Here is a 112,763-nt window from a genome sequence, read left to right as displayed (position 1 = left end):
TCTCAGGGTTGCTTTTGAAACATCAACACACAAACCCCTCCTTGTTTTTTTGGAATGTATTACCAGAAACGGATGCTTGTGTTTTCAAAATGATGCCACAAACTTTTACTTTTCTGTAAATCCCTCTTCACAAAAAGAACTAAAAATCACAGGTAGGGGGAAAAATTGATCTGCAACCAGCATGTTCTTAAGTGATTGGCTATAAAGCAAAAGAAGGCATGAGCTACAACTGAGCTAAACCAGACATGTGAGCAGTTTTGTGCCAACACTGTTTATTTTACTTGTAGTGTTGTTACCTGTAGAAGGATGGCTAACCTTTCAGTTAAAGGGGCACATAAAATTATTTGGATCCATGTAGTCTAGCCCGCCAGTCTGTACTTTGCAGGTGCTTGGACCTGTGAGACAATAGCTGAAATTTAACTCTGCTTGGCTCTGCTGACAACTCTGGGCGAGCTCTTTCAGGGGCTCCTGAAAGGAAGGCAAAGCCTCCGCTTTGGGATCTGGGAACAACACCAGAATATGGTTGGATACAACTGTTGAAACCTTGGTGTATTCATTCGTATCCCCAGGGACAAAAGGCCTTTCCTTTTTGCCTACAGTTTCTTTCTGCTTTGGTAGTACAGCCAGAGCTCCATCGTGGTTGACTTTGTGAACTTCCACGTAATCTGCGGGTTTTGTAGACGAGAATGGTGGCCTTTCTGGTGGGAGTAGCCACAACCCCGCTTGGCCGTGCTGTGCATTTGAGAGTAGATCCGCTGCTTTCTCCAATTTGGCTGGTTTTCTTTCGCCAAGAGTCTCAATGAGTTCAGGATATTGCGAACAACACTTTCCTTCCTCACTCCCCTTCTTGGTTATATTCATGGCACTGACTGCCCTTTTACATACATCCACTGTGTCATGGTAGGAACATTTAGAAGTTTGACAGCTAGGGAGCTGACCTCCACACCATGTGGATGGCCTAGGTTCACCACTGTTAATCCAGGGGAGCTGACCTTCAGCGCCCCCCTTTGGTGACTCCTGCATGCTGTTCCTATGAGCGTTTTGCACCCCATAGGTATCTGGTGTTTTCAATTCCAAGAGCGGGTTTTGGGCTTCCTTGCGCTTCTCTGTCAACAGAGAAGGGCTTTCACAGCTTCCTCTTCCCGAGTCGCTGTCTGTTTCCTGGTGCGCCAGCTTCACATTTTTACTGGGGTGGCTCTTTTCGGTGCTTGGCATTAGCTGCTGGTCTTCGCTGTCATCTATCTCCAAAAATTCTACCAGCAGGTCCTCATAGCCCGGTGTTGGAGGGAATCCCTGGCAGCCAAGAGCACTCAGCAATTCTTCCGTTTTCCCTGCCTGATGTGAAGAAACATACAGGGGGAAATATAATATAATAGAAGAAGAAGAAGAGTTTGGATTTGATATCCCACTTTATACTCGAAAGAGTCTCAAAGCGGCTAACATTCTCCTTTCCCTTCCTCCCCCACAACAAACACTCTGTGAGGTGAGTGAGGCTGAGAGACTTCAGAGAAGTGTGACTAGCCCAAGGTCACCCAGCAGCTGCATGTGGAGGAGCGGGGAAGCGAACCCGGTTCACCAGATTACGAGTCTATCGCTCTTAACCACTATACCACATAACTATAATATTTGCATTATGTACCTGATTATGTCTGAAAACGCAAAGGAGAAAGATGTGGTACAGAGCACTCAACAACAACAATGATGAATGCTTTGATCTGAATTCAATTAAAACCCATGTTGCAAGCAAATATCAATAATATCCAAATTACTGATGGCCAAGTACAACAATGTGATGTCAATATAAACTCTTTATATAATCTATAAAGAACATTGAACAATATGGAATATATGAAATAGGCACTCTCTGCAAAACCAAATAACCAGAAATCTTCTAAATCTCTGAAATGACCCTGTTTTGAGCACCACCTGGGGTCGGCTTTTTAAGTTTCTTGCAACATGCAGTCAGTAGCAGTGGTTACATAACTTTATGACCACTGCTCCATAGCAATTGTTCATACAATTCCATTCACCATATAGGTGGGGTATGTACTTTTGGTTTTATTTCATATTGAATTGATATTATAGTTCTTGCATATAGTTTCTAATAATTTGAGTTACCATGTATATGCAGGTCATTGTTTCAATAATTCAATTGCAGTTTTCGAAGCATTTCTTTATCCTTCTGCTGTGCTGAAGAAGAATTCCACGAAACAGTTGGTATATCCGGAATCACTGTTCACGACGTCTGTTTGCAGACCACTTCGGCAGTGTTGGATGTTATAAAACAAAGCTTTACGGCTTGTTTACTTCAGATATCTGACTCATTGCTTCTTTCAGAGACTTGCATAGCTCACAAAGACTTTCAGAGACCTATAAGACTTGTGTTTATTTGGTTCTATGTTTTCAAGAGAATCCATCAAGAGTGTCATATTCTGTGACTTTGAGATTTAGAAGATTTATGTTTATTTGGTTTTGCAGAGAGTGCCTATTTCATATTGTTCAGTGTTCTGTATAGATTATATAAAGAATTTATATTGACATCGCATTGTTGTACTTGGTCATTGTGTTGCGTTTGGATATTATTGTTCTGAATTCAAGCAGATTAGCATCAGCAGAAGAGTTAACAGGTTAAAGCTGTTAAAGGTTTCCAATGAGGTGTTTTCTTTTACCCCCTCTAAGAAAATGCAAGACATTAAAAAATAAGAGTGCAAAACTTCTCTAAGTGCCCAAACACTTACTTCTAGTAGCTGGGCATCAAAGCCTTTTATCTTTGGTCCTGGGACTGGTGGTAGAAGGCAAGCCACCATGCTGAAAAACAAGAAAGAGGTAAGGGGTTGGAATAAAGAAATGAAGGAAATCATTTGGTTTCATACTTGGTTTCATTTTCTTCTGATAGGTTTTGAAGGAATGGGTTTCCCAAATCTAAAACCTGACTGTGCAGTCAGTCTGAAACGGGCCCCAAAATCCCATTTTCCTTCTCCAAGGGTGCAAAAAACTAAAAACTATTAACTTGAGCTCTTGAGCAAATGTATAGCAGGAACCCAGCTGTATAAACAAAGCTCTCTCTCTTTTATCAGTCTGTGACGCCTAATGAATAGCCTTGTCCATTCCAAAGTGGAGCAGGGATGGCACCCAACCAATCGGTAAAGTCTAATAAGGCTACAGTTTGAGCATACAGAAAACCCTGCCTGCTGGAAAAACAAATATCCATGGCTGTAAAGAGGGGAACCTCAGGATATTCCAATAAACTGATTTCACTTGAACGTACGATCTCAGGCAGCAGAACCAAGAGTGGTCTCTTGAGTGAAGATGAATTCTGCACGCAGAAACTTGTTTTTTGTGTTTGTGGATTGTCAAAATAGAGCACCAGCAACAAGCTTCACAGTTCCACTATGCATAACCCCAGCTGGATGATGTATTAAATGCATGTTTGCATTTAACATGTCTGCTTTTTAAAAATTTAAATAGCAGTTGGTGGAGGAGATGGAAGAAGAATCACAGCTGCGACCACAATGTATGGAGAAGGCTTTCCAACCCTTTACCCCCATTCTGTGGCAACAAATTTGCTTGTTTTCTTTTTTCAACACACCACCTTACAATGTCAGAAGTAGCAACTTACTTAATTTTTTTCAAAGCCAGTGTCCAGATCATGATCAAACATACGACAAATGATAAAAAAGCCACAAAGATCCAAACAAGCATATCTTTCAGTCTAAACTCTAAGAGAGAAAATGAGAAGGGATTAAATTTTGCGCAGTTAAGAGTTCATTTCAAAACATTATTAGCTCAGGGCAGGTGGCATCTCTACCATTTTACTCCCACAACAACCCTGGACAGTAGATCAGTCTGTAATGCCGTGATCAGCATAAAATCACCCAGTGAGCTCGGTGGTGAGATTTCAGAACAGGGCGTTTCAGCAGGCGTAGTTTACACAACAAGCTGTACCTGCATAAAGTCTCCTTTCTACACAAGTAAAGGTGCACAAGCCTTGCCTTCTTTTGCATCCGGCCAACTTCATTTAGTTCAAGGGCAGTCAACATGGATACAGATGTTGCAAATGCCAATTCCCACCATCCCTAGTCAACATGGCCACTGGTCAGGCATGATGGGAGTTGTAGTCCAAAACTTCTGGAAGACACCAGCTTGGCTCCCCCTGCACTAGCAGTCTGGAACTCACACAGCTAATATGTTTACCAAGTTGTCAGCTGAACTTGCCCAGATTTCCCAAAGCAGACCGCCAGGCAATGTTTTGTAAGACACACACGTCTAGCACCAGCTTCATCACATGTCAGCTCTATCCTTGTTTCATTGTGTTGCTGTTATCATTGAACTGTGTTTTCTTTTGTGATGTGGGATTTAATTTTTATTCTAAATAGAAAAGCAGGATATGAATAACAAACTCCTCAACTAGGCTTTCTAGCATTTTCATATGGCTGGGGTTAATTAATGAAAGGTCACCCCCAGCAGTTGTCCTCACCTTTTCGGAGCTTAATAAAACTTTCAGGGCTCCAGTCGCTCCACGTTCCATGATCTGATCTGCAGCGAACTTTTGCAACATACCTTTCTCCTGGATTTACACTGAACATCTTATATGTTGTTCTCTGACCAACAAATATTTTCTGGAATGATAAGAAGAACACAGATATCCGTGACTCTGTTTTTTCAGATACTGTTTCTGAAACAGAGCATTTGACTGCTACCAAAGATGCTTCCAGGAGGCCACTATTTTCAGATGGGATTAACTGGTTGCACAATTAAGGTTGATTTGGCATTCTTGCACAACATGCCTTCAATTCCTCCCCCAATTAGGCTGTGTGTGATAAGGGAAATGCAATGGGAAGTGTTGGAGAAAAATTGTTTGGGCACAACGTTGTACACCTTTCTGTAAGCAAATGAGGGTAAATGCTCATTAAACAGGTTGTCAGGAGATAGGGGGTGGGAGCAACATCCAATTCAGTTCACATGTGAAGGCATATCTGCCAAGTCCGTTCCACTTCACTGTCGGGAGGAGTTGCGGTGGACCGCGTGGCCACCCACTCTCCTCTGGCGGCGGGGGATGAAGTCCCGCATTGCCTGGAGGATCCCGGCCACGTCAGCGACCAGCCAGCCAATCCGCTGACTGGTGGGGGCGTGGCTGGGACCATTTAAGCTGAGGCGCGAGCTGGAGGGCTTCCTCTTGGCTCGCTTGAACGTTCCATGGCACAGAAGGTGCATGTGTTGTGTGGCTGGGTGATTGTGCACCCCACCATAGTTTACAGCAAGATGGCACTATTTCGTGATGATGGCGTACACCTTTCTGAATGGGGGAATGATATCTGGTTGGCTGATATTGCAGAGGGCTTGAGGCATTGGTTACAGGTGTAAGGGTATTTGGCAGCAAGCCTTTAGGCTCTCGTGTCGGTTAGGCATTGTTTGACCTTATGAGCAGGGAGGGGAGGTGTGGCCATCACCTGCCCCTCCAAGCTTAAGGGTATTTCGGTAAAGGAATCCAGGGGTGTGGATCTTGTCCGAAGCCTGGGGTGGGGCTAGGGCCATGACATGACCCCTATGGGAACACCCGGGGGAGCTTGAGTTGGTATGCATCGACGGGGCTCCCCCTTCTGGTGGTTACCCCTTATCGGACTCCCTGTGCAACGGGCAGGATTTAGATATAGTTGGGTCCATTCAGTGCCTAAGCGAATACCACTCACATTCTGTAATCAATATAGCTGTGGCCAAATTTTGCCCAATAACATTAACCTAATATCTGTGTCCTTGTGTGTGTTATTCTTCAACAAGGGGGTGGTTTCAGGGTCTCGACACGCAAATCCACACTTTGTGAAACCCAAAGAGAGCTGAAATTCAACCATCCTTTGAAGTTCACACTAATCCGAATGTTGCGATGCAGTCTTCCAGCCAGTGTTTACAAAAATGCATATATTAAGGGGAAGTGTGGGTAAAAATGAACATGTTATTGAAAGCAGCATGCAAGAGTGCATCATTTTACGGAGAAATGGCTTGCAGAACTGTGTGTAGGTTAGCTGAAGCTGCTGACAAAAATGTGTTTGTTGGGATAAATTCACATTAAAATGCTGGTGGGTGTTCATGAGGATTTATTTATTGGAAATGGCTGCAGAAATGTGGAGAACTGGATTTAGAATTGGGAAAATGAGAAGCTGAGAGGGCTGAAACTGGCAAATCTACACATCTGGAAGTGGTTCAAGAGCTTTCACCATTCTCACCTCCCATTCTTGTCCCCCTTCAGGCTTGATATGTAACTCATATTCGAGGGTTAGCCAACCAGATCTGATGTCACCCAGAGAAGGTGGAGACCAGTTCAACAACAGATATTTTCCATATACTTTTTTCTCAAATTCCAGGGAGAGGTTTTCGGGAGGGTCTGGCTGAACTGGAAAAAAAGAAGGATGAGAGAATATTTATTGACAGCCATCAATCCAATCCTCTAAGGAGGCTTACACAGCAGATATAATCACAATACTTTAAAATTCAAAGTACAAGAGCTTTAAACAGCAAAAAGCAACTGCAAAAATTTCTCGATAGCGGAGAAAGCTCAGTTTAAAAGCATAATGTGGCAAATATGAGAGTGTAAGTTTTGTTTAAAATGTCATTAAAACAGTGAAGGCCTAGAGTTTGTCTTAAAAGGCCTTGGTACAAAAAAAGAGAATATGATTATTTATTAAATTCATGCCCTTCTTCATAGATAGAAACAGAGGCACATTTCAAATATCTCACATCAAGAGCAGCTTTCTTTCTTTTTATCTTCATAAACATTCACCAGAATTTTAGTGTGAATTCCTCCTAATGCACACATTTTTGCAAGCAGTTTGCCTTAATATAATGCATTTTTGTTTACTATTTTCACTAGTGTCAGATGGCAATGGTGGTTGCTCGTGAGTAACCAGCCAGGACTCCGACCTGCCTTTTACAGGTTTTGTTTTGATGCAAAACTATTTAGGGTGCAGAACCACAAGTTCATATCTGCCGCAATCGCTAGCAAAACCCAGGAGTGGTCGTTTCCGGGTCCTCCCCCAACATAAGAGCTTAGTCACCCCCAGACTTTTCCTTCCTTCTTTGCGTTTTACACCTCTGCGCAAGGTGGGCGACGGAAGAGGCATGCTTCCTTCCTGGCCGGCTTGGCCAGGAGCGGTGCTGAGGCTCCCAGCAGCATCCTCTAGCCCTTTCCCCTCCTTTACCCGGGAGGTGTGGCTTTCCCCACCCTCAGACTGACAATGTGCGGCGCTGGGGCTCCCAGCAGCATCCTCTGGTCCCTTCCCCTCTTCCCCACCGGAGGTGTGGCTTTCCCCACCGCAGGAAGAGGAACTGCTTCTCAGGATTTTCGGAGGTTCCCTGTATCCCAACTGCCCCTCTGCCTTTCTTCCCTGTTCCAATAGCAATCCCCTGACAACCAGCATATGTATTTTATGTTGTTTTTTATTTTTTACTCAGTAGGTATATTTTTATGCTCACTTTTGCCTAGTATTTGCACTTTTGCTTTGTCAGAGAAATGCATTGCAAAATTCAGAGAAGTGCAAATTTCAAAGCATAGGTGTGCGTTTCAGTTTACGAAGGGCAAACTGGATAGTTTCTCATTAAAATGCAAACAAATATTCTCCCCTATCCCTTATCAAGACACATGACTGGTCATATTTAGCTGATGGTATATAAGATGCATATAGAATTCTGGTTCAACTCTTAGGACTGCTGGGATTCCGCCCCCTGCCCCAGGTCTGCCTTGCACATTTATGCTTGCACCACATACCTATATTAGCCACATCCACATAATATGGCTGAGATGAAATACTCCCCATCTCATTAGTCGCTGTTATGGTAAAGTTGTATGTCATCCAAAGCGAAGTATGTTTTTTATCAAAATGACAGGAGTTGGGTCCCGCTGTTGTGTAGTCCGGGCATTCATAGTATGCCTTGTCTCTGAAAAACAGAATGGTTGGCAGGAAAGATTGAGAAGGAAATACAAACACAGCATTCTCATTACACATCACTTAGAAAAGAATCCACCTTCTCTCAGAGAAGCAGGTTGAAACAACCGTAAAGCCATTTGTAACGCCTTACCCTTCCTTGTTATAGAACAGAGTGTAATTGCTCGGCAGACCTCCATCGGAACTGGGCTTCCACCAGCAAGTAAAGGTTTCTTTCTCAGGTGAGCGGCATCTTATTAACTCTGGTTTCCCAGGAGGTTGGCCTGGAAAGAAAGAGATAGACAAGTCCTTTAGGCCAATAGGGTCAGAGACAAAGAGGGGTCACAGAGGTCATTCGGTCCAACGTCCTGCTAATTCAGGACCTACAATGCAGGATGCAACTAGGGGAAACCCCAACAGATGGATGTCCAGAATCTGCTTCAACGCCTGCTATGATGGAGAGCCCACCATCTGCTAAGGCAGTCTGTTTCACTGTCTACCAGCTGTTACCATTAGGAAGTTGCCTAGTGCTTAGCCGAAATCTACTCCTAACACATTTGATTCTAGTTCTGCCTATAGGAACTGCAAGTAGGGAGAGAGTTGTGGCTCTCAAGTCCTGCTTCTAGGCTTCTCACAATGGGCATCTGGTTGGCGGCTGTGAGAACAGGGTTCTTTTCATGTTCTTACTAGCTTATTTGGCCTTTCAAAACAGAAAAAAATGATGAATGATTGACTCACCACTGTGGAGCTGGAGGTACGTTTCCGGGCTCCATTCACTCCTTTCACTATGCTCTGTTATACAGCGAACCTGAAAAGTATATTTCACTGCTGGGTGCAGCTGGGATATTTCATACTGTGTTTGTTCTCCAACAAAACGAGTCTGCGAAGCAGTAAAGACAAGGGTAACTAAGAGAATTGTAGAGCTTATGGATTTTGCAAGGATGCCTCTATACAAGCAGGAATCTTTGGCACACTGGGCAGTTGGCACTGCAACATCTGTGACTCCAGAAGTCCTAGTCTTTTTAAGACCAAAGAACAGGATGGAGGGAATACATACTGTAAATAAATAAAATACATCAAGGATGAAGTCTGTGCAATGTGTGACCTTTCCAAACCAGCCCACGGATATCATGTATTATGGCTTGTCAAGGAGGTTTATCATGACGTGTGTGATTTGTTTTGCTTGGGTCCATGAGCTGTAAACCCATTTTAAGGACCACGATTCCCCCTGGTGCCATCAGGTCAGGTCTTTTGGGCGCACATCCAGGGCTCAAGAGAGCAAAATGAGGAGCCCCCCCCCCAAGGAGTAAGCGAAATAAATATACATTGTGTGTATTCACACAAAACTGCAAGCCAAGGTTATTGGATCATCAGACCATACTTTTTTTATGTGCTGGTGCACTTGCAGCTTGATTGCTCCCTGCCCTGGCACGAATGAGTAAACAAACCAAGAAACAAATGCTTAGTATAAAATGTGAAGAAAAACATTATGGGTTTTTTTACCCTAAAAAAATCATGACTGATGAGCAACCATGGTTTGTCAGGTCAAAGCAAACCATGATCCCAGGTTTGGATATAATGCTAAGTTTTGGCCTTTGTGGCTTTTCTTGCACCAGAAAAGTGACATAGAAATGATCAGGCCAAATGGACAACATGCAGTGTATGCACAGTAGGATTTATTAAGTCAAGAACATAGGCTGTTACCTGTGAAAACCAACATTGCGATCTAAAGAGGTGCTCCCCATATAAGCATTAAATTCAGAGTCTAAAATTAACTCATTGCACCACTGCACGATTTAGCCAGCCTCTCTTTTTTAGAGACCTTTAAAGGGACATTTTTTGCCAGGAAAAATACAAATACAGTGGTACCTCTAGATACGCCCACCTCTGGTTGTGTATCTTTCAGGATGCAAACGTGGCAAACCCAGAATTATTTTTCTGGGTTTCACCGTGTGCGCATGTGCAGAAGTGCTCTACGCGCCAAGCGCATGCACAGAAGCCGCACCTCCGGTTGCGAATTCCTCAGGATGTGGCTGGACCTCCAGAACGGACCCCGTTCGCAACCGGAGGTACCACTGTATGTACAATTTTCTGGTGACCACTGGGTACTTTTCCTGAGAGGAACATTTGCACCCATCTCACAATGAACTGATGGCCGGTATCTCTGCAGTACCATTTAACTTGCTTCAGTGTCCCTGCTTACATTTTACAGTGGTACCTCAGGTTACATACGCTTCAGGTTACATACGCTTCAGGTTACAGACTCCGCTAACCCAGAAATAGTGCTTCAGGTTAAGAACTTTGCTTCAGGATGAGAACAAAAATCATGCTCCGGCGGCACGGTGGCAGCAGGAGGCCCCATTAGCTAAAGTGGTGCTTCAGGTTAAGAACAGTTTCAGGTTAAGTACGGACCTCCAGAACGAATTAAGTACTTAACCTGAGGTACCACTGTACTTTACTGAGAAAAGATACGATAGCCATCTTCGAATATCTAAAGGGCATTGAAGATGGGGCAAGTTTGTTTTCTCCTGTTCCAGATTCTAGGACCAGAACCAATGGATTCAAGTTACAAGAACGGAGACTCTGACTAAACATCAGGAATAACTTTCTGACTGTAAGAGCCGCCCAACAGTAGAATGGACTCCCTCGGAAGATGGTGGGCTCTCCTTCCTTGCAGGTTTTTAAGCAGAGATCGGGTGGCCATCTGTGATGGATGCTTTAGTTGAGATTCCTGCATCGCAGGGGCTTGGATTAGATGAGCTTTGGGGTCCCTTCCAACTCTACAATTCTCTGATTCTATTACTTTTGGAGCACATTTCACCGCTCCCAGTCTAATGGACATTATTCTTTCTTATTGCCAACATGACAAATATAGCTTTGCAGTGCTCATTAATCTAAACAGTTCTCCGGAGGAAGCTTTGGAATGAAGGGTGGCCTCCTGTTCCATAGCTCTCTCTGCGCCTAACATATTAATCATAACTACTTCCACATATTCCTTTCATGATGCCTGAGTCACTTTCTGGTGCTGGCAAGAACACCTGATTTATTCCCTTTATTTTCTCCATCCTGGAAACAGAACCCCAGCTGCAATCAAACAGATCCATATGCAAATACATATCCTAGGAACACCGAGAAGCTACCTTACAGCAGGCCAGATTGGAACACAGAATACAGGAAAGCTGTTATAGACACAAGTACACAGTCAGACTGTTATATATACACAGTCAGATCAGGGGTACCAGCTCTATGGGGCCGAGGTTTCTTTGACCCCCTAAAAATCTGTTGGAAGAGGGCCGGGACCCCCTCACTGCTGAGGAGGTGGAGGAAGCCATGTGTAAAGATACAGAAAAATCACAGCTAGAGGACAACAAATGGTATGTCTGGAGCGTCTAGATCGAAGATGTCCAAAATAAAGTCAGTTTGGTGCATCTGGATAAACTTGATGGGTGTAATTAAATGTACATGGTGGTTTTTAAAGTCTTGCTTTGCCTATGGCATACTTCCACTAGCCCCTGTGTTTCAGGGCCTCCTTTGTAAATAAGGGAACAGCAACAGCACCTGCCTTTCTCCTATTATAAGATGCTTGTGAATGAAAGAATGGAACTTGCTTACCTCCCATTCTTTCTCTCCTGTAGGTCTCAATCGCAATTCATAGTTGCATATTTGCTGTCTTGTTCCATCATCAACCGATCGAGGCGGCCACCATTTTGCCCACACATACGTTCTCTCTTTCAGCTGTTTGACTTCCAGAGATAGGTCTGTGGGAGGGCCGACCTTAGCTATACAAAGGAAACATTCATAAGTCAGTATTGTTTGCTTCTTCTGCCTAGGACACCTCTTTTGGCTACTCTGTATGTGAACTAATAGAATCAAATCAAAAGACAACAGGGAGAATACGTACAAGGAGCTGCTGCATACTGAGCTACAGGCACAGGGAGCCTTTAGCTCTCCAGATGGCATTGAACTCCAACTCTGAAAAGCCCCAGTCAGAATGGCCAGTGGTCAGGGAAGATGGGATTGGAGTCCAACAACATCTGGTTAACCTTTCCTGAGTTAGATCAATAGTTTGTCTAGGCCAGTACTATCTAGAGATGGGAAAATATGTTACTTTTGGTTTCTCTCAGTTTCTGATTTTTCCATTAAGTTTTGGTTCTCCACCAAAGTTTGTTTGTTTGTTCTTAAAGTCCTCACGAAAATTCATTGGATTTTAGTGCCAATTTCTCCTAATGTACCATTTAGCATGCAATTTTGCCTAATAACACACATTTCCAAAGCAATATCCCCTAATACAATGCGCTCTCTCTCTCTCTCTCTCTCTCTCTCACTCTCTCTCTCTCTCTCTCTCGTGTGTGTATGTGTATAAAACATGGCTGCATTGCAAAATTCAGAGAAGGGTGAATTTCAAAGGATGGCTGTGTTTCGGTCCTTCCTTGTTTCAGGAAGTGTGAATTTGTCTTTAAATGTGAAGTGAATGATGATGATGATGGTGATTTATTTCATGTAGCCCACCCATCTCACTGGGTTGCCCCAGCCACTCTGAGCGGCTTCCAACAGAATATAAAGGAACTCATCAGAACATCAAACACTAAAAACTTCCTGAAACAGGGCTGCCTTCAGATGTCTACAGAAGGTCATATTTGTTGATTTCTTTGACATCTGATGGGAGGGTGTTTCACATGGCGGGCATAACTACTGAGGCTGTTCTCCCCCTGGTTTCACTTCTTGCAATGAGGGAATCTCCCAGAGGCCCTATGAGCTGGACCTCAGTCTGTCTGGGCTGAACTTCTTTCCCCATCCCTAGTACTTTCTATCTTGAATGGCAAGAGATCTTTGGAATTTCAGACCGAGATCTTGCCCTGCACTGATTTCCAACAGGCTTTTTAGCCAAAGAGGTCAGGAACCAAACTTGGGACTTAGAAGATGTGAATTATCTACCTTATCTGACACACTGCATTAGTTCTAGATCAGGAAATCATCTAGGTCCCATAGTCTTCCCTCTTCTGATGTTAAATTAAACTAACAACTAACTTGTTTCAATATTGCATTTCCTCAAAACACCTTTGGCCTCTAGGTTTGGACAATGTTTGAAAAAATCATGGTACTGATGAATCAGTCAGTCCCCATCCACCCCCTGCCCCAAAGTGTTGCTTTAGAGTAGAGTGGAAAGTTGTGTTTCCATGTGGCTTCCTGCCCTCCCCCCCTTACCTAGGTTTTGAACATCCACATAATGAGGGTCAGAGACATTACTTCCCATGCCATTGGTAGCCTTCACTGTGATATTGTACGTTTTCCAAAGTCTGGTGACGCTCTTATCAAAATAACATGAACTGGGGCCCCCGGTTGTATAGTCTGGACATTCAAATGCATGCTTTCCTCTGAAATAAAATAATTTAAAATAGTAGTTAATAGGGACCTGTCCACACTCAACAGAACAAGTAAGAACAAATGCAAATACTCAACTCACTAGTCAGATTCAGCTTAATAAACTCACCATTGCAAATGTATAACCTGGAGTCAGTGGGGATTAATTTTATAAAAACCTAAGAGCCATACCGGATCAAACCAAATGCCCTTCTGGGAGATGCTTGTCTAGGTTTAGTCTATTGGACAATAGCCAGACAGGCTATTTCAGAAAACCCAGAAGGAGAGCACAAAGGCAATTGCTGTCCTTCCCTTGGGTTTGGTGCGAAATGTTGGCAATTGCATGAATGGCTTAAAAAAAAGTAAATTACACAACCTGAATTGGGAGTCTATCATGGGGCACAGGGCGGGGGGGGGGGCGTTAATTAAGTGGAATATAAAATGTTGTTAAATAAGAATAGTAAACTGTACCCTGGGTTTCTTAACAAATATGCAGAAAATAAATATGCATTGGTCTTCATTGCAGGAGTGGCTAAAGATATACCAGTGACTGAACCATGTTTGGTTTTTTGAGGGAGGGCATCTGAAGGAGCCAAAGAAAAGTGACGAAATATGAAGTGGCTTATATACCAAAATATGTGGAATAATAATAATAATAATAATAATAATAATAATAATAATAATAATTTATTCTTTATACCCCGCCCATCTGGCTGGGCCTCCCCAGCCACTCTGGGCGGCTTCCATAAAAACCAAAAATACAGTAAAATATCACATGTTAAAAACTTCCCTGAACAGGGCTGCCTTAAGATGTCTTCTGAATGTCAGGTAGTTGTTTATCGCTTTGACATCTGCTGGAAGGGCGTTCCACAGGGCGGGCGCCACTACCGAGAAGGCCCTCTGCCTGGTTCCCTGTAGCTTTGCTTCTCGCAATGAGGGAACCACCAGAAGGCCCTCGGCGCTGGACCTCAGCGTCCAGGCAGAATGATGGGGGTGGAGACGCATAATTTGATGCACCTCTATCATGCCCCCTTACTCACATTTTCCTCTAAACTAAAAGCTCCAAAGGCTGTAACCTCTTTCCATTGGGAAATTGCTCCAGCCCCTTGATAATTTCCGTTGTCCTTTTCTGAACATGTACCAATATGTTTGTCAAGGAGCTGTTATTGGCTACACAGCACGTCTTTGGTCGGCTGAAAGTAATATGGAAAAGGGCAAGTCGTATCTCAATTCAAGCTGAGGACACCCTTGATTGCACCTAAAGCAGTGGGACTCCAGCAAAACTCTTATGTGAAAACATGCTTTATTTGCAGTTCTTGGAAAACAGATTAACCCTGGAACCTCAATAAAGATCTCAGAGGGAAGAAGGTGGCACAGTTACTCATCTCTTCACCTTGTAACTGGGAATGTGTTGTCTTCCTCTCTTGAATCTGTGCAAGGAACAACAAATGACTTAAAAAAACAAAAAACCCCAAACATTTCCCTACCCTTCTGTGCTGTACAGCAGAGTGTAATTTGTAGGAAGTCCACCATCTGAATCAGCTTTCCACCAGCAAGTAAATGTTTCATTTCCTGAAGTTCGGCAACTCCTTACTGTAGGCTTTCCAGGAAGTGACTGACCTGAGGAAATGCAATCACAAATTAAATTATCATCGCAGGGGCTCTGAGCAGATAGAGGCCTAGAGTCGTGGTTTAAGTCTATTTTCAACAGCGATGGTGGTTCTGAGGCTCTATTTTCCTCCCTCTGCTTTTGGAGAGAACCATTGCAGTGCAGTATTGTGCTCAAAGAACTGAGTGCACATCAGAAAGACTCAAGTTAAAGCTCACTGGGTGGTGAGAGCCAGTGTGGTGTAGTGGTTAAGAGCGGTAGACTCGTAATCTGGTGAACCGGGTTTGCGTCTCCGCTCCTCCACATGCAGCTGCTGGGTGACCTTGGGCCAGTCACACTTCTCTGAAGTCTCTCAGCCCCACTCACCTCACAGAGTGTTTGTTGTGGGGGAGGAAGAAGGGAAAGGAGAATGTTAGCCGCTTTGAGACTCCTGAAGGGGAGTGAAAGGCGGGATATCAAATCCAAACTCTTCTCTTCTTCTTCTTCTTCTTCTTCTTGAATAGCTTGCCATATCTCAGGGCTACCACTGCAACCCCCAAGAGCCACCCACCAAATGTCAGGTATCAGAGAGGGCTATAGCGGTCGCACCCTGTTTGTAGGCTACTCAGAGGCATCTGGTTGTGGCCACATCAGAAAACAAAATGCTGGATCAGATGAGCCTTTTAAGTCATCCATTAGGGCTCTTACAAGGCACACTGCAGGAACAGGAAAGTGGTTAGTGGGGATTTAACTCTATCAGAGCAGACAAGGCTCATATTTACTAGACAAGTCCCCAAATGATAGATTGTTAGAAGTGAGTCTTCACCCATAAAAATATTTTTTTAAAATTTATATTCTGCCTTTTCCCCTGGCAGGGACTCAAGGCGGCATACAGATAAAAACATAGAAAAAGCAATCATTAAGAAGCAGTTAAGCATTAATAGAACATATGGAAGGCTGATCGCCGAAGAATTGATGCTTTTGAATTATGGTGCTGGAGGAGACCCTTGAGAGTCCCATGGACTGCAAGAAGATCAAACCTCTCCATTCTGAAGGAAATCAGCCCTGAGTGCTCACTGGAAGGACAGATTGTGAAGCTGAGGCTCCAATACTTTGGCCACCTCATGAAAAGAGAAGACTCCCTGGAGAAGACCCTGATGTTGGGAAAGATGGAGGGCACAAGGAGACGGGGGACGACAGAGGACGAGATGGTTGGACAGTGTTCTCGAAGCTACCACTGCGGGAGGCAGTGGAAGACAGGAGTGCCTGGCGTGCTCTGGTCCAGGGGGTCACGAAGAGTCGGACTCGACTAAATGACTAAACGACAACAAATGTGTTCTATTAAAACATATGGCTCATCCATCATGGCACCAGCCCTTTCATTAAAAACAGTCAGTTCCCAAAAGCCTGTTTGTTTTTTGTTTGTTTTTATATAATATTTTATTACAATTTTTTTAAACAAAGAATATCACCAAACATATACATATACAATACCATCACCAAAGAATAACAAACAGAAAAGAAGAACATAAAAAACAGAAACATAAACATAGAGTGAAAAAATCATAACCGTTCATAAATCTTTTTTCATAACTATTTGGACTTCCTCGCATCTCCCTTTCCTGCGTTCTCCGTAATAAAGTTATGCACAGCAATTTATTACCTTGTTTCATTTCTTATTTCTAATTTTCAAACATTATGTCTCAAACTTTAAATATTTTTGTCAGGTTGATTTAGACATAACATTACTTCAAGTTCTATCTTTATCATTAAATTCAGCTTATTGTCGTATATCTTTCACCTAAGTTACTGATACCATGTTGTCTCCTTTCGTGCACTTTCTTAACATTCATACAATTTATAGTGTTTTTGTAAATAGTCTTTAAACTTTTTCCAATCCTCTTCCACTGTCTCTTCTCCCAGGTCTTGGATTCTGCTGGTCATTTCAGCCAGCTCCATGTAGTCTGTCAGTTGTGTCTTCCAATATTTTGCAATGAGTATTCTTGCTGCTGTTGTTGCGTACAGAAAAAAAGTTCGATCCTTCTTTAACACCTTCTGGCCAACAATGCTTAAAAGGAAGGCCTCTGGTTTCTTGGGGAAGGTATATTTAAATACCTTTTTTAGCTCATTGTAGATCATTTCCCAAAAGGCCTTCACTCTCGGACATGTCCACCAGAGGTGAAAGAATGTTCCTTCAGTCTCCTTACATTTCCAACATTTATTATCATGCAAATGGTATATTTTTGCAAGTTTGACTGGGGTAATGTACCACCTATATATCATTTTCATGATATTTTCTTTCAAGGCATTACAAGCCGTGAACTTCACACCGGTGGTCCATAACCTTTCCCAGTCAGCAAAAGCCTGTTTGAACAAGGAAGTCCTTCACCTGCTGGCAGAAGGGCAACAAGGAGAGACCCGGTCTATATGTAATGGCTTACATAATACTGCTGGGTATGTCAGTTACATAATTTTGTTATGTCTAATTCCATTGGTAGATTGTGAAATGGTTATTCACATGCATATCAGGGACAGCCAATGCGGAGCCCTCCTGATGTTGTTGATCAGAACTCCCAGCATCTCTGACCATTGAGGGGAGTTGTTGGTGTCAAGCCAGCTTGTTGGCTCTACCTGAAGTAAGGTTACATTAACTATTTTTGTCAGGACTTGGGGAGGTTAGCCTCTCCAAAACGACATGGGAGAATGTGATGCTAATATCCAATACCAAGAAGAAGAAGAAGAAGAAGAGTTTGGATTTGATATCCCGCTTTATCACTACCCGAAGGAGTCTCAAAGCGGCTAACATTCTCCTTTCCCTTCTTCCTCCCCCACAACAAACACTCTGTGAGGTGAGTGGGGCTGAGAGACTTCAGAGAAGTGTGACTAGCCCAAGGTCACCCAGCAGCTGCATGTGGAGGAGCGGGGAAGCGAACCCGGTTCCCCAGATTACGAGTCTACTGTCCTTAACCACTACACCACGCTGGCTCTCAAGATGAAGGTCTACCAGTTTTGTGTGTTGAGCACACTGCTTTATGGAAGTGAGCCACGGGCAACTTAGAACCATCAGGAGTCATGCCCCAACATCTTCCACGTGTGCTGGATGAAGAAAATGTTGGGTATCACATGGCAGGACGGCGTTTCCAACAAATATGCGCTCTCCCAAGCCCACATGATGCTTACACTGGCTTGGCCATGGCCACAGAATGGAAGATGGCAGGATCCCCAAGGATGCTTTCCCGATTTTAAATTTTGAAAAGGTAAAAGATGTTTTGAATGCTCACCGTTAACAAGCCATGTGTTTAGAGCAAGCAGCAGAATCAGTCCACCTGATGGTGACATCTCTAGCCTCAAGTCGGCCTCACCTTCCTCCTCTTCCTCTTCCACCACCTCCAGGAAGGAAGGAAAGCTCACTAGGAAATAATAATAATAATAATAATAATAATAATAATAATAATAATAATAATAATAAACCAGCTACATTTACTAAAGTTTCTTGATGCCACACATTCATTTTACAATGTTTTTGGCCAATGAATCGTTTTCACACACCCAGGTGTCCCCCAACAATTAATAATGCTTGTGTTTTAGACAGAACCACTAGCTCTAGAAAATGAAGGTGGAAGATTCTGTTCAATACCATCAAATCCAGCCAGATATTAGGAGACTCCAGGGCTGAATTAGAAAGGCACAAAGACCAGGTTAAATGCACAGACCAACTTTACTAGTCATCAACAATCCATTTTCTTGTAGGAAGGCAAAAGTTGTTATTTTTTTTAAATGAGCAAAATAGTTCATTGGTTAATTTCTAAACTGCGTATTACTCCTATGAACCACACTGAGATCTTCAGATGAAGGGTGGTATATAAATTTAATAATAATAATAATATGAATGGAAACTGCCGAGTGTGTCCCATGAGCAGAGTTGCATTAAGGGATGTTTCTACTAGTGAAAGGAGAGTTTGTCTTTTTTTACATCCCGTCACACCTGAACCCTCTTTGCACCTAAAAATTCTGCTAGAGTGGGATCCTTTGGAGCAGGATAAAAGGGGAAAGGAGCTTCTGTTTTGCATGCAAAAGGTCCCGGGTTCAATCCCTGGCATCTCCAGTGAACGTTCTTTGCCTGAAATCCTGGAAAGTCACCCACTGCCAGTCAGTGTGGACAATATTGAGCCAGGTAGGCCAAAGGCCTGACTTGGTATAGAAGCAATTCCGTAGGTTCTTATGAGAGGTGGTCCAGGTGGTTGCTGGAGAAAAGCAGAGATGGGTGAAAAAGGCCACCCCACTCTAGAACCATAGAACTGTATTGTTGCAAGGGACCCTGAGGGTCATCTCACCCAACCCCCTGCAGTGCAGGAATCTCAATGCATGGTCTCCCATCCTATCTGAAACCATACCAGAACCTGCTTAGCTTTGCAAATGTGCTAACAGTTTTATTGCTGCACCTCTAGCAGGTGTCTTCTCTGTATCCCAGTCTCTTCTCAAAAGCAGGAGGAACTCTTTCATTCATAAGGGGTAGTTGGGCTCCAAGCCCAACTGTGTATCTTTGGAGACCATTAAAATTGATATAAAGCTGAATGATTATACTTACATGGAAGTCTAAATGGAATTTGTTGACTGGTGTAGAATTTGGAGTACTTTGGCAAAGGCCTCTGAATTAGATTTGTTCTTTATTTTGCACTTACTATATAAATTTGTTGATAACAACTACAGCTTTGGTTCCCCTTAGCTATTCTCTCCTCTCTTCCAAGGCAGTCATCAGCAAGCCGCAGTTAATTTATGAACCGTCTCACATTTTCCTCGTAGCACTTAGAGAAAGTTCAATTTTCTTTTCTCTGAAATACTGATCAAGCAAGTACCTTACTCCCTCCCCTAACATTAACAAGTCACAAGGGATTGTAGAGAAGCTTAATTAATTCCTTGCATCTGTGAAAGATTCTGGACTGATATCCACAACTGAATCCAATGCTTTCAGGAAAGGTGTCTGAAGACCAGAGACAAAATAAAAAAATTCCTTCCAGATACCTGTTTCAGTGTATCTGAAGAAGTGTGCATGCACACGAAAGCTCATACCAAGAACTAACTTAGTTGGTCTTTAAGGTGCTACTGGAAGGAATTTTTTTATTTTGACTATGGCAGACCAACACGGCTACCTATCTACTACTGAAGACCAGAGAGGATTTCTTCTCCCTTTGCCATGAGCTGACATAATGAGCTCATGGAAATCCATGCTCTCATCTTCTATCTCTTTATTTTTTGTAGAAGAACAGACCCTCTGTGTCACCCTGCATTTGGATCAGAACGATGGGACTGGGAAGGGTGGCTTAACTCTTTCCTTCCTACCATTTTCCAGATGAGAACCACCTTCTCCCAAAACTGTTATGGCCTCCCATTAAGCCTTATCCAGATGCAACACACACAAACAAACACACATTTTAAAAAACAATATGGTGTACCCCTAGGAAAGTGGAGGTGGGTAGGGAAAAGTTGTGTATTGTTCATTGCCAGTGGTGTTGCATGTGGTATCTGGTAGGTGCCACAACGTTTGAGGTAAGTGGAATCTACATTCTACTCAATATGTGCAAGGGCAGTTGATTTGATTCTTCTGCTTCTTTCTTTCCACTGTCTTCCTTTCCCTTCCCTTTGCTCACAGGCACAGAAGACAGGAACTCGGGTTTCTGCTGGGCAAGTCTTCTGCCCCTGGAAGCAGGGGTGCCATTCTAGATTTCGTTGGACCTGGGTGGCATTCGGGTGCTTCATAAGCAAAAACAACAGAGTGGGCTAGAGTTCCTGAATCGTGTGTTGTTAGAAAATCGGGCACGACCATTCCCCACAAATACCAGGCTCCACCAAGACAACAAGGGGTGTGTGCCCTGGTGACACAACACACTGAGCAAACACAGCTTTTTGCAACATATTGGGCTGTAGAGGTTTTTGTCTGTATGTGATGGCCTGGGATTCGGACTCAGAGGTTGAACCTGAGGGACCCCAGCCTGCACAGGAGTCCCCACCTCCAGAACCAGCTGAGCCGGGCCTGGGGCCTGAGCTTGAAGGGTCCTCACCTGTGCTGGATCCTCGGGTGCAGGCATCAGCTGAGTCTGCTCTGGCTCCTGAGATGATGGAGGACCCATTGCCTGCAGGTGCTCCACTCTCAGCCCTGTCAGGGGAAGCTGAGGTTGCCTCTGGGTCCAGTAACCCTCCAGCCTCTCCTGAGCTGCAGAGGCTCAGGGCAGAGAAGCGGAGGGAACTAAGTTCCCGCAGGAGGGGTGCTCGCCTCCAGGCCAGGAGAGGTGAGTCACCAGAGGATCGGGGCCACCCTATGCCTCGGGGAAGATAAAAGCCAGTCATACCCAGTCCCAGGTTGCGGGAGCAATGTTGTTGCTAGCCTGTTCCTGCCTGCACCCTGTCCTGCTCTTCTGCCAGAGTTCCTGACCCCACCCGACTCCCCACCTTGGACCCAGCTACAGCTTTGACGGACAGCCTCCATACTGCACCACTGACCTCGGACTGGACTCGGACCTCGCCTCTCGGTTAGCCCCCAGGACCAGCACACTGTAATTGCTTCGGTTATGCACAGCCCTTCCTTTCCCATTTAATTAAAAGAGAAGGCCCCTTAGAGTCTAGAAGACTACTTTCCACTTCCCAGCAGGGAAGCCTCTGTTCCTGATTTATTCCTTTTAATTTGAATCAGGCCGACTTGAAAACACAGACAAGATAATGCAATCATGCAATAAGTGGTCTGTGGGATGATACTTTGAATCAGGCATATCTTAGGCACTAATAACTTCCCTGTGCAATTACAGTTATTTTCAATAGCACTATTCTGTATTGTGTTTTTCCCCCCCCATTTGAGCACTTAGTGTCTTTAATTTCCATTTGCTAATTGTCTCTTTGCTTTCGAATTTGGTCATATGTTCCTGAACATTGTATTAGTCACTTTCCAAATCTCTTTGTGTCCCAACTCTCGGTATTTATTTTCTTAAAGTGGAAGTTGTTGGAGAACAAAGAGCCCGCCCCAAAAACTAATTCCACCCACAGACAACTGCTTAGTATGCCCCTCAGCCTCCCTCCATGCCTCCCTCCTCCTTCACGTCTCTCCTCAAAACATGCCTCTTTAAGTGCAACATTTACAGCATGAGTAGGCAAACTAAGGCCCGGGGGCTGGATCCAGCCCATCGCCTTCTCAATCCGGCCCCCGGACGGTCCGGGAATCAGCGTGATTTTAAAAGAGTAGAATGTGTCCTTTTATTTAAAATGCATCTCTGGGTTATTTGTGGGGCCTGCCTGGTGTTTTTACATGAGTAGAATGTGTGCTTTTATGTAAAATGCATCTCTGGCATAGCTGTCAACTTTTCCCTTTTCTTGTGAGGAATCCTATTCGGAATAAGGGAATTTCCCTTAAAAAAAGGGGGGAACGTTGACAGCTATGAATTCTCTGGGTTATTTGTGGTGCATAGGAATGTGTTCATATTTCCCCCCAAAATATAGTCCGGGCCCCCACAAGGCCTGAGGGGCAGTGGACCGGCCCCCTGCTGAAAAAGTTTGCTGACCCCTGATTTACAGCAACAACAGATTTTAAATACATTTTAAAAAGGGTGGTGGTGGTATCTGGACCGGGGCCAATGCAGACGGGGAGAGAAGGTTTAACTCCCAACCATGATAGCTATGATCTACCTCCACAGTTGAAGGCAGTATGGTTATTGGAAACTCATAGAATTGCAGAGTTGGAAGGGAGCATAAGGGTCATCTAGTTCAAAGGCTCAGACCCGTGCTTTCTTTGTAGAGGGAAGTTTTTTTAAGGTTTAATTTTTTTTTATTATGTTTTGATATCTGTTGAAAGCCACCCAGAGTGGTGGGGCATCCAGTCAGATGGGCAATGTTATTATTATTAATTATTATGATTGGCATGGGACAAGTGCCAGTGTCGGTGAGCCCTCGCCTGGTACTTAGCGTTCCATTCGTTCCTGAGTTCTGTGTCTTTGTTGCATCCCTGCGTCACACTGTGACATAATCAAGAAATGGAACATGGATAAATGGGCAGGGCTATTTAAAAATGAGTAGGTGTAATTCTTAATGGCTTCCATTCAGTGCTATGGAACAATATAACCAGGCTGCAATCAAAAGCAGTATTGGGTGGGGAAAGTGAATTTGTTCTTCACAGGAAACCAGGGCCACAGGTTGCTTGTTTCCCAACATTGTGTTCCTAATGTTGTACGCCATCTTGGGATCTTTGGATAAAGGGTGATATAAAACTAAACTAAACTAAACTAAACTAGACTAAAGCATTGCTTGAGTTTCTTTCCCCTCCTTAGTCAGCTTCCTCCTCCTCAGTCTCAGTACTGCCCTTGCAGAACTCAACAGAGAGGAGATAAAATTAAGAGGAGTTGTTGTTCCTCAGGCGCCACCTACTGGTGACCTCCCTGTCTTCTACCCTATCTGCCTCAATGACCACTGGCAATGACTGCTACCTATAAATCTGAATTTTCGTTCGATGACTAAAAATGGCGTACATCAGGAAGGTCAATGTTGCACAACCTTCACCTGTTTTGTTCAGCATCGATACTAAACCAGGAAGTGTATATTTCTCCTCATTTAGAGCTGCAATGGGATAGTGGTGTTGATCACTTAAATACATCGTTTGACAGTGGGTCAGCATAGACAGACTCTCCATGCCCAAACTTCTGGCAAAAGACTGTTATTGATTCGCTGGAAAGATAATACTATGGCACCCTTTGATCAATGGATAGAATATATGACAACTCTTGCAATAGACAAATGGATTGCTTTTAGATGCAGATTGTGTATAGATAAATACAATATTTGGAATGTATTTATTAAAAAATATAAAGTTGTGTTACTAGTTTTACATTAGTTTGCATAACTGCATTACTTATATACTCATATTTTGTATTGTATTACAATTTCATGTATTTTTTCTTTTTCTTTTTTCTTTTTGGAGATTATATATATATATATATATATATATATATATATATATATATGCATGCGCATCAGGGACAAGAGGCAGGTAAAAGAATCCTCCAAAGCTGATAATGAATGAATTGAGTCTCAGGTGATCTCAACATGCGCATCTCAATCCCCATGCTACAGAAGTCAGTGGGGTGATATGTCTGGCTATTTACGCATTTCCTGAGTGCATACAAGCCTTCTTTGTATAAAGACTCTACCGTGCAAATGTATGACCAAGGCATCATTCTGTACTTATGCAAAGAGTGCCCATCACTAATACATAAGAAACCAGCCTACTTACCGGATTAATGTGCTTGTTCATCTTCAGATTTTTCATGGGGGGCCTGCCAAATCAGATGACTACCTAGAAAGGAGGAGGGAAAGTTTTTTGAATATTTATGTTTAAGTCAAAGAACTTCATTTTCTTTTCAAAAGTAGATGGGACTGGTGGCAGGGGAGAAACTCCATGGGCTTATATAAAGCTTTGTTGATTTATGATGTGCAATGATTTGTCCCTTAGAGGAAAACAGAAACACCCCAAGGCTGCAATCCTACACTAATCTACTAGGAGTAAGCCCCAGGACCCTCACTGGAGCTTACTTCTGAGTAGACAGATACTGTATTGCACTATATTTTGTTTAGTTTCCTCTTTATAATGGAAGAGAAGAGAAAAACTGAAATAGAAGAAACTGTGAGATTTATGTGTGCGTTTTAGCTCCTTGACTTTATGAAAGGCAATGTCATTTTATATACAAAACACAGGGACCATGAAATTTACAATCCAGATATTTCTGAACACTCCTATTGAATTCACTCAGACTTTTCTGACACAAACCATATATGAAGTTCACTTAAAGGACTTAACAACAACAACAATTTTATTATTTATACTCCGCCCATCTGCCTGGGTTTCCCCATTTCACAATAGTCGCATTGATTGCAAATGACGAAGATTTGCAAAGCATCATTTGAAATGACATAATTAGATAGACAGACAGATATAGGGCACTCCCAGAAAATATGTTTATTGAGCATTCATCCTGATGTGATGGGAGGGAAGTTAGGTGACAATGGCTATTTGATGAGCATTCACTCCTACATGTTGACGTGGCATCAAACCAGTAATTGTCCCATGCTTCTCCGTGCCTTTTTCTGTCACTTTCCTTATTGCAAAAAGTCTGCTCTTTGGAGGAAGCAGGTTTCTTGCACCAGAGATTTCACTGTGCAACTTGAATTTGCTAGTATGGGATCGAGTCCTGTCCGAAAACAGTGGCAGTCTGGAAATGGCCCTAGAGATTAGAAATGAATGGAAAATGGAGCAAAATAAATACAGTGGTACCTCAGGTTAAGTATTTAATTCGTTCTGGAGGTCTGTTCTTAACCTGAAACTGTTCTTAACCTGAAGCACCACTTTAGCTAATGGGGCCTCCTGCTGCTGCTGCACGATTTCTGTTCTCATCCTGAAGCAAAGTTCTTAACCCGAGGTAATATTTCTGGGTTAGCGAAGTCTGTAACCTGAAGCGTATGTAACCTGAGGTATCATTGCACCTCGGGTTACATACGCTTCAGGTTACACACGCTTCAGGTTACAGACTCCGCTAACCCAGAAATAGTACTTCGGGTTAAGAACTTTGCTTCAGGATGAGAACAGAAATCGTGCTCTGGCGGCGCGGTGGCAGTGGGAGGCCCCATTAGCTAAAGTGGTGCTTCAGGTTAAGAACAGTTTCAGGTTAAGAACGGACCTCTGAAATGAATTAAGTACGTAACCCGAGGTACCACCGTATAGATATATCGCTGGCTCATGAATGCAACTGGGTATTCACATGGCCATGGCTTAGAATTTTCACTGTTCTTTATTACACAAAGATTGCACTTAACACACACACACATGCAAGGACGTGTATCCTTAATCCTATTTCACTTCCAATGCAGTGCACTCTCCTGTCCTCTAGAGGGCTCATGCTCATGCGGAAGGCTCAGTGTGTGTCACCCCCTACCCAGCCGAGTCCTTGTCAGGTGCAAAGTTATAGTTACCATGCAGCAGGCAATTAATGCACAGGTTGGGTTAGGAAACACACCTACCCCCATTCATTCTATGGCAATGGCCACTTGTCATAGCAAGAACTGCTCCCTGATCTGTTTCCACAGCTGGTATTTGCGACAGGCACTATGTTGGTCTACAGCAACAGGCTACTCCAAGTTTGGGGATCAGAGGGGAACTCCCTCTTCCCAGTGCTCAGAAAATGACAGCTCTCTGCTGACCTCTTTCTTCCTCTGTCCTACACCCCCCTTGAAACGATAGCCCTTCTCTCCTTTTCCATGCGCGAGTAAGTTACCAGTGCAAGGGTCAGTGGCTAGAGAAAGGGCAAAGAGTGCATTGGGAAAGAGCTGAGATCCTTCAGCCATTACACTAGAACATTATTCATATCAAGATGAGTTTTTACAACCACCCAGGACACTCTACGCAAACCATATAAGGCAAGGGTTGGGGAACTCAAACAATAAGTTACCAGATCTCAGTGTGTTTAGCGCCCCTGCAATAAACTTGGTGGTAAGGATAAGAAATCCAGCTTTTCTCCCCAAAAGTACAACACACTGTGAAACCGGGTTAGTTGACAGAAGCACCTTGTGCGTGCAAGTCTTGTGTGTGCAGCGAGCCTCTTTGTGTATAGTAGATGCAATAAAAATGGAATATGATAAGCTGTGTTTATGTTATGACAAAAGCTTGAGCAATCTCGCCTGATGTAGCCCGAGCTGAAAGATTATGCGTTACAGAGTTCAGAAAAACAACTTAGGGACATAAGAAAACCCTGCTGGATCAGGCCAGTGACCTATCTAGTTCAGATTTCTGTTGTCATGGACTGGCGGCATGTAGCTGCTGGGGAACCCCCAAGGGAAGACGGCTCAGAACCAGGGGATTGGTGGTGGGACGACGATGAGTGGTTAGGGGTAGAAAAGGGAGAAGACTGGGAGAAGGAGGTGATGGAAGCTGAAGAGGCAACAGGGCAAAGGAAGCAGCAGCAGGTGCACCCTACACCAGTGGTTTTCAACCAGTGTGCTATGGCACCCTGGGGTGCCTTGAATGATAGTCAGGGGTGTCGCGGGCAACACTGGCCTCTGTCCCTTTCCTTCTCTCCCTCCTCTGAAGCTCAGAGACCAAAGGTGGCTGCTGAGAGGACTCCCAAGGAGAGGGGAAGCTGAGGGAACACTTCACATGGGAGCGTGTTCGCAAAAGGGTGAGAGGCTGCCAGCTCTGCAGGCAGGGGGTGACATAACTGGGCTCCTGAGCCCCACAGGGGTGCTGCAGAATGAATGTAGTTGGTCAATGGAGCCTTGGACTAACCTCTGCCCTACACCCACCATACTGTTCCTTGTGTTTCCGAGCACAGTTCAAAGTGTTGGTGCTGACCTTTAATGCCCTAAACGGCCTCGGTCCAGTATACCTGAAGGAGCGTCTCCACCCCCATTGTTCTGCCCGGACACTGAGGTCCAGCTCCGAGGGCCTTTTGGCGGTTCCCTCACTGCAAGAAGGCAAGTTACAGGGAACCAGGCAGAGGGCCTTCTCAGTAGTGGCACCCACCCTGTGGAACGCCCTCCCACCAGATGTCAAAGAGAAAAATAACTACCAAACCTTTAGAAGACATCTGAAGGCAGCCCTGTTTAGGAAAGCTTTTAATGTTTAATAGGTTATTGTATTTTAGTGTCCTGTTGGAAGCCGTCCAGAGTGGCTGGGGAAACCCAGCCAGATGCGTGGGGTATAAATAATGTTGTTGTTGTTGTTGTTGTTGTTGCTGCTGCTGCTGCTGCTGCTGCTGCTGTACTAGTTTGACCATTTAAAAGGGTAAGGAAGGGCTGTAGCTTAGTGGTAGAGCATCTGCCTTGTTCATAGAACATCATAGGATCTCCAGGTAGGGCTGGGGAAACCTGGAGTGTTGCTGTCAATCAGTGTGGACAATATTGAGCTAGATGGACTAATGGTATAAGGTAACTTGCTGTGATTAAGAACTTCAGAATGCCTTTTCCCCTTTGGTTAGCTTTTAACTGACTTTTCCCACCTCACTTTTCTTAGTTCCAGCTCAGTGTCCAGCAAAGAAGTCTACAGTGGTACCTCTGGATGCGAACGGGATCTGTTCCGGAGCCCCATTCGCATCCTGAAGTGAACGCAACCCGCGTCTGTGCATGCACGGGTCGTGACTTGCCACTTCTGCGCATGCACGTGACGTCATTTTGAGCACCTGCGCGAGCGGCAAAACACAGAAGTAACGCGTTCTGTTACTTCTGGGTTGCTGCAGAGCACAACCTGAAAACGTTCAACCTGAAGCAACTTTAACCCGAGGTATGACTGTGTCACCTGAGAAAGTTTACTATGCCATTTTTTTTTACAATAAAAACCTCACAAAAATAGTTAAGATACATTTTCTTCTCCCCTTCCTCTTACTGTATTATTTTGCAGTAAGGAACAGAGCTGCCTCAGTGGGGGCAACTTACACAACCGAATAATATTGTAAGTTGTGTGCAATTTGCATGTTCGGTTCTGCTGGGGATGCATTTGCATAATTTAGCTGTGTAATGCCAACTTGCAGCAAACAAATCCATAAATGGCCAGCTATTCCTGCCGGCTATTTAAAAAGCCATTTTTGCACAATGACCTCCTGCCATGCCCAGCCTCATAAACTTTAGATTAGATCCAGAGGACTGAGAAAATATTGGAAGGGAGGGGGAAAGAGAGAGAAGGTAGGCTGTGAAAGACCAGGTGCCTTTTTTTACAAGCGCAAACATGCCCAGATCTTAGCAACAGCCACCAGGCACATCTGACTGCTGTTTGCTCAAACATTCCCTCCCTTAAGTGGATCTCTGTATGAAAGCCTCCCTCTATTTTGCTATTAAAAAATTAAATCCAGTGCAATTCAAGTATGCTTCAGGCTTGCAGTTCTGCAACAACGAGAGAGCTGTTCTTCAGCAGTACTGAATTAAGCGACTGCCAGACCATTTGAAGGGGAGGTGGATGTTTCGGTTTTTAAAAGAAGCTTCATTTAAGAAGTTGCCAAGCACAAACTCCTATAGAGGGGCTATTATATATTTAAGAATTGCTTAGGAGGAGTGCTGGTACTGGTGTACAAGGCCTGGTGTAGCTTAGGACCAGGATACCTAAAATATTGTCTCACCCCTCATATACTCAGTTGATCACGGCACTCTCCATCTCATCTGGAGGTCTGTTCTGTATGACATAGGAATTGGGCTTTTAGTGTGGAGTCATCTGCCTTTTGGAATCCCTTCCCACTACACATAAGACAGCTGTCGTCTCTGTTGACTTTTTGGCAGCTGCTGAAGATCTTCCTCTTTTAAGAAACCTTGTAAGTGGAGATATTTATCCCAGTCTGCATCTGTACTGGTCTCTCTCTCTCTCTATATATATAGATATATATGGAACTATTTTTTTAACTTTTTATATATGCAATTGTTTTCAAGTTTTTGCATCGTTTTAAAATGCGGAATAGTTTTAGTTGTTTTAGACACAGCACTGTTTTTTAAAATTGTTTTTACAGTTTCCTTGTTCTTTGGTTTTCACTGTTTCATAACTGTGTGTTCTATTGTTGCAAACTTTTCTGGGGCCATATGATAAAGGTCAGGCAAGATACCAAACAAATAAAATGATATTCATTTCAAAGTCTCCACAGTCGTACTTTTGTAGTTGCCTGAGAACAAACCAGACATTACAAGGTTTATTTATATTTAACAAATTTCTGATCCAGTTGGGTTTTTTTTTAAGAAAGATGCTTCAATAAGCAGCCTGTGATCCCCAGCAATTGAAATTCAGAGGCATATGACCTCTAAAACTGGAGACGATACAGCCATCATGACACTGGAGGTTATAAAATCACCACGACTAGCAGCCATTCATAGTCTTATCTGCCATGATGTTATTGAATCATCTTTCAAAGCTATCTAAGCTGGTAGCTGTCACCAACTACATCTCATGGTAGCAAATTCCATTATGTTGTGTGATGTGCTTCCTCTTAAATTTCCTCTAGGAACTAAAGAGACCAAAGGAGAAAATGAATCATAGTAGAATGGAGAAATCCAAAGTTTCAAGTTTGCTTTTTAAGCAGGTTCAGTGGTCTGGCTTGTGGCCTTTTCAGTAATGTGAAGAATAACAGCAAATCACTCTTGCAGGAGTGAGTGTCCACGACTCATTCCATTTACTCCTCAGGACTTACTGCTGAGATGTTTCTCCCTTTGAACTCAAACCTCAACCCAGCAAATATACTCAATGAACTTTGGTTGAGAAGGTGTTTATGGAAGTTTTATAAACTTTGCCATAGCGATTGGTGAGGCCAAAGTCCAAAGGACACAGAAAATATTGCTAGTGGGAAAGGCTCTCCTCTCGAGTTATGGTTTCAAGTAAAATGCATAGTTGTAGCCAAAGGCTACAGTAAATCACAGCTGAATATCTGAATGAATACAGGTGCCTACAAAAGGAACACGTCCCCTGGGAGTTACACGTGATGCTTTTGTGACATGCAGATTGTTCCTAACAGTGAGATTACAAAAGGCTGTAATCTTAAATGGAAAGGCCAATATGGGTAGAAACAGTTTGAAAGAGGAGGGTTTTTTAAAAAAGCTGCTCTGGGGAAAGGAGTTGGTGGACCTGCCCCAAGGTGAAAGACTTCTGGGAAAAGATTTATAATGAATTGAAAAAAATGTTGAAATATACATTTATAAAGAAACCAGAAGCCCTACTTCTTGGAATAACGGGTCTGGAATTGCCCAAGAAAGATGTTAAATTATTTTTGTATGCCACAACTGCTGCTCGAATTTTACTAGCTAAAAAGTGGAAACCGCAAGAACTGTAGAAGAATGGCAGATGAAGATGATGGATTTTTCAGAGCTAGCCGACCTAACCGGAAGAGTCCGCGACCAGAAGGAGGAGGAGTATCAGGAAGGATGGACAAAATTTAATGATTATTTAGTTAAATACGTTGAGTTAAACTAATTCGAAATAGCTTGCAGGTACTAGATCGGCTTAGGATTCTACATAAGTTAAGTGATGAATTAATATGTTTAATACCGAATTGAAAAGATAGAATGATGTTAAGTGACTAAGTTAAGTTTATAAGAACTCTGATTTGGAAAACCGATAAAAGGATATGCATTGAAATTCAACCAAGGGGAAGCGAGGAAGTCACTTAACAATGTTAATAAGTGTAATTTTAATAAGGTTATGATTTTTGTTTGTTTGTTTGTTTGTCTGTTTATAATTTTGTGAAAACCAATATTTTTATTTTTATTTTGGAAAAAAGGAGTTGGGTTCCTCCTTGGCCTATAACAGCCTTCTGCTTCAGAAGGCAACCTCCTCTGCAGTTGCATTTTGAAAAAAGATGAAGCATAAATTCACGGCCAAACTATACCTGATGAAGGACACGTGAATCTGTAGTTTCTCAACAGTTCACATTTTCCCAACCTGAAGCTCATTTCCCCACAGTTCCACATCTGTTTGCAAATTCATTTTCTTTTTTTGAAAAAGTCGCCATGAAAAGTCTCCAGCAGTTTACTGCAAATTTCTCCTCATATGTGATTTTTGTAAAATCCACAATCATTGCAAGCAATTACATATAATGTATTTTTTGACATTCTTTTCATGAATCTGTGCACTTTCCCGCAATGCATACATTTTGTTACGCACTACTTTGTTGGAGAACTGCGTTGCAAAATTCGGAGAAGTCTGAATTTCAAAGGATGACCCTGTTTCAGTTTACATATTGTTTCAGGAAGGGTGAATTAAGTAGATTCGTCTTTAAATGAGCACTGAACCAGCTCTCTCCACCATCCCTCTACTTGACTGAGCATTACTGGGCCTTTGTGAAGAACCGGCTGTGCTTAATCATAGGTCACACCTCAATTAAGCTACCAGCACCAGAAAAATGTTTGAGAGTTACTCTGCATATCAAACACTATCTACTTATCAGCATAGTTTCTTGCAGTAATTTATGTAGAGGGATTACAGCAACGGCCATTAAAATTGAAAGGTATCCTTTTGTTTCCTAAGTCCCAAAGACTACGAGACTAGCCTAGGCGCAATTCCAGATAGGTAATAGAACATATAGCTATAAAAGGCAACTTTGCTAAACTCTGAAACTAAAACTGGTGAGGAGGCAGTCATGCAAGCAAATTAGAGGTGTGGATTCAGTTTTTACAATAAAAAATACTTTTATATCACATGAAAAGGTCAGCTGCTTGTGTAATCCCTGGTTTAAAGAGCCTATATTCTGTTCTCGATGACAGGCTTTCCTCCCCTGGCTGTGTACCTCCTTTATTATTAAGTCAAATAAAAGCTATTTTGACATCCAAGTTTTATTTCAGACTGGGAAAGCATACAGCTGCATTTGGCCACAGTAATACGCCGTGGTTTATGTATAGGAACAAGCAGCAGCCAGCTTAATCTTGCCTGATAACCACCTCCCCTCTCCTTCTGTGATGGGGTTGGAAGCATTTCTTGATAAATCAGAGTTCAGCAATATGTACACACCCTAAACTGTGGTTAATATTAACTATGGTTTGCTGAAACAAGGTGGCTTCATAACCCAAGGTCTGAAGTTCCAATAAATAATAGTTAATTAAGGTCAAACACTGTTCGGCCAGGTTCAGGCGCCATGGCAACCTGCAGTTAATTAAAAACAGAGGTGAAGACTACTGATTTCCTCCCTGGGGGCTCTGTGAACATTGCTGACATATGATTTGATAATTTAATACAAGCGCTTCACTAGCAACCCTGCCAAAGCAGGAGACAGCATGAAAAATGTGCTGAAGACTGGATTAAAGTGTCAAAATTCCACAGGGAGAGATAATGGAAGACACAGCGGACAGAGATTCTGTCATGCGGTATGAAGCGGAAAAATGTGCTGAAGACTAAATTAAAGGGCAGTGACTTAGAAAAAGATCTTGTCAACCTCCCCAAGACAATTCTTCAAATAACCTGGTGCAAAAAGTTATCAGATTTCAGCAGGACTTTAAAGGGTATACACCGGAACTGAAAACACCACACAACATTAGCAGGCGTAAATGGCATTGGAATTGGGCCCTAATAGCATCATGAACACAAATAATAATGGGTGCACAATAAAAAGGACATATGGAAGGGCTCCTGGAAGAGGTGTCCGTGAGGGTTTGTTACATGCTCATATCTAATTATAGACTTGTAAAATTGGAAGGGACCACAAAGATCACCCAGTCCAACCCCCTGCGGTGAGGGAATCTTTTTGCCCAGTGCAGGGCTCAAACCCACAACCCTGAGAGTCTCATGCTTTACCAACTGAGCTACCCTGCATCTACCTTCATGCATAGATCTACCCACAGAATCAAGTCCCACTGCGTACAATGGGACTTCCTCCCCGGGTAAGGTGTGCAGAAGTTCACCCTTAGCTGAATTATTCTGCAGCCTCAGCTGAATTCTAATTATGCTGTTGATGCAGACACAACTTCACCAGTGATTTCCTGTAAACAAGGCAGCTAGTCTCCAGAGGGACCTTCTTAAAAGACAGATATGATGAATCTGTAATTCATGTGGAAATATCATGCTTCCAGGAGCCTTCCTGAAAGAGGGCATGCTTTTACCAAAAACAGAACAGATCATGATATTCTTTGAGAAAACTGTGGACTGAGAGGAACAAGAACTTACAAAAATAACAATAAGTACCTTTGGGCTAATGGGAAGCAATGAACTATGGCAGCAACCAAATTATGGATTACAGTGGTACCTCGGGTTACATATGCTTCAGGTTACATACGCTTCAGGTTACAGACTCTGCTAACCCAGAAATAGTGCTTCAGGTTAAGAACTTTGCTTCAGGATGAGAACAGAAATCGTGCTCTGGCGGCACAGCAGAAGCAGGAGGCCCCATTAGCTAAAGTGTTGCTTCAGGTTAAGAACAGTTTCAGGTTAAGTACGGACCTCGGGAACAAATTAAGTACTTAACCCGAGGTACCACTGTATTATTATTAAAAAATAATAATCAAATAGAGTGTATCCACACAGCAGTTTTCTGTGGACTTTGCACTGCTTGTGCTAAGAAATTTTCCTCAGCATCTGCACAACATTGCTGCCAATATACCGTATTTTTCGCTCTATAGGACGCACTTTTCCCCCTTCAAAAATGAAGGGGAAATGTGTGTGCGTCCTATGGAGCGAAGACGCCATAGCCCCACGACCCTCTCCTGGCTGGAGAGGTGACGCGCGGCTATGGCAGGAGCCTCTAGCTGCGCGTCACCTCTCCATCCGGGAGAGGGTCGCGGGGGGGCTGGTTTAGCCCTGCGCGCTCTCTCCCGGCTGGGGAGGTTACGCGCGGCTATGGCAGGAGCCTCTACAGCCCCACGTCACCTCTCCAGCCGGGAGAGCGCGCGCGGGGCTAAAGCAGCCCCCCATGACCCTCTCCTGGCTGGAGAGGTGACGCGCGGCTATGGCAGGAGCCTCTCCGCTGCGCCTTTCCGCTGCTCCCTGACCTGCTCTTTGGGGCTGGTGGTGGGCTTCCCCCCGCCAGCCCCAAAGAGCAGGTCGAAAGGAACCTGAAGCCTGGAGAGCGAGAGGGGTCAGTGCACACCGACCCCTCTTGCTCTCCAGGCTTCCACCTGAACGCACCTTAAACGGCACCCTGTTTTAGAGCAGGAAAACAAGAGGGGGAAAGTTCTCCCCCTCTCTGTGCAGCGCCTCCTGCCGCTTCACTGAAGGGGTGCTGGGCAGAGAGGGGGAGAATTTTTTTTTCTTGTTCTCCCCCCTCTAAAACAAAGTGCGTCCTATTGTCCGGTGTGTCCTGTGGTGCGAAAAATACGGTAGTTCCTTCATTTAATTTGAAATTGCCTGTGGAAAGTCCAATGCCGTGGAAGCCTCTTAGTGCATTCTTTTTGGTGGGCGATGCTTCAATGAGCAACCTCTGTTGCTACACCCTTATTTCTGTTTTCTCCTTGCATGAGCAGATTTATGCAAGTCTTGTAATAATAAAAACAAATGTTTGCGTCTGCTTGATGCTCTGAGTGTGTGGGGTGGTGGTGGGGATGCTATCTTTGTGTCAAACATTCTGCAGATTAAGATAATTCCTCTCCCCCCGATTTATCCAACTGACGTTCAATTTCAACTGCAAATACCACAGAACTTGGGTGCATTGCTGAGATGGGAATGGGAGTCACATTGGTCCTGACTGCTGAGCCTCTTCTCACTGTTTTCCCCAGCTTCTCTGAGAGTTTCCTTGCCTCTTCCTTGCTGAGCGGGGCTGTCTGATGATAGTTGAAAGAGAAAAAAACATAAGGAAGAGGCAAGCATCTCTGTGCGGCAGGAAGCAGCACTAAAATCTCATGCCTTTTCTCTCCAGTGCTGCAGGGAACTCTAGAAGAGGTTTGAAAAACAAGACAAATGGAGGTTCGGGACTGAATGTATTCTCCTCCCCACAATCAAATCCTGAGGTGCTTTAAATCGAAATTGAACATCAGTTGAAGAAGGCTAGGATAAAGGAATTACTTTGGCTTGGCACATGCACACCCAGTTAGTGAACTAAACAACCCCCTTTGGTTTTTATTATTACAGATATAGCATAGCAGAGCTGGGGGGGGGGAATTAATAATGTAAGCTAACTGTGATTGACGGGTAGGAGAAAAGACCATACCCAAGGTATTTGTCAACAGCCAAAAATGAAAACAGAAAAATCAAATCTAAATGACCTGTTTGTGGGAATTTGCCCCCATGTGGACACAGCCCTAAAGAAATTTCATTGTGGGAATTAAACTGGCCCTGTTCCACTTACCTCAGGCTGATCCAGGCAAGAAATCTAGCAATTGCATGATAATACATACAATCTGTTCGCCAAGATGTCTGAAGCAACTGAGTTTATTGGATTAAGAGAGAATAAGACATTCTTTTCTCTTTCAGATCTCATAAGAGAATAATATAATAACCTTTTTAAAATGAAAAATGAGTGAGAGTTCAGGAATTAAGGATAGCATATATTTATGGTAATTGTGCCAAACATTTTTTTCTAGGATGGATGTTTATTATTCCATTAATCTTACTTATGATACTTATTCCAACTGTGATATGTCTTTATGCTGACTGAGATTTATATGTTAAGTTGTTTGTGTGCTAATTATTTCTCCTATTTAGTTCATTAAATTTATGCACTACACGATTTTAAAGAAAAACCTCAAAGCAGTTTACAAGATTACGATACTTAAAAAACTTGTGGAACAGTAATTACAGTGGTACCTCGGGTTACAAACGCTTCGGGTTACAAACTCCGCTAACCCAGAAGTAGTTGTTCTGGGTTGCGAACTTTGCCCCAAGTTGAGAATGGAAATCGCACGCTGGCAGCGGGAGGCTCCATTAGCGAAAGCGCACCTCATGTTAAGAACGGTTTTGGGTTAAGAACAGACCTCCGGAAAGAATTAAGTTTGTAACCCGAGGTACCACTGTAATTGTGTTCCCTGCTGCTCAATTTCTTCACCTGGGGTACAGCTGACCCTATAAGCATGCAGTTTGTTCCTGTGTCTTTGCAAAGGACCTGCCCATCCAGACTGGACAGGGGTAGTTTCTGTAAAAGAGTTCCTGTTCTACTGAGCCATTGGCTAGGCAGCAAGTTAGCCCTGACCCTCTACATTTCTGAAAACTCCTTCAGGACTGACTTCCTGGATAAACTCCTATCTCACCTCCAACAGTTCCTTACACCACAGTCTTGGCACTGTCTTGCCCGTTGCCTTCTTTGGCATATATATACTGAGTCACACTGAATACAGTCAAATAAATATTGTGAAACCCCATTTTTTTGTCCAAGAAAAGACAAAAGGAATCATAAAGTTTCCCAAGGGATGTCAAGTAGAAATAACTCAGAGTTTTGTCAATGGTAATTCCTTCTAACTCAAGGATTACAATGCTTACATTTACAGGTCAACTAGGGTGAATCCATTTTCCTGAGAATGTCCTGGTTTTTACCTCAGGTTCATTAACTTGTGGGAACAGGCCCAGCTAACAACAACTAGTGCCAAATATACAAACTGAATGAACTGGTAGGGAATAAGAAGGGGTGGGTGGGACGAAATACCATACTGCTAAACAGTCCTGATTTGAGTGGGACACCTTGGGATTACAGAAGCCATCTTGACTTCTCATTGGATCCCAGAATGTTCTGTGTTTTGGTCTTGCGCCATGATGCCGGATCAAAAGGCACTCGTGTTTTCGGCCAAAAGACGACTGAGAGGGCTAGACCAAAAAACTAGAATCCTGGTTTTAATCAGCAGGATGTTGGAGTGTATGAGATACTTCCTTCTAACCTCTTCTGGGTATACGGGGGAGATTTTATATGTAATTGGCCAAGCAATTTCAGGCCAAAGTAGACTGACCCGGTTTTGCTATTCTCTCCTTTACCCTCCCAGTTTTATGGTGATATAATAAAAGTATGCAAAGTGCAAACTTAGAATTCACCCACATTTCCACTTGTCCCACAGCTTTTCCCTAGGAAAAACCATTGTTTACAATTGAACTGGAACAAATACCTGCAGATTGTTCCGATTCAGCAGTAAACAGCGGGTTTTCCTGGGAAAAGTGGCGTTGCAAACGAAAAACCTTTACCAGGAAATAGGAAGAGATTCATGGCAGGCATCCCTTCTGCTTAATGGTCTTGGATTATTCAACTGGTTGGCAATACATTAACAGGCCATCATTGAGCAAAGGTTTTCATGGAAATTAGACATGATGTCCACAGATGCAGTAAACAGAATGTTTCCACAGATTAAGACAGCTATAGTGAAGCTCATAGATGACTTAATCCAACCCCCACTAATGAGATGCAACACATCTTTTGCAAAGGTTAATCTTACAAGAAATTAAATTAGAGTTTCCCAAGCAGATCACAACAGGAATGACTGAAGTTATTCAATTCCACAGAAGCCTTTCACACAGTGCATGAGGTTCTGGGCTGGTGGAATGTCATAGGATCACAGAATCATAGAATTGCATGGAACTGGTGGAAATGACTGGCAGAATCCGACACCAGGGAGAAGAGTCGGTGGAAGAAGATTGGAAGAAATTTAAAGTTTACTTACAGAAACATTGTAAAATTAAGGAATGTTAGAAGGATGTTGGAAGGAAGTAATGTGGTTTTAGCAGAGATGCTGTAAAGGATTAAGAAAAAACAGATTGTTAAATGGTGAAAGGAGGGAATATATTATATTAAGATAAAATAGAGGACAAAAACTGGAAAGGATGGAAAGGACTTGCTGAAATAGCTAATTGAACTAGAATACAAAAAAGGGAGGTGTGAGGAGGTCAAGGAAACAAGGAAATGAAAGATAAGTTATGGGAAGATTCATTGTATTTTTCTTTTCTTTTTTCTTTTTTCCTTTATTGTGATGTGAGGTTCTGTTTTGGCTTAGTATGCTGTTTTCTATTTTTTCTTTTTGTAACCTTTCAAATCTTAATAAATATTATTTAAAAAAACAAAACAGAATCATAGAATTGATTCTGTGAAGCTGGAAATGTTTGAAATATGGCAGCCCTACTCAGCCAAAGCATCCGAAACAGATGACCATCAAACCTCTGCTTAAAAACCTCCGCTGAAGGGGAACCCACAACCTCCTGAGAAAGTCCATTCCAGTGTTGAACAGCTCTTAATGCCACAAAGTTCTTCCTAATGTTTAGTTGGGATCTCCTTTCGTGTAACTTGAAGCCATTGGTTTGAGTACTACTGGCTAATTTAGATCCATCACAATCTGCAACATAACTGGCACCTAAGTAACAGACCAATGACAAACCTAGACAGCATCTTAAGAAGCAGAGACATCACCTTGCCAACAAAGGTTCGTATAGTTAAAGCTATGGTTTTCCCAGTAGTGATGTATGGAAGTGAGAGCTGGACCATAAAGAAGGCTGATCGCCGAAGAATGGATGCTTTTGAATTATGGTGCTGGAGGAGACTCTTGAGAGTCCCATGGACTGCAAGAAGATCAAACCTATCCATTCTGAAGGAACTCAGCCCTGAGTGCTCACTGGAAGGACAGATTGTGAAGCTGAGGCTCCAATACTTTGGCCACCTCATGAGAAGAGAAGACTCCCTGGAAAAGTCCCTGATGTTGGGAAAGATGGAGGGCACAAGGAGAAGGGGACGACAGAGGACAAGATGGTTGGACAGTGTTCTCGAAGCTACCAGCATGAGTTTGACCAAACTGTGGGAGGCAGTGGAAGACAGGAGTGCCTGGCATGCTCTGGTCCATGGGGTCACGAAGAGTCGGACCCGACTAAATGACTAAACAACAAAGTAACAGACTCCTCTCGCTCATTAATTTTCCAATTCTTTAAGTAAAATGGAAATTAAACGCAGGTCCTTTTTTTTAAAAAAAAGGGTGATCCTTTGAGTTAAAAACAGAGGGAAAAGATAGTCTTTAAAAATGTTTGCTAAACAGGTTGCACTTGTCCCTCTGCTTCAACCACTTTTGACCATCAGCGTGCAATGCCATTTATTTTATTTTTGCCATTCTCTCCCTGTAAATATAAGCTTTATTTATTTATTTCTTATGGGTGGGGAGGCAAATGTCTAATCTGAGGCTCATGGTTATGCTCCCACTTCACGGACCACAAGCTGCAATCTAGGTTTGTTCTTGATTACAGCTCCTGGATGAGGAGTAGAGAGCTTAACCCAGAACCTGGGTTTGGACAACACGCTAAGCCAAACCTTAGCATTTTTGCTCAGGCTGACTAATTCCCTTCTTTCCTCGCCTCGCCTACAAAAATCCAAGTTTGTTCATTTTTTTACTTAAAGCTGCTGATTCCCATAGCTCGATGAACCGCTCTTTTAAATGAAGAATTTCTTTTCCAATACAATGTCATCTCTAAGACTCTAATACACAAGGACGCAGCAAGAAAGCCAAACAAAGCCTCATTTTCTGAAAGGAATGTGGAAAAAGCACTCTAAACAAACCATGGAAAGCCATTAGCCCAGAGTCACAGGGCAGGCTAGATGGAACCACCAAGCGGCGATTCTGGCAGCCACACTGCAGAAGTGACAAAGATAGCATCTTTCCATGTTTGGCTTTGTTACATGTATGCAAAGGATGCTTGCAAGAAAATAATCCTTCCAGGAAGAAGGAATAAGCCTTCAGTTCCAAGAAATGTAGAAGGCAGTTACCAAATTATCCTCAGCAATTGCTCGTCACCTTAGACTGCTTCTTCTAAATTCAGACTGTAAACAACTCATTAGTGGGGTTTTTTTGATGTTGCTGTTGTCAAACTTGCATCTCCGTTCAGTAGAAAGAGCAAATACCACTCAGTACCAACACGTGATGCTGAACCACATGGCAGTGGCAACCTCACAAATTATTTTATTGGCTTTCTGAGCCACTTAATGTATAATTTGATAACATACAAATTGCCTTGCTTGGAGCAGACCTCAACCTCCAGCATGCCGTTTCTAATTGCAGCAAAACAGATGTCTCTATAACCAGGGTAGACAACAGGAAGACTTCCACATGCTTCAGACTCCAGCTCCTATCAGCTACAGCAAGCATGGCCAGTGTTCAGGGATGATGGGATTTCTGGGTGGGTGGGGCAAGGGGGGGTTGTTGCCTCGGCACATGTTTATCGAGGGCACATTTTGCTTTTCATGCTGGCCCTGCCAGCCCCGTACAGTGGTACCTCAGGTTATAGACGCTTCAGGTTACAGACTCCGCTATCCCAGAAATAGTACCTCAGGTTAAGAACTTTGCTGCAGGATGAGAACAGAAATCGTGCAGCAGCAGGGCAGTGGCAGCGGGAGGCCCTATTAGCTAAAGTGGTACCTCAGTTTCAGGTTAAGAATGGACCTCAGTCTGGCAGATGAAGATGATGGACTTTTTGGAGTTAGCTGACCTGACTGGAAGAATCCGCGACCAGAAAGAAGAGGAATATCAAGAAGACTGGAAGAAATTTAAGGACTATTTGAATAAATATTGTAATATAAATAATTAGAAGTCACTTGAAAGTACGAAATAGGCCTAGGACTAAATTAGGATATAATTATATAAATGTGATTTAGATGGTAAGAAAAGTGAATATGATAGATAACAGTTGGAAATATGTTTAAGAATGACATTGGAAAGCTGTTACATGCAGATACAAGGAAATTCAGAAGGGAGAGAATAGAGGAAGTCAACATGTAATTAAGGTTGGGTTATTAAAGGACTAAGTTCATCTTTATTTATTTTTTTAGTGTTGTGGTGGGTAGGATGGGATCTTTTGTATTGTTTTTCTTTCTTTGATGTATACCCCCCCTTTGTTGGTTGTTCTGTTATGTGATATTTGTTATGATTGTGGAAAATAATTAAACAACAACAACGACAAAGAACGGACCTCCAGAACGAATTACGTTCTTAACCCGACGTACCACTGTACTGTTTTGCAAGTCCAATCCCACACCCTAGGCTCACAAAGCAGCATGGGGCTGGCAGGGGGTCAGGAGCACAACGTCAGGGACTGGGCAGGGGAGGAATGGTGGAGACTGCCTCCCCAGCCTGACCCTTCCTGTTCAGAATTACAACAGGGGTTTGAGGGAGATCACAGCTCAGAGGCAGATGAGGGGGAAAGCTAATGGGAGAGAAGGAGGAAGAAGCAGCACAAGAGGGGGGGCAGCTGATGTCTTTAGAACAGACCCTCCTCTCCCAGAACCCGGCAGGCATTGAAAGTAGGAGAGCAGAGAGCTCAGAGGCAGAAGGCACATCTCAGCAACTGTTGTGATGATGCATAATGGGAGAGAGGGAGGGGATGGAGACTCACTTGGAGCAAAACCATTATTCCAAGAGGCCACATTCCCAAGCCTCTCTCTGTGAATATAGAATAAAAAGCATTGGTAAGAACAGGCATAGGCAAACTCGGCCCTCCAGATATTTAGGGACTACAATTCCCATCATCCCTGACCACTGGTCCTGTTAGCTAGGGATCATGGGAGTTGTAGTCCCAAAACATCTGGAAGGCTGAGTTTGCCTATGCCTGGGTAAGACAACCTTCCTTGTCTTATCCATTCCTGGCAACCTATCATGGAGGGTTGGATCCTCTGATGCCTGACACATGTATCCTTAAAATCAGATGGATTTGAATGGCATGTGCCTGCCCTGCTGCATTCTCCTCACATCGCCTGATGACAGGACAGCATGAGGAGGATGCAATAGCCATGCAGCCTTTGATTCCATCTTCACAAAGTGAGGGCGAGGCTGAGATCAGAGGGTGCATGGCTGTTGCGTGCTTCTCATGCCACCTTCCCTGAGCCGTTTCGAGAGGCTGGGATCATCTGAGAGGCTGGTCACACTGGTGGCGAGGGCTGGGCTGGTGCACCCTGCCTTCCTGGCATGCACATATGTTCTCGCCCCTGGGCACCCTGAAGACATGCTCCACCGGCAGAATCCGTGATCAGGGGAAAGAGACGGCGGATGAAGATTGGAAAAAATTTAAAATCTATCTTAAGAAATATTATAAAATTAATGAATGCTAAAATGTTGAGGTTTTAGAAAAAAGGGGATTACAGCGGCAAAAGATTAAGTAAAAGAAAAGAATAAATAAGGGACAAACTGGATTAAAATAAGTGTTAGGATTTGCTGAAATAATTTTGGAAATTGGGATGTAGAAAGGGGAGGTTTGGGGGAGTCGGAGAAGTGAGGTTTATGAAAAAAAGGATACGAAATTATACATGTTTGTTTGTTTCTTTATTTGTTTGTATTGTCTATAAAAAATTTTGTAAAACCAAAAAAAATTTTTTTTTTTTAAAAATGAAGACATGCTCCACCACTGCCAGAGAAAGATTGGAAGAAATATGATGCAGTTTTACTGCAAGGAACCAGTTCTCATCAGTTGTCTAGGTGGGTCTTCCCTGGAGTGAGCAGGAAGAGCAGGCATAGGCAAACTCCGGCCCTCCAGATGTTTGGGACTATAATTCCCATCATCCCTGACTACTGGTCCTGTTAGTTAGGGATGATGGGAGTTGTAGTCCCAAAACATCTGGAGGGCTGCAGTTTTCCTATGCCTGAGGAAGAGGGAAAAAGCACCCAGGACCCAGCTATGCAGCTGCAAATAAAACACTTTGAATGTGTTGTAAAGTGCAATATACAATTGTGACACTAAATGTCAGCTGTGAGCTAGAGCAGATTCAATGCATTTTTCAGAACAATTTTTTGAAAAAGCATTTTTCACAACATTTTTAACATGTTTGTAGATTCCACCCAAGATCAGTATTTTTAAAAAGATAAAAATAAATTACCATCATCTCCTGACCAAGGAGCTTCAGCTTGGAAACAAATTGAGCTAAATGAACATCTTATTTCTTTAATCACCGGAGCCTGTCTTCCTTCTGTTCTCAGGGCTGGCCCAAGACATTTTGGCACCTGAGGTGAACCACAAAACAGCAGATCGCCCTGATCTTCCAGCCAGGGAAGAAGAGGTAAGTGAAGATCTATATCAAAAACAATGGGGCGGGAATAATGATCTACATTGGGACCTGCTGCTCCTGTGGATCCAGCCTCCTGAGGCAGTCGCCTCACCTTGCGTCCAGTCCCGTCTGTTCTGCTTCCTTTGAATCAGACATAAGTTGCTCTGAGCACTTTGGAGGAACACAAACCAGAAATATGTTGCTCTGAGCACTTTGGAGGAACACAAACCAGAACACAAACCTAGCAGTTTGAAAGCATGCAGTGCAAGTAGATAAATAGGTACCACTCCAGTGGGAAGGTAAGCGGCGTTTCCGTGTGCTGCTCTGGTTTGCCAGAAGTGGCTTAGTCATGCTGGCCACATGACTCAGAAGCTGTACGCCGGCTCCCTCAGCCAGTAAAGCGAGATGAGCGCCGCACCCCAGAGTCGGCCATGACTGGATCTAATGGTCAGGGGTCCCTATACCCCTTTAAAGTTATAGGTTGAGTGCTCCCCGATGTAAATAGGTAAGTAAGAAAGAAAATAATGACCCTCTTAGAAAAATGTACGTATTGGACAGCAGTGGGTGAGAACTTGCATTCTGCAGGCAAGGTCTTTGCAATGGGGAGGAAATTTCAAGCAGGTGGTTCCCCACCTGTCAGTCCTGATTACCATATTTTTCGCTCTATAAGACGCACCAGACCATAAGACGCATCTAGTTTTTGGAGGAGGAAAACAAGAAAAAAATAATATTCTGAATCTCAGAAGCCAGAACAGCTTCTGGGATAGCTGCGCAGCCTGTACTCACTCCATAAGATGCACACACATTTCCCCTTACTTTTTAGAAGGGAAAAGGTTAGTCTTATAGAGCAAAAAATACAGTATGTAGAGGAGCTCTTAATCACGGATCTTACTCACAGAATGTAGCCAGAATGACAAAGTGCTTTACAGCACCCATTAACTAAAGACATTAAAGGCAACCTGACAATACAAGTTATGTCCATGAAAAATTGATATTTTGCAATGCATGATTATGAGAGGTTTAGGCTAGAGTGATGGGGGCAGGTGGGAATGCAATCAAATTACATCCGACTGTGGCTGCTAAGAAGTGTTGTTCAACCACCCTTTTCTTTTCCGTTTGATAGTGTCATAGGAATCTGAATTATTCTAATTAGCACACAAAAGTTCTCTCGCAGAAGATTCGGCATAAATGACAACTCCTTGCAAAATGCCAGAATGGGGAAAACAAACAGGACTGAGTGGGATGATATTGTATAAACAATCAATTATGTTGTCTTTCAGAGCTTCTTTAAATGTTTTAATGGACCACATAATATTGGATTTTTTAATTTTTTTTAAAAAACCGATTATCTTTTTAAGGGAGATTCTGTAAGATGTGGGAACTTGTATCTTTTCTTCATAGGCTGAAAACTAGCCGTGGAGGTGGGTTGATTTTGAGCTAACAAAATCTGGAGAGGAAAGTTAACTAGTGCTGTTCCACTCCTGAGAGCAGCATCAGAGGTTGTTTTTCATCTTTAAACGTCCTCCCCTAAACCCCTAATTGTGGGCCATGTTTACTCAGTGTGCAAGATACGCAAACCAGCTCAGTGGCAGATTTATACTAGACAAGGTCCTATCTCAAGTCACCACTCAAGGTTACTGAGAGCTCCAGAAAGAGCTCTCTTGCCTGTCTTAGGATCTGAGCAAGTTAATATATGGAGAGGCTTTTCTTCAAGTATTTGGGTCCCAGTCCGTGGTTACTAGCCATAATGGCTATCTCCTCTATCCTCAGTCAGAGGCAGGAGGCACTTAAATTTCTGGGAATCACAAGTGGGGTGTGTGCTGTTGTGCTCAGAATGTGCTTTTGGGCTTCCCATGGGTATTAGGGTGGCCACTATAAGGACAGGGTATGGGATGAGATGACCTGATCCACCAGGCTCTTTTTATGTTCAGAAGTTGTTATGGGCTTTATATGTCAATAGCAGCACCTTGACGTGGGCTCGCTGGCAAACAGGCAACCAATGAAACTCTTATAAAACCAATGTTCAATTCTCATTTAAATGAGTCAACCGTGGGGACAACTTGGATGATCCCTGGGAGAGAGTTCCACAAGTGTGTGTGTAGACACAGAAAAGGCTTTATCTGCATATAGTCACCTGCATATACTGCAGATCTGTGATGCTGCAAAACAGGAATCATGTCTGGAAGGATATAGGAGGATACAAAATTGTACTGCAAAACCCTTCAAATTAGTGGCTACTTTAAGAACAATTCTTTATTCAGCCAATCAGCACATGCAGCAATGTGCATCACATGGATGTGGTTTAACTAGTAAGGTGTTTTTCATAAGCAGTGCATCTGTCATTTTCTGTCCACCAAGCAGGTGCATTTGTGCCAGCCATATTAATTTGGCTGACAACATGGGGGAAAACCACAGTGACCACCCAATCGTCTCCAGATGTTTCTTAGCATCATAACAGTGTTTGTATCCCTCATGATATTAGAGAAAGACCCACATATTACAGAACCCCACAGGCTGTTTTCATTGGATCAGCTCTCATTGCACATTCAGGTATGCAATAAGTAAACCTGGATGGCAACGCATGCTGCCATCCTATCATGGGCACATTGTTGTTTAAGTACAATGTGGACTGGATATACTAGGACTAGATACACACCCTGGTGGAGGAAGAGGAGTGTGGGGGGGAGTGCACAGGGCCCAGCAGCACAATCCAGGTGGGGTGCCATCGCAGCTGCCCCCATGCCCGTGCTGGGCACCACACCCCCGCAGGCAGCATGCCACGCCCCCTCGGTGCCAGAGCATGACGCTCTGCCATTGCATACACACATTTTATTCTATATTCAATGGAGGCTGAGCATGCATTTTTTCCATGTACAGTGGTACCTCGGGTTACATATGCTTCAGGTTACATACGCTTCAGGTTACAGACTCCGCTAACCCAGAAATAGTACCTCAGGTTAAGAACTTTGCTTCAGGAGGAGAACAGAAATTGCACGGCGGCAGCAGGAGGCCCCATTAGCTAAAGTGGTGCGTCAGGTTAAGAACGGACCTCCGGAACAAATTAAGTACTTAACCCGAGGCACCACTGTAGTCCACACACAGTCTAGATCTATTGCATATTTGTTGCCCCTGAAAAATGCTTCTCAAGAAATGGGTTTCATTCCAAAGATTGAAGCTTATTACAGATTGATTCTGCATTACCCTGCAGTGTGTCCGTTGAACACTTCTGTCCTTGAACTGCCTCCCTGGTACATGATTTATTGGAAGAAAAACCCGTGGTTGTTTTTATGACTGTAGTAATCTGTTTCTCACCTGCTTTATTTCCTTGTTTTATTATCTTAGTACATTTGTATTTGTTAGGACATGTGCTCACTTTCTCATTTTGCTCACCTGGGTGAGACGTGCACTTTTTATAGCATGCTTGTAAAACCCCCTTTATGGCTTCCAAAGGGCCGGGAAAGGCCGTGTGGGAAAGAGCCAAGGTCCCAGCACCCCTTCTCTGGCAAATCCCATTGCTGCAACTGACACCCCACCCACAACCCTCTTTAGGGTTAGGGGTTTTTAGTCTCCATATTCCCAGGTGCCAGGTGGAGGGGCTGACATCACCTCACCTCAGAGTAGGACCAGGGACTGATGCCCCAGAAATGAAAATCAAACTTTAATAGGATCACATAATAATAATAATAATAATAATAATAATAATAATAATAATAATTTATATATATCCCGCCCTCCCCAGCCAAAGCCAGGCTCAGGGTGGCTAACAACAATAAAATAATACAACATTCTGAAATCATTTCATTAAAATTAATTCAACTCAAATTGATGGCAACCATTAGGCTAAAGTTCTGTGAAGATTGCCAAAGGAGGAAGTCAGGCTATGCCCTGACCAAAGGCCTGGTGGAACAGCTCTGTCTTGCAGGCCCTGCGGAAATATGTCAGTCCCGCAGGGCCCTAGTCTCTTGTGACAGAGCGTTCTACCAGATTGGAGCCACAGCTGAAAAAGGCCTGGCTCTGGTTGAGGCCAGCCTAACCTCTCTGTGGCCTGGGACCTCCAAGATGTTTTTGCTTGAAGACCGTAAGTTCCTCTGTGGGACGTACCAGGAGAGGCGGTCCCATAGGTACGAGGGTCCTAGGCCGTATAGGGCTTTGAAGGTTAAAACCAGCACCTTAAACCTGATCCTGTACCCCACCGGGAGCCAGTGCAGCTGGTATAGCACCGGGTGAATGTGATCTCGCAGCGAGGACCCCGTAAGGGACACATTCAGCGTTGCAAGATCTGGTGTTTATCAGATTGGGCAGAGTGGAAACCTTTTGTGCTTTTGACACAGCAGTCCTGGAATCTGGAGCAGCTGATAGCATCTCCCGTAGCGTCAGAAAGGTGTGCGGGTTAAGTGAAAAGTATTCTTTCAAAAATGGTTTGGCCTGGAAGATCTTGATGGGTCAGCCAACTCATGATTGTGGGCTGTTCAAACTGGATGCACAGGTTTACCCAAGGCACACCTCCAATTCCTGAGGTTGTCTCGGCAGCCTTGATCTTTATCGGCCTGGCACTTCCCACAAAAGGAACTCTGGCCAAGACACGGTTTATTCATCCAGGTTTCATTGCTGGTTCCATCCAGGCTAAGTAACAAGCTTCATGAAAATGGTGGGTCCAGCCAAAGTTAAATGCATGTAAGTACTATTGTTTTGGATGTGTGAGAGAATAAAAAAAAAATGTGCTCAGCTCTCTTCTGCTGGAAATGCCAAGAGCGAAAAATTGGACTGAAGTCACTACTGTTAAAAACAAAAGTATGTGCAAAACAATTTTGTAGAAACTTACACAATAAACTTCTATTTAAAAGAGGAATGGGGAACCTGTAGCTCTACAGATGTTTCTGGACAAATCCCCTGACCATTGTTTGCTTGGTTGGTTGGTTTAGTATATTTATCTACTACTTCATACTTAATAACTATGTAGTTTACAAAATAATGAAACTGAAACTAAAATTTGCAATGCAATATAAAACAATAAAATACATAGCAGTATATTTTGAAAATATCTTAAAAGTCAGGGATTCCTTCCTTCTCCAGCCTCCCTCTTGCCAAGGTACATCCTGATTCACAATATACAAGATTCACCCCAAAACACATATACATTGCACCCACATTCTGTCTTATTTACACAAATCATACAGTATCTACTTGTCAGGAGTAGGTCAGCAATAAAGAAAAACACTGGAGCTAGAGAAGTTAACTCTTTATTCAGGGAAATGAAAACAGCGCAGGCCTAGTGGTCACAGCAACTCTTCCTAGTATGTCTTGCCCCAATGAGGCAGCTGCAAGGATTGAAGGTCCCCACCTTCCCACTTCTCTCTAAGGATCCTTCCATGGTTCCTTTGCCAGCAGCCTAAGGCTCCATCATCTTGTCTCTCATCATCCCACCCTCTTCATTTCTCTGTATATTCTGGGAGACCAGTGGAGAGGGGAGCTGGCCGCAGCAGATGAGGAAGATGCCCTAGATTCTTCAGCAACCTGCCTCATCTCTGTCGCCTGGTCCCTCTCCTCTCCCGCCTTTGAGTCTGGACTGCTCTCTTCCTGCTCACTAAACCCTGTTGCCTTTTCAGCTTCTGACACCTCCTCCTCCCTCTTCTCACTCATCATTGTCCCACCACCAATCTCTACCTCAGAGCCTTCTTGCCCTGGCCCAGGTGGTTCCTCCCACCACTCCTCTCCATCCAGCCAATCTACGACTCCTTCAATATCACTCACCCCATTCTATTTCACCTCAGGTCACTCCAATATCTCCTTCTCAATCACCAAACCACTGCCACCAATTATTGCGATTGCTCCAATAAAAATATATTGCAAAACCCACAATGAGACAATGAAAGCATTCACTGGCAGAACCATAAAAAAATGCAGAAACAAATGGCTGCCTGTTAGTTGCATGGCTATATTGTTCCTGACAGCCACCTGGCTCTCACCCAGGTTAGTTTAACCCACCCAAGGATGGGTGGAACTGCACACCCACTCCCTGGTGCCCCTTCCTCTAATCTAGGAGTGTCCTGTCGACATTTCAGTTTGCACACGAGACACTCCATTAGTCCTGCTGGCTGGGACTAATGGGAGTTGGATTGAAAACATATCTAAACTAAAGTAACTACAGTGGTACCTCGGGTTACAGAGGCTTCACGTTACAGACTCTGCTAACCCAGAAGTAGTACCTCGGGTTAAGAACTTTGCTTCAGGATGAGAACAGAAATCACGCAGCGGCAGCGGGAGGCCCCATTAGTTAAAGTGGTGCTTCAGGTTAAGAGCAGTTTCAGGTTAAGAACGGACCTCCAGAACAAATTAAGTTCTTAACCCAACTAAATGTGCAGCCCAATATTTTGCATATAAGGACTGGGCCAAGCCTCCCTCCACAGTTTCCCCAAAATATTTTTATATGCCACTGCGATTTATGAGCTGTGCGAGATTCCAGGTGCTGCAGATGTCCTTGCGAGGGTCTGTGTTTCCTTTTGGAAACGAGGCACAGCGGAGACCGTAGTGTCTTTATGATATATTGTTTATTTACACATATATACAACCTAAGCCCGCAATTGAGGGGTTCACAGCATCTCCCATAACCACTGCATTGGTTTCAAAACAGACATAAGCATTCTGCTTTTTGACTGTTTTTCCAGCTCGCTCCAGTAACTCTGTTGCTTAACTCTTAACTGCCGTTCTCAACTCTAACCTACCTAAAATAGTGGCATTGTTATTATGAACTAAACTCAAATGAAGGAGGGAGGAAATCCACTCGTTTGCAAATGAGAGATTTGCCCTTCTGTCCTTTGTCGTGCTAACGGCTCTGGCTTTTGACATTTAGCTTAATTAAGGGATTAGCAAAGTCTAGCACACGGCTTCAAAACACACTGGGACTGGGTCTGTCTTAAATACACATACGAGTCTGGCTTTCACCTCCACGGAAATTAGCTTTGACACCCCAAACCTTAATTAAATTCTAGCACCTATTACAATATTCCGTCGAATGGCGCTAATGGAAACACATGGATCAGGACCATGGAGGGGCAAAGGGTTAACGCCCTTTTCTGCAACAATACAGTACCAATTCAGCTCTCTCTCTTGTACACACAGACTGCGCCAACTATTTGTGAAGGAAACATAGAATAGCAAACCACATAAGAAGCATAGCATCTAATTTGTTGATGAAGGCAGCCTGTACTCAAACTGACCCAATTAGGTCTTGTGTTTCCACCATCAGAGACTAGACTGACACAGAGCTCTATCTTCTCATGGCAGCAATCACAGCTGTGGGATTCTTTCCTTGCCTATTTCCCCCCCACTAGCCTAATTTTTGGTGACTATTAGCAAAACAAACATGTGCTTGCTTCTGACGCTTCATTGAGCTTCTTCCTCCCTTTCCTTCTTTCTGAGGTGTTCCACCTCCAATATGCCTCTGAATCCAGTTCCTGGGAATCCCAAGTGTGAAGAATGCCCTTGCACTCAGGTCTTGCTTGTGGGAGAAGCCAGGACAACTCTGGGAGCTGCTGAGTGATGCAACATCAGGTGGCTGATGGAAGCTAGCAACAACTTTGAGGTCCACAGTGGGCAAAAGTGCTATCACATCTAGGCCTCATTCTAGTCATTCTCCCATAGTATGAGTCTTCTACATTCCTGAGAGGTGGAAAGAAGTGGATTCATAGATCCACCATTTATCTGAGATCTTTATGGTAGAGGCCCATTTGGGTTCAAATGGCAAGCCTCATGAATTGCTCCAGGTTTATAAAGGCCCCTTTAACAGCATCTCTTTAGTAATGCCCTGCTTCCCTTTCATGGCATCAGTTTTGCAAGGCTCTTGCAACCATTAGTCATATGCCTCTTGCCCTCTCTTATGCACAGACACACAAGTGCACAGTGTTTACCTATGCCCATGATGAGAACCAGGTGCTGGACATTACATTCAAGGTAATTTAATGTGTGTCAGATAAAATTCTGCAGCCTTGCAACACACGCAACTGTCTGTACTGCTCAGCACAGTGGAAAACATCCTGGCTACTTTGCTGTGCTGCATGTATTTCCTATTGGGCAATGATGTGTGTGATGTCATTTCCAGCCAATAAAAATGTGAAATGGCCTGAATGTGTGAATGGCATGAAGATGGCCACCGAGGCTAATTTTCATCTTGGAAATATTGAAGACTTTAGCAAGATTTCAAGGCAAGCTCCATCTGACAACCTTCCAGGCTGGATGGAGCTGCATTCAAGTCCGGTGAAATCTCTATTAAAAGAGAGTGGACACCTTAAAACCAACAGTAACACCCATATAAAATGCAAAGTACAGTGGTACTTTGGGTTAAGTACTTAATTTGTTCCGGAGGTACGTTCTTAACCTGAAACTGTTCTTAACCTGAAGCACCACTTTAGCTGCGCCACCAGAGCACGATTTCTGTTCTCATCCTGAAGCAAAGTTCTTAACCTGAAGCACGATTTCTGGCTTAGTGGAGTGTGTAACCTGAAGCATATGTAACCTGAAGCGTATGCAACCCGAGGTACCACTGTAACTGTGAAAACCTCTTTTTTTCTGTTGAGTAAGACTAGAGTTTCAAGTTAAGGGTCGTGGAAAGAGAAATCAACTTGTCAAATTTTTTTTTGATTATTTTTGCCACTAACTCCCATAAGTGGACACTTCTAAATAGAGTTTAAAGACATGTACCCCAATTGGATGCATGATTATTTTCAAGCAAGTTCAGCCAGGGTCAATGGGAGTGACTTCCTAATCGGAATTAGGACTTTAGCCTTAATCTGTGTTTAAAATGGGATGTGCTTAAGTGATAGCAACCACTGTAGCTGAACTAGAGGCATTCTCTGTTAGCAAACCACAGAGAACATATGCCTCAGGCCTGTTCTTTCCTGCTTTTAATGACGACACGCAAGGCATGAATGGCAGAACTGCCTGCCTGTTTTGACTTTGCACGGGGCCATCACAAATCAAGGCACAAAACAGTTATTAGGTACAAGTTACACTTAAGCATGTATCCACTTCCAAACTGATGTGCTTATTCTTCTTTCACCACCATCCTTGTGGCATATGCTTTCAAAACTAACAAACTAGTTGAATTTTGAAAGTGTATTACAAGAATATCGGGGGGTTTTTTTGTTTTAAAAAAGAAAACCCAAGCAAGTCTAAAACAATAAAATCTAAGAGCGCAGTTTTTGCTTTCAGGAAAACACATATATCTAGCAGTTGCTATAGCAATGAATATAGTAAGTTAAAGCTGAGCAACCATGAGATTGATTCAGAAGGCAATAATTGATTTAAAGCTTCAGTGACTCACTCGGCAAATCCTGCCTTGACTATTTTGCTGTGGGGCACAACATGCTCTTAAAAAGGCACATACAAGTGGATAAATAGTTCTGGGCTCTGTAGCTCCTTTGATGACTGAATGCTGTTTGCAGGGTTAACATAAATAATGTGCCCACTCACATCACAAAGAACTCATAACCCACCTACTATCAGCAGCCAGAAACACCATAACCAGACACTGGAGAGACCTGTCAGGAGTAAGCATGGACCAATGGTACCAAATAGTATGGGAAACAGCCTTATTAGAAAAACTAACCAATAAACTGAAATGGAAGAAGATGCCTTCACCCCGTATGGCCCCCTTTTATCACATACACAGCCCAACAAGAAGAATCCACCAACAGCATACAAATCAATATGGCTAACCTGATTCAAAAACATCCACCCACCCCACTCACACATGGAAACAAGCCAATCACAACCAACCAACCAACCAACCAACCAACCAACCAACCACACCCTAGGCCAACCCCAACCTCTTTCACCAACAAAGAAACACAAGCGAATAGTAAAGAGAACCCGCAGAAGCGACGCTGAACAAAACCCATCACATACATTAAAGTAAAATAGAAACATCACCACCCAACCCCACCCCACCCACCATGGCCCCTCCACCTCTTCCCCCCTTTTCTTCCTAATGTAACACTGATGTCTCAACAAATGAAACTGATCTGCAGAAAATGTAACTTGGAAAAAAAGAGACATTGCACATACTGTTGTAAACCAATCTTTAATAATTTTTTTTTTAAGAAAGAAGGGAAATTACACTTTGTCTAAAAAATCCTAATACTATACCATGTCCTGACCTTCAGGATTTGTATGAAGGGCTGCAGCTCCAAGGTAGAGTGCCAATCCCAGGTTCAGTCCTTGACATTTTCATAAGGTCTGTGAGGACTTGAAACCTGGGAACTATGTAAAAAAAATGAAAGGTTTCTGGGAAATGATTTATAATGAATTGAAAAAAATGTTGAAGTAGACCTTTGTTAAAAAGCCAGAAACTTTTCTGTTAGGAATATTAAGAAATGACGTAAAAAAGAAGGACGAGAAGTTGTTTTTATATGCAGTAACAGTGGCAAGAATTTTGGTGGCACAAAAATGGAAACAAGAAGAAATTCTGACGAAAGAAGAATGGAGAATGAAGTTGATGGAATACGCAGAATTAGACAAACTAACAGGGAGAATTCGGAATCAGCGAGACCAGAGATTTACCGAGGACTGGAATAAATTTACAGAGTATATTAAAAATACATGTGAAGGTCAATTAATGTTTGTAGGTTTTCAAGAAGTTCTGTGATAATAAGGGAAAGAAATACTGTTTTATAATAATTGTTAAGATTAATTTGGTCAAAAAACAAAAAAAAACAAAAAACAATACAGATACAAGAAATGTGAACAATTGTGAAAACATGAAAATTTCCAGATAGACTGAAGGAAGTCTGAAAGTGGAAAGATTAGAATTGGATGTATATTTTAAATGGAATGGTTTTTTATTGTTATATTTGAAATTTTATAAATAAAAATTATATATATATAAAAAAAGAAACCTGGGAACTAATTGTCAGCCAGCGCAGTTGAGCCAGGTTTGGTGTTATATGCTCGAACCATCTTGTCCTGGTGAACAATCTGGCCATTTAAATTTTGCACCTGCTGAAGTTTCCAAACTGTCTTCAGAGGCAACCCCACATATAATGCATTACACAAGTCCATCCTAGAGGTTACAAAAGCATAGGCCACAGAAGTTGCACGCCAGCCACACCACCACATTTAAACTTATAAGTATTGTTGATAACAGTTAGATAGTTAAGAACTTAAGCAGCTTCAGAGGTGAGCACCTGCCCCCCCCCCGAATTCGATGCCCAGGTGCCCTGCACCTCTTGCACCCCCGGGTAAAGACGGCCCTGATTTCAACTTGATCAAGGCTGCAGTTCAAGTTTTATGGGGTCTTCTAAAGCCCATGCCTCATCCTCAATCATTAAGCTGCAGCCTTCCCTGTGCCCTAGTTTAATACCTCTCCACTTGTTCAATCAAATATCCTTTACTGGGCATAGCAAACAACACATTATCAAACAGACACCATATACAAATTGTGCAAACTACGAGCTCAGCATCACAAGGTTTGTCCCAATCAGATCTTTAACTCCAGAGAAAATCAATTTGCATAAATAATACAATACAACACTACCACATCACTGATCAGTTAAGAACCACTAAATCTCTTTATAATGGCCCAGTCTTTCTACATGGACAGCAATCAAAAATTCAGCCACTCTTAATGTAATTTGATCATTCGTGTCCGAAAGCAGGTCCTGAACCGTTGGTAGCATAGAAATCAGCCTACTGAGTTGTAAGGCCTCTAATAATTGTCTTCTGGCGTAAATGCCAAAATCACAAGAAAAGAAAATATGCTCCAAAGTATCAGGTTCCTGTTTACTACATTTGCAGAGACACTCTGATTCTGGGAGAGCTAAATATCTTCCTCTCACTATCATCGAGGGAAACATATGAAATCTGGCTAACGTAAACAGTCTGCACAATTCATGATTCTTCAGATTTGTCTTGTATCCCCTTTGAAAATCTCTACCCAAAGGGAGATTTGAATAGAGAGGAGAGCAAGTGCTGTGCTTTGCAACCTCAAGAGACCTCTTCATTTGTTGTGAGGAAAGCACACTGAACTACACCTAAACTACTCCAGATATTGCCCAGTGCCCTTCAGCCCCCAACATTATTACATTCTTAGATAAGGCACAAGTGAAAACAACTGGTGTTGAATAAGGAGTAGGAGCCAATTTAAATCTGTGCCAAAGATTGTTGTACACAAGAGACGGCTTATGGGCATGGGAGCGCTCATGTGCATGGTTTTCTCCATGCATTTTAATTTCAAACTTCGATTAGCCACTTTCAGAATGGTTTACATCAAGGTGGGAAAACTCCAGCCTGTGGGCCAATATTGGCCTGTCATGCCCCCCTATTTGGCCTGCCAGGCAGTCTGGGAGATACCATGCCTGCCCACCCTACATGATATGACTCTTAATCTCAAGGTTGTGGGTCTGAGCCCCACATTGGATAAGCTATTCCAGCATTGCAGGGGATTGGACCAGAGGATCCTCAGGGTCCCTTCCAACCCTACAAGTCTATGATTCTACAATGTCAGGTGTGTGATGGGTTAGGCCAGGGTTTCAAAGAAACAACCAGAAGCTTAGCATCGTCTCCTGATTGTTCCCTTGCTGGAGCAAAGCACAATCCCATCTGCCCATCACCTGATAGGCTGCAGGAGTGCAACCTTGCTCAAGCAAGAGTTTGGATTTGATATCCCGCTTTATCACTACCCGAAGGAGTCTCAAAGCGGCTAACATTCTCCTTTCCCTTCCTCCCCCACAACAAACACTCTGTAAGGTGAGTGGGGCTGAGAGACTTCAAAGAAGTGTGACTGGCCCAAGGTCACTCAGCAGCTGCATGTGGAGGAGCGGAGACGCGAACCTGGTTCACCAGATTACGAGTCTATTGCTCTTAACCACTACACCACACTGGGTCTCACTGGCAAGGGGAAGCGGCTTCCATTCAGTGGAGACTGCTCCCTGCCCTGCTCTGCTCTTTGGAGTGTCCCTTGCATTCCCTTCCAGCTTCTGAAATCAACAGCTGATAGCAGCATCAGCTCACCCAGGGCTCCATTTGTCTGTGCACACCTGTTCCCCACCCCTGGGAACAGGCATCCACTGCCAAAGGAAGCTGCCTGTTTTGGAAGCAGCAGCCTTTGGGGGAAGATTGCCTGCATGCAGGACTCTCCCACACGCAGGTGATCTTCCCAAAGGCAGCTGCTTTCTTCATCTCCCAATCAGATGTTTGGGAGAGGAGATAATCAGTCTTTGCAAAAGCACCTGCTTATCTGCAGGACTCTTAAAGGAGGAGTGTTGCTTCAGGCAGCTGCCACCACCCTTCTCCTTTAAATGTAAGAGGAAGGCAGATACTTCAAAGAGCACTTTTGAGAAGCGCTTAAAGGCAGCCCCCTGTGCCCCCATTTCAGGCTGAAACAGGAGTGTGCGGCTGTCTTACAGGCTCTGCAAGTCCCCCCACGCTCTCCTTTTTAAGCAGAGACTGGCAAAGCCACCCACCTGTTGATTGTGTGATGGAATAACAATGGCATGTGATTGGCTTGACCACATGCCAATAGATTCCACATACCTATCAGGATCTGACCTGTGAGGCTGATCCCGATAGGTATGAAGAACCAAAACGTTTCCCATACCTGCTGCACATCGTGAAACATGAAAGCGCAACAAAAAGCATTTCTGCAGAGAGTTACCAACCGAACATAAAATAGAAAGCAAAACTAAAAATCCTGGGCAAATTAGAAAGTTTACCTCAAAACCAAAAAAAGGTTGGGATGATCCCCTCTTGGACACAATTTTCACGCACAAGGTGTCTCTGCATAGCTGTCAACTTTTCCCTTTTCTTGCGAGGAATCCTATTTGGAATAAGGGAATTTCCCTTAAAAAAGGGGAAACGTTGACATCTATATGTGTCTCTGGTGTCTAGCCGCCTTACTTCACTTAGTGGAGGGATGTAGAGCAGTGCCTCTGAGAACGTCAAAAGTTTTTTTTTTAAGTTCTTGGAGTTCAAAGTTAGTAACGAGCACTGTATCAGTGCACGTGATGTTGGAAATGTTCTTCCACATTAACAGACCCAACTCCTGCTAAACTGAGAGGAGGGGGTGGTAACAAAAGGGGGCAATAAATTTGTGTCAGAGCTTATGGCCAAACTGCTTGTTAAGTTGAGTGAGTAGTTTTGCCTTGTGTCAGATAGTGGCTTTGGGGGGGAGAGTAGGGGGTTTGGGGTCAATAATTTGGCATCGGGGAAAGGGTTACCCTATACACCAATCCTGATCCACCCTCCTCCACCAAACTGGCTGCATTTAAAGTTTTAAGAACAAGTGCTCATTGCCAAACTACGTTTAGTGTAGCATGTTGTTTGAGAACATCTCTTTTTTGAGAATGCCAAGATTCAGTTGTGATCCTTGAGCATGGAGTGTTTTCTGCTGCAGAGGTGAGCAAACAAGGAATTGTAAGGTCTGGATAATGCTTTAGGGCCAGGGATAGGGAACTTGTATCCTTCCAGCTGTTGCTGAACTCCGAGTCCTATCGGCTCCAGGCCCAGCTAGGATGGTCAAGTGTCAGGGATGGGAGTAGTAAATCTGTCAATTTCAGTTTTTCATTTTCCCAATCTTAAATACATCAGTTTGTGGTTGTTGTTCATCATCACTTCATTCATCATCATTTCAGTACAGTTTTCTTCTATTACATTATTATTATTATTATTATTACCACCACTACTACATACATTGATTATGGACAATTTTGCTGAATGCACACATTTTTCCAAAGCCCCCCCCCCCATATAATGCATTTCCTGTATATTATTTTGTTTTCATTACGCATTTAAGGCACAGTATGTGCATTTTAGTACCCATTACTTGGCTGGAGAAAAGCACTGCCAAAGTCAGAGAGCTGCAGAATTCTGGAGGGTGGTTGTGTTTTAGTTCTTGTGTTGTTTTAAAAAGTGCAAATAAGATAAGGTCGCCTTTAAACGGAACCAGATTCCGAAAAAGTTTAACCATTCGACAGCCGTAAAACGACACCAGAAGTAGCGATACAAAGGGCTGTTCATCAGCTGTTTCCCTGAAGATCAGCCAATTTAATGTGTGGAAATTTGTAAGCGATGTGTTCACGACTCTGCTGAAGTGTGAAGCTGTCGTCAGTACTTAATTGCTGGTGTAGTTCAAATATTCACAGCCCATTTCTCCCCAAATGGGAAACAAATCTGCTAACAGAAGCCACAAAGGAATGTGCTGCAGGTTTGGCACAGTGGCTAAGAGACTGAGTCTGAGTACAGTGGTACCTCGGGTTAAGTACTTAATTCGTTCCGGAGGTCCGTTCTTAACCTGAAACTGTTCTTAACCTGAAGCACCAGTTTAGCTAATGGGGCCTCCTGCTGCCGCCGTGCTGCCGGAGCACGATTTCTGTTCTCATCCTGAAGCAAAGTTCTTAACCCGAGGTAATATTTCTGGGTTAGCGGAGTCTGTAACCTGAAGCGTATGTAACCTGAGGTACCACTGTACACACCTTATGTTCAAAGCATACAACTTGCCCTAAGGAATCCTGAGAACAGTAGTCCACTAAGAACTGTGCTGGGAACTGTAGATCTGTGAGGGTAAACTACAGTTTCCACGGTTCTTTGAGGGAAGTCATGGGCTTTAAATGTGTATGGAGGCTGAGCTATGAATCAGGATGTCCCTGGTTCAAATCGTGGCGCTCACCGACCTCGGTTCCCCTATCTGCAATATGAGTATAATAATATAGTGTTATCTTACAGGGTCATGCTGTTGCAACAATTACTTCACCTGCATTATCTAGTTGTATTTGGAACATTTTGAACTGTGATATGAACATGAAGCATCATGTGGAACCTGAATGAGAAGGGACTTCCAATGAAAAATTCAACAGTATCCTAATTACTTCACATTAATTAGTCCGCTTTTAAAATATAGGTCTCCACTGGCACCATCCGACAAGGAAAGTTCATGCCAGTGGCATTTTTGAAACTAGGTGCATCACTTGAATCCAAAAACATGTTAATCAAAGCCTTTAAGAGGATACAAGATATGGTTATGTTATTTAGTCAACAGAAAGCACCATGGACACTTATAATTTAGCATTATCCTGCAATATCCCAACTGCGGTTTTCTTTTTAGTTCTCTTTAGTTGCTCTGTCAGTACTAAGCAGACCTCTGCCAATTCCATACTGATACCATTTGCTACATTAGTTTGTAAGGGAGATGAAAGGAAGGGTTTTTTTGTTCGTTTGTTATTCTCAAGCAGAAAAAGTGCTGGCTATAAAGTTGATGTGCTTCCAAGGCAGTGTTTATATTGTTAGATTAGTCTTTTGAACACTGTTTTTGGAGCACCTGGGCACTTCATTGTTTCAAGTCCTTTAATTGTTTATTACTCTGTCATATGCTTTAGCTGTTGTTGTGGATTTTTCATCTCATGCAGTTTCACAGCTCTTTTCTTAATTGTTCCTTTAAGGGCCTCTTCTAGATCCACACAGATGAACCCACATGTGGCTATTTCCATTAACGATCAAGGAAAAGACAACTCTTTGAGGCAGGAAAATGATGCAAGTTTGACCTCCAATCACTGGGTTCTTAAAAGGCACAAGGAAGAAAAAGATGGCAATGATTTAATTTATATACCACTTCATGTTAAAATAGGCTTTTATATAACGTCCCTGCAGAACCAAATCTGAACCTAAGCCATTTGCAGAGCAGCAAAGGGTCACCTATGTCAAGGATTGAAGACTTCAGTTTCTGTGAATTGCAAAGCAAACTGACCCCCTTGGACTAATGTGTGGTTGGGAAAATAATTATGCTAAGATTTTTGCATGTCTCTGAATTTTGCAATACAGTACTTGGGCTCAGAAAAAAATGACAGAGCACATCTTTGATCTGACTGCCACTGTAGCTAAACAGGCGAGGCAGGTTTTGAGACAATAAATATCTGTTTATCAAAGGCAAAAGTTGAGAAAAAATATACATACACCACAAGCCGCAACCCATCTTCAGAACCACCTTCAACTGTCTGGGAAACTTATCCTCTGAGCAAAGAGTATAGCACTGTACAGAATACAAATGTAATGCAATTAGTGTGTACCTCTGTGCTTGTCCAAGTGCCTTTGTAAATGGTGGGTTTTTCTTTTCTTTTTTGAAGAAACATGCCTCTTTTCTAATCATCCATGTGACAAGAAACAATATTTATTACGTGTTTGTAAGAACAAATCTTATGCATTAAAAAAGAGAAAATTGATGTTGGATCAAAGTGTTTCAAAGTTTGCCAAGTCAAAATACATATAAAAAATGGAATGGAGTTACAATTAGCTACTGCAGGTATGAAAAATTGGCAGTGTTTCTTCTTATGTAATACACTGTGAACCTGCTTAATTGCATTTAAACACATACAAACAGAGGTGTGCGCGCGCACACACACCTTTTCGCAGTAGTTCCCAAAAGCTGACTCAGTTCTCATTGCTATTCAAGTTTGCACTGCTATTGTGAGTGTCACTCAACATTACCTGAAACTGCAAGCCATTTCTTTTCACTTGTAGTTCATTTCAGTAGTTTATTGCTCTAGCCAAAGGCCATGACAAACTTGTAGCAATAATATTAATAAAATACAAAACATCCATCCATAATAAGCTGACATCCATTATGTAAGAGAAGATACCAGAGAAACCAACAAGCTTAAATTTAGTTTGATTTCAGATTAAACCTTTGTATCGCCAAAACAACTCCATGATTTGATCTAGCTCCCTTTTCCTAATTATTATTTTTTTTTGCAGCCAGTGCATAGAGGGCCACTCTGCATGTTACCAAGTTGTAACTATCCACAGGATTTGTCAATCAAAATCAGCACCCACAGAAGATGTGGCACAAACACAGCACACCTCAAAGGAGTTAGGCAATCATCCTCTTTGGCTCTTCTCACAGGACTTGCCCTGACTAGAAGTCTCGACTCCCAAGTTAAACTATTGCCAATCACAGATGGGAGTTCTGGGAGTTATGCCACCAGAACATTATCCCAGAAGAAGGCGGCATATCCATGCAGGATCCATCACCCTCTTTGAATGTTCCACCACCATCCATAACTCCCAGTGCCAGCATATCAGGCAGAAGGATTCTGTCTTAACCTCGTGTGGTCTGAGAGCTTGGAGCAACCAGCCCAGACCTCTTTACACCCAGAGTTCACATGGCAGACAGAGAAACAATAGGCTTGACTTCATTCCTCCCAAGGTGAGGGGGAGTAATCTTAGTTAAGCCAGGCAGGACAACATACTCTATGGCATTAACCCCTTCATGTGTTAATTAGACTTAAGCATTTTGGTTATACGAGGCTTATTATCCTACGTTGACAACTGATTTGATTCTTCCAAACTGTTGCAGAATGACACGCCGTTTGATGTCCACTCTATGCAGGTGTCCCATCACTATCTTTGCTTAGGACCTTGCTAGATTTGTTTTTTATATGATAGGAGATGCTGGGCTTTTTATTTGTTTTGCACTGAGCAGCATTCAAAATTATGATCGCAAAAGGACAGCGCTAATGACTGTTCTTCAATGTCACTCAGCTCCGGGTGTGGGGAGAGCCTGTGTAAACAGCCAAGATGGGCTACAGCAGAAGGCAGTCCGTTATAACTATACCATTAAAGGTGTTATTCATATGGTAACTGGAGGTATCATTTGATACTCCAAGAGTGTGAATAAGCTTCTGCCATCGTTCATCATGTTATGAGTCACCACAAATCAAAGTGTCTCTTCCCACCTCAGGGAAATAATTAGCCAAACAGGAGCCTATCTGCAAGATGATAAAAAGACAAGAATGTGTGTTTTGCATCTCGCTAGCTGAATGATTGATGCTGCAAATAGTGTCTCAATTTTCTGTTTTCCCAATCTAAGCATCACTCATTCCTTTCAACTTTTCCCCATATGCCAAGTATTTCAAACTTATGGAGTGCAATCCAGCTCCTTCTCCACACTGATTTTAAGGGGGAAGCTATTCAAGCCTTTAACATTAACATTCCTCTCTTCTGACTTCCCTCAAGCCTTCAAGCTTGTAAATATGCTCATCAAATTTGCTTTAAAAAATAAATGATTACAGATTTTCTTGCAAGAAATAAGCAAAACAACCAAACATGTATTGGAAGTCACCCCAGAACTGGCCCTGTTGAACCACAGGTCTCTCACAGCAGTCTATACCACACTCAAAATATTTCACACTAACTTGCTTGTAGCACAGAAATGTAGTTTTTCCTCATTCTGGCACCGTTCATGCTTGTCCTCAGCATGTTGCTTTCAATCTAGATTGATCCTAGATCCTGCTGTCCACAAGGATGGGTGTAGTTACTTGATACACATTTGAAAACCTTCCCCTTGATTAGGTTATGCAAGCCTTTTCCTTCCTGTACTTGCCCCAGCTGAGGGAAGGAGGAAGTGATGATAACCATCTTGAGAAATTCCCACCCACAATGCCATTGGGCAGGGGAGGATACAACTCCCACTGCTGGGACGGCCAACTTTTTTTCCAAATGGATATGCAGTGGGGTAACGTGAAAATCAATCGTCAACGAGCTTTCATTTTTGGAAAGGAACTTGTTTCTCAAGAAGCACTTTCCAGGGGGCAACAAATATGCAATAGATCTAGATTGTTTGTGGATTATATAGAAGAAATGTGTGCTTCATTGCGTCTAAAATAAAATGTGCGTACACTCTCTCAGAAATTGAAAAAAACAACAACAGAACTATGGAGGCTTTCTAAAGTATTGGTTCGGTAGACCAAGTTTCATACAGCGTATATTTAGCCTAGAGAAGAGACGATTAAGAGACAAAAGCTAACAATTTTCAAACCACGTTCAAACCATTTTTCTGCCCACTGTCATGGAATACCCTGCCAATAGAGATTTAGCAGGTGCCTTCTCTTTCAATCTTTAAAACGCAGGCTGAACACTTTTTTATTCTACCCAGTTTCTCTAAGCAACTAATAACACATCTTTCTATGATTGATGGTCTTTAATTGATGGCCTCTGGTTTTAATTTGTATGTGTTTTTCTTATTAAAAAAACAAAGTAGTTTACAATAATAGCTCTCTATATTGTGGCATATAAATATTTTTAAATGAAATAAATGATAAATATATGAAGGACTGTCAAACAGATGGAGTTAATTTGATTCGACAGTGGAAACTAGAAGGACATCCATCAGAGAAGATGTGGGGTTAGACCTGGTAACATTTGAGGTCCCATCCAACTCTATTATTCTAACAAACCCAGTTCATTCAGAACTCCCAGATCAAGGAGGAAATTCTGATTAGGAGAGTATCAGAAGTTTCCCTAGCACTAAGGTTGAAACCTTCTACATTCTAAGTAGAATGTTTAGGGAAGCTTTTAATTTTTAACAGACCATTGTATTTTAATATTTTGTTGGAAGCCGCCCAGAGTGGCTGGGGAAGCCCAGCCAGATGGGCGGGGTATAAATAAAATTATTATTATTATTATTATTATTATTATTATTATTATTGGTGCTAGTTTCTAACTTTAATTCACAATTCTCTTAAAGAGCTACGGCTGTCATTCACTTTGCCCATACAACCTTGCTGAGCCACTAAATTGACTTTAAAATACTACAAATGTAGGAGCACAAAATTCTTTGGACTGGAGCCAGCAAGACCTTTTAAAGCTTACAAACTCATTTTGCAGACAAATGCCAACAGTGTCTACATTTTTCTTGTAGTTTCAACAGCTTCCTCATGTTCCTCTAAAGGTTAACAAGGCTGAACATGTATGAATGTGTCATCAAAATGGCAATATTACTGCATGCTTGACTCACTGGTACATGAACTAAAGATCCTTCCTAAAATATCCTAAAGATGTGTGTGTGAGAGAGAGCTTTATTATCTCCAAGTGGGCAGTAGAACCAAGACATATTGATTTTTGCACTGCATTCTGTAGTAAAATTGCTATAGTACCACACAAATACTTTTTTCTTTTATATTCTGATCAGATTAAAAATAACTGAAAGAACTTCCCTATACAGGGCTGCCTTCAGATGGCTCGGGAGTCAGATAACTCCACACCCTCCAACATTTCTCTGATGAAAATAGGGACGTCCTAAGGAAAAGTGGGACATTCTGGGATCAAATCAGAAACCAAGATGGCTTCTGTAACTCTGGGCTGTCCCTTCAAGGGTTGTGGAAGTTCCATTGTAGAAGAAGACCTAGCACTATTTTAGACACAAGCCAGATGATCCAAGGGGGCTGAGGACCAGTCTGCATAGGTAGGTTGTTCTTCATTTCTGCACCTCCCCATATATACATTTCCATAATTAGGTAAAGGTAAAGGGAACCCTGACCATTAGGTCCAGTCATGGCCGACTCTGGGGTTGCGGCGCTCATCTCGCTTTACTGACCAAGGGAGCCGGCGTACAGCTTCCGGGTCATGTGGCCAGCATGACTAAGCTGCTTCTGGCGAACCAGAACAGTGCACGTAAACGCCGTTTACCTTCCTGCCACAGCGGTACCTATTTATCTACTTGCACTTTGACGTGCTTTCAAACTGCTAGGTTGGCAGGAGGAGAGACCGAGCAATGGTAGCTCACCCCGTCACAGGGATTCAAACCACCGACCTTCTGATCGGCAAGTCCTAGGCTCTGTGGTTTAACCCACAGTGCCACCCGTGTCCCATTTCCATAATTACCCCAGGGCGATTTGCCTTTTGAGGCAGCTCATCTGGCCTGAATACAAAGGCCAGACTTCTCCAGAAGTCTCTCCGCTGTAGCTAATCTTTCTCATCTTTTATTATTTCCGAAAAGCAGATACATGTGATAGATCAAATTCTAGGAAAATACATGCACCCATTTGACTTTTGAAAGCTGCTTGGGAGAGTTCCAAATTACCCATCACAAATCAAGATCAGCCCAGTCATAAAGCCCAGCTTTTCCTACTGCAGAGCAAGCACTGTCAAAGTTAACGGTCCAGAGGTGAGTTTTGAGTAAGCAGGCAAGTACAGAGGCGGTGGAGGTGGCGCCATCCCTGAGGGGTGTGTGTGACAAAATCCCAACCGAGTCCGATTGCAGCCAAGCCAGATCCCACCCCCTAGCCTGGCCGCTGTGCTGGATTGCACCCCCTGGCCTGGCCGGATCACACACACCGGCCTGGCCACCATGCCGGATCGTGCCCCCAGCCTGGCCACAGGGTCAGAATGCATCCCCTGGCCTGGCTGCCTTGGTGGAGCGCCCCCTGGCCTGGTCGCCGGGCCAGATTGTGCCCCCCGGGCATGGTTGCCCCACCCCCTGGGTCAGGAGTCACGGGGGGCGCCATTACCCCACGCTCCCACATGGAGGAGGCAGGCTGGCAGGGGAGAGGGTGGGAAAGGCAGACGAGCAAAAACAGAGGGGGCGGAAATGGCCGCTGTGCTCCCCGTCCCTCCCTATGGACGGTTCGCCCTGCCCCTATGGGCGGTTTGCACCACCCCAGGTGCCAGAGAGACTCCTTCCACCACTGGGCAAGTCCATAGATAAACAGATGAGTGAGTGGGCCCAGCCGGAGAACAGTCAGATCCTTTCTCTAGCACCAAGATATTCAGAACGAGCCAGGCACAAATCTGAGGATTTACAGGATTAAGTGGGATGTTACTGCCCCCTGAGTCACCTGATAGCTGCTTGGTAGCTTCTGGCCTCCATCGTTGGAGGGGCCTTAGCATAGTGGTGATGAGGCAAGATGCTGCCACATTGATCCAGCTAACACAGTACCTTCCCACTCTGTAAGAGGATACCAGCACATTGCAGTGTGCCAGTGGTGGAGTATTTAAGCCTATAAAATAGATATGGGAAATCAGTGGTCATCCAGATATTGCTAGACTCCAGCTCCCATCATCCCTGACCATTGGCTGGCTGGGGTTGATGGAGTTCAGCAACATCTGGAGGACCACAGGTTACCCATCCCTGCTGTAATATAGCACAGGTATTTAAATGTGAGCAGATGTTTATAGCACCGATCATGTGTGACATCACAGGCATCATCCAATAGGTGCTTGAGGCATTAACACTCCACTCACTAGTAGAATTATAGAGTGGGGAAGGTTTTAAAATGTGGAAGGGGAGGTTTATTGGGTTGTTTTCGTTTTCATTATATATTTTCTTTTTGTATATTGTGATTTTATGTTGTGAACTGCGCTGAGATCTACAATTATACAGCAGTATACAAATGTAATAAATAATAATAATGATGATAAATTGCAAAGGAATGGGATTTTCTCACCTAGGTTTCCAGATCACAGAAATGCTTTCTCCATGAAAGATATCTAGATTCCCCCCAAAGTCTAGAGTAACTACTGTACTTGCCTTGCTCAAAATCAAATCAAGCGAAAAGCTCTATAGTAGGCATGGCCAAACATGGCCCTCTAGCTGTTTGGGGACTACAACTCCCATCATCCCTAGGTAACAGGACCAGTGGTCAGGGATGATGGGAACTGCAGTCCCAAAACAGCTGGAGGGTCATGTTTGGCCATGCCTGCTCTATAGGCTGCACAGTCCTAAGCACACGTACTAGGAAGCTGGCTCTACTGCACTCAGTGCGGCTTATTGTGAGTGAAAATGTGAATAACCAACCTGTATTAGTATCTTTCTGTGTTTGGCTAGACCTGCGCCACTCTGCCAGTCCAAGCCAAGCCAAGAACATTATAATGCCAGAAGCAGAAAAGCAGAGATGGTGTCTCTGTCCAAGGTCCAGGTCAAATGGTGCACAAGGTTAGCTAAATTGTTTTAACACCTGAGGTGGGGGGGAATCTGACACGTGGCTCTTAGAATCATAGAATCATAGAGTTGGAATAGACCACAAGGGCCATCGAGTCCAACCCCCTGCCAAGCAGGAAACACCATCAGAGCACTCCTGACATATGGTTGTCAAGCCTCTGCTTAAAGACCTCCAAAGTAGGAGACTCCACCACACTCCTTGGCAGCAAATTCCACTGTCGAACAGCTCTTAGTGTCAGGAAGTTCTTCCTAATGTTTAGGTGGAATCTTCTTTCTTGTAGTTTGGAGCAGCAGAGAACAACCTTTCTCCCTCCTCTATATGACATCCTTTTATATATTTGAACATGGCTATCATATCACCCCTTAACCTCCTCTTCTCCAGGCTAAACATGCCCAGCTCCCTTAGCCGTTCCTCATAAGGCATCGTTTCCAGACCTTTGACCATTTTGGTTGCCCTCCTCTGGACACGTTCCAGTTTGTCAGTGTCCTTCTTGGGAGTAAAAATGCAGCAATAGTAAAATTAAATGAACAACAACCAGGAACAAGCCTCCTAACAGGATGGCTGGCCAAGCTGGTTGAGGCTGATGGGAGTTGTAGTTCAGGGGCATCTGAAGAGCCACAGGGATTATTAGCCACACCTGCCCGACATGGAGTGAGCAAATCAGACTGGTGTGAGTTCAGTGATCATCACAACAGGATGGCAAAGCTTGTTAACAAGCTGCTGGAGCACTTAATCCTCAAACAAGTTAAACTAGACAACATGTAGGAGATACACGGGTAACATCTCAACATGGGTAACATCTCAACTGGTGTCTTCTGAATGAAAAACCAGCATTAGAAGTTATTGCGAAGAGAAGTAGGAGGAGCAATTCCTGAATTTCCTTTCTTTGTTTGTTTGTTTCCCCACTCATTATGCTCCCCTTCCACCACCGAATCTGATCTGATATCACATCAACAGTGAGGAAGTTCTGGGAGGCTACCTGTAGTTTTGTCCTGTTGTTTTGGGGCTGAAAATGATTTGGTCAGCCTCATATGCTGGGCTGTCCAAAATACAGTGGCAATATCATCACTTGAAGTTAATGGAAGTGATCAATCTGGCTTGAACTCAAGTACTTCTGCCTAACTGGTTTGTGAACTGAGCCAAATGTCTCTTTCATCAACAGCAGTGATAAATTGGTATTGGCAGTGTTTATTTTAAAAAAAGGCTCCTTTATGGGGCTCCAGAGTAGGGCAGAAGACCCTCTGGCAGGCAGTTTTACTGCAGTCAGGCGTTCATAATAAAAATATATTAGAACGGTCCAGTATATCTGAAGGACCGTCTCCACCCCCATCGTTTTACCCAGACACTGAGGTCCAGCGCCGAGGGCCTTCTGGCGGTTTCCTCACTGCGAGAAGCCAAGTTACAGGGAACCAGGCAGAGGGCCTTCTCGGTAGTGGCACCCGCCCTGTGGAACACCCTCCCACCAGATGTCAAAGAGAACAACAACTACCAAACTTTTAGAAGACATCTGAAGGCAGCCCTGTTTAGGGAAGCTTTTAATGTTTGGTGTATTATAGTATTTTAATATTTTTTTGGAAGCCGCCCAGAGTGGCTGGGGAAGCCCAGCCAGATGGGCGGGGTATAAATAATAATAAATTATTATTATTATTATTATTATTATTATTATTATTATTATTATTATTATACAACCTCTAAAAGGGAAAAAGCAAATATACCCCAGTATAATTAGCAGCAAAGCTGTATTTGAGTTATGTGGTGAAATACATTTCAAAATTCTTAATTGTATTTTGTAACGCCCCATGTTGATCATATATCCACAAGCTTCAACATAAGGACACAGTTCCTTTCAGGCCTCAACTCTTTGCAATTTCCTGATTTTCATACTCCTTCCGGTTAAAAAGTCAGACTGATCTACCGACTTCCTGCAGTCTTTCAGATCTCTCTTCATTTCCTCTGCAGCCATTACCACACTCTTATCAGAACTGGGAGCAAATAAGTGGTATGGATCCTGACATAAATATAGGAAGGGCCTCTTGGTGTCGACTAGCGAATGGGGTAGAAATTTGGTTTGGCTATGATTTCAATGCATTTTTTTTTAAAATAGTTTTTATTGCATTTTTTCCAGATACAGTATAAAACAACCAAAGAAAGAAAAGAAAAGAAAAAAGTATAGAGAAAGAAAGAAAGAAGAAGAAAGCCAACCATTTCAACAGCTTGTTTCAACTTTCCAACGGACTTCCCCACATCTCCCGCACAGAGCATTCTTGACAATAATTTTATCAGCAAATTATAACCTTGTTTCATGTGTTACTTTGTACTTTCAATTGCAATTTAAGTTTAAATCCCTTATTATCCGTTTACTCTATAAGCAAACATATTATCCTTTTTGACCATTTAAACATTGATTCTTTCATTAATATTATCTAATTTCATATATATTACACTCTCTTTGCTGGGGCTAACATTCAAATTCATGCGAAATCCTATAGTTCATATAACTTATAAAATTTTTGCAGATAGTCCTTAAATTTTTTCCAGTCCTCCTCCATTGCTTCTTCTCCCAAGTCTCGGATCCTGGCAGTCATCTCGGCCAACTCCATGTAGTCCTGCTATGATTTCAATGTAAACCTGCCTAATTTGTGCTTTCCAAAACAACAGTGAACCAAAGCACAGCTCTCCTTAAAAAAAATAAAAAGCACTTCTCCAAATTTTGTGGTGCAGTTCTCCAACAAAGTAACATGTACAAGAATGTGCATCTTAATGAAAATGCATTATATTAGAAAATATTGCTTGCAAAAAAATGTGTGTACCAAATGAATTTTGCACTAAAATGGTGATGAATTTAAAATTGCAAACTGACACAGAAATGTGGAGAACTGGATTTAAAATTGGAAAAGTGAGAAACTAGGAGAAGTGAAATCGAGAGATTCCTCTGTCCCTAGTGCCGATCCAGTAGGTCCTTAAACTAGAGAAAGATATAGCCTCAATTATGGACTATTCCTGTTTGTCTTCTTGACAGTCTGAGTCAATATTGTTAGCAGTGAGGTGGAAGAGCAGAGCGATTCCTTGCCAGCCAATGTTTTCATATTTTGCATAAACTGATGGGCCCATAATTAATGGGGAAAACAGGCCATCCAGAAGCAGAGCAATCTAGCTCATCCACTGCGCTGGACTCCTTCCAGCAAAATCTCTTTATTACACAAAAGTGCCAGCTCACCCACCTGTGACAAAGGATGTAAGTTGTTCCAATGAAAGCAAAGGGATCCCATGCTGGAGAGCACTTAAAGACCCTGTCAAACAGGCAGCCAGACAAGGGAACATGCTGTGCTTGTTGTGCCAAGAAGGCTGCCATGACCCTGGAGTAATATCCCCTCACCTAGCTCAGTCAGTAGAGCATGAGGCTCTTAATCTCAGAGTCATGGGTTTGAGCCCCACACTGGGCAAAAAGATTCATGCCTGACCCTCATGGTCCCTTCCAACTCTACAATTCTAAGATATTACGGGGAGGAAGGGGAGGACTCTGGAGTGGAAGGGGAAAGGCATGCAAGACCAAGTCCAACCCCCCAGCTGGAGAATGTGGTACTGCCATCATCTGACTCCACTGCAGAAGGAAGACCTGAGGCTCTCCTGCTCAATTGCTGTAGGAGGTTACTGGAGAAGGATGCTCTCTTTTCAGTAGAGCGGCATCTCCCAGGTGGTGCTAACCATTAGACTGCACCTGCTACCATAGAAAGGCTCAGTTTCAGCTTGTGACTTGCCCAAGCAACTTCACAGCTCCGCATTCCCCAGAACGCAGCATGATTCTTTGCGCTGCGATTTGCCTCCTGTCTGAAATTTGCCCTGCCTTACGCTCTGGTGGGGCCTTGCTGTGCTGCAGGGCACAACAAAGGCACACTTAAGAATGGAGAAGGGAAAGAGTAATACGGAGTATGCACTATTTTGCCTTAAGGCAAACCCTCATCTGTTGGGCAGAGATATGGTTTTCAGAGACATAGTGCTTCAGCTATACCAAGCCAGAGGCATTCTATATAGAAGAGGGGTACATTTCACATTTGTTGGGGATACCTCCCTCAAGGTGGCTACCGCCCAATTCCCAGAGACACTTGTGTTGCTTCCAGGTGACCTGTTTATTGAGAATTCATCCTGATTTGTTTGTGGGGAGTTTAGAAGACATCGAGTCAATATATTTTATTTCCCACTTACCGGTGCATTTTCCTCATCACCTTCCTTATTGCAAAAAGTCTCATCTTTGGGGCAGTTTTGTTGTGCAAGAGCTTGAAACCAGCTTTAATTGCACAACCTGAATTTGCTGGTATGTGACTGAACTCCACCCAAACACAGCAACAGTCTGGAAGCATCCTTCGGAAGTAAGTATTCTACCGAGACCAGCACTTTGACATCTCAAAAATGGAATGGTACTTCCAAGTTCTACATCTGTGAGATCTAAACTAATCTTAACCTGCTGGTGAACGGCAGGTAACACATTTAACATCAAAAACAACAGCAACATTTCCAGCCCATGTGTACAGTGGTACCACGGGTTACAGACGCTTCAGCTTACAGACTCCACTAACCCAGAAATAGTACCTCGGGTTAAGAACTTTGCTTCAGGATGAGAACAGAAATCGTGTGGTGGTGGCACAGCGGCAGCGGGAGGCCCCATTAGCTAAAGTGGTGCTTCAGCTTAAGAATAGTTTCAGGTTAAGAACGGACCTCCAGAACGAATTAAGTTCTTAACCAGACGTTCTACTGTACATGAAAAAGAAAGAAAGAAATACCTTTACCTTCCCATTCAACCCAGCTCCTTCAATCCGTTCCCTTCAAGTCCTTTAATCAACTGGTTGCAAGACCTGCAGCTCCAAATCCTCAGATGAACTCATTTTAAATGAGTGTGTTAAACCACATATAGGATGCCAATGGCTCATCTAGGTATCAGTTTGATCAGGCAGCAGTGCCAGCTTGAAACACATGGTAGGTGATGGCATTCATCGCACATTTACATGCCAGATATTGCTCACTGCTTAGACTTGTTTGTGTGGTGTAGGCAATCCACTCTTCTGCCCTGGAGAAAGGGAGTGTCTCAGCACTAAGGGACTCATCTCTCAAAACAAGGCTGAAAGAGTCTCGTGATATTCTGCAACTTGGAGGCTTGCCTGTGGAGAAGAAGATAGTGGGGCTGCCTACACATGATGTGTGCCTGATTCACACATGCATGATGCATGTCTGGCGTCATCATGCAGTTTCACATCGCTTAATAACTTGTGCGGCATCACAGACGCCATATTCCCAAGAATATTGAGGGGTCCCCACACAATGCCCTGAAGTTGCATGTGCAATGGCTCCATGTTCAGCCTCAACAATGAAGGAGGGGCTCTACTGAATATTTCCCAAGACCATAATGCACACTCACACTGCAAAGTACTCATAAGCAACCTACTTTCAGCAGCCAGGAGCATCATAACCAGACACTGGAGGGACCAGTCAGGAGTGAACATAGACTACCAGTACCAAACCGTATGGTAAACAGCCCTGCTAGAAAAGCTAATCAACAAATTGAAACAGAAGGTGTTAAAGAAGGACAGAACCTTTTTTATGTACGCAACAACAGCAGCAAGAATACTTATTGCAAAACATTGGAAAACACAAGATTTGCCCACACTGGAAGAATGGCAGATGCAACTGATAGACTACATGGAGCTGGCCGAGATGACTGGCAGAATCCGAGACCTGGGAGAAGAGGCGGTGGAAGAGGACTGGAAAAAGTTTAAAGACTATTTACAAAAACATTATAAACTGTATGAATGCTAAGAAGGTGCACGAAAGGAAATAACATGGCATCAGCAATTTAGATAAGAGATATATGAGAATAAGTGGAATGATAAAGATGAAATTTGAGGTAATGTTATGTTTGAACCAATCAGTTAACCATTTGATAAAAATACTTAAAGTTTGAGGCATAATATATGAGAATTAGAAAATAAAGATTGAAATAAGGTAATAAATTGCTGTTTACAACTTTTTTCTGGAGAACGCAGGAAAGGGAGATGTGAGGAAGTCCAGATAGTTATGAAAAAACAATGTATGAACGGTTATGATCTTTTTTTTATGTATGTCTATGATTTCGTTTAATTATGTTTTCTTTGTTACTATTTGGTGATGGTATTTTATATGTTTGGTGATCTACTTTTGTTAAAAACTTGCAATAAAAAAATATTTTTTTAAAAAAACAACAACAAATTGAAACAAGCATGGGGACCCATACAAGAGGACTCCCCTTTACTGCATACGCAGCCCAACAAGACGACAACAGGAACCCACAGCAACCCAGCATATAAATTGATATGGCTAACTTGACCCAACAACCCCTCCTTCTCACACACTGCAGTCAACTGAAGGCAAGCAACCAGGTCCTGGGGTCCCCAACTTCTCTTCATGCCAATGAAAACAAACAAATGAATAGAAAAAGAACCTATCCACATTATGCGGACACCGAAACCTTTGACATACACCATATAAGGGAATGAACATTTATTATTCCCCCTCACCCCCTGTTCTCACCCCACACTTCTCTTCTTCCCCAACCTTATACTGTTTGCAACATTAATGTCTCACATCGAATATACAGTGGTACCTTGGGTTAAGAACTTAATTCGTTCTGGAGGTCTGTTCTTAACCTGAAACTGTTCTTAACCTGAAGCACCACCTTAGCTAATGGGGCCTCCTGCTGCCGCCGCGCCGCCGCTGCATGATTTCTGTTCTCATCCTGAAGCAAAGTTTTTAACCCGAGGTAATATTTCTGGGTTAGCGGAGTCTGTAACCTGAAGCGTCTGTAACCTGAAGCGTATGTAGCCTGAGGTACCACTGTAACTGATCTGTAGGAAGGATTCCATGAATGGAAAACAGATGCCTTATATACATTTGTAACCCAATTAAATCTTGAATAAAAACAAATTTTAAAATAATGGCGGGGGCTGGCTCCTCAGAAAAAAAACAAAAGATTGAGGGGGCCCCAAATGCATCAGTTCCCTGCAGCCCTTGTGCAGCATAGCAGCAACTTTGTGGCACAGGAAATCCAGTTCAACTCTGGCTTCTGCCATGAACTTACTAGACATCCTTAGGCAAGGCACTCTCTTTCAGCCTCAGTACTAGCCCTCCCATCTGTAATATGGGAATAATATCAGTGACCTACCTTACAGAGCTGATATACGAATTGCAGAAGCAATGAACGTCAGGGGCATAAATGGTGGCAGTAAGAGTTACTCTTCCCATCCCCTGAAGACATCGCATAACACAGACTATGAATGGCAGGACAGGGCACGAAGAGACATTGCAGACTCATACAGGTTGCACCCCCCCCCCCGCATGCTATCCAGCAAGCAATGGGCTGCAGCAATCCTGTGCATCACACAATTGCACCTGGTTCCCTAAGGGCCATTTCATACATTAAAAAAAAAAGGTAAAGGACTCCTGACAGTTAAGTCCAGTCACAGACTACTCTAGAGTTGTGGCACTCATCTTGGATGAGGGAGCCAACGTTCGTCCACAGACAGTTTTTCCGAGTCATGTGGCCAGCATGACTAAGCCGCTTCTGGCGCAACGGAACACCGAAACCAGAGCAGCGCACGGAAATGCCGTTTACCTTCCCGCTGGAGTGGTACCTATTTATCTACTTGCACTTTGATGTGCTTTCGAACTGCTAGGTTCGCAGGAGCAGGGACCGAGCAACGGGAGTTCACTCTGTCATGGGGATTCGAACCGCCGACCTTCTGATCAGCAAGCTCAGTGGTTTAGACAATAAACCCACATTTCTCGCCAGGTCCTCAACAGGGACCTGCCGCTAATCCCGCCACTGTCTCGAGAGTGCACTGATGTGACGCATATATTTTTGAACACCTCTTTGATAGGAGCAAATAGACACAGGTTTGGGGACAGTTGCGAAGCCGTGGTGGTCAGGGCAAGGGAGAAAGCGATTTGCAGGGGAAAAGCAGCCAGTGGGAAGAAGGGTGCTCAACCTTTCCCCCACCCGCCACGTTCCCCTGCAACCCCTTCCCCCAGCTGCTGTCCTTGCAACATGTCAAAACACTGCAATTGGGGGAAGGTACAATTCGAAGCATTGCATTGACGTCCTCTAAGGTCGCCCCCAGGCAGACAGCATTTCACAGGAGGCATTCAAGGAAGCACGTGCTGGAAATTTATGGTAGGTTCGCACAATTAACGTGGAATAAAGTGCTTTGTCGCCCTAGCAGAACAAATCCACTTTTGAAAAAGATAGACATGGATTCTTTGTGTTTAAGAAAGTGTTGAGGAAGAACACAGGAAAGTGTAGGATGAATGGATGGTTAACGAGAAAATGTATAACCATCAGACAAGCAAATCAGGATGTCTGACCATCCCTGCAGAACCTCAACACAATCAAATCAGAACAAATGCTCAGTAAAGTCTAGACACAGTCTAACCTCTGCATGAGGTTTGAGCTAGCAAATCAGGATGCATGCACAGTAAACAGGTTGTGTTAAGGAGTCCTAATGCGGCTATAGGCAAACTCGGCCCTCCAGATGTTTTGGGACTACAATTCCCATGATCCCTAGCTAGCAGGACCAGTGGTCAGGGATGATGGGAATTGTAGTCCCAAAAACATCTGGAGGGCCGAGTTTGCCTATGCCTGCCTTAAAGTAATCTTCCCTTTCCTACAGATGAGATTTAAAACAGATTCGTGCCAATTGATCTAGAATGCCTGCACCACTAAGTTAGATACATATTGACTGGATCACACACCCAATATTCCTTGTCTTTTCCACCCCACAGTAACACTCACACCTGGAACAGTACAAGAGAGGCTCAGATGCATTTTTAAATCTCTTGTGGAAATGCTCAGTCCGTGTCATTATTACCTTCCTACATTGCAACTAATATGCCATAAAAAATTCTCCTTAGTGTGACGAAAGTTCAATTTAACCATTCTAAATCAAACTTATTTAACATACTATCATCATATCACCTCTTTTTAAAAACAAGAAGACTCCATAATGCAAGTAATTTGAAAGTAAGCAAAACTCCCATCTTGGATTTGATTTGATTTAATTTAATTTAATTTAATTGTTATCTGGCATTTCAGCTGCAATGTTTCAAAGGAGATCTAATCAAATCTGAAGTTTTCCAGGCCCCAGGGAAACTGTTTTAATGCAGAAATATGGAAAAGAAACCTCAAACACATAACCAATCATCTGAAACAATATTAGTAAAGGCGGGACTCTGAAGCTAAGTAAGAAGAACCATTATCTCCCTTTTTTCAAAGCTTACATACAAATCACTGAAGTCTGGGTATTCCTAGCGTGCGTGCAAACACCCACATCCATCCACAAACCTTATGGAGCACATCCATCATTTAGAGCAGGGGCAGCCAATGGTGCTGCCCTCCAAATGTTGCTGGACTTCAGGGCAATCATCCCTGAGCATTGGGCTGGTGGGAGCTGTAATGTGGTACCTGCCAGATGTTTGCTGAACTACCTTTCGTTGTAATAATATGCTCAGAAAATGCTCTGGGAGAAAATTGCATTATAATAGCAGTATTTCTTTCTTGAACTTATACCCTGCACCTTCCCCTCAAAGGAGCCCAGGGTGACAAGCATACTAAAACAATACAATTGAAACAGTTTTCCGAAAAGCAACCGCCTACTCTGAACTAATAATCTGAGGGTTCCCAGGATTTTCAGCCATCAGGTGCCCAAGTAAACCGGAATGTTTTTAAATTTCCTAAAAATTCAACAGTGGAGACACTGAGTGCATTTTCAACTGATACTGTCCTTCCAAGTGATACAGAGGAATGGTCTGCATGTCTATCAGTATCTCCCCGTATATCTTCATGAATGATATTAGACATGCACACAAGCGTCCAACTCTTTTTCTCCTTCACACCTCTGTGTGGGGAAAAACCATGGGTGCAGCAATCTTAAGACTGAAAGAGCTGCAAGCTATAAATGATTTGCCTACAGCGGCCCTCAAAACTTAAGCAGAATTGGAAGTATTCCCAGCAGAGGCCATCTTCTCAAGATGATTGAGGGGGCGCAATGCAACTTTGTGATGTCACACAAGGAGCCAGGGGGCGGAGCCAAACACCCTCTGAGCATTGAGGGGGCCCAGCCCCCGCAAAAAAATTGCGGGGAAGTGACTTGGCCCCTAGGACCTGGCACACTTGATCCATAGAGAGGGTGTTCCAGAGTAGCTTGAATGCCCAGGAAAAACTGAAAGGTTTGTGCCTGTCCCCCAAATATCTCCAGAGGTAGCTTCCTTGGACCATGGCCAGAAAGGTCCACTTTCTAGTCACTACTCAGAAGGTGGGGAGACATGGAGGAAGGTCTCTGATGACGACTGCAATGTTCGGGCAGACTGGGGAGGTGAAAAGCAGCTGTTAGTTCCACATGTACCTTTGGAGGAGCTGTGCGTTTTTCACCTCCAACTTATTTTCATCGGTTGTTAAGTCTGAGGTCATGAAGGCAGTTTCAGCAAGTTCAAGTGACACCCGTATGGGGTGCAGAAGGTAGTGGCGTCACGAGATGCCTACAGGCACAATGTGTGTTTTTTTAAAAAAATAACAACCCAGAAATGCCTCCTAAACGATTGAAGGAAGTCAATGCAGCCTCACAAATTATTATGCGAACCGTTCAAGCAACAAGTCCTTGCTTTCTGCTGTTTTAGCAGAGCTCACCAAACTAGCAAACAATTAGATCCTTAACCAGCTGCTGACAATCACACACACTCCGTGCTGTTTCATAACACTTTGATACTCGTTTTATGAAGGTACAAAGAGCCTCCCTTGCTCTGTCAGTAAAATTACAGACCATGTTATATTGTACGTACATTTAAAAGGCAATCTCTCTATTTAAAGGAACAGACTAGCTGTAAGACTAGGTTAAAACCACAGTACTCACACTCGAGTAACAAAGTCTGGTTCGATCCATGCCAGCTCGGGAAAGTCTTCCTGGACGGGGAAAATTAAAACCCAGTGTTGGTAAGATAGTTTTCAGTTGATTCAGTAAATCCAGAGAGAAAGCAAGACCCGGGAGAAGCGAAAGGAGCACGACCACAGACAGAACGAGAAAATCTTTACAGTTTGGAGCTTAGAGCCTTAGATATTCAGCCAATCATCTCAGTGGGAAATGGAGGAGGAGCCAGGATTGCAACATTAATGTTCCTTGCTGCAGGCAAAACAATGATTTTCTTCACTATGCTAAATGTCCTGAGACTGACAGCTTTACAAGGTTACAGAGGACAGATTACTGTACATGGATGTAGCAATGGAGACATATTTTAAGCCTCAGATTTACATTTTTAAGGTGCCTGTGTTTATGTCCGAGCGCATAAGAGAAACTTGTGTGTATGCTTTTAAATTCACCGTCGATGTACTTTCCCTACAAAGGGCTTGTAGACGTCCCTATGCACGGCAGGAAAAATCATACACATGAGAAATAGCAAAGCCTTTCAAATCTGAAAGGGGCCGATAGTGATTTGTGTGCCATTCTGCACTGATGTGAAAGGAACAGGACTAGAATTTATCTGAAGAGGCTTGGCAGAGACTCTGTCAGTGAGGGGGGAAAACAGCCACAGCTGTCAACACCGGGCAGAATTTTTGCCAGGATAATCAGGTAAGTTTTGTTCACCCAGGTAGCAGAATTGTGTATCCTAGTAGCCATTTTCAGATATGGATGTCATGGAACCTATAGAGAAGTGTGAAAAGAAGGGAGCAGGATCAGAGGAAGTTAACGCTCCAATCCCTGTTCATTAGCAAGTCTGAAATAATATTATGTGTACATACAAGTGTATACATGGAAGATTATCTCCTTGCAACCAAGAATTATGAAAAAGGAGCTAAATCCACAGCTATATAATACCTTTATTAGTAGGACCAACCTAATTGTAACAAATCAGTGAGTGAGCTTTTTGGTTCTCCAGAACTGTCTATCAGAAACTACTGGCCCAGGTTCAAGGTTCTTGTGTTAATTCACAAAACCCTAAATAATTTGGGCCTAAGGATCAGCTGATCTCTCATACTCCACCTCTATCACCGAGATCCTTTGCTGGGTGCCTCGGACTGGTTGGATGCAAAGGAATCATGGGAGGAACCAGCTGGGGAACCACCAAGGGGGAAAGGCCCAGAGCCCAGGGACTGGTGGTGGGACAAAGATGAGTGGTCACAGGGAGAAGAGGAAGAAGACTGGGAGGTGATAGAGGAAGCTGAAGGAGTAACAGGGCTTAGTGAGAAGGGAGAGCCTGTGGTAGGGAGAAGTTCAGAACCAGAGGCAGAAGCTGAAGCAAGAGGTTGGCAGGACAGAGGCCAAGAGGCAGAGATGAGTCAGGCTGGTGAAATGTCATGGATGTCTTCCCCTCCTGCTGTGACAAGTTCCCTTCCTGCCTTGTCTCCCAGAACCAGAAGAGGCATGAAAAGGGCAGAGGAGATGTTCGCCATGCGCAGGTGCAGTCTCAGATTGCTTGGGAAAACCACGGAGAGGAGGGGGCTTAGGCAGCTGTGGAGAGGTGGGGACCTTCAATCTTAGCACTTGCTTCATGGGGGCAAGCACAGTGATGTATCGCTGTGCTCATTAGGACTTACCCACCCACCCCGGTGCAGATCCTGTTTTTGCTAATAAAGAGTTAAATTCAACTTGCTCAGTGTGATTTATTTCTGTCTCATTCCTGCCAATGGTATGTCTGCAATGAATGAGTTGAGTTTTTCTTCATTAGGCCTGACACTACTGTGCAGAACATGTTTTTGCTAATAAAGTGTTAACTCCAACATGCACAGTGTGATTTATTGCAGGCTTGCTCCTAAAAATGGGGCACTTCTAGTGGCTCCCCATGCCTCTGAGTTTCGGTTGACTTCCATTAGGGGCCAAGTCTTTAGCGTGGCAGGCCCTGCCCCACAGAACTCCTTGCCAGCAAAGCTTCGGCAGGAACCTCTTCAGATATCTTTCAGCTGACCAGTATTTACAGATGCTCTATTGATGTTTTGATTATGTTTTATAAATATTGGTTTTATGATGTCTTGTATGTTGCAAGCTGCCTTGGTATACTTTATGAAAGTGCAGATTATAAATATTTAAATAAAGATATTATCAGGTTAGGTGGTACACAAAGCAAAGGGAGGGGGATGAGGGAAAAAGAAAACAGTACAAAAATTAGGCTGGATGCTACAGTCCTAAGATTTGCATTAAGACTCCATTCCAAGATGGTTGCAGAAGGAATTGGTGCTGCATATATTGGCTAACACTTAGGAACCTGGGATAAAGAAGCAGTGATTGATCCTCATCTTTGATAACATAAAGCCTGGTTGTTACTCAGATCTTTCTCACGCCTTCGCTAACCTGTGTGCTTTGTTTAAGGTGTGAAACACATCTGGGTGACAATCAGGCTTTATGTTTTCAAAAATGAGATCATTTTTGAATGAAATGAGACAAAAATGGCTCTCGGGTGCTCCTTTTCCCTGTCGTTCTGAAGTCTCCAGGGCTCCCACACCAACTCTTTCTGCCAGCTACCAGCATCAGAACCTGTGACAGCTGTTGCTTTCCCATCATGGTAGAGTCCCATCAGTACCAAAGACTCTCCCTTCTGGGCATGGAGGCTGGTGGGGCCCTAACCTATGTCCCATCCTTATTTCCCTCCCAAAACGTCAACACTAAGGGACAGAACTGTACCCTAAGTAACCACAAGTGTATTGGCTCACATTTGCCCAGTGCTACCCCTACGCTCTTCCTTCCTATGAACTTTAGTTTTAATTGATCAATTCATTACATTTTTCTAAAAAATCCAACCCTTCCTTGAGAACATATTTATACTGGATCTTTTAATTAAAAGCAAAACCACAAGATGGCTTCCATTTAACTAGCAATCTATAACACGTGATTAACTTAAGGACATAATAGATACTACTCAAGATACCTCCTTGATCTCTGTGCTTGATGCTGCAATCAGAAATTAGCAATGACAGGCACTGATTTGTAGAGATTGCGTATTAATGGTTTTATAACGATGGAAATAAATAAATAAATGGTACAGAAAATACAATCAAATCATTGTGAAATACAATGCAACAATCATTAAAACAGAACCACAGAAAAGATTTGATTGCCCCTGGGAGCTTGTGAGCAGGACTTGTAAACAGGGGCTTTTGTGAGGGCATTTAGTGGAGGTGTTCAAGGGGGAGGCCCGGAGTGCTGTCATGGTGTATGTAGGACCAAGAGAGATGGACAGCGAGGGAGCTGCTGCAGAGACTTGCAACACCTGCAACTCCTGCTTGAGAACGTTGCAAAACTACACCGGATAAGCTGACCGTGTGTTATTGGGTCAAAAGTTTAGGTAAAGGTAAAGGTACCCCTGCCTGTACGGGCCAGTCGTGTCCGACTCTGGGGTTGCGCGCCCATCTCGCTTAAGAGGCCGGGGGCCAGCACTGTGCGAAGACACTTCCGGGTCATGTGGCCAGCGTGACAGCTGCATCTGGCGAGCCAGCGCAGCACACGGAAACGCCGTTTACCTTCCCGCTAGTAAGCGGTCCCTATTTATCTACTTGCACCTGGGGGTGCTTTCGAACTGCTAGGTTGGCAGGCGCTGGGACCAATTTTTGTTGTTCTTAATATTAGCACCTAATAAAAGTGCTCATGATGGGGGTAAAAATAGTTCTTTTCCAAGAGAGAAATGACAAGGGAGGAAATGAAAAACACTGAAACAGTCAAAGGACACGTCTACACCATCCATTTAAAGCCTCCCCCCCCCAATCCTGGGAACTGTAGTTTGTTAAGGGTGCTGAGAGTTCCTAGGAGTCTCCTTATTCATCTCACAAAGCTACAATTCCCTGAATTCTCTGGGAAGAGGAACAGATCATCAAGCTATTCTTGGTCCATGCTGAAAAAATGACAGCAACCCCACAACCCACAACTGGGCAATACCTTTATTAGGTTCAATTAAAAATGTGGCAAGCTTTTGAGATCTCCAAAACTGTCCACCAGGCATTCGCCTTGATTTGCTTGCACAAAGCTTACACAGGGGTTAGATTTTATATTGTTATAAGTTAGTGGGGTGTGAGGCACCCTAAATTCCTGGGTCCAATAAAAGTTAGAATTAATCAAGGTTAGAGGAGTTAAACCGTGTCAAGCACTGAACCCCTGGATCCAGTACTTGTGTTAAAAATACAAGCCAAGCCAGTCTGGGGATCTCTCACTGAGTGTGGGTCATTAGGTTAATGACTTGGCAATAATAATAATAATAATAATAATATATTTATACCCTGCCCATCTGGCTGAGTTTCCCCAGCCACTCTGGGTGACTCCCAATCAAGTGTTTAAAACAATACAGCATTAAATATTAAAAACTTCCCTAAACAAGGCTGCCTTCAGATGTCTTTTAAAGATAGGATAGCTGCTTATTTCCTTCACATCCTAAGGCTTTGTTCCCTCAACAGAGGCAGGGAGGTGGGCAATTAACAAAGCAGTTGCTCTGTGCAGAGGGGTGTGAGTCACTCCTACCTCTGGAACAGTGTTTCTCAACCTTGGGTCCCCAGATATTGGACTACAACTCCCACCATCCCTGAGCTCTGACCTTGCTAGCTAGGGATGATGGGAGCTGTAGGCCAAAAACATCTGGGGACCCAAGGTTGAGAAAGGCTGCTCTAGATAGTTAGTTTGGGGGGGGATTTTTTAGGATGGCAGTTGGCAGAGATGTGCTAGCAAAACTGACAGTCTGTAAAAGGAGACAGACAGCATGGTTGATTTGTTTTGGATCCAAGGCTGCTGCGTCTATGAGAGAAGCAAGAGACCCTCTTGGAGTGTCCTGCTGGGAACCTCTCCATCGCAGGTTCGGGTTGTATATATGTGTAAATAAAACGTATATCATAAAGACACTACAGTGTAGTGGAAGAAGCAAAGATCAAAGCAATGGTTCTTCAACATCAACTTCGTTGGACCGGTCATGTTGTGTGGATGCCTGATTATCATCTTCCAAAGCAACTTCTCTATTCCCAACTTAAAAATGGTAAGCATAATGCTGGTGGTCAACAAAAGAGGTTCAAAGACTCTTTCAAGGCAAATCTTTAAAAATGTAGTATAAACACTGACAACTGGGGAACACCGGCCTGCGAGCACTTCAATTGGAGAACAGCCTTTATCAAAGGTGTCATGGGTTTTGAAGACACTCGAACTCAGGACGCAAGGGAGAAACCTGCTAAGAGGAAGGACCGCTTGGCAAATCCACACCATGACCAACTCCCTCCTGGAAACCTATGTCCCCACTGTGGAAGGACGTGTGGATCCAGAATTGGCCTCCACAGTCACTTACTGATTCACTTTTAAAACTGTGCTTAAGGAAGACAATCTTTTTTTTAAAAAAAACAATTTTTATTAACAGGCCAATCACATCACATTATCCAAATCACATTAGTTCCAAATTATACAGCCAAATTTTAAATTTTGTTGGGGGTACCCATACATCAAGCTCCGCACAAGTCCAAAACTCTGAACGAGTCCAAACATCACTTATATTACTGCTTTAATTAGACAGTTCTATCCAGTTCAATCCAGATAGTCCTTTATTACTTTCTTTCTCTTCTTGTTGTTATCGTATATTCCTTTCTTTGCGATCTCTGATAATTCTCACAAGCAGATTAGCAGGCATCCTCTGTGTGGGTTTTGTACTCTTCAAAGATCATATCGCTCAGGGACAGCCTCTGTTCAACACTTCCATTAAAAAAAAAATATTAATCTTCGGTCTGTCCTTTACTTTTCTCAGGCTTGCCAAATAAATCAAAAGAGTCAGGAGGCTCTGTCAGGTCAAGCTTGCGTTCCAACATTCCTTCTCTTTTGAACGATCCTGATTCTCCTCCCCCTGTCCTTCTTTCTCCGGCAAGCCTGTCTTGGCGAGACGCCATTTTTTAACTGCGTCATAAAAATTTTCCTCTTTCTCACCGTTCACCAATCCTCTCTCCTGTTATAATCCATCCCACACAGTTCTTAAATTCCTGCTTGTGATTAATAAAAACGCAACGATCTTATTTCTATCTGGGGTGAAGGGTTATTAATATCACATCGTGCAAAAAAAAGAAAAAAGTTTTTTCCTCCACCCCCCCCTTCATTCCAAACATACAGTCTCCTAGTGGTGATTCATCAGAAGATTTACTTGTCCATCCGTCTCTTCCGGTCACAGAGATCCATAAATCAGCAGTCTTATCTCTCGAACATTACTTGATGTATGTGCTTCAGCTTCAATCCAATCATATGTTTCCATAATTCCGAGCTGAAGCTAACCAGCACGCGCTAATTGGAATCGGCGTCAGGAAGATCTGACTTCACCGAGGGCTCATGCCAAGTGTTCAGCACCCCCATCTCTCGGATCAGGGGGTGCACTGTGAACACCGCTGGCAAGGCAGCGCCCCCATCTCCTGGGGGGGTAGGAAGACTGCATACTTCCCATAGCAGCCCCTTAATTACCTCGTATGGGTCAGAGCAGGGGTCTGCAACCTTTAAGACAAAAAGAGCCACTTGGACCCGTTTCTGAAAAAACAACAACAAATGGGAGCCGCAAAAACATTGCAACATTTAAAACAAATATAACACTGCATATATTGTTTCTGGCCTTAATGCTATATATACAGGATCGTGCAGTCAGCTGTCAATCTCAAGAAAAAAGGACAAATTAATAGCTAATTAAAATATTTAATTTACAACCAGGTAACCAGGTTAATGGGACTTTTGCTCCTGAACCTCAGTGCTCAGTGTCTGCACATCAGGGCTGTAAGACGTCACCTTCATTTTCACACAGGCTTGCAAGCTGTCATCTGTGAGGCGTGATCGGTGTTTGTTTTTAATATAGTTCATGTTGGAGAAGACCTGCTCACATACATATGTGGAAGAGACCACAAGGGCCATCGAGTCCAACCCCCTGCCAAGCAGGAAACACCATCAGAGCACTCCTGAGATATGGTTGTCAAGCCTCTGCTTAAAGACCTCCAAAGAAGGAGACTCCACCACACTCCTTGGCCAAACTTTCACCAAACTTTCCCCTGCTTAAGTTTAAAAAGGGGCTTCGCTTAAAAAGGGGCTTCAGGCAACTAACTCCACTTGGAATTCCACGCGACCGCGACTTGCTATGCCCAATAATCAATGTCACAAAATGCCAAAGAAAATTAACCAGGGCCCCAGTGAACCATAAATCATAATCAGTGCCTGATGTAAATAATAATTAATAATGAGGGCCCAATGTCATCCTCGTCATTATAAAAATAATCCCTCTCTTCGCGCCGCCCAGCCTCCCAAGAAAAAAAACCCACTTCAAACGGTCACAAAGCACAAATTCCACGCGACCGCAACTTGCTATGCCCAATAACCAATGCCCCAAAATGCCATAGAAAATTAATCAGGGCCCCAGTGTACCATAAATCATAATCAGTGCCTGATGTAAATAATATATAATAATGAGGCATTCGTCATTATAAAAATACCTTTTTTGACACTTTTTATTATTTCTTTGTTTGACCCCTCAGAATTACTCCTCCTCATAGAAATAAATATTAAATTAACAAGTTACCTTTTTTTGAGTGTGTGTTCTTCACTCCCCTTCAAAACAGTGACCAGTTTTGAACAGTGGCTTCAGGCAACTAACTCCTCCGCCTCCTCCCCTCGCGCCTCCCCTCGCGCCCTCCCCTCGCCCCCGCCCCTCGCCTCCTTCCCTCGCGCCCTTCCCTCGCGCCCTCCCCTCGCCCCCGCCCCTCGCCTCCTTCCCTCGTGCCCTCCCCTCGCGCCCTCCCCTCGCCCCCGCCCCTCGCCTCCTTCCCTCGCCTCCTTCCCTCGCGCCCTCCCCTCGCCCCCGCCCCTCGCCTCCTTCCCTTGCGCCCTCCCCTCGCCCCCGCCCCGCGCCTCCGCCCCGGAGCCGCAGCAAAGGCTTTAAAGAGCCGCATGCGGCTCTGGAGCCGCAGGTTGCCGACCCCCGGGTCAGAGAGATGTTATTGTCGGCCATCTTCCACCGCGCCACCTGGTGGCCCCCTATGGAAGACAATCTTGCTCAGCTACAAGTGATTGCCAAAGAAGAAGAAAATGTGTAAATAAATCATATCATAAAGACACCACAGTCTCTGCTGTCCCTCGTGCCTAAAAGGAAACACAAATCCTGGGTAAGTGCCTGTAACCCCTGGAATCTCACACTGCTGTGAAGATCGGGGTGACATGTAGCAATATTCTGCTTTTATTGAACAGTTTCATTTGTGGAGAGAGTGTACCACAATAGACATTCATACTGCACTCATCTCGATTTGCTTACAGAGTATTCATCTTTTCATTAATCATTCATTTATTCCACACTTTTCAAGGATTTTCCCCATCACTTTCCAGGAGTTGACTGGATTCTGGAAAGCAACCTAGAGGACTTGGTGGAATCTGGACACAAAACCCAGTCCCATTGTACTTTTTCCTGGTGGAAAGAGCGGCAGTTCTGCCCATCCTTCTGACTGAAAAGCAGAAGGGAGATACACTTTCCCGTCTGCAGAATGTTTTCATCCCGGACACAGACTTGAAATAAGCCAGAGTTATACTTGATCCCGTTCCACTGCTCTTTGTACATGTTTGCACTGTGTTAGAGAATCCTCTAGCAAACAGCCGTCTGATGTGATGAAGAAGAAAACAAGTTGTATAATCACTTTGGCATCCCTATTGGGCTTTTTATTACCTAACCAAGGACATCTTTTCATTTATTACAGATATAGTAGGGGAAAAATATATATATCCATAAAGACTGGATCCATCCACTGCTGGCCATTTCCCCAGCAATAAAGAAGCGTTCTCTCCACCAGATCTGAAAGCGTTTCATAAAACAATACTTTCCCAAAACAATACTTTCCCAAAACAAAGCTAGGGAGGAGGTTTACTAAATATTGCAGTGTTGCTGTCTTTGGGACAAAAGAATGGATAAGAGCACTTGATGTAGCCATCCTAGTTAATGCCTCGATTAGAGACTGTGAGGGAGACCACTTAAAACCCACGATGGAACTTGGAGAAGGAACATAATTCATTGGGAGAGCAAGAGCTAGGAGAGGCTTTCGTCTGAAGGTTTGTGCCCATTTGTGGGGAAACGCAGCCAGCCACACTGGAAAGCAGCAGCTGTTTAAGACAGTTCATACGTTCCATAGTACCTGTGGCTGCATGTCCATTACAGCATAAAAGGTAAAGGGACCCCTGACCATTAGGTCCAGTCGTGGCCAACTCTGGGGTTCTGGCGCTCATCTCGCTTTATTGGCTGAGGGAGCCGGCATACAGCTCCCAGGTCATGTGGCCAGCATGACTAAGCCTCTTCTGGCGAACCAGAGCAGCACATGGAAACACCGTTTACCTTCCCCGCTGGAGCGGTACCTATTTATCTACTTGTACTTTGACGTGCTTTCAAACTGCTAGGTTGGCAGGAGCTGGGACAGAGCAACGGGAGCTCACCCAGTCGTGGGGATTTGAACCACCGACCTTCTGATCGGCAAGTCCTAGGCTCTGTGGTTTAACCCACAGCGCCACCCGTGTCCCTCCATTACAACATAATATGTTGTATTCATTCATTGTATTTACACCCCCTTTCCCCCTAAGAATCTCAGCGTGGGGTGCATGGTTCCCCACCTCCTCATCTTATCCTCATAACAACCTTGTGATGTAGGTTAGGCCTAGAGAATGGCTCAGGTTCACCCACTAACCTTCATACTTTATATAAGTAAACAAACAGAAGGATTTTCTTTAAAAACAAACTAACAGTTGCTTAAATAAAAATTCTTGCGATTACTTGTGTGCCCGACCTTTTTCAGCTGGCTTGGAATTTAGGCTGAATTGTCGGGTGGCAGATGTTAGGATATTTCCGTTCCACCTTAAAAGGGAGCAGGCTTTGAGAGTCACAGAGTCTGCGTATTTCCTGTTCACAGGATGTTTATGTTTTCTATTGCTTTCGTTTTCTCTCTGTGTCTGGAGACACTGGCACAGGCAATCATGTCTTTCTTTGTTCTGACCAACGCTGAATAAAACTTGTAAAACTTGTAAATAATGCTCTCCTGAGTGCGACTTTTGCTGTGCATTATTTGCTGATAGAGTGTGCATGATCTCTGGAATGTGGCAAGATATTTTCTAGAAACTCATGTCGCTAATGGCTGATACTGTGCGCCTACGGGAGATCAATGGATCGTCCGGCAGACGATGTGGGGGCCATGATGGACTTTGTCTCCCTGGCAGTATCCCAACAGCAGATGTGTGTGTTAAATACTTATTTTAGCAGATGCTGAGTAAGCAGCTAATCTCGTTACCGTTGTAACCATCTGTCCTCAGAACATGGCACGATGTTACCATTCATGAGAATAACTCTTCTGACCCCCCCTTTTTTTAGTTTCTGCTTCGCAAGATTTGGGGTCAAGACAGGATACTAAACTCCACATGCTTTTCAAATAAGTTTTCCTCAGTCTGTCCATCCTAGGTGCCAATTCCCTGGGGCCCTGGGTGCCCAAGCACCCACAAAATTCCCCATGAAGGGGCTGGGCACCCACAAATTTTGGCACCAGGACCAAGTTGGCATTCCTGCTGCCCATCACCACAATGACAGCTTTTACAGCTGATTTAAAGCCGATCCATTCTGGAAGTGGGAACCAGATCTAAGTTCTGACCAGGTTCACAAAAATAGTTAATAAAATTATTATTACTTTACTGAGTTTTCTTCAGTGGTGATGAAGAAAGCATAGGAGCCAACTCCTAGGGGCTGAGGTCTCTTTGCCCCCCCAATAAAATATTTGAGGGGTCTGGACCCCACTGAAGTTGATGGGCATTGTTATTTAGATGGTGTACACGCACCCCATCTTGTGATCGATTATGTGGGGCAGGGCTTACCTAGCCCCTCATATTTTATTCAGGTTGGCACCCCTGGAAGAAAGGAATGGGCAAGACATTCCCGTTTCCCAAACAAATACATAAACTTAAAACACAGCTATCAAAATGCACGCTCCTTCAAATGCTGCCATGCAGTTCTTTGATCCAAAAAGTGCATACAAAAATGCAGATATTAGGCAAAAATGCACTCACATTGATGAAGAAATAAAGTTTAATTTAAGTTTGAAAAAGTTAGGAATTTAAATTGACACCTTCTACGGATACATGAATCTAAGCTCTGCGATTCAGAGAATTCCTTTAGCTGCTGACATAATATTTGCAAATTAATAGCACTGGGAAAGACCCTGATGCTGGGAAAGATGGAGGGCACAAGGAGAAGGGGAACAACAGAGGATGAGATGGTTGGGTGGTGTTCTTGAAGCTACCAGCATGAGTTTGATCAAACTGCGGGAGGCAGTGGAGGACAGAAGTGCCTGGCGTGCTCTGGTCTATGGGGTCACGAAGAGTCGGACACGACTAAACGACTAAACAACAACAACAGCACTGTAAAACCTGAAATGTCAGACCAAGTCTGGCGCCTTGCAAGAGCTCAGCTCCCCCTGCAATAATGATTGTTAAGCTACTGGATAGGAAAAACATTGCAGACTTTGCAGGACCTTGCCGCTTCTGCTAGCAAACTCAACAGGAGAGATGGGAGAATGTGGAATAAATTAATGAAATTTATGCCTTGCTCTTCCTCCCTAAGTAGCCCAGGGCAGCAAACACATAAGTGATACAACAATGCAATTAAAAATAAAATAAGATAACGCATATTTATAATATCTAATGTGTCTGAAACAGTGGTTCCCAAAGAGAGGTTGTGGGATTATCGGGGGGCGGTGGAGGTATAAATGACATCAGTTTTGTTGATTTAAATAAACCAAATAGTTTTAATTGGATTTTGAATAAATGTGCAATTAATTGTTAACGTTTGACAGTGGCACAAAGAAGTTTGGGAACCACTGGTCTAAACAACTGCATACTCTCAAAAGTAGCAGTTTCAAGATTGCTGAGAAGAGTATTTTCCAGCCATCAAATGCCTATTTAAACGGCAATGTTTTAAATTCCTCCGTAACATTAATGAGGGGGACAAATGCAAGTCACCAGGAAGGGCACACCACAAAAGAGAGCCACCACCAAGGTGGTCCTGTAATGGGTCAACAACAACCACACCCAAGAGAATACAAACACATAAAAACTTGCTTCCCCTAGCACAGAAATAACATTTTCTTCCCAACATAGAAGTAACCTCTCCCAGCATGGAGATTAATGTGCAAAGCAGCCCAGAGTCCCTGGAGATGAGTCTGTCCCAGAAAGACAAAACCTTATTGCTTACCTTCCCTATTCCAATAGATCAAGTACATCTAAAAGCAACAGCAGGCACTGACTTAAAACGATTGCAATAAGCACATTTTCCAGATGCAGACACCTGGATTATAAAAACAGTAGTAACCTTGAATTATCTTCCATGGAAAAAAGGGATATGCCAAAAATGTGGTGTCCAATTCCTTATACTGTTATCTATGCCCAATAGACTGAAAAGGCATTGATAATTATGGATTATTCATATCACACCCAAAATATATATTTAAGCCACTTTAATAGTCATGGCTTCCCTCCAAGAATCCTGGAAAATCTAGGTTAAGGGTGCCAAGTGACTTTCAGAGACTGACAGAGCTACAATTCTCAGAGTAGTTTAATAGTCAGTCACTCTCCCAGTGCCCCAAACCCCTGGCCTACCTGGTGGCAAGTTTAAAAACCAGGAGTCAATCTACACAAGCAAAGTCCAAGGTCCAAAGGTCAGGAAACACAGTCCAGAGTCAATCCATGTAGGCCAAGTCTGAAGTCCAGCTGCCAGGATACTGTCCAGAGTCAAACCCAAAGCAAACTCCTGCAGAGGTCCAGGAGCACCCAAGCCAAGGTCTGTCAACATGGGCAGTTGAGCAGACACAGCAATTCAGCTCTGCTTCCCTTTTGTAGTTTGCATGCTGATTGCAGCATCTGAGCTTGATGAGGCATGTGACTCTCACCTGTTCCAAGTCTACTCCAGCTGAGGAATCACACACCTTCTCCCAGAGCTAGCAAGCCCCAGCTGGCCAGCTAGGGAGCTGGGCTATGGGCCTTTGCCTGCCTCAGCCTTCTAGTGCGCCCCTCCTGCTACTCCCTACACCTCAGAGCCCACCGTGTTCATGGGGACAGGGGCCCCTCTTCTTCCTCCCTGTCGTCCTGACAGTTCATGACACCCAGGGAACTCTGAAAATTGTAACTCCGTGAGGTGAATTCTTAGTTGAAGAACAAACATGGTACCCATTTTCCAGCACTTGCTCATGCCTGTTAGTCCTCATACAACTTCTCTGTCTCTTATCACTGAAAAGTGTGCCTTCACCTTCTCTATGAAGTATATTTATAAACTTCATTTAATCTATGTAGATACCAGGGCAGGGTACAATGCATAATATAGACAAATGCTACATCAGAACAAAATAAAGGTAAAGGCACCCCTGACCATTAGGTCCAGTCGTGGCCGACTGTGGGGTTGCGGCGCTCATCTCGCTTTATTGGCCGAGGGAGCCGGCATACAGCTTCCGGGTCATGTGGCCAGCATGACTAAGCCACTTCTGGCGAACCAGAGCAGCGCACGGAAACGCCGTTTACCTTCCCGCCAGAGCGGTACCTATTTATCTACTTTCACTTTTGATGCGCTTTCGAACCGCTAGGTGGGCAGGAGCAGGGACCGAACAATGGGAGCTCACCCCGTCATGGGGATTCGAACCGCCAACCTTCTTATCGTCAAGTCCTAGGCTCAGTGGTTTAACCCACAGTGCCACCCGCGTCCCTCAGAACAAAATAGAGGCAGCTAAAAACAAAATGGTATCCCGAAATGGAGACGATGCCCCTTCTGAATATCTTAAGGCAGCGCTGGGGAATCTTTGGCCCTCTGGATGAATTCCCATCAACCCCAGCCAGCATGGCCAATGGTTAGGGATGATGAAAGTTGTAGTCCAGCATCATCTGGAAAGCCAAAGATTTCCCCAGCCCAGTCATAAGGAATGGGCACGCTGATACAGGCATTCCTTCAGAAATTTAGATCCCAAACCGGTTGGTGCTTTAAAAACAAATACCCTGAATAGGGTTTGGAAGTGAATAGGCCCCATAGAATACTACCTGCTCAAGTTGTGACAGTTGTGGACTGCATAAACTCATAGGTATTACCCCAGGAAACATAACAAAAGATCCTTGACCAATCCGGATGACATGGGCAATTTCTTCCCAGTTCCCAATTAAGTGACTGGCTCAGTTGGCAGAGCATGAGACTCTTCATCTGAAGGCAATGGGTTTGAGGCCCACATTGCACAAAAGATTCCAGCATTGCAGGGGGCTGGACTAGATGACCCTCAGGGTCCTTTCCAACTCTACAATAATATGATTGTATGACTAGAGGGAAAGTGGGGGGGGTGCATGTGCTTACCCCACCTTACTTTGCAGTAAGAGAAAGAGACTGAAAACTTCATATGTGCCAGACAGACTTGCCTTCAAGTATCTCTAATTTCTACTGAAGGATCATTAAGCCATTTAAATTAGGGTTGTTTTTTTAAAAAAGCTTTCACTGCCAGTCTCCCATAATTAAACCCACACAGAAAGAACAGCAGACATTTTGAGACGGTAAATATTCCATTCTACAAGACAACGCAAGCTTTTCTGCTCTTCAAGGTCTGGAAAATATTCTTGGTGTTTACAGTGTAAAAGTGTTCTTCTGGAAAATTGTAGTGCAAAGAAAGTAATCATCATGCTCAGGATGTAATTTCTTTTTTCTTTCAGGGCTGCACAAATTGGCAGGTGGGAGACAGTGGTATATCCTACAGTGAAAGTGTTTTCGCTCTTCATACTGTAGTATCAGATGGATGCTGAAGAACACCAATGACTCATGTCCAGGAGACAGAAACAGGTATCAAACAATTGCACCAACACAACCTATGGATTCCTTGAGCAAGGCAGTGCCTTTTGTTGTCACACCCCAAAGCTATGTCAGTGACATTAAATGTTTTGTTAAAAGCATGTTGTTCTGCTTTTTAAAGTCAAAGAGCAAAACTTAATTAAAAAAGGAATGAACTACTAGAACAGGCATAGGTAAACTCGGCCCTCCAGATGTTTTGGGACTACAACTCCCATCATCCCCGACCACTGGTCCTGTTAGCTAGGGATGATGGGAGTTGTAGTCCCAAAACATCTGGAGGGCCGAGTTTGCCTATGCCTGGACTAGAATATGGACAGAAATTCAGTAAGCACTTCTGATGCTCACCTTCACTTTGATTTAGTGGGATCTTCACGCACAGTAGGGGGAAAAGAAGAAGAGTTTGGATTTGATATCCTGCTTTATCACTACCCGAAGGAGTCTCAAAGCAGCTAACATTCTCCTTTCCCTTCTTCCCCCACAACAAACACTCTGTGAGGTGAGTGGGGCTGAGAGACTTCAAAGAAGTGTGACTAGCCCAAGGTCATCCAGCAGCTGCATGTGGAGGAGCGGAGACGCGAACCCGGTTCCCCAGATTACAAGACTACCACTCTTAACCACTACACACACTGGAGGGGTGGAATGGAAGCTTGGGGATCACTGGGCGCTTCCAGATTTCAGGCTGGCAAATTCAGGCTGCAAAATTAAAGTTGAACTCGCTTCCTGTCAACATTGGAGGTTTTTAGATAAGGCAAGGGAGATGAAAATGCATTAGAAAGCATGGGACAATTGTTTGATGCAATGTTGAATACGCCCCCCCCAAAAAAAAAACACCAATCAGAATCAATGCAAGGTAAACAGCTGATCTTCCATGAAAAATACTTGTATACAGGCAACGACTGATACACGATGTCCGTTTGATGCGCAATCACACATTCACGCATGGCGCCAAAACCAGAAGTGACCATAAAACGTCACTTTATTCCTGCATGCTTATTAAATTTCACCAAGGAATATGTAAATATTAAATTTGGTTAAGCAAAGAATGATGAAGCACAGCTTGCAAATGGGAGAGGTAAAGGGATTAAAACAACGATCAACGCCAATTTCAGGTTATGTAAGAGTGAGAGTGACAGTACATTCATAAACATTACAGCTCCTCAGGCTCCGCATGCTGTGTCGGTTACTGAGGAGTAAATCTATCTGTGGAACAAGTTTTTACATGGATTCCAGAAGCACGTGTGGACGCCCATGAAATTATGTGGATTTTCTGAGCACAGCCCTGCCAATAATGCTGGAACAGTGTTAACGCTATGAGGGGTGGCTGTTGGAAGGGAACAGGAAGAGCTTGACCCTGATGGAAGCTGCTAAACCACAGATGGTACCAAACAAATTCAAGTATTCTCAGGACTCCTGGATGACCTGCTTATGAAACTCCACACAACACACCCTTACCTGCAAGAGCTAGCCTACCAGGTGTGTGAAACTCAATGAAGCCAAAGTAGGTCAGTTTTCTTTGCAGAGCCTTGGCCTGCTATTCTGCCCTATATGCACACTTCGCAACACATAGTTTTCTGACTAAACTGTACTGCATTTCCTGTATGTTATTTTCACACATACCTGCCTTGTGATGCAGACTTCAGCCTAGTGCATGCATTTTTGCAAGACATTGTTTGGCAGGAGAACAGCATTGCAAAGTTTGGAGCACTTTGCAAAGTTTGGATGGCTGTGCTTTGGTTCGCATATTGTTTCAGATAGTGTGGGTCGGGTAAGGTAAAGGTAAAAGGACCCTTGACCATTAGGTCCAGTCGTAGCCGACTCTGGGGTTGCGGCGCTCATCTCGCTTTATTGGCCGAGGGAGCCGGCGTACAGCTTCCAGGTCATGTGGCCAGCATGACTAAGCCTCTTCTGGTGAACCAGAGCAGCGCACAGAAATGGCGTTTACCTTCCTGCCAGAGTGGTACGTATTTATCTACTTGCACTCTGACATGCTTTCGAACTGCTAGGTTGGCAGGAGCAGGGACCGAGCAATGGGAGCTCACCCCGTTGAGGGGATTCGAACCGCTGACCTTCTGATCGGCAAGTCCTAGGCTCTGTGGTTTAACCCACAGCACCACCCGTGTCCCATGGGTCGGGTAAGTTTGCTTTTAAATCAGATATCTCCCCTGTTCCTATTCCTGGGTCTCCTTGTTCTTACTCTCCTTGGATCTTGGCATCTGTTTACCCTGCTACACCTTAGTCTTCGATATTTTGCAAATTCCCGATCCTAATCTTGTTTGTCTCTGGGCCTCCTGCAGCCTCTGCATGCACTTCTCTGCTCCTTGACTTGCTCACGTGTATTTTCCATGACCTACTTCTGTCTTAGTTTAGCCTTAGTCCTAATTTTGCCAAGCCTCTTTCATGGATCTAACTCTGTATGTAAATTTTCCGATTTGGTTCACACCATTTAAAATTGCAGAGTGCTGAAAGGGTATGGTAACTGATTTTGCCTTATCCACTGATCTTACATTTAATTCTTTAATAATCTCTAGATAAACACCTGTTCTCTGGGGAAGCGCTTTGTAGCAACGGATCATTTTGCAGTACAGATAGTTACATGTTTTCTCATTTGGCCTAGCTAAGAAACACTTTGTATCTGAGTGTTGGATCTTGATTGTTGCACAAAGACAAGTAGGATTTATAGTTACACCTTTACATACATTTGCCAATGTGTGTTGTTGTTGGATGAGGAATAGGGGTAAGCAGTTAAGCAGGTCATTTGAACTACCCAAAAGAGGTGTGTGTGTGTGTGTGTGTGTGTGTGTGTGTGTGTGTGTGTGTGTATTTTGTTTCAATGACAGGCTGAGGGGGCAACTTGGTAAAGACTTACATCCCTCCATTTGTTGGTCATAATATGAACCGGGCTCCTTTCTCTAGTTATTTGCAAAAACAAAAACAAAACCCCACAAAACCCTGCATTTAAGGGCAGGGCTACATGACTAACATGATGGAAAATTTGGCCCACCTGTAATTAAAGTCTGTGTCAATGAAATAACTGCATAATCCCTCAGATTTTTTTGTCTCCCCTGTTTCAGCATCTGGATTCACAACCAGCAAAGGCTGCTGTGTCAGTCTACAGTCATACCTCGGGTTACAGATGCTTCAGGTTGTGGGACTTGACATCTTTCCACAGGGCCTGCAAGACGGAGCTGTTCCACCAGGCCTTTGGCCAGGGCACAGCCTGACTCCCTCCTTCGGCAATCTTCGCGGAGCTCTGAATTAATTTTATAATGAATGATTTTAGAGTGTTGTGTTGTGTTGTACTGTTGTACTGTTTATTGTTGTTAGCCGACCTGAGCCTGGCTTCGGCTGGGGAGGGCAGGATATAAACAAAATGTATTATTATTATTATTATTATTATTATTATTATTATTATTATTATTTTCGGGTTACGGACCCGCCGAAACCCAGGTGTACCGGAATGGGTTACTTCCAGGTTTCGTGCATGTGCAGAAGCACTAAATTGCTCTTTGTGCATGCGGAGAAGTGCCGAATCGCAACCTGCGCATGTGCAGATGCACTGCTGCAGGTTGTGAACACTGCGGGTTGCGAACATGCATCCCGCACGTATCACATTCGCAACCTGAGCGTCGACTGTACATGAAAAAAAATCCAAAAATCCACAGTCAAAGCTGTCAGTGGTATAGCACAAATTTTGCATGCAAATGGTCCCAGGTTCAGTTTCCATGTACGGCTGCTAATGTTCAGCCCTGTCAGTGCTGACAGCATTGAACTGGAACATGAAGGAGCAGCAGCTGTACTGTGAAGCAAAGGGAAGCATGCTGCTTCAGGCGGCAGAAATTAGGGGGCCAGGCAGAGACAAGGATTGATATCTGAATGGTACAGCAGGACTTAACTTAGCACAGGAGGAAGTCATCATCTGGTGCATTACTTCACAGGCAATGGCCATCCACTCTAGTTTGTCCACAGCCTCTGTTATTCAGAGATATACTGCCCCTGAGCATGGACTGTGAAGTGCCCTCCGGCAAATGTTGAAGCCAGAGGGCACTTCACAGCGAGGGCCCTGAGGACACTTGGAATTGTAAGCAGAAGCCGTTCTGAGTCAGAATGTCGGTGTGTTGAGTGTTTTCACTGATGCAGTTCTACAATGCTGTGTAAGGAGACAGAGCCGATACTCACCCTGTCATCTACCAGAAATGTCTGTCCCTCCAATTACACTTCTGCTTGTCTGTCTTCTGCACACCCATCTCCACCTCACCCATTTGAAGCAAAAGATTGTTTTCGTTGATTTTTTTATTTTGTTTTTTAAAGGGAAAGCACAGCTTTCATCAGGATGTGTTTCTAAAAAAGAAGCACATTTCCTTTCTTTTCTTTTCTTTTTGAGGGGTTATGATGGGGGGGAAAAAGCAAAAAGCAGAGACATCACCTTGCAGACAAAGGTCCGTATAGTTAAAGCTACGGTTTTCCCAGTAGTGATGTATGGAAGTGAGAGCTGGACCATCAAGAAGGCTGATCGCCGAAGAATTGATGCTTTTGAATTATGGTGCTGGAGGAGACTCTTGAGAGTCCCACGGACTGCAAGAAGATCAAACCTCTCCATTCTTAAGGAAATCAGCCCTGAGTGCTCACTGGAAGGACAGATCCTGAAGCCGAGGCTCCAATACTTTGGCCACCTCATGAGAAGACTCCCTGGAAAAGACCCTGATGTTGGGAAAGATGGAGGGCACAAGGAGAAGGGGACGACAGAGGACGAGATGGTTGGACAGTGTTCTCGAAGCTACCAGCATGAGTTTGACCAAACTGCGGGAGGCAGTGGAAGACAGGAGTGCCTGGCGTGCTCTGGTCCATGGAGTCACGAAGAGTCAGACACAACTAAACAACAACAACAATGCTGAAAAGAAAGCATTTTTTAAAAAAAGAATATTGGGGTACAGTTCTGTGCAAATCACAACCAAGATGGTAAAAATATGTGTCACAAGACTGGTTCATTTTGCTGGTAGGACTCAGGGATACAGGATGCAGACAGGGACATGTACACAGTCTTTCTGTGTACGTATTGCTTCATAAGCACTAGAAGGTCTTTTAGAACAGTTCTTCCTAATTCCCCCTTTGGTTCCTGCCAATGACCACTTTCCTCACTCTCATTTAACAGGTAATATAGCTGTGAAAAGATGACACGGCAGAAGGAGAATTAAAGTGCTAAATATGACATATATAATAACAACATGAACGACTGTGCTTTATTTTGTTTTGTATTTGGAAAACATTCATACAATTCAGTTCCTCTAGAACAGGGGGACCAACTTTCACTTTCTATTAAAGGGCTGATTTTTATTTTTATTTTACATATGTCACAATTTCCCTATTGAGCATTGCATATATAATTTTCTTTGAAAGGTGCAAGATGGAAATGTTTGGCAGGCCAGCTTAATTACAGACCCTCCAAAGATGTAGAAAAGAAATGATGGGTTCTTCATTATGGTAAGCCATCATGCATTATTTAGCCAGCGTGTGCAATTATACGTTCCGTTTGAGGAGAGCTCTTTGGATGTAATTGGGCATATATTGTTAATGAAAAGCCATTCCAGAGACTTTGTCATGCAGCCTTCCAAATCTTCCTCATCAACCTGAACCTCTTTCTCCAGTATTTATGAATTCGCTCTTTCAGATGAGAAGTGCATTCAAAGTAACAATTTCAACACCAAGGATGAAAGCACTCAACACTCCAGTCCAGCAACTGCTCTCTGGCTAGAGTGGGGCAGCTGCCCCAAGCAGCTGATTTATAGTGAGATCAAAATGTAGCAAATTGATGGGTATTATTTAATTCACTGCAAACAGGGAGATGCAAAGGGATTTTTCCACCTCAGCTGCCAAAGTAACTAGGATGACTTAGGATACTATGCAGCATGCATAGCTGTCAACTTACAGATTTGAAAATAAGGGACCAGCAGCCTTGAAAATAAGGGATCAGCAGCCAAAATAAGGGATTTTGCTTCGCTTATGAGATCCATCAGCCCTTCCCTGCCCAAGAGGGAGGGGGAGAGACTCTCGCCCATGCCGCCCGTGAGCCTGGCACGAGGTGGTTGCGGCACGGCGGCAGCCGCTAAAGCGCCCTTCTGCGTCCCTCCCCATCCCCTCCTCTTCTCCTCCCTCAGGCCGCCTCCTCAGCCGCTGCCTCCTCCGGCTTCCCCTGGCAGCATGGCAGACGTCTCGCAAGAGAGGGGCTGCCTGCCCGCCCACTGCCACCCGTCTCCTCACGACACGCCCCTGAGGGGGAAAAGGGAGAGACGGAGATGTGGCAGCTCGTGCACGTTCTCTCTCGAGGTGGAGGACCTTGTGTCACTGCTTCCCTGCCGAGCCGGGCGAGCATGAAACCCGGGAAATTTAAGTGACAACATCAATCCGGGACAGAAGCGCTGGGATAAGGGAGTTTCCTGCCAAATAAGGGACGGTTGACAGCTATGGCACCATGACTTGCAGACGGTGTGTGTGTGTGTGTGTGAGAGAGAGAGAGAGAGAGTCATTTGTTGCTCTGCCTGAAGCAGCGAAATATTTTGGGCCAGTCCTGGTGTAATAGGTGAGTTACATGTCACCCATACTGCTTGGAGTGAAGGAGAAAAGTGCTGCAGATCCTCCCCTCCATTTGCACAGACAGACAATGAATGCAGGGATGCAAGGAATATTGACACAAACTCTGAACTTTCTGGGTATCAAGAATTAGAGTGCCATGGGGTGCCACTCTGGCAACCCTGACCTTTAAAGTCTCTAAAATTCTAAGAGGTCTCATGTTTTTGTGAAAATCTCATATTTTATAAGTTACTGGTATATGTGAAAGTTTCACTTCAGAGCACAAGAAACAGGAAGTGCAGGGTATTTCTACTTCCTGTTTCTCCCCATATCTTCAGCCATATGATGAGACTTTTGCGGGAGATTAGCAGTCAAACCTAACAAATGCATTTTCTTGCTAGTTAGCACAAGAATGGGTTAAGTGCTCAGAGCTGTGTTGCTGACAGGCAGATACTCAGACCATAGAAATACAATTGGTAGAGAGGGCTCGGTGTGATGTCATTTCCCCTCCTCTACTAGAGAGGAAGGAGCATATAGTATTTCCTGCTTCTTCCTCTCTTCCTTTCACCAGTGTTGGATGCAGACATGCATCCACTTGCTCCAGCTTTATGTACATGTTTTAGGTACTTACATTTACAGTATAAGTATTTTGCCCACATAGTTTTTACTGCTGCAATTGCTGTGAACCAATGCATGATTATAAAGTAAGCAAATCTTAGTTTAAAACTTACTTTACAAGTTGTTGCCTGATTCTTTCTTAAGCAGGGTAGGAAGAGGGAAGTCAGCTTAATTCATAATTGGACTTGCTCAAAACAAGGTTTTATAGCCCAATTCCTATGCTTCTAATTTTGTTGCCAAGGATGGGATTTTGAAACTCTGCCGCACCCACATAAGTGGGTGCCCAGAGAAATAAATTGCATTTAATATGCCCTCTCCTACCCATTAAAATTCATCACACAACTGATGTCCCTCACAAAAGAAACACTTGCTGGAGTGAAAAAGATGGAGGAGCGTCTCCACTCCCATCATTCAGCCCAGACACTGAGATCCAGCGCCAAGGGCCTTCTGGCAGTTCCCTCACTGCAAGAAGTGAGGTTACAGGGAACCAGACAGAGGACCTTCTCAGTAGTGGCACCCACCCTGTGGAACGCCCTTCCATCAGATGTCAAGGAAATAAGCAGCTATCCTATTTTTAAAAGACATCTGAAGGCAGCCCTATTCAGGGAAGTTTTTAATATTTGATGCTGTGTTGTTTTTAACACTTGATTGGGAGCCACCCAGAGTGGGTGGGGAAACTCAGCCAGATGGGAGGGGTATAAATAAATTAATAATAATAATAATAATAATAATAATAATAATAATAATAATAATAATAATAATAATAAAGCTTCGTTTTCCCTCCTCTTTTTAAAATTCTAGAACTTGGGGTTACCTATCAGGTTGGTTGGTGAGAGGTTCAGGGTGAAGAAAAGGAAGTATGGCACTTTCTTTGCACAGTGCATAATCTACTTATGAAATCTGGTATACAAAATGTGTTGATGGACACTAGCTTAGATGGCATTGAAAACCACTGAATCACAGCAGAGTATCTACCAGAGTGGCCCATAGATAGATAGATAGATAGATAGATAGATAGATAGATAGATAGATAGAAACACTGTACAGGGGACTTAAAGGTAAAGGTAAAGGTACCCCTGCCCGTACGGGCCAGTCGTGTCCGACTCTGGGGTTGCGTGCCCATTTCGCTTAAGAGGCCAGACACGTCCGGGTCACATGGCCAGCGTGACAAGCTGCATCTGGCGAGCCAGCGCAGCACAAGGAAACGCCGTTTACCTTCCTGCTATAAAGCGGTCCCTATTTATCTACTTGCACCTGGGGGTGCTTTTGAACTGCTAGGTTGCCAGGTGCTGGGACTGAGCAATGGAAGCGCACCCCGCCACGGGGATTCGAACCGCCGACCTGACGATCGGCAAGTCCTAGGCACTGAGGTTTTACCCACAGCGCCACCCGTGTCCCTTAAAAGACACCCGCGTACAGGGGGCCACCAGGTGGCGCGTTGGAAGATGGCCGACAATAACATCTCTCTGACCCATACGAGGTAATCAAGGGGCTGCTATGGGAAGTATGCAGTCTTCCTACCCCCCCAGGAGATGGGGGCGCTGCCTTGCCAGCGGTGTTCCCAATGCACCCCCTGATCCAAGAGATGGGGGTGCCGAACACTTGGCACGAGCCCTCGGTGAAGTCAGATCTTCCTGACGCCGATTCCAATTAGCGCGTGCTGGTTGCTTCAGCTCGGAATTATAATTGGAAACATACGATTGGAATGAAGCTGAAGCACATATATCAAGTAATGTTCGAGAGATAAGACTGCTGATTAATGGATCTCTGTGACCGGGAGTGACGGATGGATAAGTACATCTTCTGATGAATCACCACTAGGAGGCTGTAAGTTTGGAATGAAGGAGGGGTGGAGGAAAAAACCTTTTTTTTCTTTGCACGATGTGATATTAATAACCCTTCACCCCAGATAGATATAAGATCGTTGCATTTTTAGTGAAAAATCACAAGCAGGAATTCAAGAACTGTGTGGGATGGATTATAACAGGAGAGAGGATTGGTGAACGGTAGGAAAGAGGAAAATTTTCATGACGCAGTTAAAAAATGGTGTCTCCCCAAGACAGGCTTGCCGGAGAAAGAAGGACAGGGGGAGGAGAATCAGGATCATTCGAAAGAGAAGGAATGTTGGAACGCAGGCTTGACCTGACAGAGCCTCCTGACTCATTTGATTTATTTGGCAAGCCTGAGAAAAGTAAAGGACAGACCGAAGATTAAATTTATTTATTTTTTGGAAGCGTTGAACAAAGGCTGTCCCTGAGTGATATGATCTTTGGAGAGTACAAAACCCACACAAGGGATGCCTGTTTTCAATCTGCTTGTGAAAATTATCAGAGATCGCAAAGAAAGGAATATACGATAACAACAACAAGAAGAGAAAGAAAGTAATAAAGGACTATCTGGATTGAACCAGATTGAACTGTCTAATTAAAGCAGTAATATAAGTGATGTTTGGACTCGTTCAGAGTTTCGGACTCGTGCGGAGCTTGATGTATGGGTACCCCCAACAAAATTTAAAATTTGGCTGTATAATTTGGAACTAATGTGATTTGGATAATGTGATGTGATTGGCCTGTTAATAAAAATTATTTAAAAAATAAAATAAAAGACACCTGCGTACAGGGGACTTAAGGAGCCACAAAAAACCTTTCGGCAACATAGTGACATAACTATGGGAGCAGGCTATTTTAAAAACCATATTTATTATTATTCATTTTAAACCCCAATAAAGCACCCATTCCACAACTCTCATTGCACGACGCATTTTCCTAGCCAATGTTCTATGCTGCTGACGTACAGTGTAGTTTTTTCCTAATTCATGGTAAAGGCTACCCTTGCTGTACAGAACATTCTGCTTGGAGAAAGAAAAAAAAATTGATGCTTCCAGACGCAACAGGGCTATTTCCACATCCATACATTCCTACCAATTCCCCAGAGTATTGGCTATTAGTGGGTGTTCTGTTAGGGCCTTGCCAATAGCTGTGTACAGAAGGCAAATGTGTTTTCCCCCCTTTTAGATCTTGAACAAAAGCACTGAAAGATATACACATCTGGGTTGCAATTTAAAAGCAGTTACCCAGGAGACTAATCTATACCACGCTGTCAACAGTGCCAAGAAATCCCATCCTTCATACACAAGAATGGTACAGAAGACAGACATCATGCTTGAGGGATCTAAGATCAGCACATCTATATATCAAAAGCAGCAGTGGTTTGGCAGCAGCTCTATACACTGGAGCCCTTAAATGTGCCTCATCTATAATCTTCAGCAGCAGAAGAAAAAACAGGAGGAGGAGCACAAAAGAAGTTCTTCAAAGTCAAAAATGGATTGAACATGAAATCTGAGAGGCATGCTCTTCACAATCTTCCCAGTACAATACAAGCAATTTATGGCTCCTTCTATTTTCTGGGCTTGCAAAATAAGAGGTCTCAATTCTCATCTCATTTATACTTGTGCAAATCAGCAGGAGTCATTCTGGGAATCCTCAATGGTCTCTGGCAGATCTGAAAATGAAGCTGGAAGAAGCTCATTGAAGCAGCTGCAGCTTCAATACATGTTTTTTAAGGGTTTGATGCTGGAGATGAGCAATGCAACTCTCATGAGCTTTTTACCAGGAGTGCAGAAAATCAATCCCCGCTTCTACCAGTTTTTCAAACTGGTTCTTGAGTTGGTCAGACTTTAAGAATGAGGTCTTTTTGCATGAAGGGGTGAGCAAATGTGTTAGTTTCCATTTCTCCCACTTTCTAATTTTCCCAAGTTCAGTTGCGTGCCAAGGCCCTATGACCCCACAGTTCCCTGGAGAAATGAATATGCACACGCTGGACAACAGCCTATTGGGGCACAACTATTACTGGTTAAAGTAGTGAACAGTTTGGTGTAGGCACTGGGTTAAGCCATTGCTATTCCACTCCAGCCTGTCTGCTGGAAGTGTATCTAAGGGTAAACCACATCTTGCAGGGAGTGGCCTATGACCCACATCAGGCATGTCCAACTTCGAGTAGGCTGTGATCTACAACTTTCTCCTACTGTTGCTTTTAACAACAACAACAAGAACAAGAACAACAACAACAACAATTTATTATTTATACCCCACCCATCTGAATTTGCCCAGCCACTCTGGGTGGCTCCCAATCAAGTGTTAAAATTAAATATTAAAATACTAAATATTAAAATATTAAAATATTAAATATTAAAAACTTCCCTGAACAGGGCTGCCTTCAGATGTCATTTAAAGAAAAGATAGCTGCTTATTTCCTTCACATCTGAAGGGAGGGCGTTCCACAGGGAGGGCGCCACTAACGAGAAGGCCCTCTGTCTGGTTCCCTGTAACCTCACTTCTCACAGGGAGGGAACCGCCAGAAGGCCCTCAGCGCTGGATCTCAGTGTCCAGGCTGAATGATGGGGGTGGAGACGCTCCTTCAGGTATACATATATAAATCGCAGCTTTAAAGCCTTGTGGCGTTAAAGCCTTTCCCTTGCTCAAGCTCATGGAGCGCTAAGGGGTTTTCCCCTCATGTGCTTTGTTCTTTGCCTTCCTCACTGTTTGGGGGGGGGGGCTCCTTTCTCATTCCTTTCTTTGCATTTCAACTAGTGGGTGGGCAGGCACAGAGCTTTTCATTTCCCGCCTTCCCCCCTTCAGCAAGTCCCCCTCACTCCACCCCTGGAGCTCTAACTCCCGAGAGCGCAATGCAGAGTGACCAATATCACTCCCAGGATCGACGAGTCGGTCGCGATCGATGTCTTGGACATGTCTGCCCTACATCAAATAGGGGTACGCTTTGTGGGGTCCCCATTGGAGGAGTGGTATAGGCTTAGCCCCCACCACTTCATTTGGTTTTTTACTGGCTAATTTGACAAAGAAAAGGAAGAAATAAGGGGATAAAGGAGAACTGGGAAAAGAAAAAGATTTTTAAATGTATAAAAAATACTAATTCTCGACATTACACCTCCAGCATTTATCTGTATTAGACAGTGTCTTCCTACAAGTGGAGTCCAATATGCTTCAGTATACAGAGCAGGGAAATAAGCAGTGGCAAACAAATGGTAAAGAGCTTTTTTAAAATGACAGGATGCTAGAAAGGTTTTCTATCACTTGAAGCTCCTTCTTCACCTCTGAATTTTCATGGATGAACATTTTGCACATTTCTAATGGGGGGAAAAACTCACAAGAAAGTGTTATTTGTAACAGTTAAAAAGTGCCAAAATTAATTTTCAAATCTCTGGGATCTGAGGTCTCAAATAAAAAGAAAGGCAGGTCGTTCTGGCACTCTGATCCCAAACACATTTATTTTGGAACCGTTTTGCTTTCACATGGAATGTACTGCCAAACGAATATACTTAGGATCTCAGTCCAAATGCAGAAGAACCATGTAAAGGAGAAAACATGCATCAGAGTCCATGCCAGACTTAATGAGCAGCTACAAACATAATTTTCTTGGGAATTGTGGGCACTTTAAATATGCAAAAAGGGGAAAACATTTCATGCAATTACAGAAAGCAGATGAGACTCTCTGCTTAATATGATTTTAGGCGGTTTGTGCCCACAGGATATGCCAGCACTGCAGATGCTCAAAGGTCTTCTGTCAAAAACAGACAACAATAGCCTATTGCTTTTGTACCATCAACAAAACAAGATGGGGACCCTTCTGGTTTAATAAAGATCAGCCTGTCACCACCACCGTTCAGAGAGCTTCCAAGCATCTGAAAACTCCCTATCACAACCTGAAATGCAGATAGCAAGCATAAACTTTCAAGTGTAACCAGTGAACCTCAGTTCACTAGGCAAAACCTATTTAGCACGGGCGGTTGTTGGTTTTTAAAACTGTGCGCTGACTTAAACACGCAACCTGTTTTCCTATGCAAATCTTTTGAAAGAGGGTTTAGCCTGTAAATACAAATGACCCTGGACTACAGCCAGACAGCCAGAATCTAAAAATAGATGGCTTGGTAACATCTATACTACAGACATCAAGGCTGCTGTTTCTAAGCTCTGTACAGCACCTAGCACACCACTTAAAATTAACTAAATGCAGCTTACTGCCTATCATGGGGGACTTGCCTGATGGTGCTCATGCTGATTAAACTGAAGCTGTTTTGGACTCTTTTTGAAGTATGGACAATCAGCTAAGCTGATTATCATCCACGTATCAGCATCTCTCTCCTTGCCTTCTTGATTCTTTTTCCAGCTCTTACATAGTTTGGGTGCATATTGGAAAATACTGCATTCATATTCCTGATTGTAAGGCTAGTGCCTCTGTCTCGTTTTCTAATCTTCCTTTCGCACTGCAGAGGCTTTTTTGTTTTAACCATTTTATAACGTATATAAAATGGAGAACACAACTATAACAACAGACAAACATTAAAAGATGAGAAACAAAACTATAAAACAGGCACATTGAATGAGTAGTTGCACAGAAATTAAAATAACAACGTCCAAGTATAGACTGTCATCTTTATAAGATTGGCAAGTATAGCTCTAGATTTGTCAGTCTTGTGACAAGGGTTGTCTATGGTTCCACTGTATATGTCATAAAGGAATGCCAAATCATATTAAAAATGTTTGGAGAGGCTAGTCCTTATCAAAATCTCAAATTATATGTGATTTTCTCCATTATAGCTATATTCCAGAATAAGTGATACGAACCATCCCATGTAAGATTTTAGGCTGATTTCCATTGAGTTGCAATTACTATTTGTGCTGCTAAGATCATATATAAGAGTAGACCAATTCTTTTGACATTTACATTGGTATCATCAAAAATATTCAGTAACATTAATTTTGAACAACAAACAATAGTTTCTTTAGTTATTTTTTAATCATTTCGGTTGAAATTAAATCCCAAAAATCTTGCATCAACTGACATTTCCACCATAAATGATAATATGTCTCACTTTTATTGCAACACGCCCCCCAACATTTAGATGATATAGATTAGAAGAGAACATTTTTGACATTTGCAGAGGAGTGCAGTACCATCTGTGTAATACAGTGGTGCCTTGCAAGACGAAAATAATTCGTTCCGCGAGTCTTTTCGTCTTGCGATGTTTTCCGTCTTGCGAAGCACAGTCCGTCCCAACTGCGCCTCTTCAAGCGGCTTTTAAAAAAAAGCGCAAGACGTTTTCGTCTTCCGAAGCAAGCCCATAGGGAAATTTGTCTAGCGAAGCAACGCAAAACCGAAAAACTCTTTCGTCTAGCGAGTTTTTCATCTTGCGAGGCATTCATCTTGCGGGGCACCACTGTAATGTTAATAAGTTTTCCCTAAGAACATTGGAAGCAGATTTTAAGGGTTGCAATTTCCAAATTTCATTCCAGTCCTTGGAAAGAATTTGTGCATATCTAGTATACCTTCATGGTTCACTGCCTTGTCGTGGCAAAGGGGCTTGAATAACTCAGAGAAGCTATGAGATATGCTGTGCAGGGCCACCCAAGACGGACAGGTCATAGTGGAGAATTTTGACTAAACATGATCCACCTGGAGCAGGAACCGGGAAGCCACTCCAGTATCCCTGCCAAGAAAACTCCGTGGACAAAAACAACCATAAAGAAGGCTGATCGCCAAAGAATTGATTCTTTTGAATTATGGTCTGGAGGAGACTCTTGAGTGTCTTATGGACTGCAAGAAGATCAAACCTAACCATTCTTAAGGAAATCAGGCCTGAGTGCTCACTGGACGGACAGATCCTGAAGCTGAGGCTCCAATACCACCTCATGAGAAGAGAAGAGAAGACTCCCTGGAAAAGACTCTGGTGTTGGGAAAGATTGAGGGCACAAGGAGAAGGGGACGACAGAGGACGAGATGGCTGGACAGTGTTCTCGAAGCTACCAACATGAGTCTGACCAAACTGCGGGAAGCAGTGGAAGACAGGAGTGCCTGGCATGCTCTGGTCCATGGGGTCACAAAGAGTCGGACACAACTAAATGACTAAACAACAACAACAGTTCCTATATCTTTTTAAGGGGTTCCATAGATCCATAAGTTACATTAATACAATTTAGAAACTAATTCCTCTCCCCCACAATATCCACTGTGCTTAATAAATTTTCAAATTGTGTTAAGAGTCTCAGAGCTTGTGTCTTTACATGTTCTTTTATAATAAAACTACAGGCATCCTCCCCTCCCCCCCCCCCGCTTACACGGGTTCAACTTGTGCACATTCAGCTTTATGTGCTTGGTAAATAAAATAAAATAAAATAAAAAGGGGTGGAAAGGGGGTGGGTATCCGGGAAATCCCACTGGCCAATGAACCCAATGGTGTTTCCACTATACGCGAATTCACGCATACATGCGGGACCCGGGAACCTAACCCTCATGTAAATGGGACTTGCTTGTATGAATTTGATTAAAATAAATCCAGTTTGTGTGAAACTGTGGCTTTTTGACTGATACACCAACATACAGTCATACCGCTTGTTATGTTTGCTTCAGGTTGCGTATTTTCAGGTTGTGTCCTGCGGCAACCTGGAAGTACCAGAAAGGATTACTTGCAGGTTTTGCCGCTCGCGCATGCGCAGACATGCAAAATGACATTACGTGCATGCGCAGAAGCGGCGAATCGTGACCTGCACAGATGCGGGTTGCGTTTTGCTCATGTTGCGAACGGGGCTCCAGAACGGATCCCGTTTGCCACCAGAGGTACCACTGTATTGTGCCAAATTTCACCAGCATCTTGTGCTAAATTTCACTGACAACAGTGGGCTTGGTATGACAGAACAACAAACGCCGTTGGATAGCATCACAATTCCGCTCCCACCCCACCCTTGTGCTTTTGTTTCTCCCATGAGTCACCCAAACAAGTGGAAGGAAAGGGACCACCTCAAAATTTCATCACTTTACTCCCATAATATTCTGGGATAATGGGGTTACAAACTTGTGGTTTTTTTTCCCTTTTCTTTTCTGGAAGCAATTAACATGGAAATGAGCATTAAACTTCCACTAGATTGCCAGAAGTTGCTTTTACGTCACGTTGAAAACTCAAATATAATGCAGAAATAAACAGTTTGGGAAATGAGATAAACTGCCATGTGAAGGCAGCCTTTGGGAGGGATTTACCTGAAAAATGCCCCCCCACCTTGTAAATAGCTTAAATAAATAAAACAAATAATAAAATGAGGGACAGAGAGGATGTGGCAAGAGCCCTGTGGGTAAAGAAAAATTATGAGAGTAGCATGTTCTGCGGGGCGGGATTGTGAGTTTTACATACTGCAACTGGGATTCAGAATGATTGAAGTAAGCTAACAGGATCCACTGCGCCAGGGAGTTAGAGCTAGTTAATGTGCATTAGGCACACAGCCAAAAAACCCAGATATCAGGAGGTCATGAACTTGTAATGGGGAAAATGATCTGGAATTAAAAACAGAAGGAACCATGCAGAAGCTTGTTTCTCTTAAAAACACCGCATTTATTATTATCATCATTACAGTGGTACCTCGGGTTAAGAACTTAATTTGTTCTGGAGGTCTGTTCTTAACCTGAAACTGTTCTTAACCTGAGGTACCACTTTAGCTAATGGGGCCTCCTGCTGCCGCCGCGCGATTTCTGTTCTCATCCTGAAGCAAAGTTCTTAACCCGAGGTACTATTCTGGGTTAGCGGAGTCTGTAACCTGAAGCGTCTGTAACCTGAAGTGTCTGTAACCCGAGGTACCACTGTATTATGATATATTTATTTGTACCCCATCATTTTCCATGACAGGACTCAAGGAAGCTAACATAAAAATGCAAAGCAATAACAACATAGAAAAGGCAATAATTTTAAAAACCAAACAATTAGGCACTGTTAGAAGTAAAACTATAAACATATATAAAGGTAAAGGGACCCCTGACCATTAGGTCCAGTCGTGGCCAACTCTGGGGTTGCGGCGTTCATCTTGCTTTATTGGCCAAGGGAGCCGGCGTACAGCTTCCGGGCCATGTGGCCAGCATGACTAAGCCGTTTCTGGCGAACCAGAGCACTGCACGGAAATGCCGTTTACCTTCCCGCCGGAGCAGTAGCTATTTATCTACTTGCACTTTGACGTGCTTTCGAACTGCTAGGTTGGCAGGAGCAGGGACCGAGCAACGGGAGCTCACCCCATTGTGGGGATTCGAACCGCCGACCTTCTGATTGGCAAATCCTAGGCTCTGTGGTTTAACCCACAGCGCCACCCGTGTCCCCATAAACATACATAAAATCTATCAAACCATACAAATAATTGCAATAAAAGCAATACATACCATTATAATCTCATTTACACCATTTAAAGAACTATGATACTGCTTTATACAGTCATTACTTCCCCCAAAGAATTCTGTAAACAAAGAAACTGTAGTTTCTGAAGGGTACTGAGAGTTGTTAGGAGACCCCTGGCAGAGCTACATGTGCAAGTTCATATTTCAAGACTGACTTTTCATATGCCAAGCTTTCCACACCCCAATGCTTTTTAACAAGATCCTTTTCTTCCATTCTAGAATTCTTTTTCACATCTTTCACATCTTTTGTACTCTTTTCTTTTCCCACCCCACCAAATTCATATTTACTTTTTTTTAACCAATTAATATCGCTTTTGTACCCTGATCATTGGTACAAGGGCATTCTTAGCTTTTATTAAATTTAACAGAAGAGGAATCAACAAACAGTATCACTATGGATACGACCCAACCAGTCTCTAGCATTTTCCAATCATATCAGCTGTCAATGGAGTTTAACAGTGCTTACTCCCGGGTTAGTGGATTGCAGCTTAACTCTTCCAGACTTGAAAGCGCTTAACTTTGGCTGGATTGTGCTAAGCATGCTCACATTGTAAGCAACTAGAGTGTGGCTGATTATAGTTTCCCTACTGGCTTTCAGCCAATCCCTTCCACCCTCTGTATTAAGCAAATTACGAATAGCTAAGCGCTAACATTCTTGGAGGATCATAAAAGTATGTTTGGGCTTTATGTCCAGATGAATTGCTGCTTCTCCCAGATATAAACACACAAGAGTGGACAAAGACTGAGAGTTCATAACCTGCACAGTTACAGATGCCTCTGTGATGCTCTTAGGCATACCAGGCATGTTGCGTTGCAAGGGAGCATTTGAAACAAGAAAGAAAGCAAAAGTGTAAAGGCAGGCAAAGTCAGTGCTTGCACACTGTGTCGTTATTTCAATACCAAAAATACTTCTCTGCATATCTTTCCACAACCACCCCTCCAACACGATATTCTCTTTTGTGCATATTAGGGTGCAATGGCTGAGTTTGGTATATCAGTGCCTTTTCTCCAAAAACAAGCTGTCAATCTCCTGATGAAATAAACTTGTGTCACCCAGTTGGGGTGTAAGCTTATTATTTCAGCACCGCAAATGCAAAACACCAGTCAATATTTAAGAATGAACTGCTTACTTAAAGGAAAAGCGAGGCTAGTTGACTCAGCTGCCTTTCTGCTCTCTTCTATGCTTTCCTGTTCTGACTTGACTGTTTTCGGATTCCATGCCTGAAAACATTGCTGGCTCTCTCTGGCTGGGAGGCGCTGGTTCATCCTAAGTTTATCACAACTGCTTCATAAAGTTCTCAAAAACTTGCATTCTAAAAAACAACAACTCTGCCAAGACTTTCCTAAATAACATTTTCAGCCATCACCCACTACCGCACCTTTAATTTTCTTAACAATAACCGGTCATTCATAACACTTGTCTTACTTACAGAAAGTGTCCATCTCAGCTGGGAAACGAGTCAACTGTTTGAATAATCCACCTTCAACATTTCAGTTAAGTACACAGCACAAGGTTGTTTGTCTAGTTTGCAGATAGCTTCCACCTTCCAGAGGAATACCTGCATAGTATATATCAGATAGATTGTGTTGTGCTCTGATAAGGTCACTGAGGCTTAGCTAGAATCTAGCAATGCTTAATCCTCATTGGTCTTGCCTGCTTAGCACAGGGCTGTTTCCTTGACAACGCCGTTGCAGTTGCTACAGCATCCTTGGCCACATGTGATGTCAAGGTTTGATGTCAACATAAAAAAACCCTACTTACTACTTTATGATTTATGTGTACATCTGCCTGCGCTCTTTCTCTCTCTCTCTGTAGAGAATTTTTTACTCTTTGGTTTTCCCCCTTCCCATTCTGGAAATTATTTGTGTCTTATTTGCCTGGGAAATGCATTGCAAATTCATTAGTAAATACAAGGAAGCAAACGCATCAGACCCAGGTCAGAAGTATTGACAATTGCTCTGACGACCTGTTTATTTGAAAGGAACTTATTTTTCAAATAAGTGTCCTTGAGATTGCAGCCTGGAAAATAGTGACTGAGGCAATGATAAAAAGCAGCTCCACAGAAGATGATGGTGGCCTAGTTCCTCTCTTTTCTTCTGTAGTAGAGCTTACCTGGCATCATGGACATCACAGCAATTGAGTGGTCCCCTATTCTCAGCTCCATATCATTGACTGCTGAGGGTGAGAGTGAGGAAACGTAAAATGTCAAGACATCACAGTGTGAGGTATGTTCTACTCAGGATGATGGTGGTGGCCTATACTCAAGTCTTCCATTTTAGGCTATGTCCTTCCTGCACTATCAGAATCAGTTTTGGGAATCACAAGTAGGGAAGAGCACTTAGGTCCTGCTTCCAGGCTTCCTATAGGCCCACCCCGTCAGTTTGGACAATTTAAAATTCAGTATTAAAAGCAGTTTAAACAAATTACAAGGGACGCGGGTGGCGCTGTGGGTTAAACCACAGAGCCTAGGACTTACCGATCAGAAGGTTGGCGGTTCGAATCCCTGCGACGGGGTGAGCTCCCGTTGCTCTGTCC

The 112,763-nt window shown here is 43.5% G+C and overlaps 1 protein-coding gene and 1 long non-coding RNA gene across 7 annotated transcripts; one reads left to right on the top strand and one right to left on the bottom strand.

Moving 5' to 3' along the window:
• Nucleotides 1-255: 255 nt before the first annotated feature.
• Nucleotides 256-111,790, bottom strand: PRLR (prolactin receptor). 6 transcript variants are annotated; one of them, XM_081212770.1, is made up of 14 exons: nucleotides 111,658-111,790; nucleotides 24,134-24,196; nucleotides 18,147-18,275; nucleotides 14,765-14,897; nucleotides 13,122-13,291; nucleotides 11,529-11,695; nucleotides 8,655-8,796; nucleotides 8,071-8,200; nucleotides 7,760-7,929; nucleotides 6,222-6,388; nucleotides 4,478-4,619; nucleotides 3,620-3,719; nucleotides 2,739-2,808; nucleotides 256-1,335 (listed from the first exon to the last, which is right to left on the bottom strand). In XM_081212770.1, the coding sequence occupies exons 3-14, from the start codon at nucleotides 18,202-18,204 to the stop codon at nucleotides 319-321; spliced, it is 2,466 nt and encodes an 821-aa protein (XP_081068896.1). In that variant the 5' UTR covers nucleotides 18,205-18,275; nucleotides 24,134-24,196; nucleotides 111,658-111,790; the 3' UTR covers nucleotides 256-318. The 6 variants fall into 6 exon arrangements, with proteins under 6 accessions (XP_081068896.1, XP_081068897.1, XP_081068893.1 ...); XM_081212771.1 differs by lacking the exon at nucleotides 111,658-111,790 and adding an exon at nucleotides 90,607-90,624; XM_081212767.1 differs by lacking the exon at nucleotides 111,658-111,790 and adding an exon at nucleotides 77,881-78,084.
• On the top strand, nucleotides 40,272-44,480 carry LOC308597481. Its single transcript, XR_014013027.1, has 3 exons — nucleotides 40,272-40,360; nucleotides 43,186-43,265; nucleotides 44,377-44,480. It is a non-coding gene; the product is annotated as an uncharacterized lncRNA (long non-coding RNA).
• Nucleotides 111,791-112,763: the final 973 nt, after the last annotated feature.

This window comes from Podarcis bocagei (genome assembly GCF_964188305.1).
Source record: "Podarcis bocagei genome assembly, chromosome: 11".
In the NCBI taxonomy this organism is placed as follows: domain Eukaryota; kingdom Metazoa; phylum Chordata; class Lepidosauria; order Squamata; family Lacertidae; genus Podarcis; species Podarcis bocagei.
The sequence above is the reverse complement of the archived record's forward strand: the minus strand, read 5'-3'. Positions and strand labels throughout refer to the sequence as shown.

What these genes read in the sequence shown, in the direction of transcription:
- PRLR (XM_081212770.1), bottom strand. Translation starts at nt 18,204, where the DNA reads ATGTCACCATCAGGTGGACTGATTCTGCTGCTTGCTCTAAACACATGG. An exon ending in AAACACATGGCTTGTTAACG is followed by an intron (nt 14,898 to 18,146) that starts GTGAGCATTCAA and finishes GCATTTCCTCAG; the next exon opens with GTCAGTCACTTCCTGGAAAG. An exon ending in AAGGGGGACAAGAATGGGAG is followed by an intron (nt 4,620 to 6,221) that starts GTGAGAATGGTG and finishes TTATCATTCCAG; the next exon opens with AAAATATTTGTTGGTCAGAG.